This window comes from Protopterus annectens, chromosome 15.part0 (assembly GCF_019279795.1).
Source record: "Protopterus annectens isolate FY-2018-M chromosome 15.part0, PAN1.0, whole genome shotgun sequence".
Classification (NCBI taxonomy): Eukaryota; Metazoa; Chordata; order Ceratodontiformes; family Protopteridae; genus Protopterus; species Protopterus annectens.
The window spans coordinates 461,960,331-462,104,509 of NC_056749.1; positions in this window are offsets into that span (position 1 = coordinate 461,960,331).

Consider the following 144,179-nt stretch of genomic DNA (forward strand, 5'->3'; position numbering starts at 1 on the left):
ACTAGTTTCTTTAGAGAATTTGTAAAACAGCAGTGATTTTATTTGCTGATGATTAATTTCTGCTCTTTAAACTCTGCTGTATAAAACATAGTAAGGGATAGCTAAAATGTCTGGAAATCTAAACTGACAGAAAGACAAGCAGATATATGTCCTTATCTATCAATGTGCTAGAAAATATCAGTTGCCATAAGCTGAAAGTGCTTCAAAAATATATATCTGTGTATATTTATATGAACCTCTTTATATTATTTACGTTTCCTTAGAAGGAATTTAGGTTTCTGTATCTTTAAATGTGAACCTAGCTTATTTCCTGACTAGATGTCAATTAGAAAGAGTCAGGGGATGGTGTACACAAGTAAATGCGACAAGCAAGAAGTAACTCTAGTTTCTAGTGATGTTTGTGGCTTTTAAATTGTCTCGAGAACCAAGCGGGAAAAGGTATTTTTTCTTTTCCCTTCTCTTACTTCGTGACAAACTCATGTAGTGTGCACGCAAGCACTCTAGTTTGTGGAGTAATGTTCACAGCTATCAAACTTTGCATTTTAAACATGCTATGCCTTATTTCTCTACAAAAGAAAAGACAGGATATCTAAGCTAGTCACAAGCATCTTTCAACTCCGGATGTCCAGAGCCACAACACACCTGATTTATAGCCTCAAAATATCACTTAAAACATATTTTTTCACTGGACTATATCAGTATGTGCATATGGGTCAAAGGCAGAACATCTTTTAAGATTATTTAAAGTAGTCTTATGATACATCCTAACCGAAATACTTCATTTCAAAAGCAACACATTTCCGCCCAGCATTAGCGTTTATTCAAACAGGGACACTTTTAACTTATAAAAAGTAATGCTGTCAGGGATGTAACTGATAAGTTATATAGCAGCCATTACTATACCTATTAAGCAATATAACCATATACTAATTAAAGTATTATAAGTTAATGAATATTTTATAAAAAGAAGAGAAAAAATAAAAACAAAACAGAGAGAAAATAAATATATAACTATTTGGGAACATTATTATGCATTGATTACTCTGATTAAGAATATGAAAATAGATAATAATGAAAAAGAGTAATGTTTAAATTATGTTTAGTATATTGATGTGATTTGAGATAAATGTATTTATATTTATGCTAATTTTGACATTTAAAGTATAATTGAAAACAGTACCTGTTTCGGTGTAACTTGAAGACAGTAAGAACTTTTCTTTTGTTGTTAGTATTATTATTTAGATTTTTGCAGAATATAACATATGTAAGATTGTTTGTCCTTTAGTTTTTTTTTTCTTTTGCTCAACAGTTTTCCATTTATTTACTTCAGCATTTCTTTTCAGTGTACTTATTGTCCAGTCCGTAGATTCTTCATGTGTTAGGATGTTGTTGTTGGTAAGGTATTTTATTGCTGAATCTACTGTTTCAAATATTTTTATTCCATTTGGTAGAAAAACTCAGTCTTGCTGGGAATAAAAGATGGACTTTCAGTTGCTTTTTCTTCAAGATTTTTATTATTGGTAGAAATTCTTTTCTTTTTGAAACCACCTTTGTAGAATAATCATTGTCAAATCTTATTAATGAATCATTGTATTTGATGGGAGAATTTGCCCAAGCATTTCTTAATATAAGATCTTTATCTTGTGTAGAAAAAAGTCTCACAATTATAGATCTCTGCTTGTTCTTACCCGGAGAAGAAGCATTTCCAGAAGCTGCTAGTGATCTATGCGCCCGTTCTGTACCATATGAAAGAGCTTCACGTATTTTTGTTACATCTGGTATCCAGGTGGTAAGAAAGTTTATCATATTGTCCCCTTCAGATTTTTCTGGTAGACCATATATTCTAATATTACTTCTTCTTCTTCGATTTTCCATATCATCAAGCTTTTCTAGGAAATATGTGTTCTGTTGAAGTAAGAATTCAGTTTGTTGTTGTTCTATTTGGACTCTAGTGTCAATGTCACTTAATGACTGTTCAATAAGTAATATCTGTCCTTTCTGCCATGTAAACATTTCTTGAAGCTGTTCCAGTTGTTGTGAGCACTTTTCTTTAAAAGTATCTATTTTATGTCCATCTTGTCGATTTTTATTGTAAGTTCCTGTATATTTGTAATGAGAGGCTGCAGGTCTTTTTTGAGAGAAGAGTCTTGTGCTGTATTCCTTAGATGACTCATGCTGTAAAGCTGATATTGGTGCTGATTTTCCAGTAATTAATTTGACAGGAATTATTCAAGTTCTGACAATAAAATTTTTCTTATAGATGCTCAGAGTTATTAGAAATAAATTAGTAATAAAACATTCTTCAAATTAAATATTATTTTGTAAAATTCCTGTCAGGAATTGTATTGAGGTAAGCGAGCTGAAATGAAGTGCAGTTATCAGTTCAGCATCCTAGCCACGCCCCCCCTCCACCTCAGTCTCAAGTAACGTGAAGTTTGCTTTTGAAAAGTTTTTCACTGTGGTTTCCTTGTCCGGGGGTGGGGGCGGAATGTGGATGTCTAAAGTGATTTGTTTATGGTCAGATCTAACAAGCGAGGGGTTGATCTCCGATGTGGAACACCGGTCGCCCATGTTGGTGATGACCAGGTCCAATATGATGATCTTCGTGTTTCACTGTTGCAGTCATCACATTTGTGTTATTTGCTTGCAGTAGCTCTCAGTCGGCCTGATTAACAAAGTCTTGGGTCCTGCATTGGTTGCTGTCCCTTCTTCCATGACATCGTCGTCAGGGGTATAAAAGATGCAGCAGACGCCATTACATCAGTCTTTCTTGCTGTACGGTGCCCCAAGCAGAAGCAGTTCGCAAGTGCCGGTCGGCCAACTCCTGAAATTTCCATTTTCGAGTTTCAGATCTGAAGTCTTCAACTAAAAGTTAAGTACCCCGTTGGGGAAACTTTTTCTTGCTCTAATCCGATGTCAGTAAAAGTTAATAATTGCATTACTTGTGGAAAGCAAATACCTCATAAAGCTTTTCATTCGTACTGTATTCCTTGCCTAGCCCCTGACCACGACGTACCTCACTGTCGGTTTTGTGCCTTATGTAAACCATGAACAATCCATCGTCTGTATATTTTCGCTTTTAAATATTTTGGTGCTCTGTTCAATTATCCTGATATGTCTTCGGTAAGCCATCCGACTATCGACATTCCAAAAAAAACTGCAAAGATAAAGACAGAGACAGGCCGCCTAGGTCCAGAGCTGCTGATGACGCTTCTCCTAAGCCAGTCGCCAGTTCGCCGGTACTCAGTAAGGTGCTTTCGCGGCCCCTGATAGCAGCTACTTCAGATTCGCAGGCCTCTACTGATACCCAACCAGAGTACGGTATGTCGCGAGATGCTTCAACTGTGGAACCTGCGGATGTCTCTAACTTGGATGGGTCTGGAGCCACTGTGCAGGCACTGGCTTCTGAGGGTGTATTCAGGCCTACGAACTTAAGTATTAAACCGCCATTTTCTTCTTCAAGGCCTAAAACTCAAACCATGCCTAGAAAACTGACACCCAGACCGCATGGTCCGGCCTGTATGCCTAAAATGCTAAGAATGACTGAATACCTTATTAGTTTAATTAGGGGACGCCAGCCATCCCCCTCTAAGAGACCCAGGACTTTGTTTGCTTGTGAAACTTCTGAACAGGATTCTGAATTTTCTGTCTCCTCTGATGACCAGGATTTACCTGCATGTACCTATGAGGATTATGATGCTGAGGACTCTATTCCCTCTGCTCCCACCCCCCCAGAGGATTTCTCTTTTGGTGAAACCTTGCATACTCTCAGGGAGCATTTTTGTTGGGAAAGTCAGGATTTTTCTGATTCTAAAAAGAGGCTTAGGGATTTCTTACTCCTGCCCCAGCACAGGCCTTTAGCCATACCTCCTGTACTAGACGTTGATGCCTTTTCAGAATCTAGCTTGGCCCCTGACTCTCTACCTCCTGCTCCCAGAAAACCTGACTGATATTACAGGGTCCCTGATTCTCGCAAGTTACTTTTTAAAAATCCTACTGCGGATCCTGAGACCATTTCACAGGGACCCAAGGGCATTAAAGCTACTACTGCCAAAAATCCTACCCCCTCCGATAGAGACTCCAGGGTGCTGGATAGATGGGGTAAGATGGTCTACACTTTTGTAACTGTTGCCATTAGGGCCTTTAACTGCCAGTTTCATATGTTAAAGTATCAGCGGCATGTTATTGGCTTGCTTAAACAGAAAATGATGTTGATTCCTGATTGTGCAGAAAATAAAGATGTACAGGATTTACTGCATTCAGCTGACCAAGTTGGAAAGCATACTTTGCAATGTGGTTTGGATTCACTAGAGGCATCTTGCAGGGCTGCTTTAACTGGGTCTGTACTTAGGAGGCATGCTTAGCTTAAGGAGCAATCCTTGCCAGATCATGTGAAAGCGAAATTACTGGATGCTCCCTTAAACCATGATCGCCTATTTGAACAAGCCGAAGAAACGCGGCTAGAACAGCAACTCACAACTGTAATTAAAATCCACAAATAGCAGTAAAATCCATAAATTGACGTGACAGCCACTGCAGTAGTTCACCAAGGGAAATTGTGATCCACCGAGTGAAAAAGTAGTGTAGGGTAGCGTACTCTACCCCACTCGTAGATAGTTCAAAGCAATGAGAACATTCAGATGAAAGCCCGTGAATAAAAAGCCTAGATCACACAAAACGGCCGCTGACCAAAAACTCTGAACGTAGATCTAATCCAAAACGCTGAATACAGGTCCACAACACATCCACAGAGATGTAAAAACAGAGTACTATTTATTAAATCGACAAGCAGAAACACTAGTTTAGCGCTTTCATCTGCACCATCGCAGACTTCCTCAGAACTAGTGTAATCATCATAATCAGTGGTTTAAAAGCACAATTTGGCACCAACATTTCCATCACTCCTTAAAGGAACAGACATTAATGCCACATTGCAAATGTATATATAAACTTACATGTAAAAACAACACCATTACTGGCTAAAAATGTGGACCTCAAACTATGTATCTAAAATTCACATATGATAAAAAATGTTCCATACTAATATGTCACATGTCAGATATGAAAGTAATATGTAAGATAAATAATATTGTTCTGAACATACATACATATACTAATTATCAAATACAATCTAAAAATACTGGTAAAAATCAGTACTATGAATCCAACATTAAGAATGGTTTGATGCTAATGAATTCATTAATACCTGGACTTCTAGTAGAGTCAGTGTACATCTGCCAGTTGCTCTCCTTACAGGCTAATCTAGTTTTCCAATCACCCCCATATGGTTTTTCTTTTTCCTCATCTATAATAAAAAACAAAAATATGTGTTCATCACCACATTCCTTAATGTGCCTGTATAGTGCATTCTTGCAATCCATTTTCTGAATTCTATAATAATGCTCGTAAATCCGTTTCTTTAGCTCTCTTTCTGTTTTGCCTATATGATAGGCCGGACATTTTTTACATTGAGCTAAATAAACAACATGTTAGGTGTGCCAGGATGTCATCTACTAGGAATTTATGGAAGTAGAAATGGAGCTTCTTGCGCAATTATTTGGCAAGAGAGGATACCCCATAGGTATGATCCACAATACCATAGCATATGTCAAATCACAATGGGGATTAAAATTTAAACCATTATTGGGTTATACAAGGGAGACCAATGGAATCACACAATCTGAAAATGAGCATATTGTTAGAGTATGTGTTCTTACTTATACCCCTTATAGTGTAAGGATTAAGGATATTCTCAACAAATATTGGGATATTATTACGGTTACAGATGCTAACAAGAAGATTTTGGGAAGACAAACCCAGAATTGTTTACAAGACGGGTCCCAATATAAAAAGGTTGTTGGAGAGTACAAAGATGAGGAAGGGGGATAACAAAAGGAAAATATATACTAGCAAGTGTGGTAGATGTAATCAATGTAAATTTATTAACACCAATAGTGAAATTATATTATATGACACGAACCGCACCATGGTAAGGAGTATAGGTGGCAATTGTTGCACTAAACATGTTGTTTATTTAGCTCAATGTAAAAAATGTCCGGCCTATTATATAGGCAAAACAGAAAGAGAGCTAAAGAAACGGATTTACGAGCATTATTATAGAATTCAGAAAATGGATTGCAAGAATGCACTATACAGGCACATTAAGGAATGTGGTGATGAACACATATTTTTTTTTTTATTATAGATGAGGAAAAAGAAAAACCATATGGGGGTGATTGGAAAACTAGATTAGCCTGTAAGGAGAGCAACTGGCAGATGTACACTGACTCTACTAGAAGTCCAGGTATTAATGAATTCATTAGCATCAAACCATTCTTAATGTTGGATTCATAGTACTGATTTTTACCAGTATTTTTAGATTGTATTTGATAATTAGTATATGTATGTATGTTCAGAACAATATTATTTATCTTACATATTACTTTCATATGTGACACATTAGTATGGAACATTTTTTATCATATGTGAATTTTAGATACATAGTTTGAGGTCCACATTTTTAACCAGTAATGGTGTTGTTTTTACATGTAAGTTTATATATACATTTGCAATGTGGCATTAATGTCTGTTCCTTTAAGGAGTGATGGAAATGTTGGCGCCAAATTGTGCTTTTAAACCACTGATTATGATGATTACACTAGTTCTGAGGAAGTCTGCGATGGTGCAGATGAAAGCGCTAAATTAGAAGTTATGTACTCACCATAACGTTCCATCTGAGTAGGTGACTTCATTCGGATGCAACCTGTGGGTATCGGATCCGATCTCGGATCCGAGCCGGCAATTCAAAAGCTTAGGCTCCGAGCTCCTAGCTCCTCCCTCTTACCCATAACCCCTTGCCAAGCCCTGACTGACCTCAGATTGAGTTTGCCTCAAATACTGACCACAGTATACTAAAAACAGCATAAATACTCGCTCTATAAAGGTCAGGGGGATGGAGGGGGGGATGGTTGCATCCGAATGAAGTCACCTACTCAGATGGAACGTTATGGTGAGTACATAACTTCTAAATCTGAAGTAGGCAGACTTCATTCGTCTGCAACCTGTGGGACAGAGTCCCTAGCTACCTGAATCTTGGGCGTCATGGAAGGATGTTCGAGCACCGCTGAGCCAAAGGATGCTCTTCCTCTAGAAACAACATCCACCTTGTAATGAGAAATAAAAGTATGAGGCGAGGCCCAAGTAGCTGCAGCAGATATGATGCAACGAAACACGGGACTTAAAGGCGGCTGATGTAGAAACTGCCCTAGTAGAATGAGCCGTAACCCTCTGAGGAGCAGGTCTGCCTGAAGTGTCATATGCCTGCAATATGCAATTAGCAATCCATTTAGACAGAGTGACTTTAGACACTGCTTTACCAGAGCAAATTTAGCAAAGGAGACGAACAGCTGATCTGATTTCCTGTGGCCAGCTGTCCTGTTAATATAAAAACGTAATTGTCTATGAACATCCAATGAATGCAATTTGTATTCCCCTTTGTTTGAATACTTGGGAAAAAGACAGGCAAATTGATTGACTGGTTAATATTGGATTCAGAAGAGACCTTGGAAGAAAAGATGGATTGGTCCTGAGGCACACCCTATCAGGGAAGAAAGAAAGGTAAGGCGGTTTGACACAAAGAGCCTGAAGCTCAGACACCCTTCTGGCTGAAGTGATAGCTACCAGAAAGACAGTCTTCCAGGAAAGGAATTTTAAATCAGCAGAAGCTGCAGGCTCGAAGGGAGGAGCAGTAAGGGCCTGCAGGACTAAAGACAAATCCCAAGGCGGTACAACCTCCTTGATTGGAGGCCTTAATAAAAAAACTCCCTTGAGAAAGGATTTGCATAATTTCGCTGTCATAAGGGGAGCTGTGTCCTGTCCAATGTGATAATGCGATATAGCCAATTGTACTTTAATCGTGGAAGAACTGGCCCCTTGATGAAAGAGGTGTGTTAGAAATTCTAGCACCGCAGAGATAGGTGCTGAAAAAGGATCCACCGTTCTCTGCCCTGCCCATATAGAGAACCTCTTCCATTTACTCCGATAAACCTGTCTGGTAGAAGGTTTATGAGCAGCCACCAAAATGGCTTTGACGGTGAAGAGATACCGGAGTCCTAATTAAGGTTGGAATTGGAGCAGCCAAGCTGTCAACTTCAGGGTTCGCAGATTGGGAACTGGCATTCCCAGAGGGTGAGAGATGAGATCCGAATTGGATCCAGAATCCATGGTGGATTGATTTTGTGAGACCATACGAAGGGAACCAAGGTTGTCGAGGCCAGAATGGGGCAATGAGAATCATTCTGCTCCCCAAACTGTTGGCTTTCTGCAGAAACCTCTGCATCAGAGGAAGTGGAGGGTAGGCATAAAGGAGACCGGGAGGCCAAGCATGCACCAGAGCATCCTCGGGAACTCCCTGGTGGGGAAGCAGAGCGAAGAAATTGTCGCATTTGGCATTTGAGGGAGAAGCAAAAGATCGCAACAGGGTTGCCCCAACGGCAAAAATCTTCTTCGCTACTTGAAGATTGAGGGACCACTCGTGTGGAGAAAGGATGGTGCGACTGAGCTTGTCCGCAAGGATGTTGGACTTTCCCGGAATGTGCGTTGCTATCAGAAAGCGTTTGGTGGAAATTGCCCATTCCCAGACTCTCATGGCCTCTCGACAAAGGGGTAAGACCTGGTTCCTCCTGCTTGTTGATATACCAGACTACGGACATATTGTCTGTCTGAATCGCAATAGTCCCTGTAGGAAGAACGTGGTGAAGTGCTTGCAACGCTAGGAGCACCGCCCTCATTTCCAGGACATTTATATGCAATGGCGTCTCTGTGGGATTCCACGTGCCTTGGACAATCTTTCCCGCAGAATGCCCCCACCCGAGGCAAGAAGCGTCCGTGGTCACTGTGGCTCGGGAAATGCAGCAAAAGGGTCTTCCTGCTAGGGGCTCCGGAGAAAGAAGCCACCACAGAAGGGAGTCCCTGCACGCTCTGCTGACCGCAATCGGGCGTTTAGAGACGAACAAAGAGGAGACCACTGAACTTGAAGGGTCCATTGAAGAACCCGCATGCGTAGCGGCATGAATTAGAAGCGGTATAGCTGCCGCCATAGAACCTAGGGCCCTCAGGACCCGAAGCTGCAGTTGGTGAAGGTTGAAGGATTGCTGTCACATGACACCTCAGGCTGACGATACGGTCTGGGGTGAGGAAGGCTCGCATTGATCTGGTGTCTAGTCTTCCTCCTATGAAATCTATAATTTGAGTTGGATTCAGGAAAGATTTCTCCCAGTTGATCGTTATGCCCAGCCTTGGTGCTAGTTGAAGGAAGTAATCCCTGGCTGAGCACAGAAGATGCCTTGATGATGCAGTCAGGAGCCAGTCGTCCAGGTACGGAAAGACCTGTAATCCCTGGAGCCTCAGGTGGGCCGCTACCACCGCTAACACCTTGGTAAACACCCTGGGGCTGAGGTGAGACCAAAGGGGAGGACCCTGAACTGATAATGACTGGCTCCCAGCCGGAAGCGAAGAAACCTCCTGGATCGTCTGTCCATCCGAATGTGGTAGTACGCATCCTTGAGGTCTATGGAACACATCCAGTCGTTCTCCCTCAAAAGGGGGAGTATAGATTGCAGGGTGACCATCCGGAACTTTTGCTTGGTTACTGACAGGTTCAACAGGGAAAGGTCTAAAATTGGTCTTAAGTCCCCCGTCTTCTTTGGCACCAAAAAGAACCTGGAGTAAAACCCTAATCCGGCTTGATCTGGGGGCGCTGGATGTCTCTTTTCCTAGCAGCTGCTCGATTTCGAGCTGCCGCCTCCCTGGTCGGGTGGAACATCTGGGAGGCTGCGAGATTTGGGGATCTTGATTAGGGGTATTGAATATCCTCTGGATATGAGTGAAGCACCCAACTGTCTGTTGTTATGGACTCCCAAGAAGTCAGGTGCATCGAAACCGCCCCGACTGCCTCCAGAGACGGACAGCCAGGCAACCCTTCAGGGCTGCTGCGTGGGTCTCTCAGAGAAGGGTTCTCTGGACCCAAAATTGCCAGGAGCCCCCTGCCTCTGGCACGACCTCCCGTCCTCCTCTGCCACGGAAGGACTGGTTATCCGAGCAGGTTGGGACTGCTGCGACTTCGGAACCACATCTTCTTCTGTCCCTTTTGGTTCTTAGAGAAGGACCTCTGGGGAGCTGAGAAGCGGACTCCGGCAGACAGCGTCTTCCGTCCTTTTCGCTCTGGACTAGTGTCTCACGAACAGTCTTGCCAAACAAGGCAGAACCATCGAAAGGGGCATTCGCGAAGGTCGCCTTAAAGGGCTCAGCAAAATCACAATGGCGGAGCCAGGCCTGTCGCCTCATGACAAGGCCTGCTCCGCTGGCTCTAGCGGCTCCCTCAGTAGCATGAGACAGCAGCCGCATAGATGTATTGGATACAGATCTGAGAGTGGCCATTCGGGTGGAATAAACCTGTTTATCCTCACTCGAGATGGACTCGGGGAGATGCAGCGTACTCTTTAATCAGATCTCGCTGCATCCTAATGACATGTGCCATGTAGTTCAGCTCTCAAGGAGAAGGTCGCTGAACTAAACACTCGCTTCCCAATTCGATCCATCGAGCGGGACTCCTTGCCCGGAGGATGGACGGAGGGACTCTCCTGGGCCAATTCCCTCTTGTGGCTGCAGCCATCATCATGGCATCTACTGGGGACCCTTACTCCAGTGGGTGCGGTCTGATGGAGGAGAAAGAATGCGGTCCGGCGTTTTGGGATAGGCTCAATGGTGTCTGGATCCTTCCACGCCTGATAGATATAAGATCTACCAGGGGTCAGCAGGAGGGGACACCCAAGAGGTAGAAGGGCCGCCTCGAATGCCTCCAAGAACACAGACTCGTCCGAAGAAGCCTTGGGGCAGACCACCCCTGATCCTTAACATCTCCATGATGTCTCCAAATGAGACGTCCTCAGGGGTGACCTAGGGAGCCTTCCCTTCATCCAAGTCCGTGTCTTCAGTGACGGACTCAGGGAGTCCATGTGCCTCCTCTTGCACTTGCGCTTCCGAGGTACTTCATCGGGGCTGTCCGAGGAGTACTCTTCAACAGATGGATGTTCCAAGGGAACCACTTGGGACATCGAGGCGGGCTGTCCCTGGGACCGGCTGGTGGGGGCCTGGCCCAACTGCAATGGAGTGCGGGATGGAGCCGTGGCAGGGACCGGGGGTCCGGATGTCCTCGACAGTGCCCTTTCCATAACGTTGAAAGCCGAGGGGGAGCCAGCTTCTCTAAGCCCCGAGCCGACCCCACTCGGATCCGGCGTGCGGATCGGAGTCGGAGCGAAACCGTCGGATCCGAGACCAGTGTGCTCCGACCTGGACGGAGCCGAGACACACCAGCTCCCTCGGATCCGAGGCTCGGCCCTCGGCTCCGAGAGGTCGGGTCCGGTACCCGAAGCACTCAAGGATGGGGCGGATCCGAGGTGCGCCGACCAATCGGATCCGACCCACCCCGGATCCAAATCTGCACGGCGCCAGCTCGAACCCGTGGTATGGGTCGGAGAAGGAGCTACGGGGGCGAAAAAAGGGGTCGAAGCCCCTCCCGGCTGGGGGGGGGCTAGGAGCACTCCCATTTGCATTTGGGCCTGGATGAATTTCCTCATCATCCGGTCCATATCAGCTTCGCTCATCGAAAAGGTCGATCTAGAGGAGGCCACGGCGGACCTAGAGAACCGTCTCGGTGACCTCCTGGAAGGGCTAGCCTCCTCCTCCTCGGGTCCAGGAGAGAACCGAGGGGAGTGGAGCCGAGGAGGAGGAAAGCTAGAAGGCACAGGGGAAGCCCGCTTAGATGGAGGAGCCGAGCTGGAAGCTTCGGCTCTCCTCTTGTGGTGCTTCTCCCTGTGCCTCTCCTTCTGTCTCTCCCTAGTAGAATCCTTCCCCTCCGGCAATTTTAAGGGAGGTTGAGTCCCAGCCGGAGGGGGAGAACTCACAGCAACAAGTTGCTGACTGGAGGGGGCAGAGGCCGAAGCAGTATCTGGGGGTAAAAGACCCGCCAGCACTAACTTCGACCTCCGTTCCCTTAAAGCCCGGGGGTTGAACCCTGCACAAATGGTACAACCAGAAGACAGGTGTTCAACCCCCAAGCATTTAACGCACCGAGTGTGGCCATCCGCTGGGGACAGCTTATGGCCACACTCGGTACATTTCGAAAAGACAGCCTTAGGGGCTTCAGACATTACACCTAAGGCCTAAACACACACACACACAAAACTACGAAAAACCCGAGAAAAATTAACTAAAGAGGGAGGGAAAGCCTTAACCACACACAACACTAACTATATTTGTAACAAAAAAAGAGAATTTGAACAATTTTCCTGTCAGAAAACTACACTTATCTCAAAACCACGCCAGGAGCTCTAGAATTCCGTTGCTTCTTGAAAAGCGGCAAACGAAATCTGAGGTCAGTCAGGGCTTGGCAAAGGGTTATGGGTAAGAGGGAGGAGCTAGGAGCTCGGATCCTAAGCTTTTGAATTGCCGGCTCGGATCCGAGATCGGATCCGATACCCACAGGTTGCAGACGAATGAAGTCTGCCTACTTCAGATCTAGTGTTTCTGCTTGTCGATTTAATAAATAGTACTCTGTTTTTACATCTCTGTGGATGTGTTGTGGACCTGTATTCAGCGTTTTGGATTAGATCTACGTTCAGAGTTTTTGGTCAGCGGCCGTTTTGTGTGATCTAGGCTTTTTATTCACGGGCATTCATCTGAATGTTCTCATTGCTTTGAACTATCTACGAGTGGGGTAGAGTACGCTACCCTACACTACTTTTTCACTCGGTGGATCACAATTTCCCTTGGTGAACTACTGCAGTGGCTGTCACGTCAATTTATGGATTTGACTGCCTTTTGTGGATTTTAATTACAGTTGTGAGTTGCTGTTCTAGCCGCGTTTCTTCGGCTTGTTCCTGCAGTTGCTGGTCTATTTTAATGATCGCCTGTTTGGCAACAAGGCAGAAGTTCTTAAAAAGATGGAGGAAAAAGCTAAATCTATGCAAACTGTTATTTTACAAGTACAACCACCAAGGTTTAGTAGGCATTGGCCTTCCAAGAATTGATGCTTTCCTGCCTCTTCCAGACCTTCTCAGTCCAAGCCCAGATCCAGCAGAGCTCCCAGGCTTCAGTCCCAGGGTAAACACAGGACTAAGCAGTGGGGGGCCTCCACTACTGAACCCAGGAGTAATAAAACTTCCACCTATGGTAAACTGTCTCAATGACTTATTTTTAAAACTTCCAAGCACTTCTCAACTGACTGCCCCTTTGGGGGATGGTTCAAAAAGATTGCTCTTCATGCAAAGAACTGGGAGCTCATTACCCAGGACAAATGGGTTTTAAATGTAGTGTCCAGGGATATACAGATTTCACTTCCACTCGTTACCAACACCAAGCAGGTGGCCAGATCTACCCCCAAATCGTGGGCAGAGGCCCAGAAGCAAATACTTTCTCTCTTAAGCATGGGGGCTATTCAGTTGGTACCAGAAGAGGAAAAGGGACAAGGTTTCTACTTGAGACTTTTCCTGGTACCCAGAAAAGACAATTTATGGCATCCTATCCTGAACCTGTCTACTAAACACCTTTTTGGTGATTCCAAAATTCAAGATGCTGACTCTTCAACAGTTGCTCCCTATGCTAGGCAAAGACTCCTGGTTGGCAACAATAGATTTAAAGGAAGCATACCTGCACATCCTAATCAGGGAATCTTGCAGAAGATACCTATGCATCAAAGCAGGCTACACACACTATATCAGTTCTCTGCACTGCCCTTTGGCTTATGTACTGCGCCCAGGGTATTCACATAGTGCCTAGCTCCAGTCATTGCATTTTGCAGGCAAAGAAATATTCAAATATATCCATACCTGAACGATTGTCCAATTCAGGCAGAAAGCCAGGACATAATTTTGAATCATCTGGGCTTTGTACAAAGGGTGCTAACCTGTCTGGGGTACACCATAAATGAAAAGAAATCACACCTGGTACCCTGTCGACAAATTATATTCCTGGGAGCAAGCTTGAATACAACTTCCCAGATGGCTTTCCTCACGCCAGAGAAACAAATTCATTTGACAACCTACTTCAAACAAGTGGCCACAAAAACCCTATCTGCAAGGCAAATACTACAAGCCTTGGGGTTCATGGCCTCCTGCATTCTTCTAATTCCATATGCAAGACAGCATATGAGGAAACTACAATGGTATCTAAAAAGCCTATGGTGTCAACATTCACATGATCTAGAAGCAATGATTCCTATCATACCTTGCCTGCGCCTAGAGTTCCTTTGGTGGGCAAAGGCCTGTCGCCAAAACAAGGGACTACCATTCACACTACCCCCTGCCACCCAATCCCTAACAACAGATGCATCAGACTATGTAAGGGGGGCTCACCTGGTAGGGAAGTGCATTCAGGACAAATGGAACCCAAGTCAAATGCATCTGCATATCAATCAAAAAGAAATGTTAGCTGTACAGAATGCTCTGACAGCCTTCAAGGACCACATTCTTCCAGGACAATTAATGGTCAAGATGGACAACAACACTGTTATGTAGTACATAAACAAGCAGGGGGTTACGCATTCTTACCCCCCTCTGCAGACTAGCCATGGCATTGTGGAACACAGTCCTGAGCTACCAAGTACATCTACAAGTTCAATTCCTGCCAGGAAAATTAAATACACTGGCAGACGAACTAAGCAGAAACCTTATGGATCCACACGAGTGGAAACTGGAACCAAGGATTTTCAACATGTTGATGAGCAAATGGGGGAGCCCAGATAAAGACATGTTTGCCTCCCCCCAGAACTATCAACTGGACAAATTTTGCAGAAGGACTCCCCGCAAACAAGCTTGGAAAGTGGATGCTCTGTCCTTCATCTGGAAAAACCTGTCAGTTTATGCCTTTCCTCCTCTGCTCTCCAAAGTACTACTAAAGATCAAACAAGACAAACCAAGGACGATTTTGATTGCACCAGACTGGCCACGCCAACACTGGTATGCCCTCTTGCGCAATGTGTCACTGTTGGCCCCATGGCACCTGCCTCAGACTCCTACCCTATTGACTGAACAGGAGAACCAGATTCTGCACCCTCAGCTTCAAACACTGAACCTAGCAGCCTGGCTAATTACCTAATCTCTCCTTTACCATCCCTCAGTAAACCAGTGATGGATATAATATTAGAGGTAAGGAGGCCTAGTACTAGAAAATCTTATGCTGAAAAATAGAAAAGATTCTGTGCCTGGAACCAGTCTCAAGGGATGAACTCAGCAGTGCCCAATTTACTTCAGATTTTACAATACTTAACTGAGATGCTTCACAAGGGCCTGTCTTTCTCCTCCATCAAAATTCATGCCTCAGCCATTTCAGTTCATTATAACACAGAGCCTCCCCTCTTCTCTCATCCATTACTAAAGCAGTTCCTCAGAGGGGCCAAAAATGTATGACCACCCAGGAGAGCTCCAACTCCAGCCTGGGACCTTAACTTTGTATTGGAAAAGATCACTCTTCCTCCTTTTGAGCCAGCTGCAGAGTTAAAATTCCTTTCTTGGAAAACAGCTTTCCTTTTAGCAATCACTTCAGCAAGAAGGGTATCTGAATTACAGGCTCTTATGGCAATGGAGCATTTCATCATCTTTCATGCGGACAGGGTGTCCCTCAGGACCAATCCCTCCTTCATGCCCAAGGTGGTATCCAGTATGGCCCTTACTCGGTCCATTCATTTGCCTACCTTCTTTCCTAATCCACAGAACAAAGGGGAATGCATACTGCACTCCTTAGATGTGCACAGACAACTTAGGTTCTACTTGGACAGGACTAAACCTTAAAGGAAATCTGAACCAACTTCTGGTGGCATTTGCTGCAGGGGCAGAGGGGAAGGCTATTTCAAAGCAAACCATTTCTAAAGAGATAGGCCATTGCATTTATTTCTGCTACAAGCACCATGGAAAACCTATCCCACAGGGGATCAGACCCCACTCAACCAGGGCTGCATCTATCCTCTACAGCCTTTCTCAGAGGTGTCCCTACCAGGGACATCCTAGAAGCTGCTACTTGGAGTTCTGTACATACTTTCACCAAGCATTGCCATCTGCCAGTTTTTTCTAAATCCAGAGCTGGCTTTGCCACTGCAGTTTTGCATGGCCTTATAGCTGGTCCTAATGCTATTTAAATTCCTCCTCCCATCCTTAGCTGTGGGAATCAACCCAAATGTGATGACTGCAACAGTGAAACACAAAGAACATAGTACAGTTGTGTACACTTACCATAAATGTAGATGTTCGAGTGTATTCACTTTTGCAGTCCTGGTTACCCTCCCTCCAGCCCCCTTATTTCTCTTGGCTGTACCTCTACTCTCCTTTACTATGGTCAAAAGCTTTTTGGTGTATTTGCTTTTTTGTTGGAGGTATAACCTTGTATACTTATAAATTTAATTGCTTCCATTAGGGGGGCACCTGACATCTGGGGCAAGAAAAAGTGAAGTGATGTAATGACGTCAGCTGTGTGTTTTATACCCCTGATGTCATGGAAGAAGGGACAGCAACCGACGCAAGACCCAAGACTTTGTTAGTCAGGCCGACTGAGGGCTACTGCAAGCAGATAACCCAAATGTGATGACTGCAACAGTGAATACACTCGAACATCTACATTTATGGTAAGTGTACACAACTGTACTTTGTCACCTCTGGTGGGAGTGTTGACCAGTTTATACAGGGTGTTTTGAGTTTATAAATTCTAGGAAATGTTGGGCAAGGGAGTTAGTACTTGAGTAGTTCTCCCGGTTAATGTTTGGGTAATTGAAATCACCCAATATTAGGGTGTTTGGTAGAACCTTTGTTTCCCAGTGTTTCCAGAAACGTGGAAAGGGGGTCCTGGGGCATGGTGGGTGATCTGTAGCAAGCTACAATTTGAATTGCAGTTTTGCTTGTTAGTTGCATGTGGATGATCTCTGAAGCATCGTGCTGTGCCACTAACCCGGAGGTGTGGGTATCCTTGATGAATATGGATATGCCCCTGCCTTTTGTATTTCAGTCGGGTTCTGTGGCCGAAATCTATGGTATGAGTTGTAGCCTGGTAGTGCTGTGGTTAGAAGACAAATTTGGTGGCAGGTCGTAACGCTCACGTTACCCCTGGGTTGAATACTATTTCTATTAGCAGTAAATTAAAGCTCAGGGTATTAGACAGATGAGATGTTTTTATATATATATATATATATTTGAATATTAGGTTTTTATGCATTAATTAGTTGTAATTATTTTTTTTAATTTATTTTCAGTTTCATTTACATTTATACGTTTTTGTATTATGTTCAAGTGTAAAGATGTCTGTCATTAATTAAGTGTGGTATTTAAGATTTAATTAATTGAAGGGTGTGGGTGTAATATAAATGCTGAACTGTGATATATTTTTTTATTGTCTGATGAAGTTTGTTCAGTGTGCCTTACGAAAGCACTTACTTTTGTATATTTTTACTGAGTCTTTTATGCAGTAAAATACCGGTTTCCTCATTTTCAGCTTTGTGGTTCATTTATTCATTTTTTCCTGAATGCTGGGGTGCTCTCTGGAGCCTTAAACCAGATTTCTGTTACTGCACATATATCGATTTTCTCCATACTGAGGTGTGCCTTGAGTGCGTGCATTTTTAAGTTTAGACTTCTGGCATTGAGTAGCATTACCCTCAGTTTTTTGTTACTTGTGCAATTTACAGTGGTGGGTTTGTCTTTTGAGCCTTGCCTAAAAAAGGCACTATGGGGGTGGCAAGAGCCTTGGCCAGTATTCGAAAGCCTAAGGGTGACAGGTGCAAGCCGTCTCTAGCGAAGCAGCGTGGCTTGTTGAGGATGTCATCCCAGGCGGACAGACACTGGATCCCCTTTGAATGACACCAGAAACTTGGCCAATTGTTGAAATTGATAATTTTTTCTTTATACCATGATATCATTCTTGGTGAAGGCAGGATGCTGCTCAGGGTCATACCGGCCTGGGCTACATGATCAGAAAGCTCTTCCATGTCTCTCTTCATGTAGTCCAGGGAGGTACGGCTCAGGTCATTCACACCAACATGGACAATGACAGAGTCATATTTGTACTTGTTCTGGAGTGCCCTGAGTGCTTGTGTTATGTAGCGGATCCTGGCACCCGGCAGGCAGCTAACATTTACCTTCTCCTTATTCAGCCTAGTGAGTGGACGTCCGTGCGCCTGACTATAGAGTCACCTGTTACTAGTATGTTGGGTATGTTATTTTGCCTTAAGGGCTGTGATTGCGTGGCATACTGGCTTTGTGAAGTATGTGTTTCATGGTTTGTGTTTGGGGGTGGAGGTTGCTTGGATGTCTGCTTTGGAGGTCTCTGTTGCTTTTGCAGATTTTTATTTAGAGCCTTCGAGTATGTTTTCATGTATTTGTGTTTTTTGCCAGTGCTGGTTTAATGGGTCTATGTGAGACTGGTGGTGTGATGCAAGTATTTCCCTTCTCTTGAAGGTCTGATCCAGTCTTGGGTTGAGAGAATTTAGCCTCTGTATAATTGCATCTCTCGCATGTATTAGTGTTTGGTGATAGGAGAGGGTTGAGTACATGAGGCAGTTGTAACATTGCCTCAAAATGCCCAAATTCACCAGTTGTCCTGGAGAGTGCACCTGAAACTGCCCTTTGGACATGCCTGGATAGGTACAGTGAACTGTTTTACTGAATGGCTGGTAAGGTCAAATAGAGAGCCTTGTCCTTGTGTACAGTATAGGGGGGGGTCTAGTGCTAAGGTTTATAAGTGCTTGCTATGAGTTTTGAGCAAGTGCCGGGCTGAGAAATGAATGGCTTGAGTGCTTAAGTTGAAAGTTTGACTAGTTCCAAGGGAAAAATTGAAGAGTAGATTTTGTGGAGCCGGGAATAGTTATACCCTAGCTACCTGGCGCACAAAGCTGGGCAAATGCGGTTTTTATAGCAAGGAAGTGAAAGAGAGAGAAATTAGCCCAAAATGGCCAATAAGCTACTAATTTCTGGGCTGAAACCACTCCTCCAGGGACAGATAGGCTGTTCAAAGCTCCCCTCTCTCACAGGTGAACAGAGAAACATCATTCTATCCAAGTAAGGTAACGCAAACACGGAGATTTGTGTAACAGCCCTGAATTCAGCACTAACCTGAAAACTGGCCTGTACTAGCTTAGAAAGGCAGGAAACCAGTATATATATATATATATATATATATATATATATATATATATATATATTTTTTTTTTTTTTTCAGAAAATACAGCAGATAATCAAAAAAACACTTTAAATGCACAGAAGATACTTATTGTTATATATCTCAGATCAGGGTTGTAGTCAGTGCCCCTAGTAATAAAGTAGGAAGAAACACAAATACAGTAAAAGCAGATGAATAAAGTGCAATATATATATATATGTGTGTGTGTGTGTGTGTGCATATATATATATATATATATATATATATATATATATATATATATATATATAAAAACAGTAGAAAATGAACAAACTGATTTAAACAAGTTACCCAATTAACCAGACAAAAGCTCAAAACGGATCCCTGTTCCAGCAATCTTCAATCAGACAAGTTCTAACTGCACACTACTGACACTAGGGTGCAGGGGAACCTTCTCCAAAAAAAGATGGCCTGTATCAGTGCTCTAGTTATACAAAGCAAGCTAGATTCAGCAGGCCTGAATCTGGTCTATGGTACAGCAACAAGTTGACCAATTTCAGAAAGAAACAGTTCAAATAAGCATGCATAATAAGCCTGTGACTAGAAATTCCTAGCTCATAAGGGCAGAATCCAGTTTCTCCTCCAACAAGAATGCAGACCACAAACCTTCTTAATGTAGAATAACTGGCCTGAAGCCTAAGTGCTTAAACCAGAACTAATACACGTTTAGAATAGCAGACACTGAGCCTTCAATTAGCAATTCCCAGCTTAGAAGGATGTAAGCTACCTGTCCTGCCACAACAGTGCAGACCACAAACAATGTAAAACAACCGGTATGAAGCCCAAGTGCTTAAACCAAAAGACTTAGAATAACAGTTACAATTTAATCAGGCTACTGCCAAGCAGTAATAAATGCAGCAGAATAAATAAAATTGAGTACTTTTAAGAAGAGGCAAAAGCAAAATAAAGTAGGAGGAAACGGAAATACAGTAAAAGCAGATGAATAAAGTGCATTTTTTTTTGTTAGTAAAGGCGAGAGGAAGGAAGAACCTAAGTGGATTAGCCTTCTCAAATCTTCTCTCTGTATTCAGTAGAGTGAACACTATACTCAGAATATGATCTCACTATACTCTAAGTGAGCAAATGAGATGGACTCAGGAGAAGTTTTCAGATACATACTTAAAGGAGGGGCGGGCAATTCCAGAGCCACCAACACTAACACCAAAAAAAGAAGAGGGTTGGTGGGGAACTAACTGCAGAGAGACACACAGCGCACTATATTCAGTGAAACACACAATTAGGTAACAGAAAAAAGGAAATACAGTACTTTTAAAACTGCAAGTTTGTACTTGGTTAATGCAGGTGATTGTAGCCAACCAAGTCTCTCAGAGGTTGAGCATAAAATTAATTCTCAAACTTTGTGGCTAGCACTTAAAGTACAGAGGAAGCCCTCTAAGCTGACAGGTAAATATCAGATAAAGAAGTGAGAAGACCACCACCCCCTCTTATAGCAGAGAGAGAGACAGCACACTATATTCAGTGAAACACACAATTGGGTAACAGAAAAAAATGAAATGCAGTACTTTTAAAAATGCAAGTTTGTACTTAGTTAATGCAGGTGATTGTAGCCAACCAAGTCTCTCAGAAGTTCATACATCTGCTAGCGTACTTGTTTATGATTATATATTTTTATTGACAATATTTTTAAATATTTACATATTTGTACATAACTATTTTTAATTCAGTTTTTAGCTAAATATTCATATATTTATACAATTAAATATATATAATTATTTATTTCAGTGTGCTTCATAGATTCATAGCTTAATACTAGCTAACTGCCCTCATGGGCCATTTTAAGCCTAGCCAGTTACCCCCTGTGAGAATCAAACCTTGCACCTTGTGCTACTAATGTAAGCACCTTACTGTTATCCAGTACCTACCTCCAAGAAACTGTGGTGCTTGGAGATTTTAACATTGATTGGTACACCTGTTCCTCGGAATCTCCTACAACCCATGTCAACCTACATGGTTTACACAGCTCATATCCTCCCCCACCAGGATAGGCAAACCCAATAACAAAAACAGCATCCTAGATTGGATACTTATCAACAGCCACCCCATTATGTTCAAGTCAGGGACCCACCCAGATGACCTAAGTGACTACTTACTTACGTACATCATCAAGCACAAGGTGGACAACCCCCACCAGACCACCTTTAAAACCATCAGAAATAAGAACTTCAACTCCACCAATTTTCAAAATGAACTTAAAGTTTGCAATTGGTCAGTCCTAAAGCACCTTTCACTGGACTAAGCATTAGCATACTTTAATTACATATTCTTTACTATACTTGATTCTCACGTTCCTGCTTGTTCCATTACAGCCAAAACAAAAACTGCCCCGTGGCTCTCAAAAGAGACCAGATCTATAATCATAGCTAGGAATAAGGCATGGGATAAATGGCATGCCACAAAAGACCCACTAGATCAACTTGGATACTGACAGCTTAGGAATCACACACAAAAAAAAAAATCTATTATACTGGACAAAAAAAACTCTTACCATCGTCAACAAAAACATCACAACAAACCTCAAAAGTTTTCGGCAGGAATAAACAAACTTCACCCAGGACAGTGCTCCACTCCTACACCATTAACTTCCAACCATAAATCCCCAGAGGATATTGCAAATACTTTCAATAGTTTCTTCACAGAGACTATCCAATCCCTAGCCAGCCAACTGGCACCCAGCTGCTCCAACCCAAATTCTGCCACAGCCAATACCCCACTCTCCTTTAGCTTTCTGCCTGTTTCTACATCACTTATCAGATCTCTAATTAAGAAATTAAAACAAATTACTCTAGCAGCTGATTTCCTCCCACCAGAATATCTGCAAAAATCTGAAGATGCCATAGCTTACCCCATCTCCATCATAATCAGCAGAACCTTATCTGAAGCCACCTTCCCATCCATTTGGAAAATATCTCCTGTAATACCACTCCATAAAGGAGGCAACTCCTTTGAACTGTCAAACTTTAGACCCATAGCTATTCTGTCACCATTGGCTAAAATTATCGAGGTTTGTGTCCATAAAGAACTTATCTTACCCAGAATAAGCTGTTGGCCAACTCTCAGCACGATTTTAGGCCACACCACAGTACCACTTCAGCCCTCCTATCCTTCTCTAACCATAACCAAAATAATAGCAAGCTTTCCTCAGCCCTCTTTTTAGATCTCTCCATGACCTTTGATATGGTCAACCACCAAATACTCATGTACACCCTTAAGGCATTATCACTAAATAGCCATATACTTCAATGGTTCCATTTGTACCTGTGTGGTAGACAACAAGCCGTCATATGGCAGGACAAACTATCAGCCCGTCACGCTAGGTGTCCCACAGGACTCCATACTAGGACCCCTTTTCTCTCTCTCTCTCTCTCTCTATTAATAACCTTCCCACTGTCATCCCAAATGCTACCTGTATCCAATATACAGATGACTTCACCTTGATTTGTTCGGCCACCTCCCCGAGAGATCTAATGACATTAACCTGGAATACTTTCGATATGGTTGAAAACTGGCTCTCTAACCATCACCTGATATTAAACCCTAACAAAATAGTTGCTTCTTTTCTCCCCCACTTGTAAGTCTTCCTCACTACTCTTTACCATAAAATCTAATAATGGTACCATTGTCTCCCCAGATGAGCAAACCAAACTCTTAGACATCACAATAGACAACACCCTCAAATTTGATATTCATGTCAGTCCACCTTATCTATACCGTTAACAAAAAAACTTGGCTCCCTCTATAAGATGAAACCTTTCCTTACTCCATTTGCTAGGACTGCTATTGCTCATTCCCATCTACTGTCCAGTCTTCTGTATGCATCCCCTCTACTCACTAATTTGAACAAATCCACTCTTGGCAAACTCTTCAGCTGTTAGAACCATATTGCTAGATTTGCAACAGGCACGGCCTATAGGACCCACTACTGTCACAACCTAAATCTTCTGGGGTGGCTAGAATGGCCTAGCCTACTTCAGTACAACCAGCTTATAATTGCCCATAAAGTTCTCAACCACCCTGATAATACGCCTGCACTTAATATCATCAACTCTTATTGCAACCTGAGGTCACTTCGCTCTTCTAATAAACTACCAATTCAAACATCCAAAATCAGCAACTCTGCTGGGGACTTTCTGTTGCTAACTCTTTTGGCAAAACTTGGAACTCTCTTCTTGCTGATCTTACTCTTGAGCCCTGTCTTACTCGGTTCAAAAAAAGCCTCAAGCTGTACTTTAAAACTCACTGGTTATGTCCTTGTTCAAAACCTGACTAGATCCTCCTATATAGTCTGTAATCATGTTACATTGCCTAGTCAGTGTGTCAACCCTGTTTAAAAATGTATGATTATATTACCTGCTTGCTCAACTGGAGCCTGTAAACTGTGTGTAACTTGTAATCATTTTGTGATTTTTACTTTATGTTCTACCTTGGAGCTTTTCTCCCCAGGCCTCAGCTGAAAATGGACATGTATCCAGTCAGACTATCCTGGTCAACAAATGTAAAATAAAATAATTTTTCCTCAGTCTCCTTAGTCTTGCCTATATAGAAATCACTACAGTAGTCATAAAGGGCCAAGTGTACTACCCCTTTACTACCACAATAAAATTTTTTGAAACTTCTATCTCACCATAACCTTACAAAACCACAGACGTGCCTTCCCTAATATATGGGTACTGGGAACAGTGGCCACATTTAGACATTCTTCCATGTCTCAGACCCCCTCAATGGTCTCTCCAAAAGGGGCTTTACACAGGGGTCTTTATATACAATGGTAGTTTTTTCACCCACAACCTCTAAATTGTCCTGTTCCATCCCAGAAATTCTCCAGTTTCTTTGAATAGATTTCTACCCAACAAAGTCATTATTGTAAGTCAAAATGAGGGCTGTAGTACACAAGAGTGTAATGGATTGCTTCAGGTGAAAGCAGTTTCTCAGCATACTCTACCGAGGTTGCCAAGTTGAGCAGCTCTGAGCAGTTATGCCAAATCCTGTGCAAACGTGAGGCTTAAATCCAAAGAGGAACAAGTCTTAAGCTACCAATTAGGAAAGTGTCCTAGCACTTTCCATGAATTCTTGAGGGATGGTGGACTAGTGGATAAATTGCCAAAGCTGGGAGCTTCAGCAGTAGTTATTTGGTTTGTTCTACTGTATTCTGAATCCTGCTCTTAATGCAGTTATTGAGCAGCTGTTGGGGAGCACATGTAGATGCTGGCAGTCAGAGGCCCTTTTGAATGTTTTTATTATGGTTAGAGCTGTAGTTTGTGTGTGTATCATTCTGTTTCTCTCATCCTGTGAGGCAGTTCATTTAATGCAGGAATAATAATGGATTTATAGGTTCATAGGTTTATAGGTTCATAGGTTAATTCTAGGCTATCTGCCCTAGGGCATTTATAAGCCTAGCCAGAGTGTGTTTGGCTTTCACCACCCTTTTAGATTAGTTGACTGTGCCTCTGTATAGTAGGTCACAGAAGGTAGCCCTTTTAAGGTTAGTTTACTGTACCTCTGTCAAGCAGGGACACAGAAGAGATCCCAGGGGTAAATTTATGATCATCTATCCACTCATCAAGATTTCTCTTGAAGAGGGTCAGTGAGGGGCTCTGCCTAACATGGATTGGGATTTTGTTCCAGAGTGAGGGGAGCCTCTTGGATATGAATCTGTCTCTCCAGCTTGTCCTATTCATTTCTGTGCTGAGGTTCAAGTCCCTGGAGCATGTAGCTCTAAGGGATTTGGATTTCCTGAGGTGGAGCATGTCCATTAATTCTGGGTTGGACATGGTTTTATATGTCAGACACAGATAACCTCTGAGTAGGCGGTACGCAACTGAGTAGAGCTGGAGCTTCTTCAGCTGAACTGCATAGGGCATCTGTTTGAGTCCCTTGATCCTCTTGGTTAGGTACTTTTGGGGTCTTTCCAGTTGCTGCAGGTGTCGGGTAAGTTGCATCCCAAATGGGGCACTGTATTCAATTATGGGCCTGATAAGTGATGAGTAGAGGGGCACAATGACCTCTCTTGATCTAGATGTGAACCCTTTTGTGATAAGGTGGGCTATATAGAAGGTCTTTCTAACCACTTTGGCAACGTGATTGTCAAAGGAGAGATTGCTATCTACTTGGGTCCCCAAGTACCTAATTACTTCTTCCGTACTTAATGAATTACCACCTATGTGGTAATTTGTGGGCACTTTGTTTTTCCCAAAGGGGCTGACTATGCACTTTTTGGCATTTAGCTTTAGGCCGTGTCTCTGGCACCAGTTATCCGTCTCTGAGAGACCCTTTTGGAGGATTTCATAGTGTTCTTATATTTTCAGGCAAGTTACCTAACTTCCTGCTGTCAAGGCCTCCTCACCACATGTTGTTCAATAATATGTTGACACTTGTGTCATAGATGTGTAGTCAAACTGCTTCTGTTATAAGCATCTTAGGACATTGAATATTTGTCATAGATGCTGTAGTATGGTCTCCCAAGTTTTCTTGACTGTTGAGAAAAAGGGAAGTCCATCTCAGCCCTGTTTCTCTCTTCTCCTAGTTAGAGGTGACATCAGACGTTGTGTATTCAGAAGACTGGTTGTGAACAAAGCCTCACCAAGAGGTGCAGGTGAAAAAATGTTACCTACATTTTGTGGTTGCAGTTTTAATAATTTAGATATTTTTATTGATTGTCTTGATTTATGGCGACATTACATTGCAGATAAGTTCTAAACATTAAGTATGTCTTGGTTGTATCTGTATGAGTGCATTAATTTCACAGCAAGATTTTTTACTTTTTAACTTTTAAGATGGTTAAGCTGGAAGATTAGCTGCTCATTTTGCATTTCATAAGTTGCCATTACTTACTTTGGAACTCGTTCAAGGTGTTAATCATTTTTTGCAATGGTTTTAAGCATGCATTCAGGAGTAATGATGCTTTATAGGTTTCCATTGAGAATCTGAATTAAGTAATGCCTTAACTCATTACAGCCAAGTGTGCCCCTAGGCATTTCTGAAGTTACCTCCTACTGCATCTCTAGGCATCAAATATTGCTTGCTCATTTTTGCATTAATAATTCAAAAAAACATGCTACATACAAGGTATCAGAATATTTTATCTTGAAGCATACATGATGGCAAACACAATTGTATTGATATTTGATCTCTGTCAGTAAGTGTTTGTTAGAACTGTAAAGTGATAGCTTTATTTTTTAAGCCTCAAGCCACACCCACTTGGATTTAAAGGTGCACACTCAAAAGAGCTGTACTGGATTTAATTTAAGATTATCAAAGCTGTTAATTTGAAACCAAAAAATGCTAAAATTGCTCTCATCTTTTAATTTAGACAGACTTAGTGTGGGCTCTGATGTTATGCAACAGCTAAAAACAAGCATTATATTACTTTGTGCAGTTGGTGTTTTGTTTTGCACAGAAAGTGCCAGAGAAAGGGAGAGGGATACTGATGAATTAAGGATACAAGGCTAAAATTTGTTCTGTTTTCCTAGCTATGTGTCAGTGTATACTTTTTAGTTGGGAACTCTAGAGGTAGCAGCATGCCTGTACATTTTCACCATTAGTAAACATGTACAGTGAGTAGAAGTTAAACTTGGCTTTGGAAACATACTTAAAGTTTGAACTTAAAAATAGAGCTGATGTAGAAGTTGGATGCATCTCTGAGATTGCACAAGGATGAGCAACTTGAAGTCAAATGATTTTCAAATATCAAAACTTCTCATTGATTGGTTCTTGGTAGGATACATATTTTTCAGCCATGACTATTTGGCATTTTGTTCTTATATGAACTGTGCATCCAGGGAAGTCTGTATGCTCATAGTAATATGAAGTGATATGATGTGCTGCTTTGCAGCTTACACAAGCACTCTGAACTTGAAACCTACCATGTTATGGTGTCCATCTCACCTTTCTTCTTTCTGGTTGGGTTCGGAGCCAATCTCTGCTCCGGTTCAGCCACTTTTAAAGCTCGAAGAGTCCTTACTGGCTCAAGGCTAACCCCTTATCCCAGCATGCTTAGCAGTAGCTACCCTGATCTCATTTGCCACTTGCAGCGTTGAGATCGTCTTCTGCTGGCTCAGGCTAAGTAGTTAATTTTTTCTGTCAAAATTATTTAGGCTAAATTTCCTTAGAGTTTTCTCTTCTTTGTCACCCCAATCTTCGTTACTGTTGTTTTTGCTGCTGTTAGGCCGTTTTTTTTCTCTCGGGCCTTGTCGGCGGCCCGTTCTTTTCGTAAGGGTTGTTGTCTTGTCCCTTTATCCCTCTTTGCTACCTAGGAAGAAGCCATTTTAGTTAGAAGCCTTCTCCCTTCGGAAGCAGTAGCCATTTAACTTAGAGGTTACCCCCTCCTCTTTCTTCTTTTTTAAAAAAAAAACACACACTTTCTTGCTGTTAGTCCCTTTGTGTTTATAATGTCTAAAGAAGCTCCTATGTAGTCAGGATTCAAGAAATGCGACTGGTGTTGCCAGAAAATGTCCCTTATGGATGGGCACATGAGTTATTTATTGTTTAGGTGTGGTCCACCTACAGAACTCGTGCTCTGTTTGCCATGTTTTAGCACACGGGTTTTGCAGGAGAGGTGCAACAAACTTATTTTGAGAGGGTTATTAAAACCTCAGGTTGAAGTAGCATCGGATAATCAGCCTTCAAAAAAATCCGATGACAAACTGGCATCTTCGTCGGCTCCACCTTCAGTGCCATCAAAATCTTCTGATCCTTCGGAGCGCATTGTTGGCTGCAGAGAGTCCTTTCCTCCGGTGGCTCCATCTGTGGCTTCGGAGCCATCCTGGACTCCTTTGGACCCGGTGAGATCTGTGCCTCAGTCTCCACTTTTACAGTCAGTGGCAGGTAGTTACCGGTCCTCGGCCCACTCCTCTCAATTATCCAGGAGTTTATCAGATGATGATGTGGAGAAAGTGGTGAAGAGACATGGATATTTGCTCAGTTGTTGTCGGGCCCAGCCCAGAAGTTGCGCCATTGTCCGAACCAGTCCCTGTCTCTATTCCTCCTCCGACTGCCTCCAGTTCGGTTCCAACATCCACTCTGACCTCGACAGTCCGCTATGTCGAGGGGTCTGCGCACCGAGACTCTCTTGTCTGCTCCGAGGGGGGAAGTGGCATCGGACCCTTGTCCGACCCTGCTCTCAGTCTCGGAGCCTCGGCACAGGTGAGTTCAGCTCCCACATTTGCCTCGGAGCCATCGCCTTCGGTGCAGAGGAGGTCTCCAGGCTCCTCTGAGCAGGAGCCTTCCTACGTTCTGGACCGCATTGCCTTCGAGGTGATGAGTATGCTGTCCACCAAGACAGGCCCACCCTCAGCTCCATTGACTCCTTCCCCATAGATACCGGTTTCTGCCTCGGATTCTTCTCTCCATCCCATGCATAGGGAAGCAGTGCCCCAAGAATGCCCCCTCTTCTTCCGAGACCTCTCCTGAGCATGCCTCAGAAGAGGTTCCCAGGAAGAAAAAATGTAAGAGGAAGCATGCGGACTCCCCTGAGTCAGTCACTTCTGACACGGACTTGGATGACTCGGAAGGGTCCCCACAGTCCCCCTCTGAAGATGTCTCATTCTCAGACATCCTGGAGATCCTTCGGCAGAGGGGAACTGGAAGTACCTTGCCCCTTCTGAGGATGAGTCTGTGTACGTAGACGTCTTTGGTTCCCGACCTTCCACCTCTTGGATGTCTCCACCTTTCGACCCACTTTTGTCTGTAGTGAGTCAAAAGGCATGGAGTGCTCCAGAGACCATGGAGCCAGTCTGAGAAGGCTTAATAATTTCATGACTGCACCAGAGGACAAGACTTTTCTCTCTAAAGGCGTGCCAGTTGATGCTATGGTGGTAGCAGCAAGCCACCAAGAAGGAACTCGCAGAGAATTCCTCTTCTATCCATCCGCCAAACAAGGAGTCTAGAGCCATGGATAGCTATGGGAAGTGGGTTTTCTTTTCAGTGGCCTTTACTCTTTGGTTGCTGAACTATTTGACACATTTCACAAGACTTCAGAGGGATCTCCTTAAAGAGCTGGGAGATACCCTCCAGCATCCTTCAGCTGAGGAAGCGGCTTCCAAGTCTGCTAACCAGCTAGCGACCCTAACCTCCATTGTTGACTCCTCCATGCGCCTGATTTCTTATGCAGCAGATGGAACGAGTAGGGCTGTAGGCACAGGAGTGGCTCTTCGCAGACACTCCTGGATGCACCTTTGTCAATTTGCGGAGCCCTTCAAGTCCTCCTTTACAAATGCTCTCTTTGATGGCTTGGCCTTGTTCGGGCCACAAGTTCGAGAGACTCTTACCAGGAGTGAACGAGATGGTAAAACTCTCTCTGCCGTAGGAGTTCGTTTTTCCACTCCATCCCGTTCTTATCCCAAAGGCTAAAAGACTGGCAAAATGTGGTTCCGTAAATCCCAGGGAGCTTTGCCAGACACTCGAGATAATTCCCCCAGAGGGAAAGGGGGAAATAACGGGAGATGCCGACCTCACGGCAGGGGGGTCTGCAACAGGATGACAGGGGTACGTTCTCTGCCAGGCCCTTTCAGAATCCCTGAAGGATTGCCCAGTTGCCCACTTCTGGAGGCAGTTGGGGGCAGGATATCACTGTACCCAGAGCCTGGCAAGATATAACGGAAGGCACATGGCTATGGTGCATAATATCCAGGGGTTACAAAATTCCCTTCTCCTAAACACACCCAAGACGTCAAAAATCATCAATCCCAGATGTTCCACCCAGTCTTCGGGATCAAGCAGCCTTAGAAGTAAAAACTTTGCTGCAAAAAAGAGCCATTCAGGAAGTCCCTGCAGAACAGATAGAATTTGGGACTTACTCAATGTTCTTTTTAGTTCCAAAAAAGATGGGACTGGAGACCTATCCTGGATCTCAGCAAGTTAAACAGGTCAGTAAAGAAGAGCAAGTTCTGGATGGTGACACTGCAGTCCATTCTACCCTTTTTGGGTCAGGACGATTGGATGTGCTGTATCGATCTCCAGGACGAGTACTACCATATAAAAATGGACAGGTAGTCCAGGAGACATTTATGCTTCTGGCTGGTAGCCAGTCATTACCAGTTCACAGCTCTGCCCTTTGGTCTCACCACAGCCCCCAGGGTGTTTACCAAATGCATGGCAGTAGTGATGGCTCACCTGAGACATTTGGGATTCCAGGTGTTTCCTTATCTAGACGATTGGCTCCTCACTGCCACCAACGAGTATCATCTCTTAAGGGCCAGGAACTACATGATTCACACTTGTGCACACCTAGGAATCACAATAAATTACAAAAAATCTGCCTTGTTGCCCTCTCAGTGTATTACTTTCATAGGCGCTCAACTAAATACAAGAGACATGATAGCCAAGCTCCCACAAGAAAGGGTGCTTGCCATTCGAGGTGAGGTCTCTCTCCTCTTGTCAAAGTAAAAGGTTCCGGCTCGGTTAGTCCTAACGGTCTTCAGTTTGATGGCAGCTGCCATTAGTTTAGTCCCATTAGCTCGTTACCATGTGAGGATTTTGCAATGGCTCCTCTTCACTCAGTGGTCGTATCAGGATCTACCAATGTCGCACATGATCTTAATCACGGATGCTTGCAAGAAAGATCTACAGTGGTGGCTTCAATCCCCCCTAGTCACTCTAGGCAGACCATTTGTAGCCCCTCATCCGGTAGCCACAGTTACCATGGACGCTTCCCAGATAGGTTGAGGGGGGCATTATCTGGGGGACACAGTGCAAGGGACTTGGCAACCTTACGAGTACCATTTGCACATCAATGTCCTGGAGGAGAGCGGTGTTAGCAATGCAAGCACTTCACAACTCTCTTCCTTTGAAATACATAGCAATTCAGACGGACATGTCATTGGTGTGGTACATCAACAAACAGGACGGAACCAAATCTTTCCCCTTGTGTCGGGAGACCCTTTAAGTATGGCAATGGGTGATTTCCTCTCAGCGTTTTCTGGTTACAGCGCACATTCCAGGGAAGTCCCAACATGATAGCGGACAAGCTCAGCAGGGCAATTCTCATGCCCCATGAGTGGTCTCCGAAACAAGATGTGGCGGATATGATCTTCCGCAGATGGGACCAGCCATGCTGCAATCTTTTTTCATCTCACCTAAACAACAAATGCAGCAGCTACTTTGCCCTAGTTTCCCCCACTGGGACAGTCACCCAGAGATGCACTTATCCACGATTGGCCCACCGGGATTCTTTACACCTTTCCCCCCTTTCCTTTAATTCCAAAAGTTCTTCAGAAAGCAAAGTTGCTGAGTCACAAGCTGATCCTCATTACCCCATACTGGCCTCGTCAGATTTGGTTCCCGTTCCTTTGGCATTACCTGCAAGAAGATCCTTGGATTCTGGACCCGGTTCTAGACCTCCTGACACATCAGTTGGGTGCTCTTCATCCCTCCATTCAAACTCTCAAGCTGACAGCTTGGTTTCTCCACTTTCAGTCCTAGCCAGGCTCCTGGATATCTCACCTATGGTTCAACATATTTTAGTCTCTTCTCATAAACCAGCTACTAGAAAACTTTATGCTAGTAAATGGAAGAGGTTCTCCTTCTGGGCCGAGCAAAATGACATTGATCTCTTTACAGGTCCAGTTTCAAAAATCTTGGACTTCCTGGCAGAAACCTTCGAAAAAGGAGCTGCTACGATTTGAGTTCAAATGGCCGCTATTTCTAATTTTCATGTGAGCCTTCTAGGTTTTAACATAATGTCCCACAAGCTATATAGGGCCTTTTTGAAAGGTGCTACCCTATTAAGGCCTCCTATCCGAGAACCTCTCCATCCTTGGGATTTACATTTAGTACTAGTGGCTCTGATCCTCCCTCCCTTTGAACCAGCCGCTTCTTATTCTCTAAAGTTCTTATCATGGAAGACCCTCTTCCTGATTGCTGTTACATCACCTAGGCGGGTTTCTGAGTTACAGGCAGTTTCCATCTGCCCACCTTATGTGATCTTTCACAAGGATAGAGCATCTCTTAGAACTAATCCTTCCTTTTTACCAAAAGTCTGTTCAGAGTATAATTTGAATCAGTCAATTGAAATTCCTGTTTTCTTTGCAAATTATGCCAACAAGGCAGAGTATACATTACATCAATTGGATGTCCACAGGCAGTTACGATTTTATCTTCAAAGAACCAAGGACATCAGAAAATCATCAGCTGTTTGTATCCTCTCAGAGTAAGCAAGGCTCACCAGTTTCCAAAGTGACTTTGTCAAAATGATTGTCCAATACTATTACTTATGCTTATGAGTCTCAGAATGTCTGTCCTGGGAAAAGTAAGGGGGCATTCTACTAGGTCCTTGGCTACCTCCATAGCCTTTCAAGGTAAGCTTCCATTAGATACTATTTGTGCGGCAGCAACATGGGCTACTCCGCATACCTTCATTACTTATTACAAAGTGGACATGGCCTCTCGGAACAGGGCATCCTTTAGTTCCATGGTTCTGAAGTCGCTTTTCCAGTGAGCCACCCAGGAATTAAGTGCTGGGGATGCTGTCCCAACCAGAAAGAAGGAAGGCGAGATGGACAACATAACCTAAAGAAGTTATGTTCTTACCATAATGTTCCATGTTTGTTGTCCTTTATCTCGCCTTCCTTCTTGCATCCCTCCCTCCTTCCCCCATCCTGTATGATTGAGAGGAATTTCCTTTTTTTTGGCTGATTTGGCTGAGTTTCCTTTGCTTATCAGCTATTGGTATAGTCCTTGTCACCATTGTTCTGTTTTCGGTACAAGGAAGCAGTATTGTTTAGTTTCCTCCTTTATTGGGTAATTTATAGTTCTCCTACCCAGTGGTTAGTTCTCACAAACGAGATCTGGGTAGCTACCGCTAAGCATGCTGGGATAAGGGGTTAGCATTGAGCCAGTAAGGACTCTTCAAGCTTTAACAGTGGCCGAGTCGGAGCAGAAATTGACTCCAGACCCAACCAGAAAGAAGGAAGGTGAGATAAAGGACAGCAAACATGGAACGTTATGGTAAGAACATGACTTCTTTTTTTTTTCTGTGTGTTCACAAAGTTTGGATGTTGTAAAGTCCCACAGTTCCTTGCCTAAATAGCAGCATACCAAATGGCCAAGTGGCTTTCAAATTACCAGCTAATGCCCACACTGTTGTTCTTTTTACTGTTTTGTGGAGAACATTTTCATTGGTTGTCATAGGTGTTGGAGGTTTAAGGCAGCCACTTGAAGATGAAGACTGGAGAAGTTTTGGGGCTACTTTGGAGAGAGAGAGAGAGACATGATGGATTTTAAGAGCTGTCCAGGTAGGGAGTAGTGGAATAGAATACTTTGACATTAAGTGCGAGCGTTCCCATAAGGGCAAAGGGCAAATATGGAGAGAAAGTAAGGGCCTGACCCTCTTAGAAGTATGTTTGTTATTTAGCCAGGCTGCCCAGTTATGCAAGTGGTGAACTTGCCCTCAAGTTATACTTTGCTTCAGTGGCAGAGGAGGAAACCATTTTGGCATGCCACTGACTGTCATCCTTAGGAGTGTATGATAGGGTTTTCTGCACTGCCTTTACCGCCATTGTAATGAGTTCCTATGTAAGGTCTCTTGAGTCATTCAGTGATTACTGATGCTCAATATTGAGGATTTTTTCCCATAGACTGCCCCTTGACTCAGTTGGGCTAATAGGTCTAAACAAAAAAAGACTGCTTCAGTCCATGCCAGAACTTGCGTATCAAGGCCTGTGCATTGAGCATGTATTTAGTGGGAAATTGGCAACCAAAGGGAATGGAGTACGCCTGGTAAGAAACAGAAATAAACACAAGTACTAGTCGCAGTGAACGAACTACCACAAAAACTGCTGACCAGTTATAACGTGCCTGAGAAAACGGCCACAACACGTTTTCTGTATAATTGCAGGCTGCTGAACAAGGATGAGATCGCCAGATATAAAATCCAATTTATTGATATATAAAGGAAAACTGCCACAATAACATTTTCAAAGAAAATTTTCTTTGAAAATGTGTTGTGGCAATTTTCCTTTATATATCAGTAAATTGGATTTTATATATGGCGATCTCATCCTTGTTCAGCAGCCTGCAATTATACAGAAACGTGTTGTGGCCATTTTCTCAGGCACGTTATAACTGGTGAGCAGTTTTTTGTGGTGGTTAGTTCACTGCGAATGGTATTAGTGGGAAATTGAGTAACGGGTGCCAGATACCACCATTAGGTAATTCATTCTGAAGCCATTTATGGAACTTAAAAAAAAAAAAAAAAAAAAAAAAAAAGATTAAGGAATCTGTCTACTTCCAACCTCGCCAACATGAGTGTTGAGGGAAGAATTTAAAAAAATAACTAATCTGCATGGTTAAACTAAAATTGTCTGCCTTACAGTGCCTGAGAAATAAGTTTTTTACTGTCACACTGTAAAGCTTTATAGCTAGTTTCACTGTACTCACTGCTGTGATGAACATTTCTGTGATGTTTACTGTCTAAAAGAGTGTAGGCTACTAGGTTTAGTATTGTTCCCCACCCTTCCTCCCTGTTGGTGTCTTGCTGTTATTTTTCCCACCCCTACTGTAAATTTAATCCGAGGCACTTCTCCCAGTCTAGTGTCATTAGCTCATTCTACCTAATACAGAGAGAACATCTGAGAAGGCAAACCCACTTAGTTTCTTTACTTCTGTTCTTCCTTTCTCCCTTTCTTACAAAAAAAAAAAAAAAATTGCCTGAATCTCCTTGTGTTCTGACTGTGCGTCTCAAACATTTTGGAAATACAGGGTATATTTTAGTGCATTTATTAAAACTGTATTTGCCTTAATATTGCTACAACTCAAGTGCTCTAAGTTGCACTGCATCTGAATTGTGTGTTTTAGCTGCTTTTCTGTATATATAGACTTTTCTGTGTATGTAGACTCAGTTGTACACTTGCTTCATTCAAAAAGTTTTAAATTGCTAATTTTGTAGAGTTTTAATTGCATTTACAGTTTAGGGCTACACACTCAAATGTGTTAACTTTTTCTGTGTTTATTTACTGTATTATTGCATTGTTTAGCCTGTTTTAACTAAAAAAAAAATACTATCTTGTTTGCTCGTTTCCCTCCTTCCTTAGCTAGTATAGTCCAGATCCCAGGCTTTGCTGGCTTCAGGACTTTATTTTCTGTGTTCAGAGATATCCAGACCTTGCTGTGGTAGAGGGAAGTCCTACTGCTTACCAGTAGGAGTGGTGAACATTGTACTGCCTAACACTAGAGGAGTGGTTTCTAGCTCTGAAATTGTAATTTTATTAGCCATTTTGGGCTGATTGCTATCCCTTTCAACTTTCTGGCTTAAAAACACGTGTGTTTTTGCATCATGCAGCACTGCAGGGCTACGGTTAAACTATTCCAGGTGCTAGAAAGTCTGCTCTTCAAATTTTCCCTTGGAACTAGCTGGTTTCTCAGTAGTAGCACTAAAATCTGAACCCCCTGCGACTAGCACTTGCTCTAGAATCTGCTGGAAAGCACTAGGAAGCCTTAAACTGTTAAAAGCACTCAACTCTCCTTGTTAATAAGGAGAAATTAATTGTAGGCACTAAACAGCCTATAATTGCAAAGTACCTTGCAAAGGTAAGGGAAACAGCTCTTGTACTTTACAAAAACAGCACCTAAACAGGCATGTCCAAGGTTCAGCATCCGGTGATTTCTCCTGTTCACCTGGTGAATCTGGGCATACTGGGGCAATGCAGCAACTGCCTCATGTACACAGACAACCCTCTCCTCCTACCACCCAACACTACAACCTGTGAGAGATGCACTTACATAGCCAAACTGGAAGCAAAGCTCTCTCCAGCCAAGATTGTGTTAGACAGTCAAGAGGAGAAGGTTAGCACCTGTACTACACCTCAAGCAACACATAGCCCTTCAAAACCCACACCTAGCAACACTAAACCCACGTATGGGGAGGCCCTTAACATTAACCTGCCCAAGCAACAAGGACCAACGAAGCTGAAACGTAAACAAACACCAGTCACAACCAAAGTGACACATGGCTCCCAACACCAGTGTGCCACCCAACAACAGCCCCTAAGGCAAGGCAATGCAACCAACACTTTAGTCATAGGCGACTCTATAGTCAGGCACACTGATGTCCTAATCACCAGGCTGAGCAAGGAGAAAATTACAGTCAGCTGCCTATCAGGTGCCAGGATCCACCACATAACGCATGCACTCAAGTCACTCCACAACAAGCACAAACACAACTCTGTCATTGTCCATGTTGGAGTGAATGACTTGAGACATACCTCCCTGGAGTACATGAAAAGAGACATGGAAGAGTTCTCGGATAATGTGGCCTGAGTAGAATCCTGCCTTCGCCCAGAATTATACCACAGTATAAGGACAAAATAATTGACTTCAACAATTGGCTAAGCTTCTGGTGTCATTCAAAGGGGATCCAGTATCTGTCTGCCCGGGACAACATGATCGACAAACCACGGTGCTTTGCCAGAGATGGTCTGCACCTGTCACCCCTGGGATTCAGGTTACTGGCAAAAGCTCTTGCCACTCCTATAGTGCATTTTTTAGGAAAAATTCAAAGGGAAAAAAACACCATTGTAACAGATTCAAGCATGCAAAATCTGAAGGTAATGCCACTCAATGCTAGAAGTCTAAACCTCAAAATGCACTCTCTCAAGGCACTCCTAAAAATGGAGAACATCAATATCTGTGCAGTAACTGAGACCTGGTTCAAGACTACAGAGAGCACCACTGCAATACCAGGCTACAACTCTTGCCACACTTTTCGGCCACCAAACCAAGACCAAAACACTAAAGGTGGAGGAGTGTCCATATTCACCAAGAATATTCACACCTCCAGGCTAGTTGCTCAACACAATGCATCAGAAATTTTCCAGGTGAAACTAACACTAGGTAAGACTACAGTCCCAATTGTAGCTTGCTACAGATCCCCCACCATGCCCCAAGATTCTCACTACACCTTTCTAAACATACTGGAAAATATTAAGGTACAACCAAACACCCTAATACTGGATGATTTCAACTACCCTGCCATTAACTGGGAAAACTACTCTGGTACCAACACCTTTTCCCAACAGTTCTTGGAATTCATAAATTCCAACGCCCTGGATCAAACTAATCCATTGTCCCACCAGGGGCTCCAATATCCTAGACCTGGTCATTGCCAATATTGGGAGATAGATGCTCCACACAAGTGGTCACCCCCTCATTGGTCAGGTCTGACTATAAGCAAATTACCCTTGACATCCACATCCCACCCCCACCCCCCCAGTAAGGAAACCTTCGTAAAAAACTTCTCCAAAGCCAACTTCATGTTTCCTAAGTCAGAAGTGACAAACTTCATGGTACCCACGCAGACGAGAGCTGAAAGTTCGACTACTGAATCCTACACTAAGGTGCTGTATGAGCACATACACTCATGCATGAATCGTGCCATCCCAAGTAGAGCCAAGATGCTCTCTTCCAAAAAAAGGAAGCCAATCTGGTGGTGCCCTGCCATAAACAAACTATACAGCAGAAGGAAGAAACTGTTGTAAAAAAGAGGAAAATCCCAGGATGCAAAAACTCCCTTACCAGCCTCAGTAAGAAGCTGAGATCCCTCATAGAAACCTCCAAAGCTATTTACGAAAACAAAATTGCCAAAGATTCCAAAGACAACCACAAAGCATTCTATAGTTGTCAAGAATCTAAATGGCAATGCTCAGATCTGCTCTGAACTACAACATAATGGCATTAAATATACTGACCCCAAGGATATTGCCAGTATCCTGGCAGATCAATTTAGTAATTTAGTGCCAACTTCACCCCCCTCTCACCCCCTAAAGGGCCCATCTCAGTACCAAAACATTGCCAAATTCCAGTAATCATGGCCACACAGGTAGAAACTGCACTCTCCAAATCTAAGAATACAGCATCCATGGGACCAGATGACATCCCGGGCTGTGTACTACATGAACTACAAAATGAACTGGCACCTCACCCAAGTGTCATGTTTAATCATAGCCTCACCTCAGGCTTCGTGCCCACTGAGTGGTGCACAGCTACAGTTATTCCACTCCACAAGGGGGATCCACCTTGGATCCCGGGAACTACTGTCCCATCAGTCTGATGAGCCTGATCTGCAAGGGCATGGAATGCATTATCATGGAACTTATAAACAAAGACATTGGCAACCTTCAAACACTGGACCCCACCCAGTTTGGATTCATGAAGGTCCGATCTTGTCTCCTGAACCTGATTGACTTTTTCGAATCAGTCTCCAGAGCTGTGGATGAGGGTAAGGCAGTCCACACAGCCTATCTGGACCTTGCCAAGGCCTTCAACACCATCCCCCACTCTGGAATCCTAGATAAACTTTCTAAGTTAGGCCTAAATCCCTACGTCACTCGGATGGGTTGCCAGCTGGGTTACTGACAGAACCCAGACTGTAAAAGTAGCCAACTCCAAATTCAATTCCAGACAAGTGGAGTACCTCAGGGTTTAGTCCTGGGACTGTTCTTGTTTGGCATCTACTTCTCTGTAGTACAGGCCAACACTAAGGAACTCTGGCTAAGAAAGTTCACAGATGACTGCAAACTGGGAGCCATTATTGAATCCCCAAATGATGTGGATATTTTACAAAAGGGCCTTACAGAAACAGATGCTTGGTGCCAAAGCCATGGGCTCAAGCCTAATGCCAAGAAATGTATAGTTATCCCCTTTGGGAAAAAACATGTACCCATGAATTACCACATAGGTGGCAGTACACTAAACACCAAAAGTGTGATGAGAGACTTAGGGACACAGGTGGACAGTGGTCTCACCTTCGATAACCACATTGCCACAACAGTCAGGAAATCCTTCTATGTGGCACACCTCATCACTAAGGGCTTTTCATCCAGAAAAAAGGAGGTAATTGTCCCACTGTACTCATCCCTCATTAGACCCATTATAGAGTACAACGCCTCGTTTGGTATGTACCCCACAAGACACCTGCAACAGCTGGAAAGGCCACAGAAATACCTCACTAAAAGAATCACAGGCCTAAAACAGATGCCCTTTGCTGACCATCTAAAAAAAACTCCAGCTGTACTCTGTGGCGTATCGTCTACTCAGAGGCAATCTCTGCTTAACATACAAGGCCATGTCAAACCCTGAGTTGTTGGACATGCTTCACTTAAAGAAATCACAATCCCTCAGAGCCACATGCTCCAGGGATCTAAACCTTGTCATCACAATGAACAAAACATGCTGGAGGGCTAGGTTCCTGACCCAGAGACTTCCCATACTCTGGAATAGACTGTGCCCATACATGTCAAGCAGAGCACCTCCTTGACCCTCTTCAAGAGGAACCTTGATTGGATGGGAGATGGGAAATTCACCCCAGGGATCACGTCAGTCACCCTGCTAGACAAGGGGTCTAGGGAAGTAAATATTGTGGGAAGAAATATCCGAGGAATTGTTTGACTAGGCTTGTATAGGCCCTAGAGCCAATAGCCTAGTACCAGCCTATGAACTAGTAGTCTTAAAACTTTGTTGATGAGCTCAGACACAATAATTTCCAAACATCATGAAACCCAGGTAGTGTTTGAAAGCAATAAGCCTTTATTCATCACAGACAAGGAATCTTCAGTAACAAAAAGTCAGAAATTCACACCTCAATGGAACTTCAGAAGACAAGAACCCTAATGGGAAGGAGCTACAGTAATTGTGAGACCAGCAAGGCTGTATATCTTGCTTTATGTGAGTGCAAGGCATTCTATGTAGGAAAAACTGAGAAGAAACTGAAAAGGAGTGTATATGAAAATTTGAATGCCATAAGTAACAGAAACATTAACAATGCACTATATAGGCACAGTATAGAATGTGGAAAAGGAAAGTTTATTTTTTTGTACTGGAGGAAATCCTAAGGGATATGAGGGGTGGCATGTGGGAGATCAGAACTGAATACAGGGAACTTTACTGGCAGATTTTCCTAGAAGTCAGTAGGTTCCCTGAACTAAATGATGGCATGTCCCTGGCCCCAGTTTTAAAGTTGAGAGCGGCAAGATTATAACACTTACAAAAATTTATCCAAATGTGGTACTTTATTTTGTCGAGTCCATGCATAATGAGATTCTGTAATGGTTTTGGAGGTGTAGTGGATGTTTTTCATGTTTCATTGTTGCAGTCATCACATTTGGGTTATCTGCTTGCAGTAGCCCTCAGTCGGCCTGATTATCAAAGTCTTGGGTCCTGCGTCGGTTGCTGTCTCATCTTCAGTGATGCCAGGTAGGGGTATAAAGCATGCAGCCGATGCCATTACATCAGTCTTTCATGCCGTGAGGCACCCAAAGCAGAAGCAGTTCGCAAGTGCCGGTTGGCCGACTCCTGAAATTTTCATTTTTGAGTTTCAGAACCGAAGTCTTCAACTAAAGCTAAGTACCCCATTGGGGAAACTTTTTCTTGCTCTAAACCGATGTCAGTAAAAGTCAATAAATGTATTTTTTGTGGAAAGCAAATACCTCAAAGATTTTCATTCATACTGTAGTCCTTGCCTAGGCACTGACCACGACGTACCTTGCTGTCGGTTTTGTGCCTTATTTAAACCACAAACTATTCATCGTCAGTACATTTTTGCTTCTAAATATTTTAGTACTTGGTTCAGTTATCCAAATACGTCTTCGGTAAGCCACCTGACTACCGACATTCCAAAAAAAATTCAAAGATAAAGACAGAGACAGGCCGCCTAGGTCCAAAGCTGCTAACGACGCTTCTCCTAAGCTAGTCGCCAGTTCGCCTGTACTCACGAGGCACTTTCGCAGCCCCTGATACCCGCTACTTCAGATTTGCAGGCCTCTACCGAGACCCATTCAGAGTCCGGAATGCCGCGAGATGTTTCAGCTGTGGAACCTGCGAATGTCTCTACCTTGGATGGGTCCGGTGCCGATGTGCAGGCAGCGGCTTCTGAGGGTGTATTCAGGCCTACTGACTTGCTTATTAAACTGACGCCATCTTTTTCTTCTAGGCCTAAAACTCGAACCATGCCTAGGAAACCAATGTCCAGATTGCATGGTCAGGCCTCTATGCCTAAAAAACAAATTATAAGAATGGCTGAAGACCTTATTACTTTAATCAGGGGAAGCCAACCTTCCCCCTCTAAGAGACCTAGGACTGAATTTGCTTATTGTACTTCTGACCAGAATTCTGAAATGTGTCTCCTCTGATGACCAGGATTTACCTTTATCTACCTATGAGGATTCTGATGCAGCGGACTCTATTCCCTCTGCTTCTCCCCCAGAGGATTTTTCTTTTGGTGAAACCTTGCATACTCTTAAGGAGCATTTTCATTGAGAAAGCCAGGATTACTCTGATTCTAAAAAGAGGCTTAGAGATTTCTTACTCCTGCCCCAACACAGACCTTTGGCTATCCCTCCTGTGCTGGACATTGTTAATGATGCCTTTTTGGAATCTAGCTTGGCCTTTGACTCTTTACCTCCTGCTCCCAGAAAACCTGATGGATATTACAGGGTTCCTGACTCTCACACGTTTCTCTTTAAAAATCCTACTGTGGATCCTGAGACCATTTCACAGGGACCCAAGGGCATTAAGGCTACTACTGCCAGAAATCCTACCTCCTCTGATAGAGATTCCAGGGCCCCAAGAGCATTAAGGCTACTACTGCCAAAAATCCTACCTCCTCTGATAGATTACAGGGCCCTGGATAGATGGAGTAAGAAGGTATACACTTCTGCAACCTTGGCCATCAGGAACTTAAATTGCCAGTTTCATATGTTAAAGTATCAGCAGCATATTATTGGATTAATTAAACAGAAAATGATTTTGATTCCTGATTATGCTGAAAGTAAGGATTTACAGGATTTAATGCATTCTGCTGAACAGGTTGGAAAACATACTTTGCAATGTGGTTTTGATTCACTTGAGGTATCTTGCAGGGCTGCTTGTCATCGGGTTTGTACTTAGAAGGTATGCTTGCCTTAAGGAGCAATCTTTGCCAGATCATGTTAAAACTAAATTGCTGGATGCTCCCTTAAATCAGGACCGTCTGTTTGGCGACAAAGCAAAAGTTCTTAAAAAGATGGAGGAAAAAGCTAAATCTATGCAAACTGTTAGACTTCTTACAAATGCAGCCTCTTAGATTTAGTAGGCATTGGCCCTCAAAAAATTGGTCCTTTCCTGCCTCTTCCGGGCCTTCTCAGTTCAAACCCATAACCAGCAGAACACCCAGGTTTCAGGCCCAGGTTACGCAAAGGACTAAGCAGTGGGGGGCTCCCACTTCCAAATCAGGGAGTAGTAAGACTCCCCCCCTATGGTAAACTGTCTCAATGACTTAACTTTAAAACTTCCAAGCACTTCTCAACTGACTGCTCCTTTAGGGGGAAAGATTGCTCTGCAAGCAAAAAACTGGGAACTCATTACTCAGGACAAATGATTTTTAAACAGTTTCCCAGGGATAGAGATTTCACTTCCACACATTACCAACCCCAAACGATTCTCCAGATCTACCCCCAAATCAGTGGGCAGAGGCTCAAAAACAAGTACTCTCTCTTAAGATTAAAGGCTATTCAGACTGTACCAGAAGAGGAAAAGGGACAAGGTTTCTACTCAAGCCTTTTCCTGGTACCCAGAAAAAAACAACTCATGGCATCCTATCCTGGACCTGTCTATCCTAAACACCTTTTTGGTGATTCCAAAATTCAAGATTCTAACTCTTTACTAGTTGCTTCCTATGATAGGCAAACATGCCTGGCTGGCAACACTGGATTTAAAAGAAGCCTACCTGCACATCCCAATCAGGGTATCTTGCAGAAATTACCTACGCTTCAAAGCAGGCTGCATGCGCTATCAGTTCTCTGCACTGATCTTTGGCTTACCTACTGTGCCCAGGGTATTCACAAAGTGCCTAGCTCCAGTCATTGCATTTTGCAGATAAAGAAATATTCAAATATACCCATACCTGGACGATTGTCTAATTCATGCAGGAAGACAGGATATACTTCTGAATCATCTGGCATTTGTACAAAAGGTGTTAACTTGTCTGGGGTACACCATAAACGAAAGGAAATCATAGCTGGTACCCTGTCAACAAATTATATTCCTGGGAGCAAGCTTGAACAACTTCCCAGATGGCTTTCCTCAAGCCAGAGAAACAAATTCATTTGACAACTTACTTCAAACTAGTGGCCACAAAAACCCTGCTATATCTGCAAGGCAAATACTGCAAGCCTTGGGGTTCATGGCCTCGTGCATTCTACTAATTCCATATGCAAGACTGCATATGAGGAAACTACAATGGTATCTAAAAAGCCTATGGTGTTAACATTCTCAGGATCTAGAAGCAATGATTCCTATCATACCTTGCCTGTAGTTAGAATTCCTTTGGTGGGCAGAGGCCTGCCACCAAAACAAGGGACTACCATTCACTCTACCCACTGCCACATCAGACTATGCATGGGGGGCTCACCTGGCAGGGAAGTGCATTCAGGACAAATGGAGCCCAAGTCAAATGCACCTGCATATCAATCAGAAAGAAATGTTAGCTGTACAGAATGCTCTGACAGCCTTCAAGGACCACATTCTTCCAGGACAATTAATGGTAAAGATGGACAACACCACTGTTATTTGGTGCATGAACAAGCAGGGGGTACCCATTCTTACCCCTTCTGCAGACGGCTAGCCATGGCTCTGTGGAACACAGCCTCGAGCTACCAAGTTCATCTACATGCTCAGTTCCTTCCTTGAATACACTAGCAGACGAACTAAGCAGAAATCTCATGGACCCACATGAGTGGAAACTGGAACCAAAGATTTTGAACATGTTGATCAACAAATGGGGGATCCCAGATATAGACCTGTTTGCCTCCCCCCAGAACTACCAATTGGACAGATTCTGCACAAGGACTCACCACAAACAAGCTTGAAAAGTGGATGCTCTGTCCTTCAGCTGGAAAAATCTATCAGTTTATGCCTTTCCTCTCCAAAGTACTACTAAAGATCAAACAGGACAAACCAAAGACAATACTCATTGCACCAGACTGGCCACACCAACACTGGTACCGCCTCTTGCGCAGTGTGTCACAGCTGGCTCCATGGCACCTACCTCAGACCCCTACCCTGCTGTCTGGAGAGCCAGATTCTGCATCCCCAGCTTCAAACCCTGAACCTGGCAGCCTGGCTAATTATCTAATCTCTCTGTTACCATCCCTCAGTAAACAAGTGTTGGATGTCATTTTGGAGGCAAGGAGGCCTAATACTAGAAATTCTTATGCTGAAAAATGGAAAAGATTCTGTGCCTGGAACCAAACTCAATGGATGGCCTCAGCAGCACCCAGTTTATCTCAGATTCTTCAATACTTAACTGAGATGCTTCACAAGGGCCTTTCCTTTTCTTCCATCCAAATTCACTCCTCAGCCATTTCAGTACATTACAACACAGAACCACCCCTCTTTTCTCACCCACTGCTCAAGCAGTTCCTTAGAGGGGCCAAAAACTTGAGACCACCCAGGAGAGCCCCCAACTCCAGCCTGGGACCTTATTTTGTACTGGAAAAACTCACTCTTCCTCCTTTTGAGTCAGCTACAACTGCAGAGTTAAAATCCCTTTCTTGGAAAACAGCTTTTCTTTTATCAATCACTTCAGCAAGAAGGGTATCTGAATTACAGGCCTTTATGACAGTGGAGCCTTTCATCATCTTTCATGCGTCAGGGTGTCCCTCGGTACCAACCCGTCTTTCATGCCCAAGGTGGTATCCAGTGTGGCTCTTAATCAGTCCATTCATTTGACAACCTTTTTTTCTAATTCACAGAATGAAGGGGAATGGATACTACACTCCTTAGGTGTGCACAGACAACTTAGATTTTACTTGAACAGGACTAAACCTCAAAGGAAATCTGAACAACTGCTGGTGGCATTTGCTGCAGGGGCAGAGGGGAAGGCTATTTCAAAGCAAACATTTTCTAAATGGATAGGCCACTGCATTAATTTCTGCTATAAGCACCATGGAAAACCTATCCCACAGTGGATTAGACCCCATTCAACCAGGGCTGCATCTACCTCTACAGCCTTTCTCAGAGGTGTCCCTACCAGAGACATCCTAGAAGCTGCTACCTGGAGTTCTGTACATACTTTCACCAAGCATTACCATTTGCCATTTTTCTCTAAATCCAGAGCTGGCTTTGCCACTGCAGTCTTGCAGGGCCTTATAGCTGGTCCTAATGATATCTAAATTCCGCCTCCCATCCTTAGCTTTGGGAATCTACCCAAATGTGATGACTGCAACAGTGAAACACAAAGAACAAAGTACAGTTGTGTACACTTACCATAAATGTAGATGTTCGAGTGTATTCACTGTTGCAGTCCTGGTTACCCTCCCTTCAGCCCCCTGACTTCTTTTGGCTATACACCTCTATTTTCCTTTACTATACGTAAAATATTTTCGGTGTATTTGCTTTTTTGTTGGAGGTATAACCTGGTATATATATATATTTAATTGCTTCCCATTAAGAGGGGCTCCTGACATCTGGGGCAAGAAAAACTGATGTAATGGTGTCAGCTGCATGGTTTTTACCCCTGACTACCTGACGGAAGATGAGACAGCAACAGACGCAGGACATAAGACTTTGATAATCAGGCCGACTGAGGGCTACTGCAAGCAGATAACCAAAATGTGATGACTGCAACAGTGAATACACTCAAACATCTACATTTATGTAAGTATACACAACTATACTTTGTGAATATTGGAGCCATTAAAGGAGAGACAGATGATATTTTATGAATTTTACAAACATATATCAAGCATTTTTATGATTTATTACGCTTAAGAAGAGATGTTATTTTAACAATTATTGATATGCTTGCCACGGTGGTACGGCGGTAGCGTTGTTACCTCACAGCAAGAGGTTCTCCCATTCAATTCTTGGCTGGGCTTGGGTGTGCCTTCTGTGTGGAATCTGCATGTCCTCCCCGCTGTTGGGTAGTGTTCGAAAGACATGCGTGCGTAAAAGGGTGTGCCTTCGTTGAAGTTTGAGCGTTGAGCTGGCACCTTGGCATTTCATAAAAATCCACTGCCAATCATTAGCGGACCAGAGTTCCGCTGTGGCGACCCCTTACCGGGAAAAGCCGGAAGACAAACATTGATGCAAGCAGTAATAGGATTCATTTTACATTATGAATTGTATTAAAAAGAATTTTTAAAGTGTAGAATTGTTTTAAATGAAGTTATTTATGTTAGTGGAGGTGAAAAGGATTGTGGGTAAAGTTTGTGAAGTGGTAATTTTAGGGATATACTGTTTTTATTGGTGATTTTGTATTTAATTGAAATATTTAAGGCAGCTCATTTAGTTTTTTCGATTGTATCCAATGAAGCTGAGGCCGAAAACGTATTTTCAAGGAGTATTGTTTGTGTGTTAAGCCCATCAACTGTTTCCTGTCTTCTGGATTTCCATTGCGGTGTGGGTAACTGTTTTTTAAGCTGCAATTGCACCTTTTTCTCCTTTATTGTGGTAAAAAATCAGAAATACTTTACAATGTTAAACATATCAACTTTTATACCCTTAGAAGTAGGTGTGGAAAATATATGTATTGTTTAATTTTAAACCAGCCTTTTCCTGGCAAACAATATAAACAGAACTGTAAAAGTGCATTTAAGAACAGCAAGTACCCACCCCCCACATACTACTACTGATTAGATCAAACTTAATCCTAGTTAAGGAAAACAATACCTATTTGCAACCAACATTTTTCACAATGTGAACATACCCACAGAACCAGACAGATTAACAGAGGACCTTCCAGTGTTGTCCAGTACCCCTCTGACCCCACAGACAGACACAGGAGAACACCACAATCCTACCCAGCCACAATACAACCCCCAGGGCTCATATCACCAGAGCCCAGTACACATGATCAGGAGTTATCACAATTACAGCTACAACCAGAGATACAGCCCATCAAGGTTCCAGAGAGAAGAAGCAAACTACCATCTGAATCCACGGACTGAGGACCAGAACAACTGGAGGAGGAAGCAGTGGACAGGGGTAAGTAAGAGAGTTAAGGTACCTGGGGTACAACAACTTCTACCCATCAGGGCCACAAGCCTGCAGATGGAATTTGCCCCCAGCATCTGGAATCATTTGAAGAAACCACTGACAGCAATTGAAGAAAAAATGCTTAACAGAGAACTTACATTCACACCTCACACAAGGAGCAATGAGACACAGACCATCATTGATTTAAAAATGTATGTGTGGAAGTTGAATTTGAAACTTTTCTTTCACAAGAAAACAACATGGAGGAAGATAAACCCACTGAAGGAAAAATCAAAAGACCCAGTAGTTCTTACCCCTCACTGCATCTCACACTTGCAGCCTTCAAGAAAAAATGTGAGCTCAACATAAGAGAGGCTCTCAAAAACCCACCAAAAATGTAAGATCTGATGTTGTCCACTTCATTCCATTAACCTGTGGGAACACAGTTCAGTGTCTCAGAACCGACAGGCCTCCTTCTCCTAGCTCGAGACTCCTGACTTGAGCTGCTCCTTCCTACCCATAATGCCCCGCTCCCCCACAGTACCTCAGATCGAGTTTGCCAACAAGAACATATCTGTCAAGCATTAACTATACTACAAAAACATGCAAACCAGAAGTGTATATATCACACAAGTAAAGAACATCAGGCACTCAACCAAAGGAATAATGATTCCTTGTAGCTAGCCTTCCAGAAAAATTAGATGGGGAAGGGAGACGGGAAGGTTAATGGAATGAAGATGGACAACACAGATGGAACATTATGGTAAGAATATAACTTTTTTATCTGATGTCCTCTTTATTCCATTAATCTGTGGGACAGAGTTCCCAGCTACTGTAATCCAGGGTGGCCATCAAGAAAGGATATTCAGGAGTACAGCAGAACCAAAGGCACTTCTACTCCTGGATATGATGTCCAATTTGTAATGAGTAATGAAAGTATGTGGGTTTGACCAAGTAGCAGCAGCACAAATGTCCTCGATAGAAACACAATCAAAAAGCCTGAGACATGGCCATGGACCTTGTATTGTAGGGTGTGAGCCCTTACCAGACCTAGTAAAGGAACACCTTTGAAAGAATAAATAAATGTAATACAGTATCTGAAGTAGTTGACTTCATTTAGTCTTCAACCTGTGGGTATTTGGAACAGAATCAGATCCAGGACAGCCACATCACTTAGCATCTGATCTGAGCTCCAAGCTTCTCTCCCTACCCATAATACTCCCCTGTCTCCTTCCTTCCCTCAGATCTCGTTTGCCACTGAAAATCTATGCATCGTGGTTGCAGAGCTCCAGGCTGTGTTTTGGGTAAGTGACTGTTTTTTGGGAGGGGCAGTTTAGGGTAATTTTTTTTCCCATCATCTTTCTACCCCATTGGTCTATTGGATGTAGTTTCCCTTGGCCTCTCGCTCCCTCTCCCTCTCCTTTTTGTGCGTGTCTCTCTACGGGTGCTGATTGTGGTGATGATTCCTAATATGGCTGAGACCCCCAAGCCAGTATTTAGGAAATGCACAGACTGTGGCCATAAGCTTTCCCAGCCGATGGCTAAACTCAGTGCGTAGTGTGTTTGGGCGTGACCCATTTACTTATCTCCTGATGTCCTTCAAGAATGCAACTGCAGTCATAACATGTGGGTTGTCCTGCCTCAGGCAGCCCTCGGTCGGCCGGATTCCAAAGTCTGGGTCCGACGTCGGCTGATGTCGCATTTCTCTCCGACGTCAGAGCGGCTGGAGTACATAAGCATCAGCCGAAGCCATTTTCTCCAGTCTTTCTTGCCGCGTGGTGCCCGAAGCAGAAGCAGTTCACAAGTGCCGGTCGGTCAGCTCCTGTATTCTACGATACCGAAGTCATCAAAAAGCTAAGTACCCCATTGGGGACCTTTTCTTGCCTCAGCCGATGTTAGAAATTACTGAAAAAGTTAACAATTGTCTTTCTTGTGGTAAACAAATACCTCATAAGGATTTCCACTCTTACTGTCTCCCTTGCCTGGGCCCAGACCACGACGTCTCGGCCTGTGTAGCCTGTGCTCGCTTCAACAAGTGCACTCTCAGGCGCTGGGCGGAGTTCGCTGAAGACTTTTTCAGCGATAATTTTGCTTACACCATGCCGTCGGATCTTCCGACATCGCAAACTCCCAAAAAGCGAAAAGACCGGGACCGACATCCTCGGCCCGCATCTACCACTGACTCCACGCCAAAACCTAGCGCGAGTGCTCCGGTTCCCTCTGAGACGGTCTCTCCACCGCTCCGAACCGAAGACACCGCATTACCGACGACTCCGATTCCAGACATTACTCCGCCAGTTATAGATTTTCCTCCGGATACCGAAACCGAGGAAATGCCCGAGACCATTGCTGTAGACAAGGTCACTCCTGCACGTGGAGCTGCCAGGCCACCTATGGCCATGTCTATTAAGGCCTACACTAGGGCTAAGGCAGCCAGCAAAACAAAGCATATTACTTCTAAATCCTTACCTCAGCCGACTCCAGAGACTCAAATTATGTCCATGGCTGCTGATTTAATTTCCATGATTAGAGGTTCACAGGCCCATCCTGAGAGAGGATCCCAGCCTCCTCCTGATAAAAGGCCCCGGGTTGAACCCTCTGACCCTGCTCCTTCAGATGATGATTCTGAGGGCTCTGTCCACTCTGATAGCCAGGAAGAGCTCTACCAGACCTATGAGGACTCGGATGCAGAAGATTCCATCCCCTCGGCCTCCCCTCCTGAGGATATTTCTTTTGGGGAAGTTCTGCACACCATGAGGGAACATTTCAAGTGGCAAGGTCGGGATTATTCTGATTCTAGGAAACGCCTTAGGACTTTCCTTAAGAAGCCTCAGCACAGGCCCTTAGCTATTCCTCCTGCACTTGATGTTCTGGATGATTTTTATTCTGACTCTAGTGCTACCCCTGATTCCCTTCCTCCTGCTCCAGCCAAGCCAGACAGGTATTACAGGGTCCCCGAAACTCATTCCCATTTATTCAGGGCCCATACTGTTGATTTGGAAACTATCTCACAGGGGCCTAAAGGAGTTTCAGCCTCCACCTCAAAAAATCCTTTGCCCTCCAACAGGGAAGCTAGGTCATTAGAGAGATGGGGCAAAAAGGTTTACACATCCACTACCTTATCTATGAGAGCTTTAAATTGCCTTTTTCATATGTTACAATATCAGGATTATCTGTTAGAAGATTTACAAAAAACATTAGCCACTCCTGATCCTTTAGACAGGAAGACTTTGCAGGAAGCTGTACATAACACTCAGCAAGTAAGCAATCACTTCCTGCAGTGTGGATATGATGCACTGGAAGCTTCATGTAGGGCAGCTATGACAGGGGCAGTCATTCGTAGACATGCTTGGTTAAAAGATCAGCCTCTACCAGATCAGGTAAAAGCAAAACTTCTGGATGCAGCTTTGGAAAAGAACAAGCTTTTTGGTTCAAATGCTAAGGATGTGTTAAAGACCATCGAAGAAAAAGCAAAATCAGTTCAGACTGTGAAAGATTTCCTCCAGGTTCAACCCCCCCAGATTCAGTAGGAATTGGCCTTCAAAAAACTGGTCCTTTCCTAATCCAGAAAAGTTTCAAAGGGGTAAGAACAGACGTGGCCGAGTAAGAGGCCAATACAGAGGCCCTTACAGGGGGCGACAATGGCAGCCTGGAAACCAAAGAAGTGACGCAGGGGTTTCACCTGCCCCACAACCACAATCTCAATGACTTTCCTCTACTACCAGGGAACAACTAGAAGCTCCCTTGGGCGGGAAATTATCTCTGTTTGCAGAAAACTGGCACAGACTGACAAGGGACAAATGGATTTTGGACATTATAGACCGAGAGTACAGGTTTCACTTTCATATCGTACCAAGAAAACAAGGCATGCCAAACCTACCACAAAATCAGAGGGCAGAGGCTATCAAGCAAATCACTCTGCTGACTCGGATGAAAGCAATAGAAAGAGTTCCACAACAAGAACAAGACCAGGGGTTTTACTCAAGACTGTTCCTCGTTCCAAGAAAAGAATCTCAATGGAGACCAATACTGGACTTGTCCGCATTAAACACCTTTCCCATAGTACCAAAGTTCAAAATGCTGACTCTACAGCAACTCCTTCCCATGCTGGGCAAGGGGTCGTGGCTGATTACTCTGGACCTCAAGGAGGCATACCTGCATGTCCCTATCAGACACAGCTGCAGAAGATACCTCAGATTTCTTGCAGGGCCAGAGCATTATCAATTCTCAGCATTGCCATTTGGCTTATCTACTGCACCCAGAGTATTTACAAAATGCCTGGCTTCAGTAATTGCTCATTGCAGGCTCCAGGGTATGAAAATTTACCCGTACCTGGACGACTGCCTCATACAAGCGGACGACAAATTGATGTTGACAAAAAACCTGGATTATGTCATACGATTACTTCAAGCTCTGGGATACACAGTCAACTTCCAAAAGTCAAAACTGCAGCCATCCCAGCAAATAATCTTCTTAGGAGCCAAACTAGACACAGCCTCTCAGATGGCTTACCTGACAGAAGACAAGCAAGAGAAGTTAACTCATTACTTCAAAGGTTTAGCAAAACTCACCCAGATGACTGCAAGGAGATTCCTACAGGCCCTGGGTTACATGGCATCCTGCATTCTCCTGGTCCCATTAGCAAAACTACACATGAGAAAGCTTCATTGGTACCTGAAAAGCATTTGGTCTCAACACAGCAACAACTTGGAGACAATCATACCACTCATTCCATGCCTACAAAAGGAATTCCTATGGTGGGCCTCGGTAAGCCAGGCAAACACAGGTATGTCATTCAAAAAACCACAGATAACACAGACCATGACTACAGACGCCTCAGACCTTGGATGGGGGGGTGCACATGGAAGGCAGGTGTATACAAGGACAATGGTCTCCAAAGGAAACACATCTGCATATAAACCAAAGGGAAATGCTGGCAGTAATGCATGCCATTGAGGCCTTTCAACACCAACTCCAGCAAGGCCATTTAATGATACGGACAGACAACACCACTGTGATGTGGTACATAAACAATCAGGGGGGCACCCACTCTTACCCCCTTTGCAGACTGACAATGCAGCTTTGGGAGAAATCACTGAGCCTGAACATCCAGTTACAATCCCAGTTTGTTCCAGGAAAAGACAATGTGTTGGCGGACAGCCTAAGCAGGAATTTCACAGATTCACACGAGTGGAGGTTACATCCGAAGGCCTTCAGACAACTCACTTCGAGATGGGGCAAGCCAGAAGTGGACCTATTTGCCTCTCACCTCAACCATCTTCTACCAAAATTTTGCACAAGGACATACCATCCAAAAGCTTGGAAAATAGATGCCCTCTCATTCAACTGGAACTCCCTAGCAATCTATGCATTCCCACCTCTGCCACTGATGACCTCAGTATTACTAAAGATCAAAGCAGAGAAACCCAAGGGAATCATAATAGCTCCGGACTGGCCAAGACAACACTGGTACCCACTACTACGGAGCATATGTCACACCAGGAGGTGGGCCCTCCCCCAGTGGCCTATACTTTTGACTCAACACAATTTCGAAACACTGCATCCAAATCTTCAGACACTGCAGCTAACAGCCTGGGAGATTCCATAAATAACTTCAGCTTATCTTTCTCCAAGGAAGTTCAGCGGATATTAACAGAGGCTCGAAGACCATCCACCAGAAAGGTCTACTTAGCAAAGTGGAAAAGATTCAGCAATTGGAATACCAGCAAGGGGCATGATGCATCATTGTTGAACATCCCACTCATCTTGGAATATTTGGCAGATATGTTACAGAATGGCCTCTCATATTCTTCCCTAAAGATACATGCATCTGCTATTTCAGCTAGATACAACACTGATCCTCCTGTCTTTTCTCACCCCTTATTAAGGCAATTCCTCAGGGGAATCAAGAACATTAAGCCACCAAGGAAGGCCCCAGTGCCAGCCTGGGACCTCAATTTTGTCTTAGAAAAACTGACTGTACCTCCATTTGAGCCAGCAGCTTCAGTTGACTTGCAATTTCTCTCATGGAAGACAGCTTTCCTATTGGCAATTACCTCAGCAAGAAGGGTTTTGGAGCTACAGGCCCTAATGGCAATACCACCCTTTATTATTTTTCACAGAGACAGGGTGTCATTAAGGACCAACCCTACTTTTATGCCAAAGGTGGTATCTAGGGTTTCTTTAAATCAAGCCATTCATCTGCCTGCTTTCTTCCCCAATCCTGAGAATAAGGGAGAAAGACTGTTACATACCTTGGACATTCACAGACAACTTCGATACTACCTGGACAGAACCAAGGCCAGTAGGAAGTTTGAACAACTTTTTGTAGCTTACGCCCCTGCAGTACAAGGAAATGCAATTTCAAAACAGACTGTTTCTAAATGGATTGGACATTGCATCAGATTCTGTTATTCCTTTCATGGAAAGACTGTTCCAGCCAATGTCAGACCACATTCCACCAGAGCTACAGCCACCTCTACAGCATTCTTAAGAGGGGTGCCTACCAAGGACATTCTAGAAGCTGCTACATGGAGCTCCGTGCATACATTCTCCAAACACTACAATCTCCCTCTATACTCCAGATCCAGAGCAGGCTTTGCTTCGGCAGTCCTGCAGGGTTTGATTGCCACTCCATCCTTTTCCTAGAGCATTCCTCCTCCCCCAGCTAAGCTATGGTATTCTACCCACATTATGACTGCAGTTGCATTCTTGAAGGACATAGTACAGTTTTGTACCTACCATAAATGTAGATGTCCGATAGACATGCAACTGCAGTCGGATTTTCCCTCCCTCCATACCCCTCTATGCCTAGGGTCCACTCCTATCCCTGTTTCTCTTAGCTGGGGATATCTGTTATGGTGTATTTGTTTTATTGCTCATTTATTTGTTTGGAATCCTGTTTTTGTCTTCCAATTTGATTACAGCCTTCCTTGGAGGGCACCTGGCATCTGGGGCAAGAAACACTGAAGAAAATGGCGTCGGCTGATGCTTATGTACTCCAGCCGCTCTGACGTCGGAGAGAAATGCGACATCAGCCGACGTCAGACCCAGACTTTGGAATCCGGCAGACCGAGGGCTGCCTGAGGCAGGACAAACCCACATGTTATGACTGCAGTTGCATGTCTATCGGACATCTACATTTATGGTAGGTACAAAACTGTACTTTCTGTTTGCACTGGCCCTTAAGGACAGGAGAGCTAAGCTGGTGATTAAAGGCCTGCTCCCTTCTTCGGGGATGGTAGTCCCCTTAACTGTGACTTCAGCCCCCTCTACTTTGTCCGCTTCTGCTTCCTCACCTCCCCAGGCCTCTGGGACTCAAACTCCCACCATGAGGTCTGTGGAAGGCAAAAAAAAAAAAGGACAAATCTAGAAAGCGGTCTCTGGACCGCTCAACTCTGGTGGGGCCTCCTGCCAAATTTAAGATCCCTCGTAGGCCCAATACCCCTCAGCTCTGATCGCCCAAGTTCTCTCCGGAGCCAGAGGTATCTAGGCCGCCAGCAAGAGGTTCCCCTCATCGGCACTCCTGGCCAGTGTTGGTGGCTTCTTCATCAAGATCGACCCTTAGTCTTAGCAAGGCAGAGATGGACAGGATGATGCAGAAGTTCATCTGCACCCAGATCCAGATAGGAGTCTTACCAGCCCCCTCTCCCTCTGGAGCAGTGAGCTCGCAGCCCTTCTTCACTACCATAACTCCTTCTCTGATCTGACCATCTGTTTTGGAGTCTTTGGATCTGAGGACCCTTGGGGTCATGGGGTCGGTGCCGATGGTACCTTGTCCCTCAACTCCGGTCATTGCCTTGAGTGTTTCAGATCTGACTGAGTCAGATCTGAGCTCTTAGAGCTGTAGCATGGGCATCGGATCCCTGGGGACAGTGTCGGCTCTGAGCCTTTCGGAATGCAGTCTCCCCCTCGGCATCTTGGCTGCTACAGTTTTGGCTCCGACTCTCCCATCAGATCTGAGGGGAGCAGCTCCCTTGCTTGTTTCTCAGGAAGTGCGCTCCCTCTCGGCATTTGACGTGGTGGAGAGGGTTCTCTCAAGTGCTTTGAGATGCCTGGCCATTTTGTCTTCAGACTCCACCCCAACTCCCTCAGCTCTGGGTTCAGCCCCGACCTTCCTGTCTCTCAGGGACAGCTTGTGCTCGCTGTGCCTTAGGGAGCTCCTGTTCAAGAGAAGCAAGAAGTTTGCAAGTTACCCACAGGGAGTCCCACTGAGGAGGCTCTTCGCAAGTGGACATGCAAAAGGAGGCACCTGGACTCCTCTCCAGAGTCCCTCATGGATGACATCGACTGGGAGGAAGGGGAAGGTTCTCCCAGGTCACCCCTGAAGATGTCTCCTTTGGAGACATCATGAAACTCCTTCGCCAAAGGGGGGTAGTCCACCCAAAAAACAACCCCAGACAGTGTTATTAGAGGCATTCGATATGGGCCCATCTACCTCCTGGGTATCCCCTCCCTCAGACCCGCTTGTGGACCTTATAACATCTTGGGCATGGAAGGAACCGGACAATGTGGAGCCTATTCCCATGCATCCAGATAAAATACTCAGTCCCCCACCAGACAGGACTAGCTGGAGTAAGGTGTCCCCAATAAATGCTATGATGGTGACAGCCACCACAATGAAAGTGCTTGCACAGGAGAGCTCTACAGTCCATCCTCCTGACCGGGAGTTGAGAACTATGGACCATTTGAGGAAGCAGGTGTATGCTTCAGCAACCTTTACCATAAGGGCGCTGAACTATATGGCACATGTCATCCGACTGCAGAGTGACCTGGTTAACGCAGTCACCCCTGGAGATCATGGCGGAGGGCAAGAAGACTTTCTCCACATGAATAGCCACTCTAAAGGCAGTAGCCAATATGTCCATGTGCCTTCTTTCCCATGCTATGGAGGGAGCCTCTAGGGTGGCCCTGTCTGGCGTTGCCTGGTTCTGACTATGTCATTTCTCGGAACCCTTTGCTAATGCTCCCTATGATGGTTCTTCCCTGTTTGGGAAGTCTATGCGTGAGACTGGTTCAGAGTAAGAAGAATGGGAACACACTGTCAGCCTTCGGGATCTGCTTCTCTGCCCCTCAAAGATCCTTCTTTAGGAATCAGCGAGGGACAAAGAAGATGTAGTTCCGGAAATCTTAGTTCTCCCGGTACACTCAGGACTCATCTTCCCCCAGAGCAGAGGAGGTTATGATAGAAGCTGGCCCAGAGGCAGAGGGGGTCCAAAAAACTTCGGGTCTCGAGAACCGTTCTTGGACAGGTCCATGTAGCAGCCCTGAAGGGCTGCCCGACTGCTCATCTCTGTAGGCATTCAGGGGTCGCCTCTCTCTACACCCAACAGAGTGGGAGTCCATAACTATAGACCGTTGGGTGTTACAAATCATATCCATTGCATCCCATTTGTAGAGCCACCTCTCTCACCAAGACACCTCCCAGATGTTTCACCCGTGCAAAGGGAGGTAGCAGCACTGGATATAGACAAGCTGCTAAGAAAACAAGTCATCCAAACAGGCCCTGCAGACCAATCCAGATTGGGCATTTATTCCAGGGTCTTTTTAGTGCCAAAGAAGATGGGGGACCTAAGACCCATTCTGGATCTTTCCACCTTGAACCTATCTGCATCCAAGGAAAAATTCCGGATGGTCACCCTTCAGTCCATCCTGCCCTACCTACAAGAAAAGGATTGGATGTGCTCGATTGACCTCCAGGATGTGTACTATCATATCAAAACGAACAGACACTCCCTCAGGTTTCTCTGCCTCCGACTGGGGGCCAATCATTATTGGTTCAGGGCTGTCCCCTGGGTTTATATTAGACCGAAGAGATGTTTCAGCAAACACCTCTTGGTCGACACAATGAGCGAACGTACTAAAGCGCGAATGCTCAAAACAGCGATTTCTTTCCCTGGGAAAGAAATCACTTGGCATTCCCTATGTGTTCACCCCTTTCCTCACTGTAGTGTGATCTCGGAGTTGGTATATTTAGTTAGAGGGGTGGGGGCCACAGCTCCCCACATTATGTTTTAAAGTGTGTGTGTTTGTGCTAGCAGTTTCTTCCCCAGGGAAAGAGACCGCTGTTTTGAGCATTTGCACTTTAGTGCATTCTCTCATTATGTGCCGACCAAGAGGTGTTCGCTGAAACACCTCTTTGGTATAGACCCCTTCTCCTTTGGTCTCACCACAGCCCCCCAGGGTGTTTACCAAAGTGATGGTGGTAGTAGCGGCTCACCTGAGGTTTCAGGGAATTCAGGTCTTTCCTTAACTGGACAATTGGCTCCTTGCTGCTCCCACCAAGTGTCTGCTTTGCCAAGCCAGGGACTATTTCCTGGTATTAGCAAACAGTCTAGGCATTACTATAAACCTCAGCAAATCATCACTGACTCCAGTCCAGGCCCTAGACTTTATAGAAGCTCAGTGGTTTACCTCACCCCGGAAAGAGTGCACAATTTAAGACTTCATGTTTCTTACATTCTCCAGGCTCATCTTCCCACAGCGGAGACAGTTCTGCGGACTCTGAGTTCCATGGCAGCCACAAATAATCTTCTACCCATTGCATGACTTCATATGTGAGTTCTCCAGTGAATGCTGGCAGTTCAGTGGTCTCTAATAGATCTACCTTTGTCCCATCCAGTTCAGATTTCCCGGGCTTGCAGAGTCTCTTCACTGGTGGATTCTCTCCCAGGACCTTGAAAAGGGACATCCCTTTGTTCCATCCTTTCCCACAACTGCAGTGATCACTGACACTTCCCAGCTGGGGGGGTGGGGCATTGCTTGGGAAGAACTGTCCAAGGCACATGGTCCCCTTCCGAGACCAATTTGCATATCAACGTTCTGGAGATGAGAGAGGTTCTTCTAGTGTTGCAGCCCTCCATGCCCATCTTCCTCTAGGGACTATTGCTATTCAGTCATACAGCATGTCAGTAGTCGGGTATATCAACAAACAGGGCAGAACCAGATCTTACTCCCTTTGTTGCAAAGTCATGAGAGTGTGGGAATGGGCAATTTCCACTGGCCGCTTTCTGGTGGCAACGCACATTCCAGGAAGGTCCAACATTCTGGCAGATAGGCTCAGCAGGACTATTCTGATGCCTTACGAGTGGTCTCTGAATCCTTCAGTAGCGGAACAGATCTTTCTCAAATGGGGTCGGCCTTACTGCGATCTCTTTGCATCTCCTTCCAATGTGAAATGCAGCAAGTTCTTTGCTCTGAGCCCTCCTCAGGATGAAGCCCCCAGAGACCCACTGGTTCATGCTTAGCCACCCGGTCTTCTATATGCTTACCTCCTGTTACCTCTAATTCTGAAGTTTCTTTAGAAAGCTCACAGGTTGGGGAGCACAGTAGTCCTCATTGCCCCATTCTGGCCTTACCAAGTCTGGTTCCCCTCCCTTTGGTCTCATCTGGCAGTTCCACCATGGAACTTGGATCCGGTTCTGGATCTCATTTTGCATCCCTCAGGGATTCCTCTATCCTCTTCAGTTAAAACCATTTTGGTGGCAGCTCACAAGTCTTCTACCAGAAAAATATATCGTAGCAAGTGGAAACTGTTCTGTATATGGGCCTCTCAAAGGGACCTAGATCAGGTCCATTTATGGCTCTGGTTTTGGCTGTTCTGGAATTTCTAGCAGGTATTTTTCACCAAGGTGCTAGTTCTTCTACCGTTAAAGTCCAACTGGCTGCCATCTCTAACTTCCATGTGGGGGGAATCATGGCTTCCTCCCGGTGAAAGATCCTACACCTCCATGAGACCTCACCTTTGTACTTCAGGCTCTAGTCTCCCCTCCCTTTGAGCCTGTGGCATCAGTAGATTTACAATTCCTATCTTGGAAAACTGCCTTTTTGATGGTTATCACTTCTGCTAGGAGGATATCGGAACTTCAGGCATTGTCCATTAAAGTTCCTTGCATCTTTTTTCATAAGGACAGGGTTTTCCTGCACACTAATCCTTCCTTTCTTCCCAAGGTGACTTCAGAAACCAATATCAGTCAAACTATCAGTCTTCCTGTTTTCTTTCCAGATTTCCAAAATAGGGGTGAATACAAGTTACACTTGTTGGATGTACATAGGCAACTGAGGTTTTATTTACACAGAACAAAATCTTTTCACAAATCTGATCAATTGTTTGTCTCCTATTCTAAACCATTTCTGGGCAAGCTAATTTCTAAAATGACCATTGCTCGCTGGATTTCCCAGTGTATCATTTGAGCATATTCTGATAGAGGCATTTCCCCTCCAGGTCAGGTGAAAGCCCACTCCACTAGGTCCATGGGCACCTCAGCAGCTTTTTGGTCTAGGGTGTTGTTGGATGACATTTATTCTGCAGCTACTTAGTCCTCATCTCATACCATATCTCATTACAAATTGGACTTTGTATCTAGTAATAGGGCATCCTTTGGCTCCGCGGTGCTCTGAAATATACTTCCATGAGGGCCACCCAGGTGTAGGTAGATGGGGACTCTGTCCCATAGGTTGAAGACCAAAATGAAGTCAACTACTCCAGATAAAAAACTTATGTACTCACCATAACATTCCATCTGAGTAGTTGTACTTCATTTGTCTTCAAATGTCCCCCCTCCTTCCCCCTGACTTTGTCACTATTGTTCTAATCTTTTATTTGGGAGAGTACTATATCTCCTGGTTATGCTTGGCTTAGTTTTTTGGGAGCCATTAGTGGTAAGGTCTGATTGGGTTGGGCTTCTGTTTTCTTGAGTAGCAAACTCGATCTGTGGGAAGGAAGGAGACGGGAGCATTATAGGTAAGGGGAGGAGCTTGGATCAGATGCTAGTGATGCGGCCATCTTGAATCCGATTCAGATCCAAATACCCACAGGTTGAAGACAAATGAAGTACAACTACTTAGATGGAATGTTGGAGTGAGTACATAACTTCTTTATTTCAACCATCTCACCAACATAACTTTGGTAACTGCTCTACCTGTCTTAGCATTTGAAAAGGAAACACAGCTGGTCACTCTTTCTGAAAAGCTTGGTTCTATGCTTATAAAAATGAAGCTGCCTGTGAACATCAAGCAGATATAAAGTGTACTCTCCCTTGTTTTGGTACTCAGGAAAAAAGACTGGGGGATTGAGTGACTGATTCATTTTATTCTCTTTAGCCACCTTGTGTAAAAATTAAGGATTAGTACATATGGTCACTCTGTCTTTGTGGAAAATCAAATATGAAAATTTTGCAGAAATACTCCTCACCCCAAGTTACCTTGTTTTTTGGGGGGATTCCCAAACCCCATAAGAATAGGAAAGATGCACCTTACAGACCTGTTGTTGTAAGTGGAGGTTTCATATCTGAGGCCACTACCACATACTTACATTTCATTCTACAGCCTCTTGCTGAAAGGAACTCTCTTGTTTTAGATTCACTTGATTTTTTAAGTAAAATAAAAAGTATGTGAATGAATAAAGCATATTGGTAACTATTGACATTGAAGCCGTATACACTGTTACCACACATATACTATATTGATGCAGCTACAGAGGATTTGGGCAGAAATAATGCTACACAAGGGCAAACTGAACACTTGGGAAAGCTAATAGACTTGGTGGTGGTAAAAGTTTTTTTAGTTTCAGTGGCCAGGCTTACAAATGAGGTGGATAGCCATGGGTGCAGCTAGGGCCCCTAGCTTGGGTAGTGTAGCCTTAAGCAAGTAGGAGGAAGAATTTGTGCTGCAGAGTGAATACTGGAGATTTATGACCAGCTACTTCGTTTTATTGATTATGTATTTATTGTTTGGCAAGGTGAGAAATCTAAACTCATCGAGTTTATTTACTACTTCAGTAACTCCACCTCCTTCCTGAAATTTACTACTTCCATGAGCTCATACCTCTCAACCTGGAAATATCAAAAATCTGGACAAGGCCCATGAAAAATAGGTACAAATCTGTTACGCTGATTAACATTTAATTTGCATACATAATTATGTAACCCCACCCACTCCAATGGAAATGTGGGATACCAACTTTTGAATGCAAATTGAAGAACAGACAACCAAAACATGGCACCAGACCAGAGTCCCCCTGCAGCCATTCCGGTGTCTGGTTACCTGGCTATTTTGCCCCATTTACCATAAACACTAATGTATGCATACTGCTTTACTTCTACAATGATTTGAATTTTATTTTTACATTTTACAGCAAAACAATGCAGAAACACTAAAAGACATCTGGTAAACAAAGCAATACCGTCTCACAATGAAAATAGGCTTGACATTAAACTTTGCCCTTGAAACTCACATTCATTGAAACAGCATTGAAACCCACACCACATCCAAAGAAAATGCATCTGGCCAGTGGTGGATAAAGATTACCTTTGGGCTGTTTATCATTGGCCCCTTGCACACAAAACAAGAAACATACATGTGTTCTTTTCTTTATACATCTTCCTGACTTTATTAAATTATATTCCTTGTATAATACAACACACGTCAGAGCGCATTTTAAATTTATTGTTTGAACATTTTACCAGTAATCTGTACTGTAGGCAATGAAACAAAACACATGAACCAATAATGACAAAACTGCCCAATTCAGAACTTTTCCATCATAAAAGTCTGCTTCCACACCCACACTATAAATAGAATGACAGTAGTGTATGCCATAGGCATCTTGAACAGTGTTTTGCACTTATTTTCAATTTCATTTTTTTTTGGGGGGGGGGCAAAAGGTCAAAAAGCAGGGACACATTTTAAACATTGCTTGTATAATTTTGTAAAGTTGCTAGAATAAAATGTGGCGCTATCATCATGCATTTCACTGATAGGTTTTGAACCCAGGACTCTATGCACTACATTCAGAATGACATACCACTATCCCACATCAGCAGCTGTCTGAAAAATAGGAAGACTGAAACTTAATAGCCATCATTTAGTGAATTCATTTCTCACTTCTCAACATAGCTCTTAACCTCAACACAAAAAACATGGACAAACAACAAAGCCAATAATGGGGGAATACAAATTCAGTTCTCACTTCTCACTTCTCACTCACCATATCTCTGAACTATTCGCACAAAAACAATAATAGGGGAATACAAATTGTGTGCTCACTTCTTATCATAGCTCTTAACTCTTGGCACAAAAAAAAAGTGTTCTTACTTCTCATGATAGCTCTCAACTCAGTCATCTTCTTATAGTTCTAAACTCTTAGCAAAACAAAAAGTATTCTCAACTCAGTCATCGTCTTATCATAGCTCTAAACTCTCAGCAAAAAAAAGTGTTCTTACTTATCATAGCTCTCAACTCAGTCAGAATTTGAACAGTTTTTGTTTCTCTTCCCACCTTTTATTGTTGCTTAGAGAATATTGGCTGAGGTACTGTGGCCACAGTAGCATGAGGAAAGCAGAATTAATGATTAACTTTGACTCAGCATTACAGCAGAAACAGAGTTGCACTGATACCGGATTAGAGAACCCCAATGTCGAGGCAGATGAGTATAGGATAATTAACTTCCTAACATCCACTCAGCCTGTGTTACTGCTTCAGTCGATAAAAGTAAATAGCCACCCCCAACAAAATGTTTTTGTTCTTCATGTACTCCCCCCCTCACATAATCGTCTTGCTCCCTCACCTCCCAATTGGTACATTCAATTGTACATCCTAGCCAAATATAACCTGTCAAGTGGTGGAAAGGGTTCAGTTAGTGGGCCATCAGAAGCAGTGAGTCAGTTTTTTTCTTCTTTTTTCATTTTCTTTCTTGAAATTGGTAAGTATTGATCAGTGCTCTGCCGTGGTATACAAATACAATTCAACTAAAATATATACCCTCCCTTTGGTTGCTTTGCAGTGACATACTTGCATGCTCTGTCTGCCAGCACAAGAACATGCTTGCTACTAAACCATCAATGCTCATTTTGACTGCAACACTGAATGTCTCCTTCCAGGCCATCACTACTAGAATCTGTGCCCATCAGGATCATCTTAGTGGCCATCATTCATTAGCATGTCAGTGGTAGAAATGGTGGTGGCTAGGGATAGTAGGCTCTTTTTACCCTGTACTAAAGGTACAGGGTTTGAGCCTGAATACCTCTAGCCAACACACACGCACAGTCACACACTTACCCTGAGTAGTGCTCTTCCTCTGTTCCTCATGCTGCCATTCATTAATCCAGGCTACGCTCTCCACTCTCCATGCTGCTGCTGCCATTAATCCCAGCTCCGCTTGCAGCCCTCTTCTTCATGCCGCCATTCATTGATCCCGGCTCCGCTCACCGCCATTCACAAATCCCGGCTCCACTCGCTGCCATTAATTCCGGCCCTCTGTTCGCCACGTTGCTGTCATCCATTTACCTGTATCAGCTTCTTCACGGTTAAAAGTTAACCGCCAGCCGGAAATGATGACGCGAGCTCCTTGAGCTCAATTCCGACTGGCTGGTAGCCTGACGGCGCTGACGTCATTGCGCACGTGATGACATCAGCTCCGACAGCGCGAAACTTTTAAAAAAGAAAAGAAAAATCAGAAATGAAGGGGTGCCACTCGGGAATCGTGGCACCCCTTCATTTGGACCCCAAAACTTGGTAAAAAACGAGTAATTTGTAACGGTTGGGAGGTCTGCATAAGCTCATTGTTAGTGGAGTTCTTTGATATGACTGTCAGTATCGATAAAGACCGAGGAAAATTAAGAGGCTACAGATTAGCATGCATTACCATAGATTTGGCCCCTTTTCTCAAAATATGAATGATCTTGAAAATTATTTCTTAACCAGAAGACATGAATCAAAAGTCCTGGATCCCATTAGAGATTCTAAAACTAATAATGATACTATGTGGAAGAGGCCTTTTGGTAGAATTATGCAATGAGGCCACCCTAACCCAAAAGAAGAGAAAAGGACAGTTGCATTCTAAATTACACCTGTGATTTCAATACAATTAAAGTCATTATTAAGAAGAACTGGGCCATCTTCACTGACAGCAGCTTGTAGGGGTTTAAGAAGAACATCCTACTTTTATATATAAAAAGAGCAGAAGCATACATAGCTATGTGGAAAAGAAAATTAAGGAACACCAGGATGACATGAGCACTAAAATCAATCTGTGGGCCACCGAACTGCACTTTCTTTGAGTACTTGAAGTGTGACTCATTTGAGTGTCCCTATCTTAAAAAGATGATGAAATCTTCAGCAGGCGGTAACTGTAATAGTGAAAAAGTTGCATATAAGGCCAAGTGTCATGACTGACTTGCATTTTATGTGGGTAAAACTATGAATAAACTGAAAAGGAGGATTTCAGGTCATCTTTCTGACATCAGATGTAAATGCCAGAGGAAAGTCTTATCCAAACACTTATTAGAAGACCTCAGACATTTTGGTTTTAAGTTTATCATTCTGGACTGTGTGGAGATGGACAAGCTTGAAGGGTGTGTGGAGATGGATAAGCTTGAAGGGGAAGTTAGTGGCGTTTGAGAAAAAAGAATTATGCTGGCAGCTGAAATTAAATGCTTTCAGAAAACATGTACTTAACTACTATTGCTCAATTTCAATTGAGAGTGTTGAATTTACATAAGCTATCACTCAATCTGTAAAGTGTTTTTTTAGGGAAATTTTAAGGGAATATTTTTATGTATTAAATGTACCAAACATGCTAAAAAAAGTGATGTCTAGAATTTGTATAAATATATATGTTCAGTTACTTCAACCTCAATTATGATTTGATTAGATTTAGTACACTCTTGCATCACACCAGAGATTTAAATGGTCGAGTCAAAATACACATTTTGTCATGCCGCTATTACCATAACGTTTGGCATAATTCCCCCATTTAGCATACTGGTTTATACTCATGCACAGACGTGCACACTTTTATGCGTTACTAGTTTACTTCATCCACTGTTTTCTGTATGTTTTTGTGTGTGTTTTTTTTCTACTGGTTTTCATTGTATAAACATGTTGGGGGGCTGTAAACATGAAAACTGTCATGACAGGTGTTTTTTTTTCCCTTAACTGCAAGACACTGGCATTTTTTTAAGCTGTAAATAACTTAGTTTCTATGCACACTTGATACATATGGATTGATGCTTATTAGATATTACAAATGTACAGTGGATATAAAAAAGTGTACACAACCCTGTTAAAATGCCAGGGTTTTGTGATATAAAAAATGAGACCACAATAAATCATTTAAAAACTTTTCCCACCTTTAACGTGACCTATACCCTGTACAATTCAATTGAAAAACAAACAAATCTGTTAGGGTAATAAATATAAGAAATAAAAAACATACAATAAGCTGGTTGTATAAGCGTGCACACCCTTAAACTAATGCTTTGTTGAAGCACCTTGTTATTTTAATTACAGCATTCAGTCTTCTTGGGTGCACACCTGCCATCAATTAAAGAGACTGGTTAACCCCAAAAAAAGTTCAGCTGTCCTAGTAGGATTTTCCTGACATTTACTCAGTTGTTTTCTACACCAAAAGCCATGGTTCGCGGAGAGTTTACAAAGCATCAAAAGGATCTCGTTGAAAGGTACCAGTCAGGAGAAGGGTACAAAACAATTTCCACAGCATTGGATATACCGTGGAACACAGTGAAGACAGTCATCAAAAAGTGAAGCAAATATGGGACAACAGTTATGTTGCAAAGAACTGGACATCCCTCCAAAATTGATGAAACGACAAGACGAGAAATGGTCAGTGAGGCTGCCAAGAGACCTACAAGAAACACTGAAGGAGCCGCAGGAATTTCTGGCAAGTACTGGTTGTGTACTGCATGTGACAATCTCCCGTATTCTCCATATGTCTGGGCTATTGGGTAGGGTTGCAAGATGGAAGCCTTTTCTTACATAGAAAAACATCCAGGCCTGGCTAAAATGTGCAAAACAATACATAGTCTCCTAAAAATGTGGGAAAATGTGTTGTGGTCTAATGAGACTAAGGTTGAACTTTTTTGGCCACAATTCCAAAAGGCACATTTGGCACAAAAACAACACTTTGCATCACCAACAGAACACCATCCCCACGGTGAAGCATGTTGGTGGCAGTATCGTGCTTTGGGATTGCTTTTCTTCAGCTGGAACTGGGGCTTTAGTCAAGGTGGAGGAAATTGTGAACAGTTCCAAATACCAGTCACTTTTGGCCCAAAATCTTTAGGCGTCTGCTAGAAAGCTGAAGATGAAGAGGAATTTCACCTTTTAACACAACAGTGACCCCAAGCATACATCCACATCAAGAAAAGAATGGCTTCACCAGAAGAAAATTAAAGTTTTGGAGCCCAGACCTAAATCCAATAGAAAATCTTAGGGGTGACCTGAAGAGGGCTGTGCACAAGAGATGTCCTCGCAATCTGACAGATTTGGAGCGCTTTTGCATAGAAGAGTGGGCAAATATTGCCAAGTCAAGATCTGCTATGCTGATAAAACTCCTACCCAAGAAGACTGAATGCTGTAATTTAATCAAAATGTGCTTCAACAAAGTATTAGTTTAAGGGTGTGCACACTTAAGCAACCAGCTTATTGTACGTATTTTATTTTTTATATTTTTCCCCTAACAGATTTATTTTTCAATTGAATTGTACAGGTTATAATTCATGTTAAAGGTGGGAAAAGTTTTGAAATGATTTATTGTGGTCTCATTTTTTATATCGCAAAAACCTAGCATTTTAACACGGGTGGTTACACTTTTTATATCCACTGTATATTTATATTTATAGTGTTCTAATTAGATAATGTTTATGGTTAGATAGCCATGCATGTTTTTTTTTCATGTATTTATCTAGTTAGCTCTTTTTTACTGATCTACCTGTGTATATGATTTTAATTCGTCACAGATCTGAAAAAGGCTTTATTGCATTAGTTAGCCAAAAGCAATTTTAGTTGAAAGTCAGTCTTTTTATATGCATGTTATGCTTTTCTTAATACCTGATTTTGGAATGTGGGTTGCAAATAGGTAGTGTTTTTCTTAGCTAGGATTTAGTTTGATCTAATCAATAGTGGTGTGTGGGGGTGGGTACTTATGTTATTAAATAAACTTTTATGGTCCTGTTTGTATTATTTCCCTGGAACAGTCTGGTTTAAAATAAAACAATCCCTGTATTTTCCACACCTACTTCTAAGTGTATAAAAGCTGATTTGTTTAACATTGTAAAGTATTTCTGATTTTTGTTACTGAGGGCCACTTGTCTGTGACATGTAAAGGCTTGCTGCTTTGGAACATTACCTGGGTTTCCTGATTTTTCGGAATTATTGTGACTGACCTCATCAACAAAGTTTTAAGACTACTATTTTTTCTGGTTTTTATTTTTCATTTTGGAAATAAGGAACCATGTATCTTCAGTCAAGCTCTTTTTGGCTTTTTGACACGTATTGTGTTTGTATTTTTAGATGTAGATGTTCAACATTGGATCACTGTTACAGTAGCCAAGCTATTTTGGTCCTACCCCCAATGACCAACCTCCTTTCAAAGCTGAAGTGTGCCCACCATGCTCCATTAACTGTTCAGATCTTGAGGAGAGCTCAGTATAAAAGTGCACCAAAATAATCACAGCTTTGCTGCAGCTCTTTCCACAGGCCCTGTGGAACTGTCAGTCAGCTAGCAGTTGATCAGCAATGGGCCGATAAGTTCCCTGTTGAAGAAAACAATCCATTGATTTTATCTTTTGAGGAAAACTTGTGTTCTTCTGATGGAAATGCTATGTCTACTTGGAAGCTTAATGTTTTAGGAATGTTGTATTTCTTTGGGTTGGTTTGGAGTGTGAATGCTTAAGTGAACTTTTTTGTGTAAAAGTTTCTATTTTTGACATAAACCTAAAAAACCCATGGGAAAATTTTATGTCAGCGGCAGGATATTTTGTTTGAGGGGGACTATCATCACCATCAACCACCCCCTTTTTCTGCATGGGGTCTTAGTGTCATGTCAGCTGTCACCATCTTTCTCACTATTCAGTGCAACTCTCCTACTGTCTTCGATACCCATGCCTGACTGTTGCAGGTCTTCTGTCTCACAATCCATCCAATTCTTTGCTGAATGCTGTCATTTCCTCTTGCCGCCTTCCCATCTGTTCAAAATCATCTTCATCACATTGTCTTCTGCCTTTCGGCATATGTGCCCAAACCATCGTAATCTGTTCTCTTTGAATTTTCCTGCAGTTGGAGCCAGTTTGGCTTCTGCATTTATGCCCTTATTTCTTCATCTGCCCCACAGTGTGCAGCCTACCAGCCATTTCAGGCACTTCATCACCTCTGTCTTTCTCAACTTATCTGCCTTGAATGCCCAGATTTCTATACTGCACTGTAGTAGTGGTCACACTGGTGTTTTGTTCATAGGACAATACTAGGCTGTTGGCCCAGCGGCCCTTATAATCCTTGGCAAGAATTTCACCCATGTTCCCACAAATTCAGCACCTGTTTCTCCTGTCCAACAGGGACACAAGTGGGATCCCAGGAGTTTATTTTCTGTTTCCTATTTCCTATCCAGTCATGCAGGTTCCTCTTAAAGTGGGCTAGTGAGGTACTCTGCTTGACATGAAGAGGGAGTCTGTTCCACAGATGAGGGAGTCTTTGGGACACAAATCAGTACCACCAACAAGTTCTGTTAATGTCACAGACCAGGTTGAGGCCTTGCATGCGGGTTATGCGAGTGGAGTTTGACTTATGGATATACAACAACTCCATCAAGGCAGGGTCTGAGACGGCTTTGTATGCCAGACACAGGTCACCTCTGAGCAGTCTGTATGAGACTGAGTACAGGGACATGGCTTTTAGCCTATATGTATAGGATTGGTGTTTGAGACCCTGGATTTTTCTTGTCAGGAGCCTCTGTGATCACTCCGGCTGCTGCATGTGCTTGGCAAGGTACATGCCGAAGGGGACATTGTACTCTATAATGGGTTTGATAAGGGAGGAGTACAGGGATGTTATGACCTCCTTGTTCCTGGATGAAATACCCTTACTTATGTGGTGGGCCAAGTAGAAACCCTTCTGTCCAGCTGAGGCAATGTGGTGGTCAAAAGTCAGGTTGCTATCAACCTGGGTTCCCAAGTCCCTCATGACTGATTGCATGCTTAGTACATTGTTATTAAGGGTTTATATCATAACCCCGAAAACACACAACATCGAATGGCATTACATCGAAACCGAAACCTAGAACATTGACAATATCGAAGCCGCGGAATATCAAATTCTTACCCAGGGCAAGAATTTGGTAGGACGTTCTGCGGCTTCGCTATTTCCTCCACTGTGGTGCGATCATGGAGTTGGTATATTTAAGTAGGGGGGTGCAGCCCCCACATCGGAGGGTGTGGGGGGGGGCAAAGCCCCCCACATTAGCCATAGTTTTTGGTGTGCTTGTGTTGTGTGTTTACCTGGGGAAAAAAATCTCTGTTCTGAGCTTTCGATATTATCACATTTCGAACTTCCAAGTTCGAGCTTATGGTGATCGATATTTTGGAAGTTTGATTATGTGATATAAACCCGTTATTAATGTGTTAGTTAGTGGGAACGCCATTTTTCCCAAAGGGAATAATGATACATTTCTTGGTATTCAGTTTGAAACCATGCTTCAGGTACCAGTCATTAGTTTGGGTAAGACCCTCTTGGAGGATGTTCACATAACTAGGGGAATTTAAGACCGTGCCCAGCTTGCAGTCATCTGCACACATGGTCAGCCACAGACCACTGGTTTTGGGTTGCACCTCAGGAAAGTATATCCCAAACAGTAGAGACCCCAAGACCGATCCTTTGAGTATGCCACTTGTTAGTAGTCTAGTACTAGAGGTGGCTTCCTCTATTTTGACTGAATGGGGTCTGTCAGTGAGCCAGTTAGCTATCCATCTGGTGTAACATACAGGTAGAGATGCCTAGCTGGGAGAGTTTATCTATTATGCCCAAGTGGGGAGTAATGTCAAAGGCTTTGGCTAGGTCAAGGTAGGTGGTGTGCATGGTCTTCCCCCTCATCCATGGCTTTGGTGACTGTTTCGAAGAAGTTGGCCAAGTTTAACAGGCATGACCTCCCTTTGACAAAACCAAACTGTGTGGGGTAAAGCATTTGGGCATTGCCAATGTCCTTGTTTTTAAGGTCCATGATAATGCATTTCATGTGCTTGCAGATCAGGCTAGTTAGGCTGATGGGCCTATAATTGCCTGGGTCGGTGGATGCTCCACCTTTGTGTAGAGGGATGACAGTGGCCATCCTCCATTTGGCTGGGACAAAGCCGGTGCTCAGGCTTTGGTTGAATAGAGTGCCTAATAGTGCTGAGAGCTCATGCCTGAGTTCATGGAGGATGCAGCCAGGGAGGTTGTTGGGTCCTTTAGAGGCTGTATTTTTTACCTTTGAGAGGGCATTAAATACCTGCTTCCTGGTGATGAGGGGAGGGGTGCACTTGCTAGGGATGTCTTGGTTTACTGATCGAGGGATGGGGGCAGTGAAGTTTTCAATGAACCTGTCTGCCAGCAGGTTGGCAATATCTACGGTGTTTGTGTATGTGATGTTCTTGACCACCAGTTCAGAGCAGATTTGGGTGTTACCTTTGAGATTGCAGATGTAGGTGAAGAAGGCCTTGTGATTGTCCTTAGTGGATGTGGCCAATTTGGACTCAAAGTTAGCCCTAGAGGATTTCACCAGTAACCTTATTTGCTTGTTCAGACAAAGGAAAGATTGCTTCCAACTTGGCATCTGCTCCTTCTTGGTCCCAGGCAGCAATTTTTTCCTTTTATTATAGAGTTTTATTGTTGCTGTTCACCAGAGTGGTTTACTCTTCCTTGAGGAAGATTTGGTCCTGTCAGGTATTGCTGATTCCATGCAGCTGTGTAGGTGCTCATGTAGTTTTTTAGTATAGGCTTGGACATTAGTGCTAGTACCAACTGAAGGGATATAGTGGCTGTGAATCTGCTTTTACCTGCTCTCAGATTATTATAGTCAGCTTTGGAAATGTTTTTGTTTTATCCTGGCAAGGGGGGGGGGTTCAGGGGAGATGGTGACTTCGAAAGTGATCACTTTTTGGTCTGATCCTACCAAGGTGGATTACACTGTAGGGGGTGCTACAGTGGCTACTCATGTTGGTTAGTACCTGGTCCAGGATATTTTCAGTTTTTCAATTTAGCAGGTATTGCTGATCCAATGCATTGACATTGATGAAGTTGAGGAATCTCTGGGCGTTTGTGTTTGGGCTAGAATAGGTTTTCCACTCTATGACTGGGTAGTTAGTCACCCAGGATCAGGGTAGAGGGTTGAATCTTGATGGATTCAAGTAAGTCCAGATAGGTGGAGTGGGAATCCTGAGTCATGGTTGGGGGTCTGTAGCTAGCTATGATTTTAATAAGTATTTTGTCAACAGTTAACTGCACTTAGTGTGTCTTCTGTGCATCATACTGTTTGACCAGCCTGGAGGTGTGTACATTTATGATAAATATTGAAACTCCACCTTCTTTGGCTTCTAAAGCTCTCTGTTTAGGATCTAAAAGTATGGTAGGATGAGTAACCTGGTAAGGCTGGGGTACTCTCCACAACTGTGAACCAGGTTTCAGTGACTGCACAAATGTCAGCATCCTCCAGGATGAGGAATGCTCGCAATGACTGCAGTTTCATGCTAAGAGTCCTAGCGTTTAGCAGCATGACCTTTAAATTTTGTCTAGAATAATTTATCACATTGGTAATTTTGTCCTTATGAATTTGCTTAAAAAAGGCACTATGGGGAGGCAAGAGCCTTTGCCAGAAGCCTGAAGCCCAGGGGAGACAGATAAAGGCCATCTCTGACAAAGCATTGTGGTCTGTCAATCTTCTCCTTCCAGGCTGTCAGGTACTGGATCCCCTTGGAATGACACCAGAAACTAAGCCAATTGCTAGTCAATCATTTTCTGTTTGTATTGAGGCATCAGACTGGGCGACAGAATGCTGCTTAAGGCTAGGGACATACCTGCCAGGGACATACATTCAGTGAACTCAATCATGTCTCTCTCCATATAGTCCAGAGAGGTACATCTCAAGTCATTCACACTAACATGGACTATGACAGAGTCATAACAGGTCCTGTTAAGAGACTTGAGTGTGTGTGTGTGTGTGATATGGCAGATTCTAGCACCTGACAAGCAACTTACAGTGACTTTCTCCTTGTCTAGCCTAGTGAGAGGCACATATGCGTCTCTTGTGATAGTCTCCTATGACTAGTATGTTGGGTTTCTGGCTGGGCCTTAGAGGCTGTAAGACACAGGCATGTTTACTGTGTGTGGTACTTGGTGCTGTGGGTTGTGATGTGCTTGTGTGTTTTTACCTTGGTGGTCTCTTTTGTTTAGGTACGTTTTTGTTGAGAACCTCCACATATGTAGGAGTGTGTTGTACAGGTGTGGGTGGTGGTAGAGGTGTGTAATGTTTGTAGTGTTTGTGTAGAAAACCTACTCAGTGCCAGATGTACTGGCGTGTGATTGAGACAGCAAGGATTCTAGGTTCTGAATGTAATTGCATCTCTCACATATTGTGTTCCTAGGTAGTAGTAGAAGGTTTTCCGTGTACATGAGGCAGTTGCTACACTGTCTCAGGATGCCCATATCAACCAGACTAGCAGGAGAAACCATAGGAAATTGTCCATCCATGGTTGTCAGAATCTGTGGAATAGAGGTCAGGTTCTCAGAGATAGTAGAGTGGGTACTGTCTGAGGAGAGTATCTATAGGTGTGAGTAGGGCTGGATAAAATCTATACAGTAGCTGCAAGGGATGGCCTCACTTACACAGGACTGCTGGTTAGGGAAAATATGCCGCTGAGATATCTCATAGAGGGTTAAAACTGCACAGTGGAGGTGTGCAATGTGCAAAAAAAAAAAAACATGCAAGTGCGGGGTTTAAATACCACAACAAAAGTAAAATATTAACACTGGACTTGACCAATCAACCCTTGTCCCTGTGCTCTTAGCTTAACATCCTATGCCAGACCAGTTCCCTCCAGTTCACTTACTCTCATTAAGTGCAGGCAGGCAGGCCCCAGCCAACACAAGATGGCATAGCAGGAAAAACAGGAATCACACAAACAGATGTGGATACAGCAAAGTGTGTAACCAGAATATGCTAAAGATATTTAAACTCTGTTTAGGTCGATTTAACACAGGAGAAGAGATGCACACTTAAATATAACAGTAGCAAACAAGAGCAAACTGATTTAAACAAATGAACCAATTAACCAGTAACAAAGCTCAAAACTGAGCCCTGTTGCAGCAAACTTCAATCAGATGAGTTCTAACTGCACACTCCTGTCACTAGGGTGCAGGGGAACCCTCTCAAACAAAAAGATGGTCTGGTTTAGTGCTCAAGTTATACAAACAGAGCTAGATTTAGCAGATCTGAATCTAGTCTATGGTACAGTAAACAAGGTGTACCAATTTCAGAAAAAAAAGTTCAAATAAGCAGGCACAATAAGCCTTCAACCAGCAATTCCTAGCTCAAAAGTGCATAATCTACCCTCTCCTCCCACAAGAGTGTAGACCACAAACCTTAATGTAAAATAACTGGCCTGAATCCCAAGTGCTTACACCAGAACTAACACACTTTTAGAATAACACACACTAAGCATTCAACCAGCAATTCCTAACTTAGAAGGATGTGCTACCTCTCCTGCCACAAGAGTGTAGACCACACTTACTAATAACACAGGCTATACCATGCATCTTAGCATGACTAACTTTTCTTTTTGATTAACTTTAGCCTGTCTGTGTAGCTATCAACTTAGACCTTATGCTGTTATTAGGAAGCAAAAACTTCAATATTTGAAGATGTACATAGTTTTGTGTGTTATTGTCAAGGTCATAGGTTTTACGAGGGTTTTTGAGGGGGTTTGTTCTGTTTGAGGGCTTTCAAAAAAAGTAATGTAAGATGTGACATAGACACAAATGTATATGACATGAAATAACACTATAAAAGACCAACCTGCCGAACATATACATATAACATAAAAGTTGGAACTAGACATTTAGAAAATGAGCAGTTACATATAAAAGGTGGTAATAACTATATAAGAAAATTATGCTTTCTATAATGTCTTTCAATCTAAGTGGTGTTCTAGATAAATATAAAAAAGAAAGCGTAGTGAATTATATTAAAAAACGTAGAGTGCAAATAGCTATGCTACAGGAGACACACCTGGAAAGAACTGAACATGTGAATTTGATAAAGGTTTTCAGGATGGTTATTCAGAAGAATATTTGGGGCAAAGGAAAAGCGTATTTATATTAATTGCAAGAGGAGCTTCAGTAGGGATAGAAGAGGAAAAAAGCGATGATAATGGAAGATACATAGTACTAAGGGGCTACTGGCTAGGGAGGAAGATTAGACTAGCATGCATTTACATCCCCCCCTAAAACTGTTACAATGGAGCTTAAGAAAATTCTGGGAGAAATAATCAGCTTTCATCAAGGAATATTACTTATAGATGGAGACTGGAATTTGGTTTGCAACAGTGAAGATGTGTCTGCGGGGTCTAGAAGGGTAAATATAATGAGGGAGGGTAGATTTTCAAATAAATTTATGAAAATGTTTGGCATGGAAGATGTGAATTCAATACTAGGAGTTCAGAGTGAATTTACATATTACTCACAGAGATACAAAAACTGGGCTGGGCTAGATAGATTTTATATCTCAAAGGAACATGTACATTAATTAAAGGTCTTGAAACGCGCCCAATAACTATTTCAGATCACGCACCAACAATAACTAAAATAAAAACATAAGGGAATGAAATGAAAATAAGACATTGGTGCTTTCCCACGTACCGGTTGAAAAGAGAGGAATTTAAGGAATGGATTGTGGAATTAATTCAGGAGCTACTAGAGATGATAGATTTATCTTTTGAAAACATAGCTAATGAGTGGGATAAAATTAAAGTAGAATTTAAAATTAGGTTGGAAATAAAAGAAAGGGAGATATGGCTAAACAGTAACAAGAATTATTTAGAGGGATTGACAAATGTTAAAGTATTGCAAAATGGGAACCTCTCAGAACAAGAAAAGGAGCAACTGCAGAATGCCAAACAGAAAATAAGGGATTACCTTGATATGCATGAGTTTAGAAAGATTGCTGTTACACAACTGTTTTTTGATAACTCTAGAGCACAAAAACTTCTAGCACAACAACTCAGGCAGCAGAAGGTGGAATGGGCAGTCACCAAGCTTAGGGAGCCTATAACAAGGAAGATAAGAGACCCTGTAGAAGTATTAGAAATATTTTGGAAATTTTATAAAAATTTGTATAAAGCAGAGAAATATGGAATCAAGAAAAGGTACAAATGGAAATGTTTATGGTAGAATTAAATATGCCAAAGCTAGAGCAAGGTGAGGCTCAATTACTAACAGGATAGGAAGGGATGAGATAAAAATGGCTATGTTTAACCAATCCATGGAAAAGTCCCCAGGAATAGATGATATTCCTGTGGAATATAGGAGGGAAAAAACTGATAAAAATCTGGAAGGTTTTGTTTAACAGTATTTTAAGAGGAGAAGCATCAGCATCCTGGAAGAAGGCGGTAGTAACAGTAATACCTAAAGAGGGTAAAGATCCATCAGATCCAGCTTCATACAGGCCCATTTCAATACTAAACCATGATTATAAAGCATTTGTCTTATAATGGATAAAAGAATGGCAAAAGTGATACCAAAATTAATAGATATGGATCAGTGTAGTTTTGTGGAGGGGAGGCAAACATTTGACAATATTAACAGAACATTGATGACCCACAGGGAAGCAGAATGTAAGAATGTACCACTTGTACTGGTGGGTCTTGATGCAGAGAAAGCATTTGACAGAGTAGACTGGGACTTCATGAGCAGGGCAATGGAAGCATTTGCTTTCCCTGATACAATTGTAAGGTTAAACAGAAGAATATATGAGGGATCAGAGGTGTGAATTAAAGTTGGTGGGGTCCTCTCCAATAATTTTTGCTTGAGTAGAGGAAGCAGGCATGGTTCTCTGCTTTCCCCTTTGTTGTTTGCATTATATTTAGAACCACTGGCAAAGAAAATAAGGGACTCAGAAATTCAAGGATATCATTGGCATTGGAGTCGGGAAAAGCTGATCTGTTTGTAGATGATGTTTTATACATGACAAAACCATTATAGTGTTGTGGAACATTTTAAGACGGTTTCAAATCTTCTTGGGATACAAAATTAATAAAGCTAAAACAAATGCAATAGCAGTAAATTATGTACCCACACAACCTCTTTGTTAGCCAGCCAGTATTCTTTCCCAGCCTGGTCCATCTTTTCTATCTTCCACTTTTTCCTGCACTCCTTTCTTTTGATCCTGGACTTCTGCATTCCACCATCAGCTTTCCTTATGCACCGTATTTCCATAGCTGGCTGAGCTGCATATCTGTTCTGCAGGCCTCACACATGCTGTTCTGAGACACTGCCATTCTTGTTCAACTCAGTGTGTGTCCTCCTCTTCTTGAGGTGCTAGACCCCTGTTTCTGACCGTTTTAAAGTTGCTTTAAACATTCTAAAACTATTTTTTTCTGTCAAGAAACTGTGTTTAAATTACTTTTGGGGGCTGGCAACCTGTATTTGAGTTCTTTTATTGTGTTTTGATTTGGAAAAGTTACTTTTAAATATTTTTCATATATTTTACTGGCTTATGCTGCTTAAGTTCAGCTTGTAGATGGAGCAGACTGTCATGGTCCTATGGTCACTCCTTCTTCCAGCCACAAAAAGACAAGGTTAGCTAAACAGCCACCACAGCAGGCTAGCAATTTGCTTCATCTGCAGGTGGGTGACAGTGCAGTGGCCAAACCTGGTTCCTCAGACCAGTCTTTTTTTCCCTGGATCTGTCTGGTGTTGTACATGTAGCTACTATGGACTGGGATTAAACCACATCCTATGAGGCTGTTTGGGTTCCCCTTGGTAGGCAAAGAGAGATGCTTGTCTTGGGGAGAAGGGGCAGGGAAGGTGCCCCTGCTTAACCAGAATGTTGTGCTCATCCATAAGGAAGCTGCTGCTATTAGTGCTATTAACAAAACTATTTCCCCCAACTTTCCTGTCCCAAAAAAACCCTGAAAACTAAACTTTTATCTTCTACTCCATATACAGTGTTTTTTAGTAAAAGGAAAAGGGAGTCTTCTTTTCCTGAAATGACTAAAGAAACTGATTCTGTAGAGGAGTGCAATGGGGACAGATGCAGATGTTCATAGTGCATACAGCTGCAGTCATAACAGATGGGTTCTCCTGCTGTCAGGCGGGTCCTCGGTCGGCCGAATTCCAAAGTCTAGGTCCAGCGTTGGTTGTCGTCGCTTCTTCCCTGACGTCAGTGCAATAGGGGTATAAAAGAACCAGCCGACGCCATTTTCTTCAGTCTTTCTTGCCGCGCGGTGCCCGAAGCAGAAGCAGTTCGCAAGTGCTGGTCGGCCAGCTCCTGAGATTACGAAAAATTTGGAACCGAAGTCTTCTTAAAAGCTAAGTACCCCGTTGGGGAAACCTTTTCTTGCCTCAGACCGATGTCAGACAAAGTTAATAATTGTATTTCTTGTGGGAAGCAAATACCGCATAAGGATTTCCATTCCCTCTGTATACCTTGTTTAGGCCCAGACCACAATGTCTCGGTCTGTCGCTTTTGTGCTACATTCAACAAACGCACTATTAAGCGTCGGGCGGAATTCGCCCAGCATTATTTTGGAAAAGCATTTAACTGTACTATGTTGTCGGATTCTCCGACTCCGGTTTTGTCTAAAAAACGCAAAGACAAGGACCGACACTCTAGGTCCACGGCCTCTACCGACACCACGCCAAAGCCGACTACACGTGGTCCGTTTCTCAGTGAGGTGCCTACGCAACCCCTGATTACCGACGATACATCTTTGGCGGTGTCTCCTGTACCCGAGGTCGCAGGCTCCTTGGCCCACACCCTGACTACAGATACCAAAGCCACGCTTGGCGTTGAAACACAGAATGTGGACAGGTCCACCTCCACTCAAGGTGTCTTCAGACCTTCCTCTTCTTTCTCCATCAAGGCTTTCACCAAGTCTAAATCTACCATGCACCCTAAGGGACCAGCTGCACAGGGCCCATCTCCAGGCCCCATGCCTAAGAAACAGATGCTTAAAATGGCTGAGGATTTAATTACTCTAATCAGAGGTTCTCAGCCACCTCCGGACAAAAGACCCAGAGTGGAGGAAGATTCCCCCTCCTCTGATCAGGGCTCCATTATTTCAAAGCACTCTGATAATCAGGAACAGTCTCACTCCCCTTTTGAAGACTCTGATGCAGAGGAATCTATTCCTTCTGTATCCCCCCCTGAGGATTACTCTTTTGGTGAAACTGCATACCTTAAGGGAACACTTCCACTGGGAAGGCCAGGATTATTCAGATTCCAAGAAAAGGCTCAGGGAATTTCTTTTGTTATCCCAGCACAGGCCTCTGGCTATACCTCCTGTCCTGGACATCCTAGATGATGTTTACTCGAAGGCCTGCCTTAACCCGGACTCTCTTCCTCCAGCTAAGCCTGACAGGTACTACAGGGTTCCTGACTCACACCAATTTCTATACAAAAGCCATGCTGCTGACCTAGAAACCATCTCACAGGGGCCCAAGGGAGTTAAGGCCTCCATTGCCAAAAACCCATTGCCTTCCGAGAGAGATTCCAGATCCTTAGAAAGTTGGGGAAAAAAGGTATATACCTCGGCTACCTTATCCATGAGGGCCTTAAACTGTCAGCTTCATATGCTAAAATACCAACAGTTTCTGTTATCTCAATTGAAAAGTAAAATGTCACAACCTGAACAACCAGACATGAAGGAGTTGCAGGATTTGATGCATAGTGCAGAACAAGTGGGTAAACATACCTTACAATGTGGTTTTGATGCTCTAGAGGCCTCATGTAGAGCTGCTGTAACAGGCTCAGTCATACGTAGGCATGCCTGGCTCAAGGAACAAGCCTTGCCTGATCATGTCAAAGCTAAATTACTAGACGCACCTCTTCAAAAGGATGTACTATTTGGGGCAAATGCTGAGGAAGTATTACGGAAAATGGAGAAAAGGCTAAATCAATGCAAACTGTGAAAGAATTTCTGCAGGTTCAACCCCCACGCTTTAGTAGAAATTGGCCTTCCAAAAATTGGTCCTTTCCTGCCACAGACAGACCCCCCAAAGAGGCAGATACAGGCGCCCGAGGGGCAGAGGACAAACACAAGGCTCGTACAGAGGCAGACAATGGCAAGCTCCTACACAAAGAGGTAGTGAGGACAACTCGCAATCTTTCAGAAAGCAAAACCAATGACTTTCCCCTTTGCATGCCAACCAGGTTTCAAATGGCAGCCCCCTTAGGAGGAAAGCTGGCACTATTCTCAAAAAATTGGCATATTGTCACAAAGGACAAATGGATCCTGAACATTATAAACAGAGGCTACAAATTCCATTTTCATACCCTTCCAAAATGAAAGGCATGCCAAACCTGCCACACAATCAAAGGGCAGAGGCACAAAAGCAAATTTCAGATCTTATAAACATGAAAGCTATTCAAGAGGTACCTACACACGAACAAGGTCAAGGTTTTTATTCCAGGCTATTTCTGGTGCCAAGGAAGGGAAAAGATTGGAGACCTATTTTGGATCTTTCCATCCTAAACACATTCCTACTCGTACCAAAATTCAAGATGCTCACTCTACAGCAACTTCTTACCATGCTGGGCAAGGAGTCTTGGCTGGTAACATTGGACCTCAAGGAGGCATACCTGCATGTCCCAATCAGACAAAATTGCAGAAGATACCTCAGATTTCTTGCAGGTTCAACCCATTATCAATTCTCTGCATTGCCCTTTGGTTTATCTACTGCGCCCAGAGTATTCACGAAATGCCTGGCATCAGTAATTGCCTACTGCAGACTTAAAGGGATACAAATATACCTTTATTTGGACGACTGCCTGATCCAAGCAGACAGCAAGCACATTCTTCTGAAACATCTGGCTTATGTAATAATGTTATTAAACTCTCTAGGATACACAGTCAACAAAGAGAAATCAAGACTAAAACCCTCTCAGAAGATAATTTTCCTGGGTGCCAATTTGGACACAAACACCCAGATGGCCTACCTCACACCAGAGAAGCAGGGGCAACTAATTCAATATTTCAGAACACTGGCAAATTGCACCAGGCTGACTGCAAGGAAAATCCTGCAGGCTCTGGGATTCATGGCATCTTGCATCTTATTAATCCCATGTGCAAAGCTGCATATGAGAAAACTACAATGGTACCTAAAAAACATATGGTCTCAACACAGCCACAGTCTGGAAACAATAATACCACTAATTCCACGTCTGCAAAAGGAATTCCTGTGGTGGGCTCAAGCATGCCAAACAAACACAGGTCTTCCATTCAGCAAGCCTCAAGCAAATCAAGTCATCACAACAGACGCCTCGGACTACGCCTGGGGGGGCGCACATGACAGACCGGTGCATTCAGGGCAAATGGACCCAAAAAGAAAAGCACCTTCACATCAATCAAAAAGAAATGCTAGCAGTGATAAATGCTATTACAGCTTTCAAGAACCTTCTACAACCAGGTCAGTTATTGATAAGAACAGACAACACCACAGTTATGTGATACATAAACAAGCAGGGAGGAACACATTCTTATCCTCTATGCAGACTGGCCATGTCACTTTGAAACATGGCCATGGACTTACAAATGGAACTACAAGCACAGTACTTGCCAGGCAAGGAAAACACGCTGGCAGACAACCTAAGCAGGAATATGACAGATCCACACAAATGGAAGTTGCATCCAAAAGTTGTGACAGAAATAATCCAAGAATGGGGAAGGCCAGACATAGATCTCTTTGCCTCCCACAAAAAACATCAATTGACAAGATTCTGCTCAAGGATCTTCCATCCAAAGGCCTGGAGAGTGGACGCTCTCTCTTTCAGATGGACATCAATGACAGTTTATGCCTTCCCACCTCTTCCTCTGCTGCCCAAAGTCCTATTGAAGATCAGAGCAGACAGACCAAAGATGAACCTCATTGCTCCGGACTGGCCAAGGCAACACTGGTACCCACTCCTGAGGAGCCTGACGCATTCCCCACCATGGACCCTGCCTCTAATGCCTCTTCTTCTGACTCAGCACAGCTTCAAAACTCTTCACAGTCAGCTGAAAACACTCAATCTAGCCGCATGGAAGATTCCTTAGCATCGCAGCTGGCTCTGCTCTCCAAGGAGGTGCAGGATGTCATGTTGGAGACCAGAAGGCCATCAACTAGAAAAGCTTACTCTGCAAAATGGAAACGTTTTTGTGTTTGGAATGAGAAAAAGGACCAGTGCCCTGGAAAACTGAATTTACCTCAAATACTACAATATTTGGCTGAACTGCTAAGCAGTGGACTTTCGTTCTCCTCCATCAAAATCCATGCCTCAGCCATTTCTGCAGAATACAACACTGATCCACCTTTATTCTCTCACCCTCTATTAAGACAGTTCCTCAGAGGGGCTAAGAATTTAAGACCTCCAAGAAAACAACCAATACCTGCTTGGGATCTTAATTTCATTCTGGAAAAACTGACTTTGCCTCCTTTTGAGCCAGCTGCCTCATCAGATTTACAATATTTGTCCTGGAAAACAGCTTTCCTTCTGGCTATCACTTTAGCTCGTAGAGTTTCAGAACTACAGGCTCTTATGGCTGTCCAGCCTTTTATCATATTCCATCAGGACAGAGTTTCATTACGTACCAACCCGTCCTTTATGCCTAAAGTGGTATCCAAGGGTAGCTTTAAATCAGGCCATACATTTACCTACTTTTTATCCTAATCCTCAAAACAAAGGGGAGAGATTACTGCATTCCTTGGACATCCACAGACAACTGCGTTATTATTTGGATAGAACAAAACCTTTCAGAAAATCAGAACAGCTTTTTGTGGCCTATGCGGTAGGAGTTCAAGGAAAGTCAATATCCAAACAGACAATCTCAAAATGGATAGTCCACTGCATATGCTTTTGCTATTCCTTTCATGGCAAAACTGTACCTACAGGCATTAGAACTCATTCTACTAGGGCCACAGCCACCTCTACAGCCTTCCTCAGAGGAGTTCCTACCAAGGATATTTTAGAAGCAGCCACTTGGAGTTCTGTGCATACCTTCTCTAAGCACTACAACCTACCATTATACTCCATATCTAGAGCAGGCTTTGCCACTGCAGTCTTGCAGGGCATTTTGGCTGCTCCTAGCTCCATCTAGTGCCTACCACCCCTTTCTTAGCTTTGGGATTCTACCCATCTGTTATGACTGCAGCTGTATGCACGATGAACATAGTACAGTTTTGTACCTACCATAAATGTAGATGTTGAGTGCTAATACAGCTGCAGTCCAGGTTTCCCTCCCTCCTTCCCCTCTAGGGGTCTTCTTTTATGGTGTATTTGCTTGCAACTACTGGTCTTCGATTATATTGCATTGCATTATTACATAATTTTATGTATTGCCTTCTTTCTGGGGGCACCTGACATCTGGGGCAAGAAAAACTGAAGAAAATGGCGTTGGCTGGTTCTTTTATACCCCTGTCGCACTGACGTCAGGGAAGAAGTGGCGACAACCGACGCTGGACCTAGACTTTGGAATTCGGCCGACCGAGGACCCGCCTGATGGCAGGAGAACCCATCTGTTATGACTGCAGCTGTATTAGCACTCGAACATCTACATTTATGGTAGGTACAAAACTGTACTGTTTTTCTCCTCAGATTTCTGAGGTTTTTCATTCTCTTAGAAAATGCTATGAGCTATTATAACTGGGATTCCCAGAACCTTCACCCACTCCCCCACCCCACAGTGTTGTCAGCTTAGGAGAATGTGTTTGTCGCACTATGTGGTTTCCCTAACAGTCAGCCTGCTACATCTAAGAAAGAATGTACAAAGTTCCTCAGGCAGTTGCTGCCAAGCATTTTGTTAATTCTAATTTTTCCTCTTCAGACAAAGATAGTAAAACAGTTGATAAGTCTGGGGGAAAATATAAGCCTCTGCAACTTTAATTTTTGGAATTGTGAATTGTCAGGCTCATATGTTAAAGTTTATTCTGACTAATTGTGAATGTATGAGAAATGTTTTATCTGTGCACTCCTGATAGGAAAAGTCTGCTTTATGTGGTTTAGTTTCTTCTGTATCTCTGGTTACTACTCATTGTTTCAAGTGTGTATATGTCTCTGTCGATGCTACATTCAGTGCTGTTGCCGTTGGTTGTATGTTGAAGAGATTTGCTTAGCTGCGTTCTCAGAATCTCCCAGAAGATGTAAAAAATGAAATTTTAAATTCTCTTTAAAGAACCACTGCTTGTAATCTGTCAAGTATTTTGCCTTTTGCAGTTCACTGTTCTTGAATCACAGAATGCCAGAGAAAGCCAGCAACCTGCAGATTTGTTTACCTTGAGTAGCTAAACATTAAATATGCAGAGTTGTAATCTGTAAGTTGTACAGTACAAACATGATGGAAATTAAAAGGAGCCTGTTTTCTGTAAATAATTTTAGTTAGGAAGAGCAACAGAGAGCACTCTCCACTCGTAATACTGCAGGAAGAGTAACAGATAGCACTCTCCATTCATAAACAATGAAAAGACAGTTGGGAGTAAAAATTGCAAAATTTCTGGGTGTGCACATTGTAGAAGACTTGACATGGTCAGCCAACACAAATGTCTTCATTAAGAAGGCGCACCAATGGCTTCACTTGAGAATGTTGGAGAGCAAACCTAAAATTAACGGCTCTCAGAGCCTTCTACAGGGGCACCATCGAAAGTATACGGACAGATTTACAGTATGGTATGGAAGCTGCTCTGCTTCTGAGCACTAGTCCCTCCAGGGGGTAATAAAAATGGCTGAGAGGATTATTAGGAACTCCCTCCTGTCCATACAAGACCTGCACATGTCAAGATGTCTCAGCAGGGCAAGGAAAATAACCAGGGGTAGCACTCATCCTGCTTACAAGCTGTTCTCACATTTAACATCAGGAAGGCATTTTTGATGCATACACTGCAAAGCTATTACATTCAGAAACAGCTTCATCTGATGATGTCACTCTTCACTAAATCCTTGACAGTGGGTTTGGTTCCAAATCTCGAAACCAAGTTGGCCATTTACTTCAGCTCGCGCCCTCCAAACTCTTGATCCAGGCTCTACCCCTAATGCTCCTGTCAGAGATTACCTCAGATCTAGTTTGCCACTTTGCAGACCAGACACGTTCATTATCTTCTCTCGAGCCTTGGCTATATTTGTGAGTTTTGTCGTATTTACAAACTATTTTCTTTTAAAAACTGATTTTTCACTTTAAAATCTATTTATACTTCTCTATATTATCTACCCACTCCTCTCTTGGTTAGCGTAGCTGTATTCATCTTTCTACTGTTGGTAGAGTGTTGAGTACCATTGTTGGTACCTTTTTATTTACCTTTTTTAAGGTGCTCTCTAATACCACCGTTGGTATTCCCTTTCACTATCCATTAAAAAAAAAAACTTTGTATTTGTATTCTTTTCCACTTATGGCTGAACAGCAGAAACAAAAAATCTTCTCCTCCTAAATCTTGTAAAGGCACCTCCCTTTTAAGAGGTGTCAGAAATATTTGGGCAGAATGCCTAACTCTGACCGGCATAAACCCCATGCATATATTAGCTTGAAGATTCATCTCTAAGAAGACTGTTCTATTTGTCACTGTTTTCAACCCGAACCTTGACTGAAAGGAAAAATAAATTAATCTTAAAGGGAATCCTGAAATCCAGATTTGACCAGGCTATTTTCTGAGTCCAGGGCTGAAACTAGCACTTCATCTCCTGCTTCAAAGAAAAGGCCTTTCTCAGTTCCAAGGTCTGATGAACCATCAAGAAAAAATGGCTAAATTGACTTCAGTACCAAAGAATTCATAGGCACTGGAGGGTTTATCTGGAACTAATTCTAAACTGGCCTCGGAGCTGACAGCTACTTCTTCAGCACCTACCAATGCATCGGTACTGAAGCAATTAGGGCTCCATCCACTCCCAAGAATGTCTTATTCTTCATCCATAGACCCATTTAAAGACAGACTCCCAAGTCCTTTTGTGGAAGTGAGACCCCCTAAATCTCCTTCCACTGCATCGGTTTAGTCTATTGAGTCTCTCAGAGGCAGATGTTATGAGACTGGTGGATCAGCTGCTGACAGCAAGGGGTTTTCCCTCTGTTCTGAACAACACCAGCATTGGAAGCATTCTTCCTATGTCACCCCACCCCCATATCCTCCTCCTCCTCAAACTCTTGCTGATTCTTTGGAGCCCTCTGTTCTGCCTCTCCCGGCTTTGACGGTCTCTGTTCCAGTAGAATTTTTGCCTCGAGTTCTGAGAATTGCCTTGAGTTCCTCTGAGCTTTCGGCACCAGAGACCTCCCGGGGCAAGACACACTGGTTTGTCCAAAGTGCATGGAACTCTTTCTGCTCCTTTGGAGCCATTCATGTCCCTCAGTGACTCGGCCTTTGTAATGTTGATAAGGCTTCTGTTCTGGAGGCTGCCTCCTCGGTGTGGGGTGTGACCCCGGTTCTGAAGGAGTCTATTTCAGTTCTGGGCTCCCATCTCTCTATGGGTGGGGGGGCAGCCTTCTGGATTATGGAGACGGCCTTGTCTATTGGAGACTCAGTCATTGCCATCCCTGTTGGGACAGATTTCTGCAACTCTTTGACCTGAGCTATCATCAGTCTCATCCCTAGGACAGAGGGCACAAAAGTCTCAGGTAACCTACTTTAGTGGTCTCTTCTTTGGATACTTCCCTGGACTGTCCCCCTAAGGAAATTCCTATGAAAAGAAAGTGCAAGAGGAAGCACTTAGACTCCAAGAGGAGTCTTTCACTGAAGATCTTGATTTTGATGAAGGGAAAGGTTCCCCCAGTCACCCCCCCAATGATGTTTCCTTCAGGGACATCCTAGAAATCCTGAAACAGAGGAGTGGCTGGTCCTCCATCCAACTTCCCTCTGAGGAATCAGTATATCTGGAGGCTTTTCATGCCCAACCCTCTACTTCTTGGAGCTCTCCACCTGCTGATGATCTCATTAAGCTGATTGCTCAGTGGGCGTGTAAGATGCCGGATGCCATATAGCCAATCCCCAAGAGGCTGGAACATGTATTATCAGCTCCTAAGGATGAACCGCATTGGGCCAAAGGAATTCCCGTTGATGCCATGGTGATAGCAGCAGCCACCAAAAAGGAACTTGCCGAGGAAAGTCCTACTATCCATCCTCCTAACAAGGAGTCTAGGACTTCTGATAGATTTGGAAAACATGTTTATGCTTCAACAACCTTCGCTTTCAGGTCCTTGAATTATATGGTACACTTTACCAGGTTACAGAGGGATCTGATCAAAGAGCTCTCAGATACTCTCTCAAGAGCAGTGGCTGAAGGGGTACGAGACAAGGTTACTTCTCAGCTTGCAACCCTTGAAGCAATTTCTAACTAGTCTATGAGGCTCATTGCTCATACAGCTGAAGGAATGACTAGGGAAGCTGGTTCAGACTTAGCCATCAAAAGGCATTCCTGGATGTGCTTGTGTGACTTTGTGGAGCCATTTAAAGTATCATTCGTCAATGCTCCATTTGATGGATCTACCCTTTTTGGTCCCAAGGTAAAAGATACCCTAGCCAGTTGTGAAAAGGATGGCAAGACCCTTTCTGCTGTAGGCATACGTTCTTCTCTCCTCAGAGGCCATACTCTAGGAACCAGAGGAGTGGAAGATTATGGTTTAAAAAATCTAAAGGGTCTTTCCAGGATTCTGAGGCAAAGACTTTCCCTGGGGCAGAGGGGGAAGCAATGGAGGATGCCGCCCTAGAGGCAGAAATGGACCGTAAAACCAGGAATCCAGACAGTCTTTCTCTGGTACTCCCTACCTCCATCCCTGAATGGGGGCCCAATTTCCCACATGTAAAGGCAGTCAGGGGACAACTTTCTCTGCACCAATCTGTCTGGCAAATGTAAATGATGGACAAATGGGTGCAGGGAATTATATCCAGAGGTTACAAAATCCCTCTATCACTACCCCCAAAACACCAGAAAAAAATCCTGGATGTGCCACCCAGTCTCAGGGAAGCAGCAGTACTAGAAATTCAAAGACTGCTAAGCAAAAGAGTCATCCAGAAAGTCCCACCAGACCAGAAAGGATCTGGATTTTACTCAAGATTCTTTTTGGTGCCCAAGAAAACAGAGGACTGGAGACCTGGCTTGGATCTCAGCCAGTTCAACAAGACAATTCAACAAACTAAATTCTGGATGGTCAAGGTTTAGTCAATACTTCCATTCTTGGAAAAAGACTAGTGGATGTGCTCTATCAACCTCCAAGACTCTTATTACCACACAAAAAGTGAAGAGAGCTCGAGGAGGTTATTGCACTTCTGGCTGGGATCCAGTCATTTCCAATTCAGAGTGCTGCCCTTTGGACTCACCACAGCCCCAAGGATGTTCACCAAATGCATGGCAATGGTAGCAACTCATCTAAGACTGCAAGGATTTTGTGTATTTCCATACCTCAATGATTGGCTCCTCACCACTACCATCAGGCATCAGTTAGAACAGGCAAGGGATTACACCATACATCTCTGTACATCTCTAGGAATAACTATAAATTTTGAAAACTCCACACTTCATCCCTCTCAACAGCTGGATTTCATTGGAGCTCACTTAGACAATGTTTCGGGAATTGCATCTCTCCCTCCAGAAAGGCTACAATGCATCAGATCCCAGGTCAGTCAATTACCACAGAACAAAAAGGTCACAGCAAAATTAGTTATTCACACATTAAGCTCCATGGCAGCAGCAATCACTCTAGTTCCCTTGCCGAGATATAACATGCGAATATTCCAATGGCTAATAGCATCCCAATGGTCACTCATGCACCAACCAATGTCTCAGTTAATTATGATTACAATCCCTGCAAACAGGATCTACTGTGGTGGCTGCACTCCAACCATTCTCTTTGGTCGCCCATTCATTCTTCCCCAGCCCCAAGCCATAGTGACCATGGATGTTTCCCAGATAGGGTGGGGGGAGCATTATCTGGGAAGGACAGTCCAAGGCACGTGGTCCCAGTTGGAGGCCAACTTGCACATCAATGTCCTAGAGATGAGGGCAGTGCTATTAGCTTTGCAAGCATTCCAGGATGTCCTTCCTCTAGGGACAGGAGCAATTCAGAGGAGCAACATGTCAGTAGTCTGGTACATAAACCAACAAGGGGGAACCAAATCTTACCTGTTGTGTAGAGAAACACTCAGAGTTTAGCAATGGGTGATTTCTTCCAACCGCTTTCTCACAGCAATGCACGTTCCAGAAAGCTCCAACATGATAGTGGACAAATGGAGCAGAATCATTCTCTTGCCTCATGAGTGGTCACACAATCCAGTTGTGTCGAACAACATTTTTCACCACTAGGGCCAACCTTGCTGCACTCTTTTTGCTTCTCTTCTAAACAAGTGCAAAAGTTACTTTGCCCTAATCCCTCCTCAGGGGGAGTCACCCAGAAATGCTGTTCTCCATGATTGGCCTCCCGGTCTGCTCTATGCCTTTCCCCTAATTCCCTACATTTCATAGTTCCTAAAGAAAGCTAAAAGGATGGAAAAGTCAATAATCCTCATTGCTCCCTTCTGGCCTTGACAAGTTTGGTTTCACTTCCTGTGGTCTCACTTAATTTGGAAACCGTGGATTATGGACCCAGCTCCAGATCTGCTCTCTCACCCAGAGGGTATGGTGCATCTGAATCTCCAACATCTCAAGCTCACTTTATGGCTTCTCCAATTCCCATAATTTTGAGGCATCCTTCTCTCTACTTGCATGACAAATTATTGTAGCTCATCACAAATCTTCAAGGAAATGATACCAAAGTAAATGGGAAAAATTGCTAGACGGGCTCTTGATAAGGAGCTAAACCCTTATTCCAGCCATATCCACAGTGTTAGATTTCCTGGCTTCACTTTACCAGTCAGGTTCCTCTGCATCAACAATTAAAGTTCACCTAGTGGCAATTTCAAACTTTCATATAGGACTGGATGGTGCTTCTCTAATGTCGCACAAACTTTGTAAAGCATTCTTAAAAGGTCTCCTAATGCTAAGACCTCCACTTAAGGAACCCCTTTCCCCTTGGGATCTTCAGGCTCTTTCTATGACCCCCTTTGAGCCATCAGAAACTTGTGACGTAAAGCATCTGTCTTGGAAAACTTTATTTTTTGTGGTTATCACTTCTGCCAGGAGAGTCACGGAGCTTCAAGCCCTATTGTGCGAACTCCACTACTTAATTTTTCATAAAACTAAAGTTGCACTTCGAACTAATCCATCTTTTTTGCCCGAGGTTGTCTCTGAAACTAATATTAATCAGAGTCTACAGTTACCAGTCTTTTTCCCAACAAAGGAGAATATGCCCTCCACTTACTTGATGTGCATAGACAATTATGTTTTTATCTCCACAGGACTAAAGAAAGATTTTAGAAAATAGAACCAACTATTTGTGGCGTTTTATTTTCTCCATCTAGCTAATCCATTTTCAAAGGTTACTTTGGCTAAATAGCTGAGAGTGCATCACATTCATTTACCATTCTAAAGGACTCCAACTTCCAAAACCATTTCAAGCCTATTCAACAAGAGCAGTAGCTACTACTGCAGTTGTTCATGCCAGAGCTTTAGATGACATTTGTGCAGCAGCCACTTGGTCTTCTCATCATACCATTATCACTCATTACAAATTGGATCAGGTCTCAAGAGGACAAGCATCCTTTGGCTCTGTGGTGCATAGGAATATTCTTCCATGAGACTTCCCTAGGCCAAAGTAGCTGGGGACTCTGTCCCACTGTCAAGGACTGGATGATGACTGACATCAGATAAAGAAGTTATGTCTTACCATAACGTTCCATGTGTGTGGTCGCTCTTCACCAGTCCTTGACATCCCTACCCTCCTTCCCCCACCCTGAGACTCTTAGTAGATCAAATTTAGTTCTTATCTAGTTTCTTTTTAAGAACTCATATCTGGCCTTGGTTGATATGCCTGAATTTAATAATAACTTTTCATGTCTGACTGCCACTTCTTGGCAAACTCTAGGTAATCTCTGAGAGGAGCATTATGGGTATAGCCTGGCTCAAGAGTTTGGAGGGTGTGAGCTGAAGTAAATGGCTGACTCAGTTCCGAGGTTCGGAACCGAAACCAGTGTCAAGAATTGGTGAAGATCGACAACATAGATGGAATGTTATGGTAAGACATTATTTCTTTTTTCCCACTAGCCATAAGGTTATTAAACTCTAGGAACAGTACCCTTCACACTAGACATTAAGGCAGTAATCCAACAATACTGAAAAGTCTCTCTAGTGCAATATGTAACAAGGTCTTACCAGCACCCAGACAGCAAAGTCAGCAGTAATCAAACTGAACTGTCTTACCAAACAATACAAATGTAGGCCTTAAATAAATCACTTAAGTGCAAATTTTTCCAGTGAAAATAAGCTAATAACCTAGTAATGAGTGGCAATCTTTTAAATCAGTGCAGTAATCCAAGTGTTTATTATTGTGTTTGTTGTCTGTGTCTAGAATTTTGTGTATTATCATGTTAAATGTAGTCTATGTATTGTATGTACATTAAGTCAGAAGAAACGTAATTTCACTCAGTTTGCACTTATGTGAATTGAAGTGACAATAAAGTTAACTTTGACTTTGATGTTACACTTGTGCAACATATGGGCTGCCCTTAATGAAGACTAGCAAGAGATGCAAAAAGATTTCATTGCACACTTAAATCTATAGTTAAAGCAAGGTGTTATTCCATTGGGCTACACCCTCACTAGTTAAAAGTGTGATTTCAGAGTAAACACAGTTTTTTGGTTTTGCTTAATAAACACGTTCCCTATTATTCAGATATTTTATCTTGGAGGAGTTGGCATTTTTGATAAGCAGGGTTGTTGGTACCAGAACCTACCCTTAGAAGCATAAGCAAAGAAACTACATTCTTTGTTCTGCATTTATTACATTTTAAGTTGTAAGAGTAAATATTTAATTTTTGATGTAATGCTAGTGACTGTAAAATAGCAGCTTTCCTATTATGAATCCCAAACCAATCTTAACATTGCTCTCCAATACTTTCTTAACATCATGTTTTCAGTGTACAGTATGGTCTGCCTTTTGGCTACCACAAAACTAGGCAGTATTTTGCAGGGGCAAGCTCTCCTTGTACCCCTCCATGTTGGTGGAGACCCCTCTCCAAATTATATATACCTACTTTGAAACTAAATAACAGTGGGGAAAAAGTGCAACTTCAAAGATCACTAAAATTTTTCAGCCATTACCATTTGATTAAAAGCTGTTTAGCAACTAGACAAGTTTCAAAATTATGCCAGTCTTATGACAGGCTTTGGAAGCTCACAAAGCAATGTGGGTTATAAGAAAAAGCAACAACCAAGATGACTAATCAAAACTTTCGTATTGTTAAAAGCCGGCAAATAGACCAAAATAATCTTATCTGAAAAAGTGACAATTTGCTCTGCTGAGAAATAATGAACATTTCTGTAATACACTAACCTTGCAAAGATGAAACCAAAATTAACTAATTCCATGTATCTGTTTCCATATGGGAATTGGTCAGGAATGGAGTATTCTGGGCTCCGAACAAGGGTGTTAGGATGAGGCAAATGATCTGGCTGTTCTGCTTGCAGGCTATGGTAGCTACATAAAAAAATGTCTCTAGCAACATGATTGAAAAGAGAAGGTGGTAAGGTAGAAAAGGTATTGCACAAGGAAGCCAGCAGATGGGCAGAGGATCTTATGTCAATTTTCATTCTGTCATAGGTTCATACTAGGCTATCTGCCCTAGGGCATTTATAAGCCTAGCCAGAGTGTGTTTGGCTTTGGCCACCCATTTTAAATTAATTTTGCTATGCCCTTTTTCGAGGTTAGTATACTGTGCCTCTGTGTAAAAGTGACACAGAAGTGATACCCGGGGTAAATCTATGATCTCCCATCCACTCATCAAGATTCCTGTTGAAGAGAGTCAATGAGGGACTCTGCCTAACCTAGACTGGGATTTTATCCCAGAGTGAAGGGAGCCTCTGGGTTATGAATCTGTCCCTCCAGCATGTCCTATTTATTTCAGTGCTGAGGTTCAAGTCTCTTGAGCACGTAGCTCAATGGGATTTGGATTTTCTGAGGTGCAGCATGTCCATTAATTCCGGGTTGGACATGGCTTTATACGTCAGGCACAGATTGCCTCTGAGCAGGCGGTATGCCACCGAGTAGAACTGGAGTTTCTTTAACCAGGCAGCATATGGCATCTGTTTGAGCCCTTTGATCCTCTTGGTGAGGTACTTTTGGGGTCTTTCCAGTTGCTGCAGGTGTCTGGTAAGGTACATCCCAAAAGGGGCACTGTATGCAATTATTGGCCTGATGTGGGATGAGTAAAGAGGCACGATGATCTCCCCTGATCTAGATGTGAATCCCTTCATGATTAGGTGGATTGCTATCAACTTGGGTCCCCAGGTCCCCAATTACTTCTTCTGTACTTAATGGATTACCACCTATGTGGTAATTTGTGGGCACTTTGTTTTTGCCAAAGGGGATGACTATACAATATTTGGCATTTAGCTTGAGGCCATGGCTCTTGCAACAGTTGTCTGTTTCTATGAGGCCCTTTAGGAGGATGTTTGTGTCGGCTGGAGAGTCGATTATGGCGCCCAGTTTGCAGTCATCTGCGAACTTGGTCAGCCACAGTCCTTCCGTGTTTGCCTGTACCTCCGAGAAATATATACCGAACAAGAGAGGTCCCAGGACTGAGCCTTGTGGGATGCCACTTGTAACTGGTTTGGAGTCTGACATGGCTCCAGCAATTCTAACCATGTGGGTTCTGTCCTTGAGCCAGTTTGCAACCCATCTAGTGACATAGGGGTTTATATTTAAGCTGGTGAGCTTATCTATAATGCCTGCGTGGGGTATTGTATCGAAGGCTTTTGCGAGGTCCAGGTAGGCTGTGTGGACCACCTTACCCTTGTCAATGGCCTTGGTGACTGTTTCAAAGAAATCGACCAGGTTTAAGAGGCAGGATCTACCCTTAACAAAGCCGAACTGGGTAGGATCCAGTGTCTGTAGGTCCCCAATATCTTTATTTATGAGGTCTATGATGATCCTTTCCATAGCTTTGCAGACCAAGCTAGTCAGGCTTATGGGGCAATAGTTTCCAGGATCCATTGAGGCACCACCTTTGTGGAGAGGGACCACTGTTGCTGTACGCCACTCTTTGGGTACATATCCTGTAGTAAGGCTGAGATTGAACAGTAGTTTTATGTTTGGGTTTAGCTCTTCTTGGAGTTCATGTAGGACACAGCCCGGGACACCATCTGGTCCCATTGATGCTGTCCTCAGCTGATGAGTTTGGATCTGATCCCTGGGATCCGACTCGGCCATTGCTAAAGCTTGTGGCAAACAAAAACTCTTGAGCTTCTCCTTTACCCGTTCTCCTTTACCCATAATGCACTAATCCCAAGTACCTCAGATCTTGTTTGCTGCTTTATGCAAAAGACGTGGATGATCATTACTCTCGAACAGATAGGTGTTTTAAGCTGTGAGTTTCTTTTTTATTAACTAATCTTTAAAATCTATAAGTTTCTTTTTTCTTAACTAATCTTTAAAATCCTTAGGTTTTCTTTATACCCTTACCTTATAGCTTCACTTTTTCTATCATTTTTTCTATTTAAAATAACTTTTCTGCTACCTTTCTTCTCTGTAGTCTGTACTTCTGAATACTATTGTTAGTATTCCTTTTTACACTTGTACACTTTGTGTAGTCTTTCTTTATTATCACTCTTGGTAATTTCTGTATTTCTTTGTAGCTTTAACCTAAAAAAAAAAAAATAGTATATAAATTTCTGACAGGTGTTCCCCTTTAACTTTTCTGTCTTGTTTCCGCTATGCCAGAGAAAGAGGCCCAGCTGGGTTCAAAAAATGTCTCGAGTGTGGGCAGAAAATTCCTTTTTCTGATGCCCACACATTATATGTATATTGCCTTGGTCCTCTTCATCTATAACAAGATTGAGCTGTTTGTCATGGGTTTAATCTTACTGAAAGAAAAAAAAAATTCTAAAAGGGTTGCTTCCTTCCTGTTTTGGAGAGGCTTTATCTGGAACTATGTCACCAACAAAATTTTAAAAAGTCTAAGTCGCTTTGTCCGAGTCCTCCTCCAATTCCAAACTCAATTCGATCTGACATCAGATCCTAATCGGAAAAAAGTCTAAATTATTGGATCAGACCTCAACCTCGGATCTGAAACCATGAAAAATGGATTTGTCTGATTCAACCTCAACACTGGATCTGAAGCAGAAAAAGATTTGTCAGATCCAACTTCGGGTCCAATAAATAAAAACAGCTGATCCAGCTACTCTTTCAACCTGTGTTTTCCTGCCAAGGACCAGATACTTCCTTTCAGCGGACCCAATTCCCTCCAGGGCCCCCTTTCCCTTTTTGGAGAGATCCAGGTCCTCCTCTGTAATATCCACTCGTTCTTCCAGGAGTTTAACAGAAGATGATGTGGAAAGAGTGGTGAGAAGGATTCTCTTGTTGCAGAGATTGACCGGTCCTTTTCTGGGTCCTATCTCTTCAGGTCAGGAAGTCTGATCTTCTATTAAACCCCTTTTACCAGTTCTTCCTCTGACTCCTTCCACTGTCTGAGTCCTTGGATCTGAGCCATCCAGCTCCATCTGACTCCAATCTGTGGATACTTTTATCCTCAGATCCGAAGTTTGCTCTGAGCACTTGGGTTCAGTCAGATCCAGAGAAAATTCAGAGCAGAGGCTTCCCTATTGGATCTGAGCTGGTCGAGTCCACTCTGAAGTTATCAGAGCCATCTCTGTGCCTTGGAGCCTTCCCATGGGTTAGCTTGTCTCTAGCTTCTGCCTCGAGGAGATTATCTTTGGAGCAGGGAGGGACAATGGTCCAAAAGCTTTTCTTTTCAGATCTGAGGCCCTCTCCTTCTCTGGGGAGGTCTATCTTTGAGGCTGTGGAGAGAGCATTGTCTGCCTCAGCAACACAAATGGTTCCTATCCCCTTGGATCTTCAGTCTGCAGCCTTGATATCTCTTCCCTCAGAGTCTCATCCCTCCTTTACACAGGGACAGTCAGTACTGATTCTCCAGGCTTCCCAACAGAGTATCCCTACTTCTTCTGATACCTCCCCAAATCATCCCACTGAGGAGGTCCCTAAGAAGAAGACATGTAAGAGGAAGCATCTGAACTCCCCAGAGGAGTCTTATCACAGAAGATATAGACTTCATTGAAGGTGAAGGATCCCTAGAATCACCTCCTGAAGATATTTCATTTGGAGACATCCTTGAAATTTTAAAGCAGAGAGGTGGTTGGATGTCCAGCAACCCTTTGTTCTAGTAGTCTGTATTCCTGGAGGCCTTTGGTACTAGCCCATCTATCTCCTGGGTGACTCCACCCACCTACAATATCATTGAGTTGATCTCTCGATGGGCATGGAAGGATCCCAACACTATTAAACCAATACCTCAGTGACCAGACAAAATTATGGTGCCATCTGTGGACAAACAGTTTTGGGGGAAAAGGGGTACCCATTGATGCCAAGATTGTGGTGGTGGCCACTAAAAAGGAATTTGCTGAGGAGAGTTCCACTGTTCATCCCAACAGGGAGTCACAGGTAATGGACAGGTTTGGGAAGAGTGTCTGTCCTTCAGCAACCTTTGCCTTAAAGTTACTGAATTATTTGACATTTCACAAGGTTACAGAGAGATTTGATTAAGGAGCTCTCAAATACCCCCTCAGGAAGTGTTGCTGAAGAAGTACAGTCATCTGTTACTTCTATTTCCAATTCTTCCATGAAGCTCATTTTGCATGTAGCTGAAGGAACCTTAAGGGCAGTGGGTTCAGGCATTTCTATGAGGAGGCATGCCTGGGTGCACTTATGTGATTTTGTGGAGCCTTTCCAGTCTTTGTTCATCAATGCTCCTTTTGACTGCACATCTTTGTTTGGCCCCAAAGTGAAGGACACTTTATCAAGGTGTGAGAAGGACAGAGAGAGACCCTGTCTGCCATGGTCATACATTTGTGACCCCTCAAAGATGCTTTTCTAAGAATCGATGAGGCCATCAAAAGATGTGATTGAAGAAATCCCAGGGACCTTTCCAGGACACACGTGGAGGAAGTTCCCCCAGGGGTAGAGGGGGCACTCTAATGGTAGACACTGCCCCTGTGGCACATGTGGCCTGCAAAACTAGGGGTCCAGAGATTTTCTCTGACAGATCCTTCCAGAATTCCTGAAAGGAGACCTGATTGCCCTCCTCTGGAGGCAATCAGGGGGTCTACTGTCCCTGCACCAGAGAGTCTGGCTAGAAATAACAGATACTTGGGTGCGGAGGATAAATTCCAAAGGTTATATAATACCCTTTTCCCTTCCTTCCTCCTCCTCCAATTTCAAGAATAATCCCTGGTATTCCACCCAATCAGAGGGAACAAGCAGCAATTCAGGAACAAAAGCTGCTAGAAAGAAGTGTCATCCAAGAGGTCCCACCAGACCAGTTACAATCCGGAACTTAATCAAGACTCTTTTTAGTGCCAAAGAAACCAGGGGACTGGAGACCAGTTTTGGATCTCAGAAACTTAAACGAGTTAGTTTGATGCACCAAGTTTCATATGGTCATGGTTCAGTCCATTCTACCCTTTCTGGGCAAGGACAACTGGATTTGCTTGATAGACCTTCAGGATACATACCATCACATAAAGATGAAAAGGCGATCCAGAAGGTATTTATGCTTCTGGCTGGGAGCCAGTCATTACCAATTTAGAGTTCTGCCCTTTGGTCTCACCACAGCCCCCAGGGTGTTTACTAAATGTATGGTGGTAGTAGCAGCTCACTTCAGACTGCAGGGATTCTGGTAGTTTCCATAGCTAGATGACTGTCTCATTATTGCCCCGACCAATCATCAGTTAACAAAGGCAAGAGATCATGTTCTCATCTGGGAATAACCACAAACTACAAAAAGTCTCAAATGGAACCAACTTAAAACTTGGAATTTATAGGAGCACTGTTCAACACAAAGTTAATGACAGCCTCACTGCCACTGTCAGGAGTTCAGACTATAAGATCACAAATCAGAAAAATAATCTGCAGTACCAAGATTTCAGCTTGCTTGCTCCTTCAAGTTCTAGGCTCAATGTCAGCGGCAATAACACTTATACCTTTATCCAGATTTTACATGAGGATTCTACAGTGGATGCTATCAACACAATGGTCAATACTTTACCAACCCATATCTACTCCAATACGAATCACCCACACATGCAAGAGGCATCTCAAGTGGTGCATTTAATCAGGCCAGGTTCTACAAGGCTGTCTATTTATTCTCCCTCAGCCCAAGGCCATAGTGACCACAGATGCTTCCCAGCTGGGGTGGGGGAATTTTCCTGGGAAAACAGTCCAAGGCACTTGGTCCCCCAAAGAGGCCAACTTGCATATCAGTGTCCTAGAGATGAGAGCAGTGCTTTTAGAGATACTGGACCTTCAGAATGCTGTCTCTTTGGGGATGATTGCAGTTCAAATGGGCAATATGTCAGTAGTTTGGTACACCAACAAGGAGGAACCAAATCATATCATTTGTGTCGAGAAGCACTCAGAGTATTGCAGTGGGTGATATCATCCAAACGCTTTCGCATAGCAATGCATATTTGGGGAAGTCCAATGTGATAGACAAGCTGAGCAGGTGCATTCTTCTACCTCACTAGTGGCCCCTCAACAAGAACATAAGGAAATGATTTTCCATCAGTGGAGTCACCCTTCCTGCGATCCTTTTGCTTCTCCCCTAAATAAATGCAGCAGCTATTTTGCCCTAATCCCCTCACAGGGGTTCACCAAGGGTTGTTCCTCTTCATGATTGATCACCCAGTGTACTTTATGCTTACCCACCAATTCCACAAATTTCAAAATTCCTACAGAAATCTGCCATGTTGAAAAGCAAAGTCATCCTCATTGCACCTTACTGGCCTCAACAGACTTGGTTCCCCTTCCTTTGGCCTCACTTGCTTCACCAACTGTGGATTCTAGATCTGACTCAAGAGCTCCTGTCTCACCCAACAGGTATGATCCATCTAGACATATCGAACCTCAAACTGACCGCCTGGCTTCTCTAATTCTATTAATAGCCAGACAATCTACACTCTTTTCACCTGTCTGATATATACTTTTATCTTCCCATAAACCTTGTACACAAAAACTCTACTCCAGTAAATGGAAGAGGTTTGTTTACTGGGCTCATCAAAACAATGTTGTTCCTTTTTCAGCACCTATACAGTAACATCTTTAGATTTTTTACCTACTTTTTAAAGAACAAGCTAGTTTCTCTACAGTTAAGGTTCATTTAGCAGCAATTTTGAATTTTCACACTGGATTTGAGGGTTTCTCTATCATTTTCATAAGCTCTGCAAATCCTTTTTTAGCGAGGCACTCTTCTTCTACGACCTGCTTTTAAAGACCCTACTCCCCCATGGGACCTGAATCTGGTACTGCAAGCTGTTATTCATTCCCCCTTTGAACAAGTAGCTAAGTGTGACTTTAAATACCTATCCTAGAGGACAGTTTTTCTGGTAGCCATTACTTTTGGTAGACAAACTTCTGAGATTCAAGTCTCGTCCTCAGAACCTCCATACTTAATTTTTCACAAGGATAGAGTTGCATTATGAACTTGTGCATTCTTTCTTCCTAAGGTGGTGTCAGTCTAATATCAATCAGTCCATTAATTTGCCAATGTTCTTTCCTAAATTTGCTAATAGAGGGGAATACATGTTAGGTCTATTGGATGTTCACAAGCAATTACATTTTACCTACATAGAACAAAAGACATCACAAAAACTGACCAGTTGTTTATTTCATTTGCAGAAGTAAAACTAGGAAAGCCAGTTGCCAAAGTAACTTTAGCCAGGTGGCTGACTGACTATATTTCATTTATTTGTAACAAATTGGGCATTACCTTTCCAAAACCATTACAGGTCCATTCCACTAACTCCATGGCAACTTCTTCAGTATTTTTGTCTAGAATGTCCATGGATGATATTTACACAGCATCAACTTGGGCTACTCCCCATATCTTTGTTTCTCATTACAAATTGGATCTGGTATTCAGAGGTAGAGCATCATTTGGTTCAACCATTCTCCGGAATATCCTTCTTTGAGTCCACCTGGGATTTTAGGTAGCTGGGGACTCTGTCCCATCAGTTGAGTATAGAATAAAAATTGACAACATCAGATAAAGTTGTGTACTCACCATAATGTTCTGTGTTGTCCATTTTCATTCTTTCTCAACTCCCGACCCATCAAGCCCAATCCTTTGAAAACTCCTGGAAGAATTAGTGGTTAGAGGACACCACTCTCCTTTATGATCCCCGGGTATAGTCTTCTTCCTATTTGACTGCAGATATTTCCTTTCTAGTAGAATCAGCAAACATGATCTGAGGTACTTGGGGTTGGTGTATTATGGGTAAGGGAGAAGCTTGAGAGTTTTTCGTTGCCACAAGCTTTAGCAATGGCTGAGTTGGATCTGAGGGATCAGATCCAAACCCATCAGTTGAGGAAGAATGAAAATGGGCAACACAGATGAAATGGTGTGGTGAGTACATAACTTCTTTTTAACTTTTAACCAGGACAAAATTTGAACCTGGGCTACGAGAATCAAAGGAAGTGAAATGAGGACTTTGTGGATAAACCACTGAAAGCAGGAAAAGATGAACTGGCCAGAGTGAGCAAAGATATGAGCAAACTGACCAATGACTGGAGAAAGAAAGGAATAGCTGTATTGAAGAAAAACCTAACTTATGTCGTAAATCACAAGCGGAATGTGGGCAGGAAAGAATGTGGAGTACTGTGGACATAAACAACACAGAGGGGAGGACAAAATGACAAACCTGACTTCCTTTAGGAAGGATAAAGCACCAAGAACCAGGATTACCTCCCACAGTCCTCAGAAATTTGGCCAATGTACTAACAAGGCCTCCTGATACCTAAAGAAGAAGTATGAAACATTGTACAAGGGAGAGCAGGATAGATCTGAGGAACTAAAGGCATGTTAGCTGAACACCATGACAGTTATGGAGCGAATGCTGGAGTGAAGGCCGATAACATTTCTAAAGGACAGTAGTCTTCAGAACAACCAACAAATCATTTCTATAGGAGAGTTTCCAGAATAGTAATTGTCATGGGTCTGTGGCCAGAAGGAGCTGTCTGTGAAATTATACAATTTTGTGATTGTGTAACTAATGAGCTTCAGTAGACCTGACCTACCTGGATTTCAGCAAGTTATTTAACTTTATCCCATTTAAGAGACTGATATTCAAAAGGGGGTCTTGAAAGTAATATCAGGACTGAGGAGTTGGATTGTCATATGATAAACTGGTAGGATTCAGAAGGTTATGGTGAGAGATGGATGACAGGAATTAGAATTGAAGAGCAGAATGTTCTAGATAGTCTCTTTGGTCCTTTACTCTTTAGTGGGTTTTTCATAAATATCTGAGGAAGTCTGAGCAGGCTCAGTGTTTTTGGTGACATATAGTTGCAGGGGTGGTGGATGGGGAAGAGTGTACTGAAGGGTTTATAAAGGGTGACGAAGTGGGCAGAAAGGAGGAAATTGAGATTCATCCAAATGCACAATACTTCAGTTGGGCCACAATGATCCTGATGTGATGTATGAATTACCAGGTAGAGGGAACTGAAAAAGATCTTGAGATGTTGTGCACCCTCATCTGGACCACCAGTAGCAGAATAAGGGGACACTGGTGACGGCAGCAAACCACAAAACCACAGAGGGTGATAGACTAAAGAAGTAAAGGTGTAATGGTTCTGTTTTACAGAGATCTTATAAAGCTGCAACTTGAGTGCTATGCACAGTTCTGGAGTCCATACAAGTTAAGATATCGGACTACTGGAAGGAATCAAGAGAAAATCCATTAGAAATATATGTGAAATGAAGAGGAATGAATATTTCTAGAACCGGGAGGAGCTATAGCTCTTCTTACCTGAGACTGAGTGGGGAAGATGGTTATGATAGTGCACAAGATCATGTCAGGGAGATTTGAAAGGTCATTGTGAGCAGGAGAGGGGGGGGGAGGAGCATAGGCAGGAAATTGTAGCAATTGTAACAACTTTCTGCATAGTTGATATTTATAGAAAGGGTTGTAGTCCAGTGGAGCAGGCTACCAGAATGGCTGATGTACTGGGGCTCTCTACAAGGTAATCAAGAATGCATGGCACTGGGATTTCTAAGATGGCTGCTGACTGAGTAACTTGTTGATTAGAGCTATCCTAGTGTGGAAACTGAGAAACTGTTAAAAGAATCAGTTTTAATATGGGTACAGTTAGGTCACTGGCTAAGTAATGATATTGTAAGGATGACAATAAAAGAAGAAGTTTAGGGCAAAAGTCAGAGGAATCAGCTAGGAAAGACTGAGAAGAGCCTCAGCTGCAGCGGGCAGTTCCAGTAGCAGCTTCAGTACAGGAGATAGCTTCCAGTAATTTAGAGGAAAAATAAATGTACTCATAAATGTTTAGATATTCCTCAATGGTCTCAGTTATGTTAAATTAAAACCCCAAACAGCCAAAAAGAATAAAAGTGTAGCTATTCAGTTAACTTGTGGAAACGGTAGTAATCAGTAACTGAAATTAATGAAAAACTGAACATAAGGCTTGTCAAGAAGAATTAAAAAAAAAAAAAAAGTAAGAAGATGGTGCATGTAGAGAGAAAGCTGAAATTCTTTACTATACCAGAGAAACAAGAGTAGACTGCATAGCATTTATTAAAGTGTGAAGTAACAGGAATTGTGTGGCACAAGCGGGATTTATTAATTGAGAGAGGGCACGTATATATGTTATTTTTAATATCTTGCCATTGTAAAGCATCTAAGATATATATTAGTAAAGCTACAATCACACCACAAAAAAGAGCTGTTCCTTGACAAAAATTGTCACAGTAGGGAAAATAATGAAAAAATTGGTGACAGCAGAGCGTTTTGGGAAAATTATTATTCATGGTAGGGAAGCCGGTGTGAGAAAAGCATAGCTGTATCCAGCTATCATCAGAACATTTTTTTCCTGGAAGATCAACAATTTATTTGAAGCAGAACATGTTACACAGGACATAATAAATTGAGCAAGCAAACTGAAAAGTACTCTGCTGATTAGTCTTTTGACAATATGAAAGCTCAGAGAGAGGGACTGCCAGTTAAATTTTTGTGCATATTGATTCAAAGCCTAAGCAAAAACAAACAAACCCAGGAATTGCTAGAAGAATCAGAAATACATTTTGGACTCTGGTGTTGTCAAGTTAAGGTGATTAGGAAAAAAGAAGAAAAATCAAACAGAAGATCAGCTTGCGCAGCCCTCAGGACACACCAAAATCCACAGGAACTAGATTTAGCCATAAAAACCAGAGTACTTGTGAGGAATCTCTTTGCTCAGATGGTTCACACAGCGATAAAGCCAAAAGACAATCCTTGAGAGTGAAACAAATCTTCTTTATTAGTACACAAAGCAGATAAAAATGAGCGCTTTCGCCTGACAATCCCAGGCTTTTTCAAGATACATTAGCTGTGTGGCCATGCAGTTTATATACTCTAACTGATAGGCCAAATTGTTCACCAATAACCATGTCAATTAAATAATTAAAACAAAGATTAAAAAATTAAGTAATTAAAACCATCATAGTAAATTTTCAGCGTAAATCTTACTTAAAGTGCAACAGTGCTTTTTTCATCAATACTTTTGTTTGTTTAAAGTATTCAATGCTCACCATATTTCTAATACTTTCAGCTTTTTGAAGATAATTTTATAGTAATACACCTATTTGTTTTTTAGCATAATATTTAAGCGCAAATCTATGTATCCAAAATCTGTAGGATTGAATACTTTAAACATGTATTCATGTAGCCATGTAAACTTAACTGTGGTTTTGCAAGAAGTGAGCAAAAAAGTTTGGAAGTTTCTTGGCTGTGTTAAACTAGTGTCATTAATGTTTTAAAGGATAATGAATGGACTGAAGCAGTCAAAGTTATTTTAAATGAGAGGTTTAGGGGCTATCAGTGACTGTTGTATATACAAGTAATATTAAAGTAAGAATGTATACTTGTGTGTCCATATTTTATACCGTAACACAATAATAAAGAATTTAAAGAAAAATGTTAATATAATGTTGTGATCTTTGGCTGCTTTGGAATGTAAACGTGTATTTTAAACACCTGTATAGAATTATCACTTAAACATAGGCTCACATACATTAATAGTAAAGAAAACAAACCATATTTACACTTTTGTTCATTTCTATAGATTATACATTACATAAATTGTCCTTTTCTTAAACCTCTCCCATCCTGAAAACTATCCTGCATGTATTTTTCCTACAAATTCCATTTATTTTTATGTAATTTGCTCATTCCTTTTTCTAAAGATCCCTCTTCCATTTTTTAAATCTCATTTACAATATTTGGTACTTCAGATGCAGTTGGTTTAGATTTTGATTTCCATTTTCTAGTAATTACTTTTTTTGTCAGCCAATAGAATTAAAGTAATAAGGCCTTGATATGTCTAAGCATTTCAAATCCTGTGTCCCAGCCATACCTCCCAACCTGGAAACATCAAAAATCTGGACAAAGGCCCATGAAAAATAGGTACAAATCTGTACACTGATTAAAATAAAATCTGCATACATAATTATGTAACCACACTCACTCCAATGGAATTGTGGGATATCGACTTTCAAATGCAAACTGAAGAACAGGCAACCAAAATATGATCCCAGAGACCCAGACCCTGTAGTAAATGGTAACTATTTTCTTTTAAATGTGTAGCAATTATGTTCACTGGGAAGGGAGAAGATGATGAACCTTAGGATTTTGTTTTCAGTGATTTGCAGTATGTGAGTTTTATGGTAAAAGTAGGGCATTTAATGGTGGCAATATTCTAATCTTAGCAAAAGAATATTATAGTTTGCTAGGACCTCCGAAGGCTATTCTTCATGGGCTACTTATCAGTGCTGTAGCTGCAGTTTGTGCCACCCAGGGCTGTCTTTGAGTTTGCCACCCTTCCCCCCTCACAAATCATGGTCTAATGGGGCCTCCCCATATACAGCCCTCACCCTGCAGCCATTCCAATGTCCCATTACTTGGCTATTTTGCCCCATTTACCATAAGCACTGTAATGTGCATACTGCTTTACATTTTATTTAAAAGTTTTATTTTACATTTTACAGCACACACACTAATAGACATATGCTAAACTAAGCAATGCAGTCTCACAATGAAAATAGACATAGCATTAAAACTTCTCTGCCCTTGAAACTTGAATTCATTGAAACAGCATTGAAACCAACATTCAAAGAAAATATATCTGGCTAGTGGCAGATAAAGATTACCTTTGGGCTGTTTTTAAATCCTAGACTCCTTGCACACAAAACATACATGTGTTCTTTGATAGATCTTCCTGATTGTATTAAATTATATTCCTTGTATAATACAGTACAGTTGTTAGAGGGCATTTTAAATGTATTATTTTGAACATTTTTCCAGTAAACAGTGAAACAAAATGCATGCACTAATAATGACAAAACTGTCCAATTCATAACATTTCCATCATAAAAGTCTACTCACTTCTACAGTTCACCAGTATCAGTAAATATGCACAATCTCTGCAGAAGTAAAAGTCATTTAAATAATTCTACATTAAAGAGATCTGTAACTAATAAAGAGGTTGCTGCTAGCAAACAACTTTTCATTGTTCCATCTACAAGTAAAGTGCCTGTTGCCCTTGAAGTATAAATTGCCTATGTTGCATTAAAAAAAATAAGCTAGTAATATCACAATAGGGAATGGATGGCGGCAAACTGATAACAGGTTCATAGTTACTAGTTATTTCCGCCAAAGAGGGACATTCTTAGGACTGCAGCATTCACCCCCCCTTGAAAAGTACAATACAGTATAGTTTCAGCAATGCATCTACTGTGGAAGTAGAATCCACAGCCTTCTGCATCAAAAGCAAACATTTAACCTGTTATGCTATTAACAATGCAAACAGACTCAGCATAAGTAGCATTAAACTTCTCTTCCCCTGAAGCTCTCAGCTCCTTGTAAAATCCACTCAATGCTCAACTGTATCTCTCAACGTTGCAACACAAGAAATCTGGAAAAAGCCAAAATTTATTAGGGGGGATCAAAAGCCCAAAATCCAGGGACACATTTTAAACATTGATTGTATAATCTTGGAAAGTTTCTAGAATAAAATTGTGTTACCACCATGCATTTCACTGCCAAGTCTTGAAGCCAGGACTCTGTGCACTACTGTCAGAGCAACATACCACTATGCCAAATCAGCTGTTTCCAGAAAGATAGGAAGACTGAAACTTAAATGGCTATCATTTAGTGAATTCAGTTATCACCATAGCTCTCAACCTCTTAGCACAAAAACCCTGGACAAAGCCAATTATGGTGTAATACAGCCCCAAAAAATAGGGACACATTTCAAATATTGATCTTATAAACTTAGAACATTGCTAGAATAAAAGTTTTTGTGATACCGTGTATTTTCTGAAGAATATGAAGTCTGAAATTCAAATGCCTGTCATTATTTAGTGAATGCAATCTGTCACTGATTTGCCACAAAAATCCAGAAAGCCACAGATGTTATGAGGAACGGAACAAAAATATGAGGCAAAAATCTGGACAGTTTTCACAAGTAGTGGTGGATAGGGAATTCAGGCTCTTGCTGCCTGTACCCAAGTAACTGTAGCCACCAGATATATTTAACTGGGGCATTTTACACACACACACACACACACACACACACACCTTGCAGCGCAATTTGAAAATAAAATAACTTGCAGCTTACATCTTGCAGTGTAATAAACTTGCAGCATTACCGTATGTTCCTGGAACCAACCTTGTAGCATAATTTGAAAATAAAATAACTTGCAGCTTTACTGTATGTTTCTGGAACCATTTCACACACGTCCCTTGCAGCATAATATTGAATATATAATAAAATAACAAACCCCAAATTCCCTTCTCATTTCATAAAACCACGGTTAATTTTTTGAAGCACCTGAAGCCCAGGCTTATTAAAACACAAAACAAAATTGTCATGCGTACCAGGGATTATGTGCAGTTTTCATGCAATACAATAAGCTGCTTTCAAAGTTTATTTTAATGCTGGAGTCACCGTGTAATCTTAAAACACAATGTATAGAATAGAGAGTATGAACTACTACATGCACCACCCCTCTCACCCTTTTAGAGCATGAAATATAGACAAAGCCATAAGGCCCCAAAATAGGTACACTTTTTAAATAGTGCTTACAAACTTAGAAAGTTGATAGAAAAACAGATTTTGCATTAGCATGACTTTTCTGTAGAGAATTAACTCAAATGTCAGCCATTATTTTCTACCTTCAACTCTCAATGATTTGCCAGAAAATCACAATTTTATGAGAGAGAAAAATTGGGACATTCTGCAAAAATATGTACAGTTGAGCGATAAAGGTAACACACGTCGCAGAACGAGAACGAAAAAAGCAATAATTTTTCATTACTTTACTTTCATTGAGTCTATGATTACTCAAAACATTTTATTTTATTTGCAGCTTTGTATTTATTTTATTTACCAGCTGGAGGTGCAGGAGGAGCTGGGGGAAGAAGAAGCAGAAATACATTTTTTCATGATCGTCAGACCATCAAGGACCAGGGATTTAACACCACAGTGACACAGCTCCGAGAGTAGACAGTAGTAGATTTGTTCTGCTGTTCTGCTGCCAGGGGACAGTGTGGGTTGCCGAGTCCTGCTTCCAGCTGCCTCTAAACTAAATAAATTATGCAAGTCAAAGTGCAACAATAAAACAAAAACACACTTGTCTGCCCTTAGGTGTTTGCTTTTGCTTCTATAGCTCACTCAGCTAGTGCTCAGATCAGGCAGGCTTCTCCTGTTCATCTGTCCTGTCCCTCTCTCTCTTTATTTCCATCCCTATCTACCCTATAAGTGTTGCAGTAGTGCGAGACGTGACAAGTACAGCACGTGGTATGTAAACACAGAGTAAACTTAATCAGCCCAGAGCAGCCATCAGCTGAATTCTAAAATCCGACAGGTTGGCAGGCTGCTCATGGAGCTGATATCACCTCAAGATGATGTCAGTCCAAAAAAAAAAAAAGAAGAAACATTTTTTTTTTAAAAAGCCAGGAAATCTGAAAATTACGGGGTGCCACTCAGGAATCATGGCACCCCATTATTTGGACCTCAAAACTGGTAAAAAAACGAGAGATTCAGTATGGTCCCGGCTCAAAAAAAATCATTTCCTAAGTTACAGCCATTTGTTTCTCTATTATTTTTGACAGAGTATTCTGTAGGAAATTGTTATATCTGCCAATAACATGTACAGTGCTACCTCATTCTTCCCATCACACCTTCAACATTTGCTACATACCTGAGGAAAATTTATTTGAAGTCTGCTTGAGGTATAAAAATATCTATGCAAACACTTTGAAGCAAAATCCTAAACTTTCTGGGCTTTGTTGCATACTTGGGACTATGTATAAATCTTGCTATTGCAAATTGCATTTCCATTCTTATTAGAGAGGAACCCTCCTACTTTAATTCTTGCCTTCAATTCTTCATATATCCTTATAATTAATTTTATTATTGTGTCAGGGAATGTAAATGCTTCCATTGCTATACTCATAAAATTCTAGCTTACTCTATCTCTGTATCAAGACCCACCAACAACAGTAGTATTGTCTTAAATTCTACTTCCACGTGGATCATCATTGTTCTATTAAAGTTGTCAAATGTTTGCTTCCCCTCCACAAATCCTTGTCTATAAATTTTGGCAACACCTATGCCGTTATTTTAGCTAGTATAGACATAAATGCTTTATCATCATGGTTTAAAATTGAAATGGGTCTATATGAAGCTGGGTCTGTTGTGCCTTTACCATCCTTAGGAAATACACCAAAAGCTTTCTTCCAATATGTTGGTGCTGCCATCCTTTTAAAATACTGTTAAACAAAATCTTTAGATCTTTATCTCCTCCCAAATATTGATTATACATCACCATTTTACTTTATTCCCTCCTATCTTAATTAGTTATTGAGTGTCATCTACCTCTAACCTTGGCATAATTGTTTCATAAATATTTTCATTTCTCTGCTTTATACAAATTTTCATAAAACTTCTGAAATATCTTTTAACAGGATCTCGGCTCGTTTTCCTTGTTATAGGCTCCCAAAAGTTTGCAACAACCCTTTCTACATTGTTGCCTAAATCATTGTACTAAACATTTTTGTGCTCTGGAGTTATAAAAAAAAGAGTTGCTTAGCAACAATCCTTCTAAACTCCTATATTATCCAGATACACCCTTTTTTTTTCTCTATCACTGTGCATTTGCACCCCTTCTTGTTCTATGAGATTCCCAATATTCTTCAATATTTTAACCTTTGTCAGCCATTCTGCATTCTATTTAACACCTTCAAATATTAAGGCTGCTATGGTTGCAAATCTGTCATTTGCCATCATTTCAAACTATATCACATAACTGCTTGCCATTGCATTCTTTAAGTTTTGCATTACCCTTGGCGAAGAATGCTCAGAGCTCTCAAGATTACTTGCACCTGCAGACCTAGCCTCCATGTAAATGTTGTCAGCAATGAATCTTTGTAAATTTCACAAAGAAAATAATATACAACTGGCTTCAGCTGCAGACTCCCTGACTCCCCCTGAATGTTTTCTAGGAAAACAAGATATCTTTGCAAATGTAAGAAACAGATTTTTCATGGCTTTTATCATTGTCTTATTTTTCAAGCCTACATACAAAAGCACTTGTTTATAGCTTAAGCCATGGGCATTATTCTAGACATTCACCCTTGTAAAAATAAGAGAAAATATCTTAGTTTTATATATAATCAGTGCAGTTTTACATGCCACCCCCACCCAAGTAACCCAAGAGCACAGCATATTTATATTAAGATTAAACTTAATTTTATCCAGCTTTTCTTCTCTTGTTATTCTGTAAAGCCTGTATTTCATACAACTAAAAATGTATTTGTTTACTTTAATATCTTGAACACATACAACAGTCACTGAAAACACTCCTCCACATTTAACATACCCATGACTGCACAAAACTGCTTTACTGTATGTAACATGCAGTTGGTCATGAAATGCTTTATACTTACACTAATAAGAACAAAAATGTTTTAGTTGGTTAGTTTTTTCCCTTTTAGTGTCCACCTAAGACTTAATGACAGAAAGTGGGGTAAATGCTTTACAGTCCACCCATAAGTTTAACCAAGCCAACAAAATGCCAGTCTTAGCCATTTTTATTGTAAAGCCATATTTCACAAATGTGATTGCTGGTTTATTGTGTCTCGTTTATTCACTAATTTCAGTGTTGCTGGTCGTCTTCCTGTTCATCTCCATCTCCCAACGCCAGACTCTGGTTCAAGTCCAGGGTGGTCCTGATACTTCTAGTCATCTCCTGTGCTTTTTTCCTGCCTTTCAAGTATTTTCATGTAGAACATTGGAAAATGTTTCACTTGCAAAGTCTCCCTATCAGAGTTATTGCCAGAAGAATGAGAAGCAGAGTCTCCTTCTGTTTGCTGGCTCACTTTTTTTCCTCCTTGGCCTGTTCTACATCCAAAATGTCTTTGATCCTCCAGGAAAAATATTCTGAAGACAACTGGATACAGTAGCTTGAATTTCACATTTGATTCTCAATATTTCCTGATTACTGGAATAAATTTGCTTCACTTGTATCTGGTGTACAGTGAATAATATTTTTTCACAAACACTACTGCATTCAATTTTTAATACTTTTTCCACAGCTTTCTTTTGGTATGATTGCATGTTTGATAATACAGATCTTTACTACTTTCTCATGGCCTTGTTTGAAGCATACACTTAATGTGCCCTGTCAATTAACAAATCTTTCTGTGAATCACCAGTTCAATTGCTTATTTGTTTTTTTTTTTTTTTTATAAAATTCATACTGTGTGTTCCTTCCAGTTTTTCTGGTACAGCAGTAAATCTCAGAAAAATGTAGCTACAAACAAACAGCATGCCAATCAGTGTACATGTAAGCTGTAAGATTTTATTTCCAAATCTGCATCCCTTTTGCACAAGTTTACTGACCACAGACTCAGTTGTATGCTCCTCTGAATGTTTCATCTCCAAACATCTCATCAACCAATATTGCAAATTAACTTTCCACAGCCAAGCTAGAACTAGCATGAATCCTGATACCATCCCAACCATCTGAGGATCTCCTAAACAAAAGAATCAAGTAGCTATATTTGTTGAGGAGAAAGTATCATATATTTTTCTATATACTTTTAGTTGAGGTCACACAGCCGAACAGATGTGGCTAATACCCCTTTTAATCTATGTAACTCAATGGCAGTGTTCTATAGCGCAAATCAAACCTACCTACTACACTAAAGTAATATCTCTAAACCTTACTAGCCTTGACGACAGTGCTGCATCAATTTCGAATCTTGCAGCTGCAGTAAATAATAATGAAGTGATTCAACATAGTTACTTCCCCTGCACTGAACATTATAGATCCCTCTAAATAAAGATGGTAATGTATATGATGATTTAGCTGCTGGGCCCAAATTAAGTTTCCTTATTCATCTTATCTTACCAGCACAGACTGCTCTACATACTACCCCTAGTAGCCACCACAGGCTACTCTCTATTCTTTACCGCTAATAGCCAACATATAGCTAACTTTTCATCTCTACTTACCTGGTGACTCCTTTTACAGTTTGGGTTTTGTTCACTGATTTCTTGAAACCGTGACCTTGCCTGCATGGGTGAGCCCTTTTGCATTTACCCTTGCTGTCCTTAGGCTCATTTTGGTCCTCTACCCTTACTCCAGATTGTAAACATTACTAACCACACACACTGTCCTCCTCAACCAACTATATGACCAGAACTAAATCATACCACCTCCCCACTACATATCTCATCACAAATATCTACTTCCCAGCAGCAATCAACACACCACATTTCACTTTACTGCTATATCACACATCACTTCCTGTTTCATCACAAAATATCTGTACCTTCTCCCACCTTCTTATACTTGCCAGCATCTATCTCTCACTGCTCCATTTCATTCTTACATCCTTTCAACTACTATACATACACCAAACAGTAAGTATATTACTGAACCACAAACTCTTTCCTCAACCATACCTTATCACTCATCCAAATCTGCTGCATACTTCTCTACCTCCATCAATTTGCTACTCTATTTAATCTCGCAAATACCATGATGTTTGCCCCTAACCCACAAGCACTAACATGCTCTACCTACCTCAGCCCTCAGTTTCAGTATTCCCCACTTGCATCACATACTACTGTCGTTTTTTCCTCTCCTTTACATATCCAAAATAACTATCTCATCTGTACCTCTTTCATTCACTTAGACACACACTACATTCCTCATTCTTTCTTTCCTATTTACCTAAAATTTTATTCTCATCCATATCTCACACACACCATCCTTATCTCTCATAAGCACTAGACACAATCATACTATCCACTCCTCTACAGTGTTAAGCTCTACCAGTGCTATTCTCATACTTAAATTATGTTCATCACTCTGGTACTACTACTACTTCTACTCGCTAACCTAGCATCGTACCTTACATCATATCTGGTTGGTGGTTAAGGTGTTTACCTTATAAAGACAAGATGCAGGGTTTGATACTCACATGAGGTAGTTGGCTAGGCTTAAAATGGCCCACAAGGGCAGTTAGCCTACTAATTTATGAACCTATTGAAACCATGTCTATTACACACATACACGCACAAAAAACAATATAAATCAAACCACAAAATAAATGCTTTTACCTATAAAATCTTCTCTAACTTGTAACCCACTACATACTTTAACAAACGTGTGTACCTCAAAACCAATCCCATCCTTGCAGAATAGATCTAAAAAAAAAAATTAAAATATATATCTATATTTATATATATACTCTCTCTAAATATATATTATAATATCCCCAAACCCTCACTCACTAGTTTAACTTGTACAGTGCAGAGAGATCAGTCCAAACCCTGGTCTAGAGCCGCAGCTAGATAATTCACTCCTACAATTAGGCACATTCCTCTCTGTTAAAGACAAGCCTTTTCCTCATAACCCTGAGGCGAGGTATCACTCCTCTCCCCCTGATAAACTACCCACCAGAAAACATGCCTTAACTCATGACATCTGAGTGACTCCTCTAGGTGCATCTGCAGCTAAATCCTACTGATGCCTCTAGGTGTCAAATATTGCTTGATCATATTTGCATCAATAATTCCAAAACCATGCTATGTGCAAGGTTTTACATGATTTCATTTTAAAGCTTACACATTGACAAACACAACTGCATTAATATTTGACCTCTGTCTAGTGCAGATAAATAGACATTAACTGTTGTTTTTATGATATTAATTTATATGGTTTACTATCAAAAACAGAAAAATCACTTACGCAAACGGTGATTTCCATGACAAATAAAGTTGACTCATACATATTAATTAGGTTGTATGGTCGATGCAACAACGTTGACAATTTCTGTCGATCATACTTTGTAAATCCCCCATTTACATCCATGCTGTGAGTCCCTGCCCTGTGTATGTCCTTCTAAACGGACGTTCACATGAACATCAACATTTCGACTGTCATTCCTACCATGTTCGAGGAGGCTGTCGTGCATGTCAATGTCGACCTTTTGACTGTAAACCAATTTATATAGATGTCATTTTCACATTTTCCTAAATATCTCAAAAAACAAGTAATATACATGGAACTCCTTAGCCTCATATGAAAGCTTTCAGCTAGAAGAATAAAATGCTGCTGACAGTATGTGTGTAACTTGAGTGGTTGCTAAGATATTGTAAGTTGTTTACAAAATATTACAAATGTAATACTTACTGTGTTTACTGTGACTTACAGAATTCAGTATAAGACCTAGAATCTAAAGAATACTACCACTATAAAAACAGTTTGTGCTGAAGAGGTTGCCATTTATACTTCTTTCATATTCCCAGTAGTTCCAGAGATATGGACATTTGTATGAAATATGAGGGCATAATTTGATTATGTCAAAAGACTTAGGCTCCACCCATTGGAAGTTACCGTGCAAACTTCCTGAGTTCCATTGGAGTGAATAAGTTAAATCAGAAATACAAGACTCAGAAATTCTCCTTCAGGCCATAGCATGTTATAAACTAAACAAAAACTTGGTAAAGTAATCATTTTCACGAAAAAATAGATAAATAAAAGGTTGGCGTAATGGTTAAGGTGCTTACCTTAGAAACACAAGGTGCAGGGTTTGATTCTGATATGGGGCAATTGGCTAGGCTTAAAATGGTCCATAAGGGCAGTTAGCTTAGTACTAACCTATGAACCTATAATACCCTATCCCCATCCCATTCCTCAATTTAATGTAGAAGTTCTGATCGCCCAACTAAAGCAGAGCAATGAAAAGACAAATTAGTTTTATACATACACCCAGGTGAAAATATTAACACCTCTGAAGATGTCTTAAGCTGAATATTTAATATTGTAAGTCACAAAACCATCATAGCTGGAGATCTCAACATATGTCAGCAATTAATGAACTCAGACTCCCTCACACATAAATCTGTATAATTTTATCCAGCATACTAACACACCAACTAGGATCAACAAAACCAGTAACAGAGACTTGACACTGGACTGGATCTCAACATCCCTTAATATATAACTCGGTGTTAGCCTGCCTTATATCATCGGTGATTGCTTACCCACATATGACAAACCCAGTTTCATAGACAATTATAGTATAAACACATCCACAACCTCTCTTAAATTTCAAGAGCATACTTTTATTTCCCATTTTCAACAGTGTGATTGGGATATTGTAAATGTATTATCATTAGATTTCGTTTAGAATTTATTCATTTGCAGCTGAATGTGGATGTTTTAATTGATTTGCTCAAGCACAAACATCTTGTATAGTGTAACAAATGATATGTATATTTCAAGGTAGCGCCTGATACTGCTGGTGATCTGTGTTCCTCATGTCAAAAGTTGGATGATTTGCTTATTAGTAGAAAATCTAGACTTATTGATGATTTGCACTTGTGCGATTGTCCTGGCTTGGAGAACTGTTACATATGTTAATGACTGGACTTTTGAGATAAAGTTAGACAAAGAGCAAATAGAATACATTTAGGAAAGGATTATTTATTTTATTTTATTTTACATTTGTTAACAGGGGGTGTCTGTCTGAACCGAAAAGGCCCTTTTTCAGCAGAGGCCCGGGGAGAAAAGCTCCACAAAGAAAAATTACAGACACATTTAGTTATTTAGACATGATCAGTATACACACAAATTACAAGAGACAACATTACAGTGGTATGCGGCACATAAACAGTTACAGTGGAGTGAACAAACAAAAAATATTAATTTTAAAAATAAAGGTAATTAATAGATTTGTGGTGTATAGCTGAAATTTGGAACATAGGTAGAATACATACATATAGTACACAGGTACAGTACATACATTGTAGATTAGCCAGTGTTTGTGAGTAAGATTGAAAACTATTATCAAGTGCTCTAGATTTAGTATGTATATGTTATCTGCTTTCACTAGCCTGGGGAGCAGTCATGGCACTGCCAACTTTGCTTGAGATGTTGCCTGATGAGGTCTTTAAAGGAGGCTTTGGATGATGTGTTTTGAATGCTAGTAGGGACAAAGTTCCATTTTTTAGCCACTGAACTACTATATAGTGCATCTCCAAAGTTATTGTAGCTGTTGGTGACTTCTAGTAGTAGTTTTGATGATCTAAGAGGCCTTTTGGCTGAGTGATGTACTAGGTTTTTGAGGGCGGGACACTTTTTGGGGAGGTAATAGATAGAATGACAGAGGCAGAGCTCATTGTAGGTTAGGAGGTTGGGCAATTCAAGCTAGTGGAGCTGTCTCAAAGCAGTACAGTGATGAGTTCTATATGAGCAATTTGCAGCAAAGCGGGCTATTCTGTTATTGCAGGCTTCCATTTTGCTTAGTTCAGTTTTGTTGAGATTAGTCAGAATGGGAGATGCATAGAGTAGGGTGGATAGAAGCTGAGAGCGAGCAATGGCTGATCTTGAGTTGTTGGTAAGAAATGGTTTGATACGGTAGTGACCCCAGTTTGGCATGTACTTTTTTAATAGTTAAGTTGAGATGACTATCAAATTTTAGGTGGGAGTCCATGGTTATTCCCAATAGCTTAGCCTGTGCCACTGGAGCAATTGGAGTAGCATTTGTGGAGTAGATAGTGAATTGACTGTTAGTGTTTTTGTTAGAACTGGTTATAATCATAAGCTGAGTTTTCTTTGGATTGAGAATAAGTTGGGCTTTGGTAAGGTAGTTTTCAATGTCCGAGAATGCTAGTTGTGTTGTTTGCAGGAGGGTGGGAATGTTTTGTGCAGCACAGATTAAGGTAGTGTCATCTGCATACTGAATTATAGATGCTTGGTGTGTGGAGGTATGGAGGTCATTTGTGAAGACTATGAATAGTAGTGGTCCTAAGATAGAACCCTGTGGGACTCCTATAGTTATGGGCAGCTGAAGAGAGAGATCATTTTCCCATTTCACAGCTTGGTACTGGTCAGTTAAGTAGCTTTGGAAACAGGTCTGTGTCTTTCGGCTTATCCCGGTTAGGGGTCGCCACAGCGGAACTCGGGTCCGCTAATGATTGGTAGTTGATTTTTATGTACCGAGTTACCAGCTCTGATGCACAACCTTCAGCGAAGGTACACCCTTTCACGCATGTCTCCACGCAGAAGACGGTCTAGCTGAGAATCAAACCAGACAGCGTCTTACTGTGAGGCGACTTCTATCGCAGCACCACTGCGGGTTTAGCTTTGGAACCAGGTAAGAGTGGAATTTCATAGATGATATTGGTTTAGTTTGTTTAGCAGGATTTGGTGTGAGATGGTGTCATATGCTTTGAGCATATCCAAAAAAAGAGTTGACACTGGTAGGCCTTAATTTTTGAGACAGTTTACTATGTCTGTGAAGCAGAGGAGGGCTGTAGTAGTACTACAGGCAGGTCTGAAACCATGCTGAGTAGGTGACAGGATGTTGCTGTCTAGGAGATAGTTTAGCATCTGGGTATGGATGCATTTTTCTATGATTTTGGCCAGGGGGGAACAGTAAAGCAAGTGGGTCTGTAGTTTTTAAGTTCAGTGGAGGTCCTGCCTTTATGTATGGGTGTAACATAGGATATTTTCCAGAGTTTGGGCACATAGTTTTCAACAATTGATCTGTTTATGAGAGTGGAGACTGGGATAGCAATAGCATCTGCTGCGAGTTTCAGGAAGTAGCTGGGGAGTAGGTCTGCTGTTGATGAGGTTTTTAGTTTGGAGAGCATGCTTTTGATTGAAGTGGTGGAAACTGTTTTGAGAGTAAAGCTTGCATTAGTGTTATTTGTGTTGGGGGGATAGTGAGGAAGGAACTGTCCTGTGATACTAAGGATAGAATTGAGTTCACAAAGTATGAGTTGAATTGTGTTTCGATTGTAACTTTAGTGTCAGGGGTGGTTGGTTTGGGGATAGCCTTTTGGGTGGATTTTAGTAGCTGGTTTACATTTTTCCAAAATTTTTGCGGATTGTGTTGGTATGTAGTTTGTAATGTTGTGTAGTAGGATTTTTTTTGTCCAACCTAATGCATTTTTTGCATGGTTGCACAGTTCTTGGTACTTAGGCTTTGTGTTTCTTTGTTTTTTTGATAGTAAAGCCAGGCAGTGCCTCTGGACTTGAGGATTTGTTTTATTTCTTTACTGAGCCAGGGGTTTGTAAAGGTTCTAACCTTGATTTTGCGCAATGGAGCGACAGTGTCTAGGTGTTGTAGAAATATTTTGTTGAAATATGCTACAGCCTGGTCAAGTGGTAGAGTTTTTAGGGGCGTCCAGTCACAGTTACAGAGTAAAGTGTTGAGGACTTCAGGAGAGAATTTTTTTGTGTTTTTAGTGGATATATAGTTAGTGGTTTTGCATATGCTTGTTCTACTATGTAGAAAGTATATTATGTTGTGGTCACTTAAGGTGTCTGGGAGACTGCCTGTGTGAGGGTACAATGTGGGGTTGTTAGGACCCAGTCAAGGATGGATTCCCTTTTAGATTTTTTATCACATCTAGTTGGAATTTGGACTAGCTGCTGGTAGCAATGGAGATTTATTACATTACTTGGTGGTTCTGATATACAGGTGAACCAATCTAGGTTGAAGTCCCCCAGAATAAGGGTTTCTTGTGTTATGTGGAAGAACACCAGGATAAGAAGTCTTTAAGGCTAGCAGGTGTATTACCAGGTGGAATATAGATCACAGTTATAGTGATGACCTTTTTAGGGTGAAGTTGAAGTTGTGAGATAAGTATGTCCCAATTATTGGGGGAGGGGTAGGAGTTTGGTAATTGATGGACAGTTAAATTGGACTTGTACAGTAAGGCAGTTCCACCTCCTTTACAAAGTGGTCTGTCTTGTCTAATGATATTGTAGCCGGTAGGGAGAACTTCTGAGTTAGCTATGTTTTTATTTAGCCAGGTTTCTGTTAAAGCAACTATGTCTGAGGAGTAGTGTGCTATTGTGGCCTGGAGTTCAGGTATTTTATTTTTGATGCTTCTAATATTAATATTTAGCATTAAAATATGGTTGGTTTTGCTGCGGTTGTTGATTTGTCCAGGGATGAAGAAAGTAGGGGTGTTATGTTCTGACATTTGTGTTGGGCAGGATGGATTTGGGCCTGGGTTGGGATGGATATCCCCACTTATGGTGAGCCTGGAGTTAAAATGGTTATACAGATGTTGGAGTTTGGTGAGGAGTGTGAGAAAGTATTGTGTTTTTTTGGAATAGGAATGACGGCATATGTGTTTAGTTCTGAATTGGTCCGTTATGTAGTTCTTGAATAACTGTGGGCAGATATTAATATAATGTGTGGTGTCGGTCTACGAGAGTGCATAATGTAGTGTTGTGCTACTAAGTTTAGGGATATTTCTAGAGTGATAACTTGTGGTGTTGTAAAGAATTATGAGAAGACAGACTAGACTTAGTTGTGTGAAAGTCATGATTATAAAGTTTAAGTTGTGTCTAGGTGGGGGGTCTGAATAGGAATTATAGGGTTGCACTATATGTGGATGGGGAAGTAGTGTGGATGATGTAAAAAATGCCTAGTGGGAATGAGAGTGATTGGGAGTATTTTGTGTGGAGCAAGTTGGTGTAGTATAATGTGATATGACTTGAGGAGCTATGATTGGTGGAGATGATGTGAGGGTGAGCTGTGGGTGTGGCTGTGATTACTATAAATGTAGAGGTAGTGGGGGTGGGAGGGAATAGGGGGCAGAGAAGGGGAGCGGAGACAGCCCAAGCGTTAGCAAGGGTGAACAGAGCAGGGCAGAGTCAACCAAGACAAGAGAAAAAAGTAAGTATTACTTTACAAATCTGAACACTTTAAACAAATTCCTGAGGTCTAATGGCTTACCGGCAAGCAGAATGTAATTGCTGAACAGCACTTGTGTCCTGGTGGGAGACTAGAAATTTAAAGATGGCTCCATGTTCAGCAGGATTCTAATATAGACTTTGTATTGGGGGAGGGAGATAGCACAAGGGGTGTAAACCAGGTGGAATGCAAAGAAACCAGAGAGGCAATCAGTGGAAATCAGTGAAGGCCTCAGAGGGGGTAAGTAATAATTCAAACTACCTGTAAAGTGAAAAAGAGAAAAGACAGCAAAGTTTATTAAGGTTGGGAGTGTGTCTTCACATTGACTTGCTGATTATTAACCAGTTTGTGCACAGTAGTAGGGAGATACATTAGCAATGAAGGGGAATGTATAGAGATGCAAATAAACAGGTGGGCCTCCAAGTGATACAAACTAAGGCAGAAAGCACTGAGAGGGCTGCTTGATGGTTAATTTAGTCACAGGGATGTGAATTAAATGTATACTGTCTATTGGACAGTTAGGATTACTGTACTAGCGGGGTGGGGAGGACACAAGGCTATAACAGTCAGTTTTATTAGCAAGCTGAGAACTACTAAGAAATATTGCTAATGTAATAGCTTCACTCTCATAAAACATACAAGTAGAATGTCTGGGTGGACTGACCCTGCTCTTGAGGCTCAAAATGTATATACTTGTTTAGTTTGCAGTACTGATTCCTTCTTATAATGTATGGGTAGAGTGGTAGCCGCAGACTGCAGATTTGCTTGAGTGTGCTCTGAAAGCAGAATGTAATGCTGAAAAGCACTTGTGTCCTGGTGGGAGACTAGAAATTTAAAGATGATGATTAAAGATTTAAAGAATGTGTCTATTGTCTGTAAAGATCACACGATCCTATGAAACAAGATAATGTAACTAACAACTTTGGAATTTTGGTTACAAGTATTCAGCAATATGAGGATTCAGAGTACAGAGGGAAAGAAAGAAAGAAAGGAAGGAAGAAGTTCACAACAAATAAATAAAAAGAAACTTATAAATGTCTGTAAAGCAAAGTGAATACATACTAAAAGAACACTGCTTTGTTATGTGACACACACATTACAGGGAATGACAACATTTTTTTTTTATCAGAAAACTTTCAGTCTATAGAAAAAGGCATAATTTTGCCAAAAGAGAATGTAGAAATAAGGCAAGGGGCAGGTGAAAAGGAAGAAATCAAAATTGAACACAGAAGGATTGAAGAACATTACATTAAGAAAAGGGGAAAAAGACAGATGTTGATAACATGGCTCAAGCTGTGGATGTACAAAGACAGCTGGATAAAAATTGCATGCTTGCAAATGTAATACGCAATGTAAATGGTGAGATCAGTAAGACCAATGGTGGTGATCATTTGTAGCAACTGATAAGGCAGATATGACTGAATTTAATTACTGAATTAAAAGCTGAAGATTCTTCAGATCTGGTCAGAAAAGATATTTTTATAATTGGAGAGTCAGTTATTAGAGAAATTGATACTTACATTTGCAGAGAAGATAAGGAACACTGGATAGTGTTATGCTTGCCAGAACGAAAAATAAAGGATGTGAGGCAGGCCTTAGAATGCCTTAATGTAAGGAAGTATGGATCTGTTTGTATTCATCTACAAATGATTCTGCAAGGACTGTGCTAGTAGGGAACTAACAACCCCTGCAGCATAGCTTGCACAGGTGTTAGCACGTATTTTCACAAATTACATATAGAAAGGACAGTACTGCGGTGGTGGTGCTGCGGTAGCGTTGTCGCCTTACAGTAAGACGTTGTCCCATTCGATTCTCAGCTAGAGCATCTTCTGTGTAGAGACATGCGTGAATGGGCGTACCTTCGTTGAAGGTTGTGTGTCTGCACGTAAAAATCTACTGCCAATCATTTCTTAAATTTATTCTCAGACACAACAGATGATATATTTACAAAATCCTATGCAAAACACTTTGGCTCCACAAAGCACAATGGGGGTGATAAATTGTCCTTGTGACATAGTAACCTCAGATACTGAAATCAGGTTAGATTACATTGAAAAAGAACTATGCAAACTGGATCCAAACAAAGCACAGGGAGGAGACAAAATGAGTAATAAAGATCTGAGAACACTTCTGCAAGAACTTATAGTATCATTGTATCTGTTATTTACTAGGTTGTATAGATATGGTGAGATTCCTCACGATTGGAGACATGCACTTACTAATCCTGTCTTTAAGGAGAAGTAGAACAAACCCAGAGGTGTACAGTCCCATAAATTTACTTTCATGTTGTGGAATATAATGGAGAAAGGAATATTGGATAAGTTATTATCAAAATTTGAAAGCTTGGTACTTGAAGCCATATATCAGCATGCATATGTTGAATATAGATTTATTGCCACCTGTAACATGATGTTTTATAACAGTATAATAACAACAACAGTGAATGACTTTTGTGATGTCATTTATATAGATTTAACTTCAGCATTTGATAGGGCCATACATAAAACACTGATCAATAAATTAGAGCTACTGGGTATCAATGTATTCTTGTTAAGAATGATAGGTGCATGGCTTACAAATAGGACATGGCAAATATAGAGCAATTGGACAGGTTAAATTCTTGGTTACAATCAGGGTGTCCCACAGGGATCTGTCCTTGGCCCACAATTGTTTAGATTGTATCTTCTAGATCTATATTTTTCATCTTAGGTGTTGTACAATCTGTATGCAGATGACTTGAAATTGGGTAAACTGATTACAAGTGTTACAGATAAGGTATGTCTGCAGAAGAACTTGACTAAATTGGTCATTTGAGCACAGGTGAATAATATGGTGATAGATGCATCAAAATCATGCTTATGAGATTTGGGAGACATAAATTGAAAGGCAAATATTTAATACAGCACACAGTGATTGAAAATGTAGATTCATTTAAGGTCCTAAGTGTTATGGGTAGATCCAGATTTGACTTTTTCTAATCATATTAATCAATTGGTTAATGATAGTTATATAGCTACAGGTTGCATAAAAAGATTTATAAAGTCTAGGAAATCAGAAGTGATGGTCATTGATTATTAATTACATTAGACCCAAACTTGGGTATGGAATAAGAATATGGAAACCTTAAAACAAGCACAAGTAAACTAGAAAGAGTACAGTGGAAAAGTGTTAAGGGCATCTCTGTATATGAAAACTTTAGTTATTATGAAAGACTGAAATATCTGAACTGCACAGTGTCTTATAGATATTTGAGGAAACCTATTTCAGGTATATAGGGCATTTAGAGACAACCACCTCTGGGAATGTTTGGGGTTATCAAAAAGTAGTAAAGAATTATCAGACAGCCTATGTGGAAGATTCTATAGGAAATGGGAAATGTAATTGCCCTCTGAAAGAGCAGCTGGTGCATGGGATAGACTGACAAATTACATTAAAGCAAGCACTAGTTTTGCTATTAAGAACAGCCTGGACACTTATCATGGGTACAATTGTTATGGTATATTGGCAGGTTAGAAGGGTATTAATTCCCATGCTTGAAATATTTGCATGGACTAGATGAAGCAGTCTGTGAATTTAACATAATTGTCCTATGCATTCTAAATTAACTAGCCCCCCATAAAAGCAAAAGGATAAAAATAAACCCAGAATCATGACTATCCAAAGAAACTAAATACCTCATACAAATTAGAATCAAGGCATGGAAATGGTCCCAGAACAAGACTCAAAACAACTGGCAAAACTTCCATAGTCTTAGAAACAAGGAAAAATGTCAAGATAGAACAAAATATCTCACCAAATTTCAAAATGAACACAATCATAACCTAAATTTGCTGGCCAGCTCTGAAAAACATACTCCATCCTGGCTAAACAACCACACCATCTACAAATGATTCCACCAATAGTATAGCCTCCCAATACAATACCCACTTTGTCCTTCCAGTCCTGTTACTAATCAAAGATGTATCCCATTTACACAGATAGCACATCCTTCTTGCAACCTATCCCCATCTGTACAATTAAAATGCATCTCAGAAAAAGTCTGGCATCAGTCTTCCAGGTGAATATATCAAACTGGCAGCTGAATCATTAACTAATTCCATCTCCATATTGATCAACCTATTCATCAGTGAAGGTTATGTCTCACCCCTCTGTAAAAAAAAATAATTTATAATATCCCTCCACAAAGGCAAAAAGTTCATAGAATTCTCAAACTACAATTGTGATTCTTCCTCCCTTAGCAAAAATGCTAGAGAAGTGTTTCAATGCATAACTAACAAACAATAACCTACTCTTTCAAACTCAGTATGATTTTCATGCATGCCACAGTACCAGAACTCCCTTCCTAGATTTTAAAAGCACAATTAATTCCCACAGAAATGCTGGTCTCTTACTCGCATCTATATTTCCTGACATATTCAAGGCATTCAACACCTTCTCCCACTCAAAATTACTAAATGAATTCTCCTAGCTATCACTCTCTTGGTTTAACGGCTAACTTTCTGACAGACAAAAAGCAGTAAAATGGCAAAATACATTCTCTTTTCCCCCTATGAGTGTCCCCCAAGGCTCAATTCTCAACTTCAGTAAATTTATGAACAGCCTTCATTCTGCCACCAAATATGCAGCCATTGTGCCACATGTAGCTAATTCTACCATTATCTGCTATGCACCAAATCTCTCTGTTCTTCAAAATATGTATCATACAAGCATCTTTTTCCACTGTAGAATCCTAGCTAGATAACTGAAATCTATTCCTGAATGCAAAGAAAACGTAATGATATTTACACTAACACAATTTTTCATTGTGAAAGACTCTTACTTCATCCAACAACATTAACATCAAAAAAGTTGTCACTAATAAATAAAGACCTTAACTTTGACCTACATATACAACAAGCCATCAAAACTGGGACTCGTATGCAGCTCAAACAATACCCCACAAATGCATTCTGAAAAAAGAACATACCGTCTTACCTTCTTCCTACATCAATATGTATCAGCAGTTTTCAGTGCTCTGCAAACTATTGTACTGAGAAAATTCGAGGCACATTACAATAACGTAACAAAATTTGGTACAAACCTCCGTTGCAGAAGTCACCACTGTCTTGCCCTGAAGCAACATCACTGGGTTGAACTACCTCAGCACTTAGCTCATACCCAGTTAGTCACTGCTCGTATTCTTATCCATAATTCTGAAACGTGCCCATTGTTAAGTAATATGCTACAGCAGTATGCACCGCCTTATACACTATACTCCAGTGAAAAATCGCTGCTGCCTGCACCAAATCTAATAAGGCAGCATGAAACTCCCTTTATTCTGCCTACATATCAAAACTCTGGAATAAATTACCAAGCCATCTAAGGCAAATTGAAAAACTGCATTCAAACCTGGCTTACAGCAAGCCCTAGAAGACTCTTGTCTCTACTCATGCTCCACTCCAGTTAACTTTATATCTAAAACATGCTACCAACTTTCACACCTCAACTGTCTTAACCAACATTTCCTGACTAGTCAAGAAGCCATAGCTATTTTTCCTTCCTCTGAACTCCTCACTCTCTTCCTGTTCTTACTCCCCTGCCTTCCACCCCAATATCCTCCATTATACATAGCACTCCTTCTCATCCATTTGTAATATTCCATCTCTGGCTCTCTCCTCACATCCCTCCAGTCTCTGTGCATCATAAGTCCATCAGTACCACAACTTACTGAGTTAAACTTCCCTCTGTCTCTCCAAGCTGAACTATGCTAAATAAATACTTAATAAAAGCTTATACCTGATTAGTACTGTCATAAATAACCAGCGCTATTTTTGTGTATATAAATATTTGCTCTTGTAAGCTAGTCTTACTAGTAAAATGGCTTATTTATTCTTGTACATGTAGAAAAGTACCCTCATAAGGCTTATAGATCTGAAGTTTTTACTGAAATGTCTGTGTACTCAACTATCAATATTCTGTGGCATTTGTTACCTGTGCAATAATTGTTTCTCTCTGTCTGGAGCTTTTCTACCCAGGTCTCTCCTGAAAAGGGGGTCTGCCCAGACGGACAAATCTGGTCAACAAGAGCAATAAATAAGGATGAAAACCTGTATTCAAAATAATTCATATGTATGTGGGAGTAATAACTTACCAGAATGGCTACTTTGTCATTAACATGAAAATGTCAATTGCCTTGTAGGTGAAGGTAAAGGGTACTGAATTATATTAAAAAGTGTAAGCTTCAAACACCAATGCTAACGATGACACATTTGGATGAAATAAGCATATCAAATTGATGAAGTATTTCAGTGTGAACAATCAACAGACTATCATGGACAGCTAAAAAGTGGAATAATGCTGAGTGTGAGATGGACTCAGTAGTGATAGAAGAAAAAAAAAATAATTATAGATTTATGGTAGCAAGAGGTTAGTGACAGGAAGGAATACTATGTTGATATGTGTTCATATTCCACCTACAACTGTTATGCAGCTTAGGAAATTTTGGGGAGAAATTAGCTTTTAGCAGAGAATATTATTTATAGGTGAGGAATGGAACCCAAATGCAACAGTGAGGGGATAGCATGGACTGATATGAAAAATAAATAACAAAAGAGAGTAGATTGCTGAATAAACATATGATAACATTCATAAGGAAAATGTGACTTCATAATTTAAATATTACACCCTAATATGTAACTACTAGTATTGATAAAAATGATATTTCACAGGAGCATATATATTTATCTTAAAGCTTTGTGGACCATCAAGTAACTCTAGCAGATGATGCGCTGATAAAAATTAAGGTAAAAATGCAGGTTAATATAAAAATGAGACAGTGGTGCTTTGAAACACTTTTGTTAAAAATATGTAACTTATAAGGAATGGGGCAGTGGGTACAATTTGAGAGTTATGAAGATAGAAATTACTTAAGAAGGGATAGTTAGTGAGTGGAATAAAGTAAACAATGGATTTTAAAAACGTTCGAAATGAGAGAGAAAAATGGAGGAGAAGTAACAGAAATTATTTAATGGAGCTGACAAAAATGACTATCACAGAATTTGGTGAATTTCAGAGAACAAGAGAAGTGACTGCAGAAGGAAAAATATGGGAACATTTGCATAATATGTATGACTTTAGCAGGGATGCTGTTAAGCAACTAGTTTTGATAATTCTAGAGTGCAAAAACTTGCCACAATAATCTGGGCAATGAAGTATTAAGATTTGCAGTCAAACTTACAGAGCCTCTGAAAAAAAAAGTAACAGCCATCCTTTTGAGATCTTAGAGAAACTTAATTTTCTGATAGTTTGTGTAAAATAGAGTAAAGTGGATGCCACGAAAAGGCAAAATGGAAATATTTATAGAGAAATTACTTTTGCCAAGGTTAGAGGACAGTGAGGTTTAGCACTTCATAGCAAAGATAAGAAATTTCATGATGACTCTTGAACATCTTGCATTACTTGCTAGTGAGGCTAACCGGTTTGTAATTATTGGAATCTTTACAGGGCCTCTCTATGGTTTACTTTGCTTAAAGATATTAGGCCTAACCAGTCCTAATGCATTTTAAATCTCACAAATTATGTTTTTTGCTATCCCATGGAAGTGGTATTTCTAACCTTGCTGAAGGCATTTTGGATGGAATTGTATGTGTGTGTGTGATTGAATCCCCCCCCCCCTTGTGACCTTAAATGTGTTCCATATCTACATACTAATGTTAACTATATCTGTTGACTCTGTTGTAGTGATACCATTTTGTCAGCGCACACCATATTCTTGTTCCTACCCCCCCTCCCATTTCTTCGATGTTATTGTAGAAAGCGTAACTATTTTCACCTTTCCTAGTGGTAAATTTTACCTTTACTGAAGTTTTGCTTCTTTTGATTGTTTTAGGAAGTTGCTTTGTTGTGTTGGGCTAAATACATTTTGGAGGCATTCAAAACTGATTCTTTTTGGTTTAATAATTTGTTGATTTTTGATACTTCACATTTTAGGCTTATTACAAAATATTCCTTATGTATGTGCCTCTGGAGTTTAACTGGTTTATACTTAAACTGGTGATTGCTCTGTTCACTGCTTTGTGCTTACAGTGATACTTTTGTAAGCTGCACTAGCCTGTTTAGCTTTGTAGCACTAAAAGGCAAACTACACAGAGCATGTTTTTCAGTGTGTAATTTAACCATATAAACATACACACAAATATTTCAAGCATGGCCATTAATGCCCTTCTAGCTTACCAATATACCAAAGCAATTCCCATAGTAAGTGTCCAGGCTGTTCTTAAAAATATCTAAATTAGTACTTGCTTTAATGTAATTTGGTAGTCTGTTCCATGCATCAGCTACTCTGTCAGAGAGCCAATTAATATACTTCTCATTCCTACAGAATCTTTTTTTTAATTTCTCCAAGTCTTTTGGGTTTCTAATACCATGATGGGAATGGACCCCATTCCTAAGTCAAAGCCCGATTAAAGTTCATGAAATTAGTATTGTTTCAATCTTTAATGTTAGCCAAAAGTGCTGTTCACAGCATCTGCAATGTGCCCAGTAATAACTCCTCCTGCAATTTGTATGGCGTTGCATGTACTGGTCATCGTCTTCTTCTTTTTCTTTCGGCTGTTCCCATTAGGGGTCACCACAGCGGATCATCTGTTTCCATTTCTTTCTGTCCTCTGCATCTTGCTCTGTCACACCAATCACCTGCATGTCCTCTCTCACCACATCCATAAACCTTATCTTAAGCCTTCCGCTGTTCCTGTTACCTGGTAGCTTCATCCTTAGCATCCTTTTCCCCAATATACTCAACATCCCTCCTTAGCACATGTCCAAACCAACATAATCCTGCCTCTCTGGCTTTGTCTCCAGACCTTCCAAACTGGGCTGACCCTCTAATATACTTATTTCTAATCCTGTCTACCCTCATCACACCCAGTGCAAATCTTAACATCTGTAACTCTGCCACATCCAGCTCTGACTCCTGCCTTTTTGTCAATGCCACTGTCTCCAACCCATATAACATAGATGGTCTCACTACCCTCTTGTAGACCTTCCCTTTCACACTTACTGGTACTTGTCTGTCACAAATCACTGCTGGCACTCTTCTCCACTCACTCCACCCTGCCTGTACTCTCTTCACCTCTCTTCCACACTCGTCATTACTCTGAACTGTTGATCCCAAGTATTTAAACTCATCCACCTTCGCCAGCTCTACTCCCTTGCATCCTCACCATTTCTCTATCCTCCCTCTCATTCACACACATATATTCTGTCTTAGTCCTGATGACCTTCATTCCTCTCCTCTCTAGAGCATATCTCCACCTCTCCAGTGTCTCCTCAACCTGTTCCCCACTCTCACTGCATATCACAATGTCATCTGCAAACATCATAGTTCACGGGGACTCCTGTCTGATCTCATTTGTCAAGTTGTCCATCACCATTGTAAATAAGAAAGGGCACAGAGCTGATCCTTGATCCCACCTGGTAACATATCTAAATACAACTATAGATTATTTTTTTTATAAAACCTGTTGGTCCTACTACTGTTGAAACTGTTTGGGAATCTGTGGAGCTTTTCTCCCTCGGCCTCTGCTGAAAAAGGGCCTCTGGCCCAGACAGACACCCCTGGTTAACAAATGTAAAATAAAATAAATAAATCTTTCTTCCACATTGCTCTCATTTCTGCCTGAAAATCCTGATATTTTGTGACTTTGTGTCTCTCTGTATGCAAGAAACTGTAGTCAATAGGTGTAGCAATTTCAATGATTGATGCTACTTTTGTCTTCTTTTCATGGACCACTATATCTGGTTTTCTCGCATCTATCTTTTGAACCGTTGGTTATGGGTGATCCCATGTGATGTAGACTTCATCATTTTCTATGATGCTTTATGGCTCATGTTTCCAGTGTTTTTCAGCTACTTCAATATTATAATGTTTACAAAATCTCCAGTGCAACAGTCTTGCCACATTACTATGCCTTTCAGTATACAGTGCTTCTGCCGGTTTACCTTTGTAACAGCGGAACACAGTGGTGTGATTGCTCATATGAGTGAATCGGAACTATGAAAATGAAAACAGCGACAGTTTGATATGTTCGAAAATCAGCAAATCGAAAAGTAGATTAGCTGATTTTCAAACATAAACATTGACAAAAAAATGTAATGAAGTGTAAAGCAGGGGAGCAAGCCCCCCTGCACACCCCCCACTTTAATATTCTAACTCCGAGATCGCACTACAGTGGGGAAAGGGACCATTTTCTGATCCCCACTATAGTGCAATCTGCCCTAAATTGTCGAATGTGCAATGAGCAAATGTCACTGTGCATTCGCTCATTGCACATTTGAACCTTTTTCCGTTCAGCAGTTGCAAACTTTGCACACTGCCTTTCGGACAATTGCTGTTCGCCCTTGTGCAATACGCACACATGAAGGTAAACCCCTTCTGCCATTAGTATATCACAACCAGCAACAAGGTGTGTGACCGTTTCCAATTCTGTTTTACAAAACCTACATTTGCCTGTTTCTCCTACATGTTAAATGGACTTTGTAAACCAATGTGTACATAGCCCACTATCTTGGGCTGCCAATATTATCCTTTCAACTTTTGGTTTGAATTTGTCTCTCCTTAACCATTCCTGTGTTTGATCCTGATTAACATGAAGTTTTTCCAGGAGTTTTCTTTACTTGCAACTATATTTATGCATTTTCCACATTTCTTGCCTTCTCATCTGATCCTTCACCTTACATTCTTTCTTTTTGTTTTTTTGGCACATTCAGTTGCTGTCTGAATTTTATCTACTTCTGGTTTGATTTCCATTCCCGCTTGATGCCGATATGCTTATGCTAGACTAAGAAGGGAAGTCATCCTAGATTTATTCTCCTCATGTTTCAAAACTTTCACTATGTTTGGGTTTTGTGAGGTCAGTAGGGTATGTATACAATCCCACGACTGCAGATCTATACATGTAATCAATTTCAAGGAGGACCATACCTCCTTCAGAACGGGGAATATATAATCTTGGTATGCAGTGATCTTTATAAATCATTTGGTGAGCATGAAGCATCCTTCTTTTTTTCCTGTCTAATCTGTCCAATACCTTTTGGGGCCAGTCAGTCACTCTAAAACTGTAAGTTAGGACAGGAAGAGCAAATTGGTTCATAGCTTGGATTTTGTTCCTTGATGTCAGTGCTGTTTTCTGGATTAATTTAAGTCTTCTAAAATATTCCTTATTAAGTTTAATTCACATTTGTTCATGTTTTGTTGTTGATCCTTCATCAGTTCCCAAATATTTATACACTCCCTCTTGCTCAAGTTCTTTTATATCACATTCTTGTCCCAAATTGATGTTTTCTTGGTGCTATAGCTTTCCTGCTTTAAAGGTTGCTTTTGCACATTTATCAAGATCAAATGACATTCCTATAACTTCTGAAAAAAGTTTTGACTACTTGCAGTTGTGCATTTAGTTCTTCCTCTGATGAGCTATACAGTTTTAAATCAACAATGAGCATATGAGAAGTCTTTACACTTTGCTGCTTTCTGGGAGCCAAATTATGGCCATGGCCTAATCTGTTAAGCAGACAGCTTAATGGGTTAAGGGCAAGGCAAAAGAGCAACGGTGACAGAGGGTCACCCTGAAATATCACCCTTTGGATTTTTATCCCTGGAATAATAATTTGTCCTTTATTATGGCTTAATTGCAAAGTGGTCTGGCACTGTTTCATGTAGTTGATCAGTGTGGGGTGTATCTTATACATTTTTAAGCACTCTTTTATCCATGAATGTGGGCTACTGTCAAATGCTTTTTGTAGTCAATCCATGCCATACATAGATTCTTCCCCTTTTTACAGTTCTCCACTATGACTTTATTTAACAACAAATGATCATTTGTTCCATATGACTTTATTTTATTGGCCTTTGTTTTATTGTCATAATTGAGTTTTCTTCTAAATGACAATAAACTATGTCAGCATCAATTCTAGTGTATAGTTTATAGGTCGGAAGGCAAGTTATTGGCCTATAATTTTTAGGGTAGCTTGCAGGTTCAGCATTGTTTTTCCTGTTGTCAGCCAAGTTAGTGTCTGTTCAGGGTGTGCATATAAATAGTTCTTACTCATGGCTAAATCTTCATGCAAAGATGTTAATACTTTTAACCAGAAGCTAGGTACTGCAGCTAGGCCTTGGGGGTTCCAGTTGCAGGCTTTTCTTAACTTTGTTTCAATGTCTCTAGCTGTTACTTCATCCCATTTCATATCCAGTAAATTTGAACTTTTTATTCTTTCTTTTACTTCTGTCCATTTAGCATCTTTGTTATATTCTACAGGATCTTTATAAATACGTCTCCAAAATGTATCTATTTCTTCTTTTTTGGTGGTCTTCTACACAGATTGTCTGATGATTCTCTAGTACCTTTTGATAACCCTAAATATTCCCAGAGGTAGTTGTCTCTAAATACCCTATATACCTGAACAAGATCTCCTCTTAGATACTTGTAAGAGACAGTGGACAAGTTCAGATATTTTGGTCTTTCATAATTTAAATTTTCACATCCATGGATTCCCTTGGTATATTTCCGCTGTACTCTTTCCAGTTTACTCACGCTTGTTTTCTTATAGGGTTTCCATATTGTATTCCATACTCATGTTTGAGTCTAATGCAATTAACAACTTCATTTTTGATTTCCTAGACATTTTAAATCTTTTTATACAACCTATAGTTCTATAACTATCATTAACCAGTTGGTTAATATGATTAGAAAAACTCATAGCTGGATCTACCCATATATTCAGGTCCTTAAATGAGTCTACAGTTTCAATCACTGTGTGCTGTATTAAATATTCACCTTTCAGTTTGTCTCCCAAATGTTATATGCTTAGGTTTTGATGTATTTATCAGCATGTTATTCTCTTGTGCCCAAATGGTCAATTTAATCAAGTTATTTTGCATGGTACTAAATTTGTGGTTTTCAGAGCCACAACTAAGCACTTTAAAAATGATCAAGTAATGTTAATTTAAAAAAATCCTGCATCCTGCATTTAAAATTTCTTTGAGCTCCAGGTAATTGTTTAGCCTGCTGTTAGTTAGGAATGTGACAATTCAACTAAATCTCAACTGGGAAGATGCAGACAGCAATAAATACACAAAATAATAACAAAACCACATATAAAACCAACAATACTTAAAAAGTACCTTCATCTGATATAATAAAGATTGCGGAGGGTTTTGCTTCTAGTTTAAGCAGATATTTCTTTATTATATCAGATAAAGGTGCTTTTTAAGTATTGTTGGTTTTATATTGAGCGCCATCTACAGACCCTGGAAACTACAGACCCATAAGTCTCACTAGTCTTATACGTAAAGCCATGGAAAGAATTATCATGGAGATGATCAGTGGAGATACAGTAAATCTCCATAAACTGGACCCAACCCAGTTTGGTTTTTCAACCTGTTGGACTTCTTTGAGAAGGTCACCAAAGCAATGGATGAGGGCAAAATCATTCACACTGCCTACCTTGACTTGGCCAAGGCATTTGACACAATACCCCACTCAGACATTGTTGACAAACTTGAGGTTAGGTGCAAGCTTGTATGTCACCCAGTGGATAGCCAAATGGCTCACAGACAGGAACCAGGAAGTTAGAATTGGGGAATCCACCTTTATTATCTGAAGACCTTTATTATTCGAATCTCAGAGAGGTGAGAACAAATCCTTTGTTTTAATTTCAAGTTGGTTTTACCTATATAAAAACTCGGACATGCTACACAATTAGCCAAATAAACCACATTCTCCGTTTGACAAGTAGCAAAAGTCCTAAATTCAAAAATAACACCAGAAATAGGATGTTGAAATAATAACTCTGTATTAATAACATTACAGTAACTGCAGTGATGGCGGGGATGTGTTCCTTTGCTATTCAATGATAGTTGAACACATACCTGCTATCAGTGCAGGAGAGAGGTTGGGAATAATGCTCTCTCTAAACATATTCATTGAAAAGGTGATACACATTCCTTTAAATTTCGAGTAGTTCAAGTTGTAAATGTAGGTATAAGGGGTGGTGACATTACACTTCAGACTAAGCTTGTAGAATGTAAGTGAATAGATTATTTCTGAGCATCTGTTTATCCAGGACTGAACTCACAAAATAGTTTAAAACCTATTTAGAAATATAAACATGACTGTATTGCTTAGTATATTGTTTGTATCTGTATGTTTTATTTTGTCTTGTTTTTATCTTTTTGCTAGGAATGGGTTAATCATGCTTGTGACTGTTTTAAATATTTAATTGAATTAACTGAATGTTGTTTTTTATTGGCTGATTTGAATATTTATTGTGACCATTACCCTTGGTGTTTTATGCATTGAGAAAGAGCTTATGCTTGAAAGCTTTGTGTTTGTCTTATTAAAAACAAGTCTTGATGTTGTATTCCTAGTTTATTTCTGTTTTTTGTGCCTTTGGATACATAGAAATACTTTGGTTCCTATACAAGATTTTATTCTTTACCTAAGGGATCTCCTGCCAAGGATAGCCCAATATCCAGCCAGTGTACCAGCGCTTTTAGATCTTATAGGTGCTATACATCACATGTATGTTCCCTGCCCACGGCAAGGTGATGGACAGTTGCAAACAGCCACAACTTCCTTGCCGCTAGTCTGAACAGCATTACTGAATATCAGTCTGACCACTCTTCCATTGTGCTGGTTAGCTAACTGTCTTCAGATAATTGCCCAGTCAGGGTTTCTTCTCCACTTTTTTTCATTGTATTGTATTTGTGTTCATGTGTTCCAAGAAGGGAAGTGGGAGGCAGATTCCCCATAAAGACAATCACAACTAGTGTCCTTTTTGCTTAGGCGCTTCTCACAACCATACACAGTGCTGTATCTGTCAAGTGCTGGTCACTAAGACTCTCCAAAGTTGTTTATCTTTCTTATCTATATACCTTGAGAACCAGTGACTTAAACTGTTGGCCCAGGTTTCTATGGCAGGATATTTCTGTCCCAAAGCTCAGCCATCTGCCAAGAAGGTGGCTAAAAAGCCTAGGTCTGATCCGGTTACTTTCCAGCCTCCCCAAATGCCTTTCTCTAAAAGCTGTTGAAAGCCCTGAAGAGGTGCTTGTCTCGGATTCCTCTCCAGTGACCCCGTCACAGGCCACCATAGATCTGAATTCTCATGTCCTTGGAGGCTTTTCCAGTGTCTGTTCCAGACTTTAAGGAGGAGGGCCTCAACTAATTATTTCTGATGGACCAAGGGGAATTCCTCAGATTGTAGTAAGGGAAGAGGTTCCTACTAGGACTGTTGAATCCTGCCAAGGGTCTGAACCTCTGAGGGTCTTTATGGTGGACATCCCACTTAAAAAAAAGCAGAAGACTAAACATATTACCCTTGTTACTAAAGATCCCCAACTTGAATGGCAGGAATTTTGTTCAGGGTTTGTTCAATGCTATAATGGCCATGAAGTCTTCTCATGGTGTGTCAGTCCCTGCCCCTCCCTGGTCTTCCACAACTGCTAAGAGGCCTAGCGAATTGGATTCCTCACATGAGGACTTGGGTTCTGAGGAGGAATCCCTTGCTTACTCCTCTCAGATTCTTTCCCCTCTAGATTATGATTCTGAAGAAGGAGATTCTTTGAAGCCAGTCTCCCCCATTGGAAAAATTATCCTTTGAGGATACTATTGCTCATATGATGGAATACTTTCAATGGGATTGCTCCCAGGCCTTTGACATTCAAAAGAGGTATTATGAGCTTTTACAGATAGATTCTCCTGCTCATTCTCTTTTTGCAGCCCTTTTGTACACCTCTTCTGCTGCCTCTGCAGCTCCTGATTCTCAGCTTCCTGCTCCTAAGAAACTTGACAGGTTCTACAAGGATTACAAATCTTTGTAAGTACCCTTCTGATGATCCTTCAGTGGCTTTACTTTCCCTTGGATAAACCTTCTAAGCTGTTTCCATCTACTAAGCTCCTTCCTTCAGGTAAGGACAGTTGAGCTATGGAAAGGTTGGGTAAAACAGTATATACTGCCACTGCTGCCACCCTATATTTTAGGGCTATTAATTATCAAACCCACATGACCAAGCATTTTTTTTGCTCTTATTTTTCAGTTAGCAAGGTGGTGTTTGACCTTCCTGATTCTGATGGGAATGCTTCAGCTCTTTCCATGCTTAGGCCCATTTCTCTGATCTCCCATCACTCCATAAAATGCAGCTATGATGCAATTGATTCCTCATCCAAAGCTGCTGCTTTTGGTTCTGTAATGACGTGTTATTCTTGGCTATGTCTTTAGGCCTGATGATATTAAAGCCAAACTTTTGGATGTCCTTCTGGATAACAAAAGTCTTTTTGGGACAGCTGCTGCTGACCTGTTTAGGTCCCTCCAGGATAAAGTTAAGGCCTTGCAAAAACTCAAACATATTTTTGTCTCGCCTGTCCCCAAAATTCCAGACAAATTACCCTTCTAAGTTCACCTTTGTCCATAGGCAGACTTGCCCACCTCCTGAAGGTAAGAGGGGATATAGGCTAAATCCACTCTGACTCTGTCATCTCAGAAGCCTTCCTTTCAGGACAAGCCTTCACCATTTGTCCTAGTCTTCCCTTTGGCCAGGTCCTCTTGTTTGTCTGCCTTTTTTTTGTCTCTTCCAAACTGGCATCAGATCACCTCAGGCTCTTAGGTTCATAGATAGATACTAGGCTATCGGCCCAAGGGCTTAAGTAAGCCTAGCCAACAAGGTTCCCTGGCTTACGCCACCCAAGAAAGTTATTTTCCTGTGGCCCTGTCGAATAGAGCCACAGAAGTGATCCTTGGGGTGTATTTCCTATTTCCCATCCACTCATCAAGATTTTTCTTGAAGAGTGCTAATGAGGAACTTTGCTTGACATAGATGGGTAGCTTGTTCCAGAGTATGGGAAGTCTCTGGGACAGGAATCTATCCCTTCAGCATGTCCTGTTTATTGTGGTGACAAGGTTTAGGTCCCTAGAGCATGTAGCTCTGAGGGATAGGGATTTCTTTAGGTGTAGCATGTCCAACAGCTCTAGGTTTGACATAGCTTTATATGTTAGGCAGAGATCTCCTCAGAGTAGGCGATATGCTACAGAGTAAAACTGGAGTTTTTTTGAGAAGGTCAGTGTAGGGCATCTGTTTGAGGCTAGTGATCCTCTTTGTGAGGTACTGCTGTGGCCTTTCCAGCTGCTGCAGATGTCTTCTGAGGTACATTGTCTGTCATTTATCAGGGGTACTTCCTGGTTTGGAAATCCCTCCCCCACTCTTCAGGCATTCCTCAACCTCCTCTAGAACTGCTTTCTAATTTCCAGGAGGTTCTGCAGTCCCTTTTGTATCAGGACAGCATTCAGTCTGTTCCACCCACCCATGTGGAAAAGGAGTTTTACTCCAGAATATTTTTGATTCCTTGGAAGGAAGGTATGTGGCAACTAACTATTGATCTTTCTCTATTCAACACCTTTCTGAAGGTCCCTTCTTTCTGGAGGTTTTCTTCAGACCTTGTTTCCCCCTCTTCTTCCTCAGGACTTTTTGGTTTCTCTAGACTTCAATGATACATACCATCACATCTCCATTCACCATCTGTTCAGGAAATTTTTATATATCTGCTTCTTCCTCAAAGTTTCAGTTCTCTGTTTTGCCATTTTGTCTTTCTATTGTCCCAAGGGTATTTCCCAAATGCCTCACTCCTGTCATTGCTTATTTGCATGCTTCAGGGGAATGCAGTTTTTTTCCCCTGTGAGGTCGACCTGTCCATTCAAGCTTCTTCTCCCAGCAGTCTGTTGCAGGATCCTCACTTTACCACTTGTCTTTTACAAAGTCTGAGGTTCACCATAAATCTCAAGAAGTCAGATTTGATGCTCTCACAGGATCATGTTTTTTCTCGGGTGCAGGCTTCAGACTATTCCCATGTTGGCGTCTCTACCTGCTACCAAGGTTTTCTCTCTGACAACTTTTTTCCAGTCTGTCCTTCCTCTGTCCTCTGTCACAGCCAGAGAATTTCTCAGGGTGTTGGATTTATGGCCTCCACTATTCCCATGCTTCCACTCACAAGGCTTCATATGAGGAAGCTTCAGTGGTACCTCAGATCAGTGTGACTTCAACATTGCTACCCTCTGGAGTTCCCTGTTCCTTTACTTCCTTGACACAAACTCGAGCTATAGTGGTGTATTCAACAACTCTCTGTCAATCCAGTGCTTCCATTCCAAGCTCCATTTCCTTCTCAGGAACTCTTCACTGATGCCTCAGACTTGGGATGGGCAGTTTCTTGTGGCCCCCTAAAGATCCAGGGTCTCTGGCCTCCTCATCAGAAGTCAGGTCATATCAACATAAAAGAGATGAAAGTTCTACTTCTGGGTATGTAAGCTTTTCATTTCCTTTTCCAGCCCAGGCCCCTCAAAGTCTTCACAGACAATACCACTGTGATGTGATATGTCAACAAGCAGGGGAGTATGAGATCTTATATCCTTTGCAGATTAGGTATTCAGGTATGAGATCTAGCTATCAAGTGACTCTTCAGGTGGTTTACATTCCTTCAGAGCAGAATTTAGTGGCAGACTTCTTGAGCAGGTCCAGAACATGGGCTCGCAAATGGATGCTTCACAGAGACGTGTTTGTAGACCTTGTCCATCAGTGGGGTATTCCTCAGGGAGATCTTTTTGCCTCCTCTCTCAACAGGCAGCTTCCTCTATTCTCTTCAAGAGTACCTAGTCCTCTGACTTTGAAACTGGATGCCCTGTCTTTTCCTTGGAAGAGAATGTTTGTGTATGCACCCCCCTATTGCCACGAGTTCTGCACAATATTAGGAAGGACTCTCTCAAAATCTTGCTAATAAATCCCTTTTGAGCCAGACAGCATTGGTTCCCCCTTCTTTATCACTTGGCCAAAGGCAATCACCATATGTTACCTCACAGGGTGGATCTTCTCAAACAAGACAAGGGACGTCTTATCCATCCTTTCCCATCCACTCTTCAAATGATATTGTGGGTGATAGGGTTTTGATTCTTTTTAGGCACCTCTTTTCTGAGGATGTGATCCTCACCATCCCCTTTCTGTGGAGGTTCCTCTGATTCCCTGTTTGCATGAGGTGCTCCTTGTTGGGTTCGCATATTCTTCAGTTAAAGCTCATTCATCAGCAATTTCAGCTTGTTTGCCCTTGAATCCTCCTTTGACCTTTCGGTTTGAGGTCAAGAAATTTCTCAGTGGTGGTCTTCATGTCAGGCCTCCCAGAAAACCTATTCTGACTTTTTGGAACCTTAGTTTTGCACTTGAGAAATTGACTCAGGCTTCTTTTGAACCTGCTAGTTCAGCTTCCTTGCAGCATTGTACTTGGAAGACTATTCTTTTGGCTCTTACTTCAGCCAAAAGAGTGTATGAGCTTCATGCTGTCATGGTTATTCCTCCTTTTTTGGTTTTTCACAGAGTCTCTGAACAAATCCTTATTTCATGCCCAAGGTGGTTCATGCATTGTCTCAGTCAGTTGATTCTCATTTCTTCATTTTTCCGTTTCCCATAGTCTGTCAGTGAGAAGTTCTTCACATCTTGGATCTGCGTAGGCAGCTCAGCTATTATTTAGATAAAACAAAGGTACTTTGCAAGTCTGAGCAGCTTTTTCCTTTCATCCCAGGACTTTGGGTTTTGCTTTTTCTAAGCAAACCATCTTATCTCAGATTTATAAGGCCATTTCCTTGTTATTCTTGTCATGGCAAATGCCTTTCTTCTGTAAAGGCACATTCTACTAGGCAGTTGCCTCATTTGGTGCCTTTTTCAAGGGTATGGACACCAATTCCATCCTTGAAGCTGCTACTTGGTCCTCTGTTCTTACCTTCACTAAACATTATACATTGGATGTTATTCCAAGGGCCAGGGCAGGTTTTGCCAGGGCTAGTCTGCATGGGTTTAAAGAGGGCTTTATTGTGCCTTCCTCCTCCCAGCTGCCTTCTTAGCTCTTGTACTCACCCTTATGTAACGAATACTGAACAGTAATATGGAATGACATAGTACAGTTGTGTAAAATTTTACCATAGCAGAAGATGCCCTTTGGTACTTTTCTGTTAAACCCCTACCATGCAGTTTCAATGCCAGATCGGCGTGTCTCGCCTTTATTTTTACACAGACGTGCATATTGAACAGAGTACATGCCCACCAGTATTATATTGATGTATACTTTGTCTGACCTGATAGTGTCTTTTTTTATGCAGGTAGGGGATGAAAGATGTGTGTGATTATTAACCTAATGACAATACCATGGGTCTGTAAATAAGTTTGGGAGAAAACGTTTATTATTGCAGTCATAGTAGTTGGCAATGGTATCTCTGCATGGCTTTTTGGAGATTTGTCATCATTTTTGAATGTGTTCTTGATGGAGGGTTATTGGGATATCATTAAGAAACTGTGGAGTACAGAATGTCTCTGGAGGTTTATTATGGTACATTCCGCTATGAGCTGCTAAAGCATTTTATTCTGTACTCCTGGATTTGATTCTTTTTTGTCTCAATTTGCTTAGTGACCAAGTTTCTTACTAAGATTGTGTCATCTTAAGAGCAATCCAACAAGTCCATTCCTGGTGGTTTAAATCTTTTTACCTTTCAGACAAACTAGTCTGACTGTGCTAAATTCAGGGTCAATCTTCAGCATGAGCCTTTTGGACAGTGTCAGGGTAAGATCCTGCGGTGCAAGTGAAGAAGGAATGTCTTTGGTTTGGCAGAATACGGCTTTTTTTCTGAAGCTGTCATTGAAGGGGCTGATGCATAGTTGTGAGTTGGTGTAAGCAAGATGTGTCAGAACCTCATGAACTGTAAAATGTAAAAATAGGGTTTTGTAAACACTACATAAAAAGGATCTGCACAGCTCACTGAGCAATAAGGTGAGACATGGCAATCTGGCAGTGAAACCGCATGGTAGGGGTTTAACGGAAAAGTACCTGCCCTTCTTTTCACTGTTGTGGTGTTTGATCCCTCCTTCCTTTCCCTCTTTCATAGCCCTTGCCCCTGTACCTTTGTTTCCCACCTAGCCAAGGGGCTCTTATTTCCTTTTCCTTCAGTCCTTTTGGATGTACATGTTCTGTTTTGTCCCTGTGGGTACGCTTCCTCCTGGGGCAGTTCAGATCTTGTCTATTTGCATCCGTATGTCAATTTTATGCCCTACACCATGCACGTGGAGCATACATGTGATGTACTGTGCCTATAAGTTCTAAGGGCACTGGTATACTAGTTGAACGTTGGGCTATCCTTGGAATGAGATCCCTTATGTAAATAATACTGCAACAGTGAAGAAAAGGACATATACTGTTATGATAAGACTTTACACAAGTGTACTTTATCCCCTCAGTATATTGGGTGATAATTTTGTACCACCTTCTGATTGCAAAGCACAGCCTGGCAAACGCCAGCTACCTAGTGGACAGGCTTAGCAGATCAGTCCTAATGCCTCACAAGTGATTTTATCAAGCCTGTGCTGCTGCTGTTGCTGGCCTTGCTGCTATCTGTTTGCTTCCCATCACAAAACAAAGTGCATCAGTAGCTACTTTACCTGATCCCACCAAAGTGACAATCACTGAGAGATGCTTTGTTCTGTCAGAGGCCTCCCATACTCCTTTACACCTTTTCTCCTCTTCCCTCAATTGCCAAAACTTTTATATAAAGTTTGACAATAGTCCTCATTGCTCCATTCTGGCCCATGCAGATCTGGTTCCCCTTGCTAAAGCATCATCTTGCAAAGCAACCCTGATTTCTAGGTCTGCAACCAGACCTGCTATCCCATCCATCTGTCCAGCCTCACCTGTAATGAGAACCTGATCTTTCCCAAAATGTAGTTTGAATTTTATCAGAACTCAAGTTACCAAAAACAAATGGAAATGCTTCTGTGTATGGGCTTTAAGTCAAGGGCAGACCCCTTTTCTGCACTAATTATGTCTATTCTACATTTCCTGTCTTTATTGTTTGATCCTTGTATTCAATTATTCTATAAAGTTCAGTTAGCAGCTATTTCGTATTTATACTCTGCATTTCCTACTTCCTTGTTTGCAGCCCATAAATTGTCCAAAGCCTATTTTTACAGGGACCTTCTTGATACACCTCCAATACCACCTTGGGACCTAAATTGTGTACTTGGAACATGATAATCCCACATTTGAATCAGTGCAAGATGAATTTCAGAGTTGCAGGCTCTCATGTTTCTAACTGGCATTTAGATTTCCACAAAGAGAATGTTTCACTGACAGCAAATGCCTCAAGCAGCCCATAAGGGTCTTAGAACAACCTTAACCATCCTATTAATTTACCTATTTTATTTCTAAACTATACTAAGGAAAAATACTGGCTTCTTACTTTAGATGTACATAGACAAGTTTGTTTCTATCTCCATCAAACAACATCTACAAGAAAAAGATTCCCAATTGTTTGTTTGCCTTAGCTCACTTCAGACTGGGCTAGAAAGACTCCAAGGTAACATTGTCCAGATGGCTCTCAGTATTTTCTCTACATAAACCTCTAAAGCTCATCTCACAAGATCAGACTTAGCATCCAGGGCTTTTTTCAAGAACACTTTGGTGGCTGAAATTTGTGCAATAGCAGTTTTGGTCTACATTACGTAGGTTTTCCAAAAATTGCACGATTACATAAATTAAAAATCATAAGGTTACCTGTTAAGGCAGTGGGAGCCAGTCATGTCTTGGCATTTACTGGAATAGAATTGTCTCTGTGGATCCCTTTATTTTTTAAAGCAGTTCTGGTTTCCACTGACAAGTTCACGTCTGTGGTGATACGAAGGTTTCTTCTCATCTGGCTGTAAGTTTGCAAAGTTATTTGCCAGACTATACTCCAGCTGGTTATGTTCAGTAAAAAAGGAGCCTGGAGAGGGTTCAATGTGGTTCAGTCCTTTATTGTGCATTGTTAGGCAGATGAGCACTTTCTGAGGCAGTATGGGTTCTTATTTATAATGAACAATGTGGGTAGGCAGTCATATTAGCACTTCCCCCTAGTCATGTCTCAGTTGTGGGAGGAGCCGAGGGGGTGTTGGCTTCGAGTGTATAGGACTGCGATTAACTCTTAACCATTAAGGTACTAGCATAATGTCAAAATTACAAACTGTAAAGGAAATCATGCCCTGTTACATTAAAAGAATTTACCCAAATTAACTCACTAGACATGGAAATTATTGCCTAGTTCACTTGAAAAAATCCAGCAATATTTTGTTACTAGTTTTTCGGAACATAGGTGTACATGAAACATGTTATGTGGACAAAAAAGACATTTCCAAACCTTGTATAAAACTATTTCCACCTGAACAGTTTCCTTTTTTATACAGAATGACTGATAGCATTGGTTGTACACTATAAACCAAGACCTTTATTTAACAAATAGATGTTTGTTTCTTAGTCATCACAACAAGGATTCATATTTAACCTGCACATTTTTAGTTGGCCAAAAGTCAACATTAACAAATGCTCTTGCTTAAAAGGTGCTTGGTCAGATCTGCCTGTCTAAGTCATACAAGATCTGATTCTGTAGGACAACAAACAAAAAATATAAAATAACATTAAGGGTCTCCCCAAGTATACCTAAATGACAGAATTTCACTGCATTTGGGTTTTGTCTGTCCTGTCCATGTATGTGAAGCCCTACATGTTGTCAAGCTTGAGTGCCAAGCTGTGGAGTCATTGGAGCATAAAGCTGATGAATGAATAAATTTCTGGTGCCAAGGAATATTCATCAAATGACAATATCAAGCAGGAGGGTCAGTGAGTTAGAGTGAAATCTTAAACTTTAGTATACAATGTTAAACATTAGTGGGATAGTGTGGCTCCAGATAGTGAGCATGGAGCTTAACCAAACCTGTCCCTTCAAGTTATGAAACCCTGATGAGCCATCGTTTATTTAAGACTGAAATAACTGAAGCAAAAGAGTGAGCAAATCTTCTGCATGCATTAAGCCTTTAAAATGGATAACACATGGGTGACCTCATTTATAAACACTTGCCAAAAGCTGATCTTACCAAACTATGGTTGTCATAATTATAATTGTAGTTTAGTTTCAAGCTGAACAGATGTATAAGTGACGGGAGGGTGTATCATTTCGATAAATAAAAAGGAGCCTAAATAAAGTTGATTTGCTGTGTCCTAGAAGTTTTAGATTGGGAATGGAGAGGGGGTTGATCTGTTAAGATGCCATGATCTTTGTTGAACAAGTGGGCATGGTGTCCTAAACAGAGAATGTAGGTGTAAACAGTAGTTGGTGTGAATGCAAAGAAATACTATATTAAGAATAAGGTACACCAAAGTTTCAGTATTCTAGAACCTAAACTGATGTTAAAAAATGAATAATAAGTAGAGAATTTAAAATATTGCATGATAACTGTAAGAATCTATCAAAGGAGGTTAGAAAGGATTGGGAAGAGGACTGGATAAGCAATTCACAAAGAAACAATGGGGGTATATGTTTTTCTCCCAAATATGCAACAAAGTCTACAGGATTTAGTATCTTTGCTTGTAAGTGTTTAAATAGATATTTTTATACCCCAAATAGACTCCAAATAATTTTTCTGCAGGTAGACAATAAATGGGAGGTGTAATGGGTAAGAAAGAGATAACTGGGAACATATTTTCTAGGAGTGTAATGAGTTGGCAGACTTTAAAGGTTATAAACATTTATACAAATCCACAAATGAGCACTTTCGTCTTCGTACAAGACTTCTTCGATCTGAAGAAGTCTTGTACGAAGACGAAAGCGCTCATTTGTGGATTTGTATAAAAGTTTATTGCTTCTACTGGTGGACTGGAACTCTTTTATTTTCATTTTCAGTGGCTTTTGTGCATTATTGTGAGTTTCAGACTTTAAGGGTTCCCTGTAGACTGCTTTGTCAGAGATACTAGGTGAGAAACTTGGTATAACTAATGCAATGATTTTTTTGAGCTATGATACAGAATTTGAATTGCCTAGACATAGTAAGGCCTTGCTGAGTCTGATTATGGTGGCTGCCAAAAAGCAGTTACTTGAAAATGTAAATCAAAGTGAATATAGTAATGGAGATTAAACAACTGGAATTGGGATCTTTAGAAAAGGGTACGAGCAAATTACATAGAAAACCAAATAGGAATTGCGGAAACAATACATGCAGAAGAAAAACGAGGTTTAAAAGAAGGCGGGATTTGAATGAGCTGTGTAATGTTTGACTGGCAATGACTGGATAGATTATAAGTGATGTATAATGTTTGCAACTACAATTGTGTGAATGTGGCTTGTAATGCATAATGTTTGCAACTAGAATTGTATCAGGATGGTTTGTTTTCATTTATATAAATGTAAGATTGCCTATATGTGATAATTTAATAAAGATGTTTCTTGTTTAAAAATAAAAAAAAAAGTTCCAATAGTCAGCATTGTTGATCTATATGATTAGGGAGTAAAAGCACTTTGTGTTAGTAACAATTACGGAATGTGCTGAGCCTTAGTTTGTGTGTTAAGCATGTTGGGTTATCCGGATTTTGCTTTTGAGAACCGGGTGAAAAAACTGTGCCTGTGGGGTACATGATAGTGCTTACATTAATATCCAATGCAATAACTGCCACTTACTAGTATTTTTAATGAAGTAAAAGTGATGCCTTGTCAGTGCAGCTCCTGCTATTTTTTTGTCATGATCTTCTTTAGCTCTAAATCCTTA